At 40.2% G+C, this 118,996-nt stretch overlaps 1 protein-coding gene across 1 annotated transcript; it reads left to right on the top strand.

Annotated features, from left to right (window-relative positions):
• Positions 1 to 38,263: 38,263 nt before the first annotated feature.
• LOC137898071 (receptor-type tyrosine-protein phosphatase gamma-like) lies at positions 38,264 to 118,519 on the top strand. Its single transcript, XM_068742068.1, has 30 exons — positions 38,264 to 38,461; positions 56,529 to 56,633; positions 80,329 to 80,508; positions 87,159 to 87,307; positions 92,650 to 92,745; positions 95,067 to 95,133; positions 97,082 to 97,239; positions 97,953 to 98,145; positions 101,657 to 101,841; positions 104,112 to 104,220; positions 104,298 to 104,347; positions 104,424 to 105,168; positions 105,853 to 105,991; positions 107,403 to 107,441; positions 108,367 to 108,458; positions 110,903 to 110,994; positions 111,645 to 111,741; positions 111,847 to 111,929; positions 112,331 to 112,465; positions 112,553 to 112,687; positions 113,310 to 113,482; positions 113,589 to 113,724; positions 114,551 to 114,697; positions 115,116 to 115,209; positions 115,615 to 115,691; positions 115,845 to 115,973; positions 116,118 to 116,264; positions 116,454 to 116,596; positions 117,479 to 117,614; positions 118,373 to 118,519. Exons 1-30 carry the CDS (start codon positions 38,377 to 38,379, stop codon positions 118,517 to 118,519), a joined length of 4,263 nt encoding a protein of 1,420 aa, XP_068598169.1. The 5' UTR covers positions 38,264 to 38,376.
• The last annotated feature ends 477 nt before the right edge of the window (positions 118,520 to 118,996 follow it).

Genomic DNA, 118,996 nt, shown 5'->3' on the forward strand with positions numbered 1-118,996 from the left:
TGAGAAGGGAGAAAAATACATGACCGAAAATAAGAAGATAATATATGCCTGATTTACATATCATTGAAACGCTTTCCTCAGTGTCGAGTTAAACATTGGTACATAATCCCACAGTCTGCCTGCATGGAACCTTTGGCCACAGACAGTGGACCTCCATTCATCATTAACCTTTACCTCACTTTCAAATTACTGTATAATAGAGTAAGGTAATCTTTGCTCTGCTTAGAAGAGACCTTATGCACTGCATTTAGTTCATCGGCTTCGACACTCTACTTAAGATAAAAAAAAAGTAATTTCTAATACAGAGACCGATAAGGCCATATGGAAACTCTTCTTTTCTGCCATATAGCATTTTGGACTTAAGGCAGAATCTGTCCTTCATTATCTGTGAGACTAGAGACTATTATCCTTTGCGTATTGTCATTGTCCCTAATCTTCATACCTGAGAAACATACCTTTGTGTTTCCCATGAAAAATTATGACAATCTCTCGAAATGTTCCATCTCTGCACTGTGCAAGGTGCTAAACTCAAACTACATGAATTTAAAAATGTGTGTCCTGAATAAATATGAACTAAAATAAAAACGATTAATTCATTGCCATTTAATCTTATTGATGAATTGAGTGGGAGTCGCCTTCCAGTAGCTTTTCAGGTTTAAGAATGCATGGTTGACAATTCTCCAGCCCCTGCAGCCATAGCAGAATTCTCATGTCAGCCTCAAAGTGACTCATCAGCCCTTCGGCATTCTGATGCTCCTTTTCCCAAAGCAAGTCTTGCCTTTGCCAACATCTCTTCTGGGGCTGAGGATTTCTCCTAAACCCCAGACTATCATAGTTACTTTACTTCAAGGTTTTTTTTCTGTGTAGTGCGGAAAGGTCACTCCGTTGCCTGCTGAAGACATGCAACTCACTTACGCACGTACATGAATAAAACTGGGCCCAATTCTCAAAAACACATCTGAATGTTTAAGTACTACCCAAAATTCTGAAGTAAGACTAAGAATATCTGTGGCTCACTTTTGGAAATGATCAAATAAAGACACACCATCTACAGTTGTGTGCCGCAAGAGGTGAGTTCATGTTGACTCTTTTCTTGATGGTCCAACTCTGTTTTGAATTGGACAATTCATCAAATATTTGATAACAGTCAATTCCTATTTGTTCATATTCTCTTCAGATCAATCAACGTGGGTTCATCAAATAAATGAAATAATAAAAAAAAAAAAAAGAGTTCAGCTCTAGCAGGATGAGGTTAAGGACTGAAGGAAGGTTGGAGTCAATCAACATAAAGAAACGATGCTGTATAATTGTTGGCTGAAGAACCTTATCTATTCATTCATACACCTTCTTGAAGATGAGATGATCATAATCGTCTCTTTGCTCGCCGCCAGGTGGAGCCTATCCCGGCTTACTGCGGGTGAGAGGCGGAGAACACCCTGAATGTGTCGCCAGCACAGTGCAAGGACAGACAACAACTCACACTCTCTAAATTCCATGTTTTTGGAGATGGGAGGAAACACAAATGCTGCACATACAGGATTTGAACACGGTACCTTCTCATCACTACACACTCTTCCACCATGCAGCCCTGTAAGCAGCCACAGTTTTAAAAATTCTCATAGAGTTTTGACATTTTATTATGACAGGCTAGATCCTCACAGTCCACCAAAAAGAAAAAACTAAAACTAAAATAATAATAAAGTTTTGAATGTATTAAAAACTTCAGTATTCAGATGTCATTGAAATCTATTTCTGGCCTTTACTGGAAACAGATAAACAAATGAAACTGAAAACCCTTCTCTTCAACTGTGACTAGAATGAAAGGGGAATCATAAATCATACCTCTCTGTTGTTTCATTACTGCACAGTTGAAAGACAAGCAAAGAACAAAAGAACAAAAGAAAAGAAGAAATGTGGCAAACGCGAGTTATGCTTCATCAATTTAGTGTGATAATTCCTGCAACTGAACAACAATGCAAGGAGAAAGGGCTTTTAAATCTAAATTATCAGCTTCTCTGGTTGTAATTGGTATTATGCCCTTCAAATGTAAAGCACAAATATACAGAATAATTTACTACGAGGCCTGAAGTGATGTATCAGCATGCGTTGTTAGGAAAGGAGACAGATCCCCTTGGCTGTAACCTGTTCATCTGCTAATCTCATATGTGTTGAATTTGCTAATGAGCTGTGTCTCTGTTAAAAAGCACTCGAAAACACTTTCCATATGTTTGCATGTTAATGAGTTGAAACATTATGCAGTCACTTGAGCAATGGAGGACTCAATCACGGAATTCTGTCAGTGCTGTAGTACAACAGCTGCAGGCCGGGCTCTCAACATTGATAACGCAGCATTGAGTGCAAACATTCGCTTTGAAAAGTCGTGTCAATCACATTCATTGAATTCATCTCGTGTGCTAATATATTGTTAACTTGCTGAAGTTAGGAGATGACATCCCACACAGACGCACACACACACACACACAAAAGTAAAAATTGAAAATGAAGGCATATTAATAAATTTCATGGTTTGCATAAAGGTTGTCACCCACATGAAATTGGTTACCCGAGCAGGCTTTACTGTCTGCCCGCTGATTACTTTCATTATTAAAGCAGTATCTAGGTTTGATCGCTCCTTGAAATTGTGAGTCCTAAAGTGTTCAAAAAGGAAGGTGCTTCAAAGCTGGTCTATGGTTATATCTTCCCTTACTCTTGACAATAGAACAGTGAGAAAAGAAATAAATTGCTGTTCGATTTTCTGTGGAAAAAATTGATAACAAAATCAAATGGAAAATGGATAAAGAAACGTTGGACCGGTGCAGTTGTAAAGTCAAACTGTTGTGAGTCGCATATAGGCCGTGTGGCATGTTGTCATTTTTCTGCACTCAGCGTTGCGTGTTTATCTTTCATCTACGATGTGGGGTCTTCCAGAGAACACTTTAGCCGAACACTTTTAAAACGTGCAAAAACGAGAGCAGTGCTAAATGTGCCCCGACATGTGACAGCATCATCATATTCCATGTTCAGCAGTCAGTGTGCTTCAGGTTAACAATGCAAGCTGCATTGCTGTCCAGTAAATAACTGGAAAGGGCATCCGAGTAGCAGTACTCCATAGGACTGCATTTGATTTCAGCAGGAAAGTCGGTTGCTCTAATGGCAAAGCCGTGAGCAATACGGCTAATTTAAACCAGGTATATACCAGATTAATGGTTTTTACAGTCGACAAATGACAGATATCCAAACAAACGGACAGACTTGGTGTCATACCATGATTGGAAACAGCCAATACCAATCAGCTAAAAAAAAAAGAAGGAGGAGGCACACACTGCAGCCATGTTAGTCACATTAACTGATATATTATTGTCCAACTGGTGACTCTGCACTGTTGTTAGAACTAGATGAATCAATATCAGAGCCTATTTGCCATAGGTTAGCCTCTGGGGAAATATTCAGTTGTGTAGCGAGCAGACATTTGGATGAAGAATTCTTCCCCTGCGCTCTGTCCAATGAACAAATAGATAATAGATTATGGGTTCTGCTGTAACACGATCTAGTAGGCTGAGATGGTAGCAAACCTCTGGGGCTCCTCTCCTATCATCACCGACTTTCTGTCCCCAAGCTTGGGATTTTATCAATTGAAGCTGCAATGTAACTTTTGCATTGTCCAACAGAATGAAAGTTTTAATTAATTTCAAGTAGAGAAGAATTGCATTTTCAAGGAACGTAGCCAAAACCTGAATAATATATTTTATTCCACAGAATGCAGTGATGCAAGTCCTTGAAATGTGTAATTGGCAGTTCAGTGGTGCCCGACATGTAAAACAGCATTTATATTTAACGCCTTTATTTAAAAAAAATATTTTCTTTGCAGGAGTTTATGACGGGATAATGACATTGTTCAGAAACCCTTAAGTTCAGACAATTCGGCTGGCATGGCCATTGGCAAACCCTTACCCAACTATATACCGGTACTGTCTGAACAACAGGGTGTTTGAACAAAAGTGTCTGAACATAGAGGAGACCCCGTTTACGACTTGTCAACGGCATTCATTTTCACATGTTTAGTAAAAAAAAAGTTAGAAACCTGGATTTCAATCGGTAGATGTAACAGAGTTATAATAAACCATGTACTGCGATGTTCTGCTCTGCACCATACCTCAGTCTGAGCTGTCCCGGCTGCACGTAACGCCAGACATCCAGGAACCCATACGTTTGCATTCCCACTTTACTAAAGGATGACTTTTCTGGACAGGATGTACAATATTTCAGAGAAAGCACATTTCATATTCACATAGATAAAACTAATTATCATCATAGCTTAATTAAGAGGCACGAAAAGACAAAATAATCAAGTAGTCAGTCATCGTTCATTTAAAAAGTTATCTTCATTCCAGTCTCCAAATTACTGTCAAAATGACTTTCAAGACAGCCGTGGACAGACAATTACTTGTATATTTTAGGGTTACATTGGTTTGTTTGTACTCAAACTGAATGTGTTTGAGTACAAACCCCCCAATTCTCTTTCTTTAACTGTGAGGACCTTCCCTTTTACTGAGCACATTTCCCATAGACTGTGCCTGTCTAAATGTGGACCTTCTCACATGATTAAATGTGTCGGGTAGTAGCTGGCCTGTATATATCATTCCAGCGATGTCAGCCGCCTGGGGGCTGCTGGGGGGGGTGCAGTATCCTGACAGCTTCTGGACTTTATCTCTGATCCCTGTTTTTCACAGACATGAGCGCAGCATTAGCAGTTACATCAGCTACCTATCACTATTTTATTCAACAAGTACAATTGCATTATACAAGTTCTGAATGGGTGGCCCTGATAGCACTAGTGTCGAGTGGATTTTTAAAAGCTCTTACACTGAAAGCTGCCTTGAGCTGACATATGCAAAAACACTCCACAACTAAGACGAGAATTATCTGTGGGTTCCTGTACAAAAAAAGCTGTGGTTCATTATTTATGGAAAACACTGGTTATTTGTGCGTGTCACGTTGTATTCCTTACTTTTTTGGTATATATTTGTCTCATAATTTGTAATCAGAACTGTGTCAGTTTTGCATTCATGATGAAATACCCCCAGACAAATCTGTTTTGTCCTTTTAATGCGAGCGCAAAGATCCATTGGACAGAATGTTGCCAGAAATGTAACCGGAAATAAGGGACGTTTCACCTGCTTCCTGTTTGAATTTCCAAAAACTTTAAAAAATAAATACATTTTAAAAATGTACTGATTACTTTCAAAGCCCTTTATGGCCCCTCTCCCAGGTGTGACCTTTTAGCGCCATACACACCTACACACTTACCCGAAGGTCGGCGAGGGCCAGGTCTTTTATCTGTTCCAGGAGCCTAGCTGAAAACTAGACATGGAACATTCCTGAGACTCTGGAACGGCCAGCCAGAGCAAATCAAGTCATCTGAGTCAGTGACTCATCTCCTTGAAATACTTTCTTTAAACATGCTTAACAATGATAAAATTCCTTTAAGCAGCAGATGCAAAAAAAAAAAAAAGAAACCACATTTATTTTAAATGTGATTTCTGTCTGATGCTATGATCAAATGCTTCAGGGTCTAATGTGCCCTTTAACGATATTGATTGTAAAGGTGTGGGGGCTGAGGTTCTGAAAAGACGTATACTCAGTAGTTTCCCACAACACAAAGTTCATATCTTGTCCAATTAACATTTGCCATCACCTGCAACTGTGAACTTCACTGAACCTAAATGCCATAGTAATAGACACTGAGACATTTGATGAAGCTTGAGCAGCACATTAAAGTCATTGCTGCTGCATAAAGAACAGGGATCTGCAGGATCATGCTACGTTATGTTATTATAGTGTTATTATGTTATATCCATGTTTGTTACCTCCGCCAAGCAAGTTAAGTTTTCACTGGAGTTGGTTTGTTTGTCCATCTGTTAGCAAGATAACTCAAACAGTTCTGGACGGATCGTGATGACATTTTCAGGAAATGTTGGGAATGTTACCAGGAACAGTTGATTACATTTTGGTGATGATCCACAAGAGATCCTGGATTCTGAAATTATTTGTAACATTGCAGTCAATGGAGCTTCAAAATGTTTCCCTCAATATCTCGGTTTATTTTTAAACAATGTTTATGGAATTTGACAGTCATGTAGGGTGGGGACTTCTTTTCATTTTCAGAGGCTTTTCTGACAGAGCTGTTTGAGACAGAAAAGAGGGACACTGTCCTGCAGCAACTCTTTATTATTTTGACCAAAGAATGTCACAGATATTTCATATAAGTGTCTGTGAACTGCGTCCACTTGCATTATTTTTTTTTGTCTCATCAGCATTGCATGTCATGCTGCATGATGTTTACATTCCAGAATCTCAACAGGTTATACTGAAATAAACCAACCACAAATGATCAGAAGTATCAGTTGCTGGAATGATGATATAATATCTGTAATCATATCCATAACCCGAAGCAAGAGTCTTAACATGAACGTGCTTGAAAACTTTGATGCTGAATATGTTACAAATGTTTAATTGTCATTAAAGATGCAGCTCACATTTCCCATCACTTAAAACAGAAACATTGACACTCGTGTTAGGAAACGCTCCCAAGCCCTGGTTGTATTTCTATTGAACCACTTGAGGGTTGTTTGTGATTATGAAAAACATCCTTTTCTTCTGATAAAACAAAGGCTGATTAGTGTGCATTCATTTCTGTGGTCACCGTCTCCAGGTGGACTCAGTCGACGGGAGCTGTCACGGGCTGATTTAATTGCCATAGGCTCGTTCAAAGGGACTCAGGGAAAAGCCTGTGCGCTGTCCTCTCTCTCTCTCTCTTCATTACACCCCCCCAATGCAATTCGTTTCATTTCTACAGACAATCCATCTGTGGCTTTAAACCCTGTTTTGTCAAGAGTTGTTAGCGCCTCAGCCCCAGGGATGAGCACCGTCGGCTATTATTAATCTTGTTTGTTTCATGTTTTGTCTGCCCCTGTGCAATTGCAGGATTGAATCCCCTGTGGACTTCCTCTTCTACAGACATAATCAGTGATGTAAGTGTGTGCAGATTATTATTGGGACTTGAAAAGGAGGGCTGCCTCTGAGTTTTCCTGTCGCTCTGAGTGTCACCTTGTGATTAGATATTTGCATAGATAGCATGTTGTAGCGCTGAATTTGAACTTAATGAATAAACATCAAACGACGACATTCTGAAGATAAATTCTGCCAATAAGCCAATAGAGTTTAGAGCTGTAAATCATAAATAAGAATTCACTTCTTGTTGTCACGCAGTATAACACATGACCACAGCTATATCTTTATTTTATTTTCTAGGCTTATGCTTTGTGAATTTAAAGCCAGGGGAATAGTCCTGGAAAAGCAATTTATGGATTAATTAAACACCTCGAGGGAGGTGTGACTTCCAGTAAGTTATTCTTACCGGTTGTTGATGTTGTGAAGGCAACGGTGGGAAGAGCTGACAGAGTCAGATCCCTGGATAAGCTCGATCTCGTCAGAGAAGGCCAGGGCAGAGGAGAAGGACACTGCTGATTCTGACTCTGGCAGCTTTAATCTCGCCAGAGGCACTGAGGATTTCTGAGCGCTCATAATCAATAAGTTTACATTCATGTTTCTCATGTAGCTGAGATGCGATCTGGAATCAATCCCACTTTGTTGGCTCCAATACATTGCTGAGCTCATTTTCTTTCTATCACATTAGCATCGGACAAATGCTGTGCGTGTTTTTGTGCTGCTTTTTGATGACATCTGTGGAATTGAACTGCAAAGAAAAAGCACCGTGGATGTTTCTTTCACTGAGACTTCATTCGTCCTTGGACTCGGTGAAAATGATACACTGCAAAATAAAACAGATCTGGTTTAAAAGTTAAGGCTCAGTAAAAAAAAATACAGTTTTTTCTGAAGCCAGCTATATGAACAACATATCACATGTATTAACGTTGTACTAAATTCAGAGGCACTGCAGACTGAAATATCTTGTGAAAGCAATTGCAGTGATGTGGATGGAGTGACAGACTCCGCTGATACTGATAATTTTGACTTTTCTTTCACCTCTAGGTGCAATATAAGGATTTAACCCAATTGGATGTCCAAGTAAGGCGCACTGCATTCCATGTATAATTTAGTGAGATATGTTATTGCACATCACTTTTGCAAGCAGCACAAGGCTTGCATCTGTGTGTAGAAACATATAAGTAACAAGAAAAACAGGAGAGAATGTAAACCTCCTCCCATGTCATGTAAAGCACCTAAAACCAAATGACCCCTTAAAACTGACCCCTGGTTGGTCATGCGACATTCAGGATCACCGGATCCGTTATATTATGTGGATCCGGATCTGTCTCTGTCATCGTGTCATTTTGTGTGATGATGATCCAGATCACCATCAACATCTAAAGTGTCATTACCTAAGGTATCCATCCCCCCCCCCCCCCCCCCCATCATCATCAGAGTCAAAACTGAGGCTCATGAAGATAAATTCGGTAGATGTAATTGTCACATTAATCCCCCCAAACATCGACATTACATTATTCCCAAAGCACTGCTGTGTTGAAGTGCCAACACCAATGCATCAGATGTAAAACAATGAATTTGAAAACGATAGCAACAGCAAAATAAAATAATTGATCATCATTTGCTCATTGTCGTAGTCTAGCTGACAGCTCAGTCACATTTGTCCGCCCGGGAATAAAAGCAATATTTTTAGACTGAAATATGCCGTTCCGAACAATTTGTATCAGTGATTGTTTGTTCTGTGGTTCTTGTTTTTTCCACACGAGGCATCTGAATCGTAATCACACATAGAATTACTGGACATATTTCTCCCGTGGACGGAGGCGAGGCCATGTTCACTCTCCAGCTCTGCTGTGAAACTGGGTTAACTCCTTTCTGCTGCTACTGCTGCTTCCAACATAACACATTTGTAAATAGCATTTGATAAGGGGTTACTTCTGTCACCCAGCAAGCTGTGCTTTGTTGAGCCGGTTGCACGAGGGGGATGCATGAAGGCAGAGAGCAAATACCAAGTATGTACATAAACTGCACACGAGTCGGCAGATGGACCATGCAGGATAACTTGCCAATATTTTTTTGCCGTACCCTTGTAGCAGAATTTATCAGTAATTTTTAGTTCACAGCTTGCTGTAATTTAATTTTATTCACTTAACAACTCTCAGATTGGTGAGATCCTCTTCTGTTACAGCCACTTCAATTACGTGAAGACATATTTGCTGTGATACAAAGTCATTTTTGAACCCCAGCAGAGATTTTGAGTAGAATACTTCATTAAAGCAGGTTTTGTTCACGACCCCAGTCTGATCGCTCCTAGAACAATTTGCAGCCACATGCATGAAAAAGCCATTAAAGAGGTGGTTAGAACAAAGGACAGAAATCTCCCAGTGCACTAAATTATAATTGTGTCCTTCAGACGCAGAGAGCAGCAAGAGAGTAACTTTATGCCAGAATGGATTTGATTGAAATTTTCATTAGATTTTGATTTCTGTGGTGTCTACACTGACATGTAAAGGAATAGGAAGTCAATTGTATTTGCTCATTTAGAGGTTGCCATTAATTACTTCAAAGAAACTGCTTGCACCAGTGGCTGCCAGTAACCTTTAACCTCCATTTAATGCACCATTTTGAACGTCATGCAAGCAAACCATGCATCCTTTTCTTAGTCATTTCAAAGAATGGCACAAAAATCAAAAAAAGATGTTCTTCTGCAAATCAGTTTTAGACCTACACAAAAGTATAAAAAGATAGCAGAAATAAAGTGTGCTTTCTGTTTCATTTGCTGCACTTAACCCTTCCTAATTCAATTTATAGTTTTTTTCATTTCATTGTACATTTAAATCTACCGGGACTCTCTTGTAGATTCTTAATCAATTCTTAAATCAAAGATATTGTTTAGGCTTCAGTTAATGGAAATGTCTTTTGAATTTTGCCGAGCCGTCTTTGTCGAGTGTCTTGATGCATGCAGCATGCGATGGAATGATTCCGTTGAACATGTACCTGTGTTACATAACATGATGCAAGGTATTTATGAGCATATAACACGACAAAGAATCAACAAGGTGGATGAAGTCTCTCCAGAAGTGCATGAATTATTGAATAAAGTTGAAAATTATCAGTAAGGAAAAACATACTTGAAGACGATAAGATCATCATCTGTACAACAAGCACGCCATTGCATCTTTATAAGCTTGCATTTGGTTGATCTAATTTAATAAAGATACAATGGAGTGTTTATAAATTGATGTTCCATTAGAGCTCTTGCCATGCAGGTCGACACAAGAATGATTACAGCAGATCTATAGTGTATGGGGGGGGTGCATGTGGAGTGATGCATTTTACATCAACGAGCAAGTATTGAAAGATGAACACACAAGACAACGTGCTGCCGCGGTTCATTGCCACAGGGCTGGTTATCGCCATAGAAACATGTCCATGCCGTTACCAGTGACAGAATGGCCACGGCGTCGGCGCGCCGGATCACCTTGTGTTGCAGATTCCACACATCTCTAGCATCAATCTTGCCAGATGGGTTTTGAGACGCCAGTTTGACAATTTGTTGCCACCATGTGAGACTTTGGTCCTCCGCTCCTCACCTGAGACATATGAGCAAGCTAATCAGTGGAAACGCACCGAGTCTCCGGCTTCAGGGGAGATGAAATCAGTGACATTCAAAGCTGGGAATGAGAAGGTGGACTGGAAATGTGCCACACTTTAAAGGAGCTTTGTGATCTCCTCAAACAGCTGTGAGAGAAAATCAAGAAGATTCAGTGAGGAAAGCTGTAAAGGGGAGTTCCTCTAGAGTCTAGACAACCGAGTCCAGAAGTTCGGCTTCTATCCAGAAATACTGATGTAAAGTTGCTCAACATCCGTATTGCTCACTGACGGCTGTGGACCTGTGTGTGTGTGTGTGTAAGTGCGTGTGCACGTGTGTAAGTAAAGAGTGCACACAATTTTGCATAAGGTCTTTTCTATTTACATTTGTGAATGATGTTGACGACCACTAACAGTCTCATAATATGAATTTAAAAAAAACCTCACAATCTCCAGGGGCAGAAAACGAAACAGAGAAACGGATGGGTCAGAAACACAAAAGGACATCATGTTTATCTTTCAAGAGAAAGACGATGTTCACCGTGTGTCAACATTCTGTCCGTCCATTTAATGAGTTTATATGCGAGACGATGAGCAGCTGGAGCTGATTCAGGAAACGCTGTGGGCTAGTTTGGTGCTAAAGTTTGTGTAACGGTAACCCTTTGTACGGTATCTCATACGTAAAGCTTTATTCCTGTGTTGCTGAATTTGTTTGCCGACAGGAACCGCAGGGAAAATAGTGCTCAATTATCCATCGAGGTGTCAGCAGGGGTTTGTGAGGATTATTGCGGCTGTGCATTGTGAAGCTGCTACTTCTGTAGCTCAGGTAGGTTGTTGTGTCTGTCGCTCGCCCTACTGATGCACACAATCTAAGATTTTGTATTTCTCAGGTTGTCAGTCAGTCATAGTCACACAACATCCTATTTGTCCATCCATCTGTCTGTCCGCCCGTCCGTCTCCCTGCTGATGCCAATTATTTTTTCATGAACAGTAGGCCCAAGTATATATGAACAATCTTGAAACCAGTGATCATCCATTTTTCATTTAATTAAGCCGTTCACCCTTATAAAGTCACGTCAGAGAGATTCTCACGTTGTGGTTCTGTTTGCAGCACAATCAAGAACTCATTATAAGTTCCCAATAACACAGAAGCTTTTGATTATGAGACTCTGGCATTGACCTGACAAATTGCAGTTGTTTATTCTGGATCTGAGCCGGACTGCGTCTCGGCTCTGGTGGCAGCGGGTAGGTTAAGGTGACAAAACAGATGAAGGTGCGCAAAGAAATCGGCAGAACTGAATGGTGACATTGAATTTCAATGCCAGCACAATACAACTCGCTTTAGAAGATTATTTTCAGATAAAACGCCATGGTGGTTATACCGATAGTAGAAACCAAAAAGAAAGTGCGCAGTATCAACAAGGACCTGTCTTATGTCTTTACACCACTTTTGACTCCCTGCCCCTTGGAAGATCATTGGAAAAAACATTTTACAAAATGGTATTCATTCCCAATGGAACTGGTTATTTTTGTCATCACTGTACTAAGTATAGAAAATGGTTTAGTTCATTGTCTTGTATACAGCGAATGTAAAAGGATACATAAAGTAACCTTCTGGGGTCTGCTGGTGCTGAAATGATATTTTATTTGATTGTTCCTAGGATAAACACAATATTTTCCTGGTATGTCTTTTTGGTATATAAATATATTTTAGCAAACATCTGAGATTTTTCCTGAAATGTGAGTATTTATTGTTTTTCAATTTTAAAAATAACCCTATTTCGTAGTATCATATTTTGTCCTCTTATTAATCAGTTAAATTAACAATACATACATGCCTAAATGACGGCATAGACCAGTCAACAGTGACTCTCAAAATTGCAAATATGACTATATATATATATATAAACAAGAGCATTTGGAGAATTATAGGGCTCTTTTAAGAGGGAAGGTGCAGCTACTACTGCTGCTGCACCTTCCCTCGTATGTCTCCTGTTTCCTCCATCATGTATTATGCTTCTGTATATTCGGAAAAAAGAAAAAGGGTAAAAACATTAGCAAACTTGCTCATTGCATTACACATTCATTGCATTCTGTTTCATTCACTTTCTTCAGTGGGTGAATCAGCAGCGGAAACTTGCTTGTATTGATTGTTCCAGGACTAAGGTCATTCATGTATATGCACAGTGAACGTGAACGTCACAATGGATGATGACGTATTAGAAAGGGGCGCATTTAAACTGTAACAGTACAAATCTTGAATGGAAGTAAGTGAAGGATTTTGTGCTGCAGACCTTTTGACACTGACTGATTTCAGTTTCAGCAGAGTGATGGGGAGGAACCTGTTTTTGTACCTGCTTGTTTTGGTGTGCAGTACTCCGTACCGCCTACGAGGGTCAGACCAGGATGTGATAGATCATCAGCAACGTTTCCTGTCCTTTTCCTTACTCTGTTGGCCCCGATCATTATTTCATTTTTTTTTCTCCACTCCTGACAGTATGTTGTATTCTGTCCATGTCCGTTTTGGTGGTCGATACAAACCAGACAGTGATGGATGTACAGAGAACGGGCTGGATTACTGCATTGTAGAACTGGATCAGCAGTTCCTGAGGCTGGCTGAGCGTGGTGCAGAAAGGACATCCTCTGCTGCATCTGTGTAATGAAAACGCCAACAGGAAACTCAGCTGCTGTGTATGTGGGTTCTTCAGTGCACTGACGATTGGTTTTAGCAACAGTCTCAATTTTATCATAAATCAATAAATGTAAACTCCAGCTTTTCCGAGATATTAATCTCCGTCAGTTTATCCTCTGCAGATGGCAGACTCTCAGTCTCAGTGTAATCAATGCGACAGAAAACACCTGTCTCGCTCTGCTCCCTGAACAACCTCTCTGTCTGTCTGTCTGTCTGTCTGTCTCTCTCTCTCTCTCGCCCCTGTACCCTAGCCAGACACATAGCCAAAACAACAAGTAGGTTTAGGTAACATGAATGTTCGATGAGGTTTAGGCAAAAAGAAAAGGCCCGATGTGATTTAGTTTCAAAGATGTCTTTGTTCGTTATGTAACGCAGACACAAAGACCTCTGTTTGTGTCCCTTTGATCATATAAAATTGTTTGCACAGACAATCTGTTCAAGACCTTTGCTGGCACAAAATCTTAGTCTTAATCACCAGGCGTGTCTGTATATAATGTATGCACACATCACCTTGTGGTTGATGATTTGCAATGTTGAGATGCAAATCCCATTGAGTATATGCTGTATAAATTATTTCTTGCGTTCTGTGAGTCAGACGGGCTTCAGGTAAGGCCTCCCTCCTCAGATGGAGCAAAACAGCCACTGATGGCAAAGATACGGACAGAATATTATTACCGCCACCGAGGCGAGGTGGGGCTTATGTAATCACCGGCATTTGTCTGTCCGTCCGTCTGTCTGTTAGCAAGATAACTCAAAATGTTCTGGTCTGATCTGGATGAAATTGTCAGGAAATGTTGGGAATGTTACTTTGAAATTCTCGTTAACGTTGCAATCAATGGAGCTTCAAAATCTGTTCCTCGATATCTCGGTTGATTATTGACTGATATTTATGTAATAAATAAAGATACCAAGAACAATTTAGAACCTTTTGATGACAATTAGCAGGGGAATGAGCTGCTTGGCGGAGGTCTGCTCTCTCTGAGTGCTTTTCTAGGTCTAATAGTTTTTGAAACCCAGCCACACATAAAGTCAGTGGGCTTGTGTATTTGCATTTCATACAAAACTGGACCAGTGGCCTTGGCAGATGTTTGGATACTGAGTGCACTTCTAGTTATGCATGCAGTGAGATATGAGATTAGCATTTTGTGAATCAGCCCTCGATCAATCATCCACCAACAACAGCCCCCCCCTCGCCCCTAAACACACACACACACACACAGCCTACACTTGTATTTATTTTCATTATTTAATTTATTGTATTACAGTGGAGAGTAAAACCACACAGGATCTGCGGCTCTGATCATCTCTGTCCAAATTTCCTGGCACATGTTCTGGGTTACATGCCAAGTTGGCGTGCAACCAGTGCACATTTCCCTTTTGCCGCAGCTGAAAATAAAGGCTAATGGTTCCGCTCACAGTTATGGTGATAAAAAACAGTAGAATCTAATCGCTGACATGGTGTAGTGTCAGCGATTATTTATTTATTTTTCATGTTTACACTGAGCTCTGTGGAAAAGCCATCCGTCATTACCTGTCAGCATCTGTTACTGTGGGCAATGAGAAATATGTTAAAGAAGCAATTTTATGGCGCGATGTAACAGCGATGTAGAAGAGACAGAGGCCGGCTGTAATGTGCTATTCCATGCCTTTTTTTTTTTTTTTGTCCTGTCCCTTCTCTGGTTGTGTTCTTACATCAAAGGTAGTCCTGCATTTGCTTCGAGTGAAATGGACTCTGCAACCAGTTTCGCGCTCATGTTGTATTTGTGCAATATTTCCCAGAAAGCATTTGGAGCATTAGAAAGTACTCTTAGGAGCTACACTGTACTGCTCTATTTCCTGCTGCTCATTGCCTGTATGGCACCATCTTACTTATGTCTCTTGTTCACACCCACCCCATCGCATATTGCACTTCAACACTTTGAGTAGGAAAGAATAAAAGGACATGCCAGATGAATTGCTCATCACTCATCGCAGTCTGTTTGTGGCAGCAGAACACAGTGGGTGAATCAGCGGCAGAGACCAGCATACATCTAAGGGATAGATTGTGCCATAACTCTGGGAGTAATGGAAGGGGCATTTTGTGACGTTCTGGAACATGGACAGTTGTGCTGGTTTCGGCATCCTGTCAGATATTCTGCTTGCTTCCCTGCATGCCTGTTACCTCTGACCTGGACGGCATGGCTGGAATGCTAATGAGCGCTGTGCGTGAGGATTGTCACTGGAATATGTTCTGAAATGTCATTATCTAGGAAGCGTTCCTGTGCTAATCGTCTTGAGAAGACTTCTATTGGCATCGGTGCCTGAATGTGTTGCGATAGCTGATGTTTGCTATCTGCTCACAGTGGAGATGCACTGTGGCCATCATCATCATGCTGCTGCACATGCGTGAATACACCATGATAGAAAGCCCAATCTCACATCCTGCTAAGAAGATCGATAATGCAGTGGGGGAAAAAAAGGGGGGGGAACCAGTGATGGCAGTTTCCATTCTCTTACTGGACGGTCACACAGAATATCAGGCAAAACGATTCATGGGACAATTTGGTGATTTGGAATAGAAATTCCTGCTGATCCAGGTGGGCTTATTCACCAACAAGCTATGCAAGTTTGATAAACCCCATCCTGTATCTCACAACGAATTGCGATGCCAAATGTATACTTTATTCAAAACACACATCTGTGCAACAAACCTCCTGATGCTACTGATACGCTCCTCAGGTTTCTATGCACAGACATACACAATGCCTATCGATAAACATTTCACAGCAAAAGAGGATATGCAGCATGTAGCTTTCATAATGGTGTGGAATTTGGCTCATTATGTACCCAATAAACATGGAGTGTACACACAATGTAGGTGATATTAAATGTCCTGGTGAAGGAAACAATAGAGGAAAAAAATCACAAAAACCATCCAGCATCATCACTATTCGATGCTTGAGCAGCACGTAGCTCTTCAACTTCTCTCAAGGTTGAGAGGTGACTTTGTGGATTGAGCATTTACCTCCCCCCTGCGCCATCTGTTCCTTTTTTCTTTATTTTGTAACAATTCATAGTTATTTATAATTCCACATTAAGAAAAGGACAAACTGAGACCATAATGAAAAAGTGAGTATAACCTTGTAATTTATAAAAAGTACACTTTTATTTTGGTGTAATTTTAAATGAAGATTCAGATTTTAAAATAATTTGTCCCTTTAGTCAGACAGTGTATGTATACACTGCACACAGTTTATATACTGCAAGTGTGTGTGTACACACACGCAGTATATTCTGTATATAAAAAGTTTGCAAATAATAATAACTTCCTACTGCAGCCCAGATGCATGGCAAGTAGACATAATATATTTCAATATCTCACCAGTGAAGGTCAAAGTCATTAAAGTAACAATTAATGCTGAGGTGATGAAGAGGATGCTGGCAGGCCAATATCTTATTTTATGCATACTAATCAGATAGCAATGGGAGGCCTGCAGTGCCCTCTCATTCACGCAGAACATCATTTGCAGCATTAGATTATTTCTCATTTATTTCTCATATGGGTTGCGTTGTTGCTCATATACAGTAAATTGCCTATTTGGCTATTTAATTGAGACAAACAGTGGCCACTATTTTTCTTCTGATTAGACAAGGCTAATAGCGGACCTGTTTCACTGACTCCCAAACACACAGCCATACACTTTATCCTGAAATGCCTTTTGCCATGACTACCTGACCTTATTAAATTCATCTAACCTCAACGCTTTTGCTTGTTGGTGCAGCAGCAAGTGTTATAACTCAGAATAATTTATTGTAATTAAAACATGTATGGTTACAGGGTGTCAACTTGCGGAAACCAAAATAAATGTTTTTAAAGGCACCAACATAGTTATTAATAGTAATAGAAAAGTACTTACTTTATTCATGTGTGATTTCTGCCATGCAGCTACAATTACCAACGATCTCATTTGCATTCATGGCTCATTATACTGCAGTTACCACTACAGCATTATGCCATAACTTAAAGTAATGATCTAAATCTGTCCAGCTGCACTTGCTTGCTTCTTTTCTCACTGTAGTTGTGAGCAGATTTTGATGTTCAAACCAGCCGATAAATTGTGACATATTTATATAAAATGGGCTCAAGACAGGTGCCAGTGATTCTCCCCTTGACTGCTGTCTGCATAATCATGCTTGCACATGACCCGGCACACTCAGAGAAAACCACTCTCCATCTGCTGCTTTAGGAAAAGAACACAAGCTGTTTTCTCTCAACACATCAAACTCTCTCACACACGCACACACACCTGTTACTGTTAGACAGGCTTTCAGATCACAAACTATTATAGATTAACTTCCTTCTGCCTCCGTCAAATCCAATGACCTAAACATTTACCAAGGAAAATTGCTCTACTCCTTCATGCTGCTGTGATTTTAGATCATTGTGTCATTTGCAAAAAATAATACAAAATATAACTTATTTAAAAAAAACATTTTGAATTATTTTCAGCTCCTGGATTTCCCACATTTACCCTTGCATGTTCCCAAAAATGCACAACATAGAGCAGGCCTATGTTATTTTCACCTGATGAGCATGCCAGTAAGAAGTGATGAAACCACATGAGCACAACATGTGCAAAATCAATTTACACCGCATAATCATTTGACCTTCAAATGACACTAGCAGAGCATTATCTAATCCAAAAATGTTACCCATGTGTTTTTCATCTTTACCATTTTTATGAAAAACGGCCATTACAATCTTTACACTTGTATCAAGTCATTTAAAATAACATCGAGTGAAATCAACAAATGATTTATCGGCCTTGACTGGGCTTAAAATGATCTTATTTTTTTCTGTTCAGATGCTGTCTGGTGGAGTTACAGAAGTTTAGGAACACAATCAAGGCTCTGTCCATCAACACTGAACAAATGTGTGTAACTGTAGACAGGATGGCTTGAATGGCAAACAAAGAACACCTTTACTGTCTGTATGTTGTTCCTTCAACTCTAGAGGCGATATATTTGTGAATGCTGATCAAAACCTTTATTTAAACATTACAATTTAAAGCTAGAAAGATATTGATTGAGTGAAATTTACACCCAGTATTAATATAAAGTGGTATCTATCCTCTGTCACTGAAGAGAATAAGTCAAAAATACACACAGAAAACATTGTAGAAATGTGGCCGGCCCACATCTGGGGATCTAAATCATGAAGGCCCATGAAGGAGCCACATTTTGCACAGGGGGGGCAATTTCTCATTTATTGAATATTAAACAGGCAGCACTACGACACAGTGGGTACCGCTGTTGCCTCACAGCAAGGCAGTCCTGGGTTTGGATTGGGACCGTTCTGTGTGCGATTTGCACGTCCTCTCCATGTCTCTGTGGGTTCTCTCTGCATTCTCTGCATTGAACTGGGGAATTGCCCCGTGCATATCCCACGCCCCACCTGATGCGGGGACAGGCTTCATATATGCAAAATATATAATACATAAAATCCTTTAAAACAGGCATTGAATACTATTACAGCATATAGTTCCGAGCATAAAACCCTGGAGGTTGAGCACAAAAAAGAATGTCTATTTAGTGAAAATGCCTCATAGCATGCCTCAATCCATGGTTCCATTGTAAGTGGACAGTATAGTATAAATGTAAATTAATGAAGTTTGTGCAATTTTTATATAACCTTTTAAAGACAATGAGAACAATGTTTTGTGTAAGGTCTGTAAAGTCTCACTGACTATTCATATTTTAAATGTTCTGTTCTGGGAGGTTAATGATATATACATGGTTTTTATTGAATATATAATTTAGACATTTAGAACATTCATATTATCATGTTTAACTGCTTTTGGTGACCAAAAATATCAGATATGTTGACTTTTAAGTGATTTTCTTCATACATTTTGTAATCAATATCAGTGCTGTGGGATAATTATTCTCATACTAAATATTTATCTATCGGTAATGGTAATGGCAGCATGCCTAAAAGACATTTTCCAATTTCTAAATTCAAGAAAAAAGATTATTATTTTTCTATTCTAACAGCTGCTATGGTCAGCTGGATTGTCATCTTATTTTATTTATTTATTTTTTATAAATGAGCAATATAAAATATGGGGAAACTATTAGCTAGAGCAGCAAAGTGAAATGTCATAATAATGTGGAAGTGTTCTGAACCCGGCTGGAGCTTCCTGCTCTATGTAGCTCCTCCCTCCTGCTCAGGTCACTCAGCTCCGCCTGCCACACCTGTAATCAGCACATCCACGTCACCTGTGCTGCTCAGGTCACCTGCTGCTCGTCTCCTCATCAGCCTCACAGTACATCTACTCAGTCCTCAGTTCGCTGATGTTTCCTGTGCTGCAGCGTTCTGGATTGGTCACCCTGCCTGACTCTTGGATTCTGTCTCTTCGCCTGCCGTTTATTGCTTCTGTTGCCTGTTGGACTGATTATCTGGTTTCTGATCTATTGTACTAAATAAACTGCGGTTCTTGGACTTTCCCCTGCTGTCGTGCTCTTGGGTCGACACCATTACCGGGTTTGACAGGTCCACATTATCACATTTAAAATTAAAACTGCCTGCAGCGTTGTATGGGCCTTTGCACAAGGTGCCACTTGGGGATTTCCTCACTCGGGGGGGTTTCTGCTCGAGTCAGACTCAGCTGGATATAAGATGAATATTTAATTTAAATAGCCTGCTTGTTTGTTCTTTTGCAAGAAGGTGGCTTTATCATAATAATTGTTATAAGCTTGTGAATGTTCCTAAAGAGGGAGTCTTATTGAACAAATGAAGTTGGATTATTGATGGAGTTGGAACAACTTTCTGTTTCATGGTAAATGTAATGAGCATGCCAGTGATATTACTGATGAAATTTCAATTTGATTGAGAAACATCACTTAAAAGTCCTTAAAATATCTAAGCCTAACCCCCGACCCGAGCACCTGTAGAAAGTTGTTGGGAAAATTCCAAATAGCAAACTTCTCAACGCATTCAAATCATGGGTTCATTATATTATATGGCACCACCAGTTTGCCATAATTGATCCTGTATCTGTACGTGAGACTGTGAGTAGTACAGCCTTTAATGAGTATGTCAAGTTTGGAGAGCATCTATGTTTCGCTGGCCTGTCAACACCTACTTCCTGTTTGATGGGAAGCATCAGCCATTGCTAAGCTGCCATGGCACGGAAAATAAATGTATTTACAACAAAGCTTTGTTGAGGTCTTATTGCTTTTCTGAACACATTTGTGTTCATTGTGGTAAACATCTTGAAAATAGCAACTCAAATTCTGTTTATACCACTTGCTCTTTCCACTAGGTGGTCGGGGCAGATGGAACCTCGGACAGTGGAGTTATAACCAAGTTCACTGTGAAATATCAACATTTGTCACACAGTTCTGATTTTGGCTTCTACCTGCTTCTGGGGGAAACAGCTGCTAAGGCAGACAGAGTCTGTCTGCCACTTGATGCTGAACAGGTTGAATTCCTTGGATTTATTTCGTTTTCCCTGCTGTGACCAAAAACAGCTCAATAAGAGTGAACAAGAAAAAACAAGACATAAGCCTCTTCTGGCACACCGTCAGTGAACCTAAGAACAAAAAACAAAGTCTTACTCTTCATCATCAGTTTCTGTTTTTCATTATTCCCTATCAAAAGTCTACCTCTTGTTGTGCAGCTTGCATCTCATTGTTTGTAAAAGAAATACGCTGCTAACCCGAACCCTGATATCCTTTCTACCAAAGCAGAGGAAGTTGCATTGTCTTTAATGTTCTTTACTCTCGCTCTCTCTCTCGCGCGCGCTTTCTCGCTCTCTCTCTGTGTGTTTCACAACAAACTTCTGCCTGAGTCATTAAATTATGATGACTTTGTTCTAGTAATTACCCCCCCTGTGCAACTGAGTAGTGGACATCATGGATCTGTGGCAGTGACCAAGACAGTTTTGCAGACTGAGACGCAGACAGCAGAGCCCCTAGCCAGTCCTCCAGCTGTAGACATGTAATTAACTAAATTGCAGAGAAAGATGTGTCTTTTACTCAAGGCTGCAGCGATAAACGTGAACATTATGCTAACCGAACTGATGACGCTGTGGGTGCTGTTAGTTGCTAAATGAGGTGGTTAAGGAGTCTAAATATAAGGCTGTTGAGTTTTTTATTTTATTTTACCTTATATTGCACAGATGTGATCATATTTGAAACACATCCAGTAAACTCAACGTGTTTGTACTTGCCATTTAAGCCCTGGCACAGATATGAACTGCACATTGATGGCCACAGCAGTGTACCAAATAAAGCCATTTATGTTGTTTGTGTTTCAAATAGCACTGACTGATAGTTTAGAATCTATTAGAGATGGCTGAGATGTGACTTCTTCTTTTTTTTTTTTTTTTTGGTATAGTCACTGCCGAGGGCTACAATTAGTTCTTGTGAACCTGTCTTAATGAATCGATGAAAATGTAAGATGTACTCTCCACCATAAATAAATGTATTTTTGTATTTACGTAGCATATAGTTATCTTTTGGTTAATACAACAACTATGACTTGGCCACAAGGGTTTACACGGTGTATAAAATTTAAGGAATAATAATATAATATGATAAACCTCCATAGCCCACATGCATTTGGAAAAACCTGCCCCCATTTGCTGCTCCATAGAAACTCTGGTGTTGCCAATTTATTCCATCTCATTGGGTGTGGAATACCACAGAACAAGGTGGTCGACCTATCTTGGATTTTAGTTGCATAAAATTAAAATATCCTTGTTCACCGTTCCAGTGGAGCTCAGGTTACACTATTGCTGCTTTAGTACAGAATATTTACTGTATAATCCTGATATTTAGGCGTAACAACTGACCCATGAATTTGTTTTGTTTCATGTCACACTAATTACCATAAGATCCTGAACAAAGCTCATTCTGCTGTGCACCATTTATCAGTGTGCACATCAATCAGAATGCTTCAGCTTCAGATGCCAGCAACTCTGAGGGCGTATAAATCCACAAACAGCTGTAGCTGGCACTCACTGCTCAGCTCCTCACTGTCAGCGCAGGAGATGAGCTGAACTACAGTGGTACCTCAGCTTACGAATGTCCCTACATCCGAAATTTTCAGGTTACGAAGTTTCTGAATGGGAAAATATTGCCTCACGTTACGAAGGCGTTTCAGGCTACGAAGTCAAAAATAGCTGCTCGTAGCTGCTCTGCCATTGGCTATCGCCTAAAATCTGCCTGGCAACCCGTTGCGTATGCGTGTATCCCAGCACGCTATTCGTGTCCCCCTCGTGTCACCCGGAAAAAGTGTTGACAAGTCGGGCTATTGCTCATTATGATGACGTCTGCCTCGCACATTTCCGACGGATTGTCAAAAGCCGGCAAAAGCAGACGTCATTGGATCAGTTTTTCAAGAAACGCGAGGCAGAAAACACCGCAAAGGACCAGTAAACAAAGAGGACAAAAAGTAACAGCTAACAGGTAGATTAATATTTAAAAAAAATATCATAATGTAGCGTCCGTCGGACGCTGGAATAAGCACACGACGGGTAACTCTCTGTGTGTGTGGGTGCAGCGAGGAGGAGAACGGGAGAGCTACGCAGCTCTCCCGTTCTCCTCCTCCTCCTCGCGGCACCCACACACACACACCGCCCCTCCTCCCTGGATGCCTTTGCGGACTCTCTGCAGCGTAGGAATAATGAACACTCCTAAAACATGAACCGTTACAATACTTTTGCGGGGCTTGGAACGGATTAGTGCATTTACATTCAAAACGCGGCTCTACTTACGAAGTTTTCACGTTACGAAGCTAGTCCCGGAACGGATTAAATTCGTAAGCTGAGGTACCACTGTACGTTGTAACATAGACGGTATATCTGTTGCTACCATGCTATTGTTGCCTGCGCAGCGCTGCTCAATCCATTTATTAAATGTCATTCTAGATGCCAATGCTGCCGTGTTATAGATGTATGCCTCTTTTACTTGCAAAGCACCATAATGCTATCTAAAAAGAATACGCTGGGCTGGCATGGGGTCATTGGTTTATTCACAGAAAATAAACACAAGCCGTGTGGACAAGGGTCTTCATTGCAGTGCTGTTGCGTGAACTGTGGAAAAGTAGGAATGCAGCAATGCTTATATATAACAGTACCGGGAATCTGACCCAAAAATGGGTTTGTGTGTTTGTAGGTACAAGTACTCCAAAATGTTTTGAAAACACTTCAAGATGCCGTAACATTAACACCTGTTCATAACAGTAATATTAAAGGGGACTGACTTGATGAAATGGAACCAAAAAAGACTTCTGTGCTTTTATTCAATATAAAAGCAATATGTGTGACGAGAGAGAGAGAGAGAGAGAGCACTTGCATCAAGTAAATGCAGTTTTTTTCATTTGTCTAATTCTTACAAAAAGAGAAATGATATAAATAAATAGTAAATAGTAGAGTTTCTCCTTCTCGGAAGCTATAATATGTCAGACTATTTGGCCATGAGCAGGACCGGTAACTTCTTTGATGGCCACCAACCAAGAAATATTCCAGTGGTACCTTTGGGAAATCATTAACTGCACTGAACAGTTTGAGGTTGTCATGGTGCATATAATCTGACTAAAAAAGAATTTAGATTTCACATTAATCCGTATTCAGATAAGAGTATTAGTTCCTAGGTGCAGTTTTTTGTTAGCTTGAATGACAGACTCATTAATATGGAATAATCATGTTTCATTTTCCACAGAGACTATGCGTTTATTCCGAACCTCAATAGGATGAGTTTCTTCAAGGAGACGGTTTACCTTCAGGCCAATTCCTTAGCTTTGATCTGAGATAAAGCAATTGAAAATCACATTAATACCAAAACATGAATCTAGAATTATTTCAACCATCTAATGAGCCTGGGAAGGTTTCCAGTGTGCATAATCAAATGCAGAGGACTGTACAATACATTATAAGCATACAACAAATAAATGGTGAAATAAATTCACCGCTAAAAAAAGGAGCAGACAAAAAAAAGAGAACAAAAAGGAGCAGACGGACTCGATTTATCAGAGCAGGACAGATTATAGAGGATTTACCTGCATGCACACATAAACAAAACCAACACAAATATGTTACTCATTTATATTTATTATCATTCTCTAAACAAAACTAAATAGAAGGAACTTGTAGCATGCTTTACATTTACTTCAGTCAGTGTTTGTCTACCAGTGAAGCCCCTGTTTTTTGGATAGCCCACTAGCCAACTTTCATGTCAAATGAGAAAAGACACGGGCCATTATTTATATTGGCTATAATAATATTGGGCCCCAATTATTTGCTGCCACCTGGAATGCGGAACGCAGAATAATTTAATGTTTAATAGACGAATGAATAAATAGAAACGATGATGAATACAAGCTGACTGGGCAGAGAGCAGGACAGGAAGGTACCGGTAGATGTCTGACTGATAACCAACTCACGGAGCACAGACAGATTTCCAGGACAGGAGCAGAATGGAGATGAGCGGATCTGTGGGCGTCAGAAACAGAGGAGCAAACAGGCTTCAAAAAATCACAAAAGAGCAAGTCTGCAGTCTGGTGCTAATACACAGTATAGTCAGTGGATGAACCGACCAATGCTGGAATACAGCAGGAAAAAGGTGGATCTGGATCAGGACAGAAGCTGGTGGGAGTCAAACATGCCCTACAATATGCACTCATAGAGAGGAGACATTTATCAGGATGTGGGGAACAGATGAAAAGTGCAACTGCAAAGCTTATGTATCACAAAACAGGTTCCTGCTATGACTCACTCAGTCTAGCTGATATTGCAACACTGCTTTATCTTCCCTGATACCAATGCCATGAGCCAAAGTCAAGCCATCAGCCCACAATGAGTGCATCAGCTTTTGTTGAATCTTTTTAGATACAGCGTGTGTGCGTGTGCGTGTGCGTGTGCGTGTGCGTGTGCGTGTGCGTGTGCGTGTGCGTGTGTGTGTGTGTGCTCTAACATGAGGATGTAACCAGATCGCCTACATCCTTAACGAACATTGGAGACATTACAAGTTGAAATGCTTTTGAGCTCTGTGAAATTTTCATTGATGCTATTTAAAACATGAATCTAAAGGTGTCTGTACAGTTCAACACACTCATGACAAAGGCATCGTTATGTGCTTGCGTAATAAAGGTAGCACACAGTTCATCATGTCGTAAGTGGAACTTGGAGTCAGTAAACGCTAATATGATCAGACTGTACCCAGTCATCTAACATTGTGCGGGAAAACTGTGCACGGGTACAACTAGGGAAAGCATCTGAGAGCTGAGTCTGCGACAAGTGAATTTACAACGGGCAGTTTGGGTAAAGCATTTGTTTTCATTAGTTTCTCTTCCCAAAACTTTAAATGCTGCGTGATCATTTAAACATTGTTTTCTTGCAAAGTCACTCAGTTACCAGATTGCAGTTTTTAACTTGACAGCCTAAAATACAATTTATTAAATCCATCCATCCAGCCATTTGATTATCCACTTTGTAGGTCACAGGTCTGCTGGAGCCTATTTCAGCTGGCTACGGGCAAGAGGTGGGTTACACCCTGGATGAGACGCCAGCTCATCACATGGCCACACGAAAGACAAACATCCATGCACGCTCACATTCACACTTACAGGGCAATTTCCGTGTTACCAATTAACCTAGGCAGCATGTTTATGGGGGCGGGAAGAAGTCGGAGAACCGGGAGAGAACGCAGGCAGACACTGGGAGATCATGAACCCTGAACCTTCTTTGCTCTGAGGCAACAACGCTGCCCACTGCGCCGCTATCAAAATGAACCACACATATGCCACACAGCTCGTTCTATACAGTCACAGTATAGGCTTCAATTTAGGCTGTCAGCTCACAGCTAACTGCTCGCTAAACTGAGAAAACACTCCCAAGATATAGTAGAGATTGGCTGGGTAACCGACTAAATTACAGAGAAAATGTGTCCTTCAGTAAAGCATCAAAAAGATAAGTGCAAAAAACATTCAGAATTGCAGATGACACCAACAGAGCTAATTAAGCCGTGGATGTTGCGTGGCGCTAATTGGGCTAGCTGCAGGGTCTAAATGCAAGGCCACTGCTGTATTACTGTCGCCTTCACACAGTGTGATTATTGAAAACAGAGATTAGATAATCAAGTCTGTCATTTAAACTAACCTTCCAGAGTTCTCATTGCGTAACTTTGGGTTTGGGAACAAGGGAAGGATAAACACGTTGTTAATGTGTTTTTCTTGCTGATTTCGAAATGTGTGATTTACTGAAACGATTCTGTTATTTTTTTTGTTCTGGTTCTTCTTCCTCCATGTCACTGATGCACAATATGTGGCGTAAGAGCAAGACAAACAACTCGAGACAGCAAAATATTAAATGAGCCTGATGCAAAAACATTGTGTATCAGTGGCTTCTTTTGTAATCCAATTCAAGGACAGAAAAAAATTAGACTTGCAAAACTTCACATAGGCAGGGAAATTATGCCGAGATGGAGCATTGCTGTTACCATCAAACCACAGGGAAATGAATCGTGCACCAAAAAGAAGGGACCATCAATCGTGTGGGATTCTATTTAATAGTTCTCACTGTGGGAGAAATCAACAGTGGAACAGCTTTCAGACACTCAAGCACACACAGAGGGGAACTGCAGCACTCCAGAGAAAACGTAACAGGCATTATGGGCTCACAGGTATAGAATAACTGCTAGGAAAAAATGTATTGCAATGCCCTACATATATGTAGGACATTTCTATCGGCTGCTTTGTATAATCTGGACCTCATGTCATATTGTGACATTAATACAATTCTTAAATTAAAGAATCAGATAGTTTATATGAATGACTCTTACAAAGAACTCAAGCGGAGAAAAACAAAATGGTTAAACATACTGCCATGATGCCTCCCGTGGTCGAGTCTCTTGTCTCATTTGTTGTGTCTTATAGTCTGACTTCTTTTTTTTCTGTCCTTCCTGAAGGACAGATAGAAATGTGTGTTACTGTCCCTTCCATTGAGGTTGAAATCCTCATTATCAGAAAAAAAAAGCATGCATTGATGCAAACAGAAAAGAATCTACTTAAGTAGCAAGCCGGTTTGTAAACTGTACGCAATAGATACAGTATTTGTGTTCAAAGTCAAAAGTTGTCATGGCAATAATAAATACTCAAAGTGTAGATGCTCAAAATCTCTACTTATTTGGACGAAAGAACGAGTGATCCCAAAAGGAACAACGGTAAGTCAGGTAAATGGAAAATCAATGACAGGGCTGGCATTGTTAGTTATCAATGTGTCGTGTCTGAAAGTATGAATAAAAATACAAATGAACAAAAGGTCTTCTCAGAATATTCATCTTATATGGAAAATGGAAAAATAGACAAATCTATTAAAATGTTGACAATGTATTGTAGCATTGGGCCAGAAACTTCTTTACATGATTTGTCATTTTTAAAGCACCATTATAAACATTATTTCCATTCTCTGGGCAGTAAAGGCTCTTTCAGTATTGCTTCCATTACTGCATTTCTACACAGTACGTCTGCATCAGGCTCCAGCTTTGAATTCACTGCAAATTGTTGAAGTGAAGTCACCACCCATAGTCTTGCTAAATTAATTTCACAGTGCTGGATGACTTTAATAGAAGCTCACATTCAAATCTAATGAGAGGATGTTTGAAAATAGACCAGGACTTAGATGCCGTAATCTGTCACTATCAGGGTCATTGCTTTTCATTGCATATCTCTGCGCCACAGGGCTCCCAGTGATGTTTTTACCCTGTTGGCACTGGGTAATGTTTTAATGTTTATTAAAAGAAATGTATAATAAATATCTGATAAATGACCCGATAAATGAAAGCTGTCAGGCAGATCGGCTCAACCAATAAGCGGGAGCATGTCTGACAGATGTGATTGAGACGAGTTGAACCAAAGGTTGTACTGTTGCCAAATGGGATCTTCTCACGACTGTTTCAGCACGGCGTTGAATTTACGTGCACATTCAGTTCCGAGCAGATGATGAGTGACTTTCAGCTAATCATCCCTGCTGAACCTCGCTTCAATGTGACAGTGAAGCGCAGCACTTGGCTGACATCGCTAACCATCATATCTCACTCACATCTAGCAATGTGCCTGATGTTATCGTAATTATTATTAGACGCGCACAGCTGTCAAACTAGCATGATGGGAATTCTGGATAGAATTTGGCCGAGGCCATTGTCCTTAGCCGGAAAAGGGTGGAGAGCACCCTCCACGTCTGGGAGGGAGGAGATCCTACCCCAAGTGAGGGGGTGTTCAAGTAACTCGGGGTCTTGTTCACGAAGGGAGGGAAGGATGGAGCGGGAGATCGACAGGCACTTTCTGAAATAAGCAACATGAATTCCTGGGTCTGAATAACTTTACACTGTGAGGCAAGACTATTTGAACAAAGCATTTATCAGAAGTAGATCAGATTATATTTTTGTATCTTTCTTCAGTGTATCTTAATGGTTGTGTTGGTAACTATAATCCCTCCATTGAAATATCTACAACTGATTTATATTTATAATTTAGAGTGATTGATAGCATAACACATTCATGAATGCTGGTTATTTATTTAGTATTTAATTACTTTTAGCACTTCTTTTTTTTAATGTCATTCTTCACAACCAAATCATCTGTCAGTGTGGCGCATAAATTCTCACTGTCTCTTTAGAAGTGTTTGTTTTTTTGCATAAAAATATTTCAATCAGCAGAGATAGGTGGATGAAGTAAACATACATGTTTATGATGGCAGATAATATTGTTTAAGATTTGACACAAAGTACTTGATGCTCAGAATTTACAGGGAAAGAGTACCCTGACCAGCGGCAAGTTGAACCCCCCCCCCCCCATGGAGTTGGGGGGGGGCTGATCAGAACAATTAACAATCCCAGACAATGACATCAATGCCATTAGAAATAATTGCAATAAAATGACTTCTGAGAGCAGAAGTTTAATGAGCTACTTTACTTGGAAATTTGCGGTATTTGGTTTCCTTCCTAATTATGCCATAAGTTAACGAATTAAATTTGCAGTGCAGCTAAAACTAGCAAAAGAGGACTAATTGTTTTCCAGGGTCCAGAATATAAGCTTTGAGCAGAATTGAACCTGCATGATTGTTTGTACCTTTATCCTGAGTTAAGAATTTAACATATCTGTATCATACTTGAGGTATTTTCAGGTTTATTATTATTATTTGATTATTCTGAGATAACAATGCTTACTTTTTGTGATGACTGGTTAATTAATATTGTTGTCTCAGAGAACCTAAAGCCTTGGGATAATGAGAGAATGTATCATGAGATTAGAAGTTCATAGATTCAGCTGAGATATTGTAGTGCTCCGTGAAGACTGGGGAACAAACTTCATGAACTTTCTGTGCTGGAATATTTCCCGTAATGAGTTAGCGTGAGGCTATTTACACCATAGCTAATTATTGTAAAAGATGTATTGGACAACCTAAATAAGTTTTTTTTTTTACAGTCCAAAAAGGGGTACAACCAAAAGAATTCTTGTCACTATAGAATAACTATGCTGATGGTTGAGGGGCTTTAGGAGCTGTGGGTCATTGCCTCTCATAAAGGTCTACATGCCATCCTGAGCAATGTCCTGCAGCAAACAGGGAGATGCATCTGATGTGGTTTTTATTACCCTCCACAATGACTGTCGCGGGAGGCCGGTCGATAAAACAAAGGCTTAGGGAGTGTCAGGAGCATATTGTTTTTTCACCTGTCAGGTCTGCCATCACACATTCATATTGAATCTGTGCTCTGTATGCAGGCCTGCATCATATATCTGCAGATTATGCATCTGTTGTTGCAGCAGTGCGGCAAAGAGATCTAATGTATGATTTCTGATCAATTGTTTTTTATAAATATATGTAAACTTGATAAAATGCTCCACACAAAACTATTGCCTACTTCTGCTGATGATTTCTCCAGAGAGATAAGTTTACAAATGTGAGACGTCTGGGCAACATAATTAACAGAAACACACTTTAAGTAGTGGTTTTGAAAACTGCAGCACTTTATACGTGCTTTCATTTAAAATTCTTCTGCATGTTTTGTGCGGTCTGTTCTCCCACATGCATCACTCTCCTGCTCATGATAAAGCCTGGTTTATTTTCAGTCTACTCAATGCATTTGATAATGTTATTTCATCTGATTCAAGGGTGAATTCTGGCATCTGGGTAGGGAATGCTTCTGTTTGCCTACTCTTGGATTTAGATCCCTCTTTTTCTCTGGGACCTGAAACAAAGCATGTACTGGATGCGAGCCATTACACAGACAAGTGGCTCAGAAAATGATCCTTAGCGTGCATCGATCCAGCTATGATTCAGGCATGGAGACTGAATTTGAGGCAGTCTGCAAAGCTCTCATTGCAAAACAAACAAATTACCGTAAGGTGCCTGCATAGTTCATCCATACGCAGTATTGGTGAATGATTCCAGCTCATTCTAAAATGCTATTTAAAATTAAATGGGCACTCTACAGTAATAATAAATGCTGGGCACCATTTTTCCATAGAGGCATGTTACCATCATATAACACCTCAAAGATAAATTATGCATTATGTAAAGGTCACACATATGGATTTTAATTCGATTTCATTATCACAAGCAGAGCACTGCAGAAAAACAATAGTACATATTTAAAGGCATGAAATAGACTTGTGAGTGTGCAGAGACACTGACATCGATTTTGTTTTTCTCCATTTCCTACATGATATCTCCGATATACAGCAAAACCACAATATGTCACTAATCTCACAGTTGAGTGAATGGTTCTATCATTTTTTATCCTTCACCTCCATACAGTAAAACACCTGCAGGAGGCTTTGAATCCAGGTGGTATTTTACACTGAAATCACATAAAGATTGCTTTATAGGTAATCGTGTGTTTGGAGGAATAATAAAAGAAAAACAAGAATGATCCAGGTCCAGGCATAAATGTCACATCAAAATAAATAAATTCTTATTCAAAGACCAAACAGATAACATATATATCCAAGGGATTCAGCTGTCATCTGTTTCCATTATTTATTTATTTATGTTTCTTATTCATAGGATAGATAAGTCTGTATGCCGTGTATAGACCATTGCTATCAAAACATTCTTTGGCTGAAGACACAGAGCACTGAAATAAGGTAACTAAAAGCAATATTTATGCCACCAGGAAAGAATTTCACATTTTTACATTTCTTCTAAACAGTGTGTGGCTTGATCTCCTTTACAAACGTGTCACTATGCTCAGCAAGATTGATCTGGGTATAGAAGGTAATACAAATACGTGGACGGAAATAAGTAGACTGTACGATTTTTAATTTAACTTCAATGGATTTAAAAAATATATATATAACAAGACACTTTAAATATTCTCAGTATATTAACTTAAGGTTGATCCATATCAAATACAGAGTTGTGGTTTCATGCAAATGTGATTTGTTGTACTTAATTTTCTAACTGTGCATGACAAGAATAAAGTAGCACGACACATTTCCCAGTAGCAATCCTTTGTTCATCTGCATAACTCCACTTTTCATAATTACATTGTTGAAACTGAACTCCAGGCACCTGCCCAGCAGCACTATTTGGCACCCGCTCATATGCTGCATTCATAATCTGGCAAGCAATTTTTGTCACACTGGAGAGAAAAAAGACAGTCATGTAGCGTGTTTCCCCCCAGTCATTAATATGCATACACTGGCATAATGATAATAATTTACAGATAATAATGTTATTGTACATTCATCTGTGTAGCTGACTTCATATTCTGTACAGTGTTTGCATGCTTAGTTTTGCTTTTGGCTCCGGTACTTACCACATATGACATCTTTAGTTACTAGTTACCATACTTTGGATAGTTATACCAAAAGGTGACGTACTCATGAGGGCACTGTTGAGTGAATTTCAATACTGCATAGTCTATGTGTTTCTGAAATGGGCCATTCTGGCTAGCGAATACTTTCATTTCATGATACTTTACTTTTTCACCCTATTGTACTTTAACGGAATTTTTTGAATGCAGGGCTGTTAATATATAGTACATAATATATTATATAATCTTCTTCCACTAATGACATTTTAGCTTAGAATTTCATTTCATTTCATTTCATTTTCTAACCGCTTATTCCGTTATCGGGTCGCGGGCCAAGCTGGAGCCAATCCCAGCAGTCAATGGGCGAGAGGCAGGGGACACCCCGGACAAGCCGCCAGTTCATCGCAGGGCAACACAGAGACAGACAACCAGCCACACACACACTCACACTCACACCTACGGGCAATTCAGTGTCACCAATCAGCCTAGGCTGCATGTTTTTGGAGGTGGGAGGAGGCCGGAGAACCCGGTGAGAACCCACGCAGACACGGGGAGAACATGCAAACTCCTCACAGAATGGCTACAAGCCGGAGACGAACCTGCGACCATCTCGCTGTGAGGCAACAGTGCTTACCACTGCGCCACCGAGCCGCCCAGCTTAGAATTCTGTCCTATTATTCTACAAATTCTTCTTCCGTGTCAAAACCTGGCAGCAAACATCATCTCAAGCTGCTGGCCTCGAGCAGAGATCCAGAGCAGCTGCAAAGGTCTGAAAAGCTCACTTCTTTCTCTCTTCACATCCACAGGTTTTGTTTTTTCAACCCATCCTAAACCAGAGAATGATTCATGGAACTGTACATATGCATCAGCATGGCTATGTTTTAGTTTTAAAATCCATTAAGCAGACCTTGACACTTGTACAATCAACTTCCCCTTTCAATGTTCTGGCATACCATTATTTTGTCATCTGAATGAATAGAAATATTCAGAGTTATAGAAGGGAGATGTTCCAGAAATATAAAAAAATGTACATACACACCTGTTATTTTAGAGTAAGTCTCAACTATTTTCAATATTTACATGATTTTCTTTTAGTACTGTGCTCATTTAAAAAGGAGTTTGTGTCCAGGGGGACAAGAAAATGTCATTACTACTGTACTGGTGGTGGCCCATCAGTCATCAGCCACCACCACCAGCCAGTGTCTGGACTCCAAAGGAGGATACATGTCTTGCCACTGCTCAGCACAGATGACCTTTGATCTCCTTCTCCCTGAAGAGTCAAAGCAGCACCTTATCACAAATCACCATCATATCTCTCTGAATGGAACTGAGGTAAATTATTACAACTTTAAACGAAGATGATGATGTCCATTCTTAAAGTTGTTTCATTTGTCCATGAGGTGAAAACTAATGCGAGGCCTCATGTTCAGGATCATTCTGTGGCTGTGGTGTATGACATGGAGCATAAAAGCATAGAGTCCTTTGCTGTGAAGTTGACAAGGTGGCTTTCTTTTAATCAAGATGTATTACTTTGACAGATTATTTTGTAGAACACTGTGCGTGCTGCATCTGCCAGCTTTAGCATTCGCTCTGTGCCTAACATGATGCCAGAGACTGTCAGGAGGGAGATACATTAAGCAACATCTGAATTATTGATGAAAGGGAGCGGTATCTTAATTTTAATGACTTTGGACATGAGGGGAATTTGACGATTGTCATTTCTCTTTTCAAACGGTTCAAGGACAAAAAAAAAGTATCCTCAAAATTAGGACTAAAGCTACTTGTAATTTATTTTAGAGACAGTGAAGATCCCACAGCAGCTGCAAACCAGGCTTGATGATGACACAGAAAACTGAGTTGATAGTAGTAGATGAATGCATCAGTCTGCACAGATTCCTGTCACAGTCATTTAATAAATAAATAAATACATGTACGGTAATTGCATTAAAGTTTGTATTTTTATTTATGAACCTATGTATTCAGAGTGTATTGATCCTGCACCATTTAAACCCGTCTTGTCAAGAGTTTGGACTCAGTGTGATACACAGTGATAACTTTCAATAAACTTCTGTGGCTTTCAAATCAGAACAAATTGTTGGGTGTGAAAGGAAAATGGATCCAAAACCTTTGCTGGTAGCAAGATTTTTTTACTGGTACTTGTAGTAGAAAAACAAAATTACCTAATATTCTGGGGTGATTTTCCTTTCTTGTTGGAAAAAGGCAGCAGTTGCTGTGAGCAGAACAACAATGTTGAAAAAACAAAAAGAAATGGCAGATAGTGGCAGAATTGTCTCTATGCCTCTATGCACAAATATAAAGTGAATAAGGTGATTTAAGTACATTAAATCAATAAATTGCTATTAAATAGATCCTTTGCCAAAATTGTATTCCTTATTGCACCAAGTTCATCTATTATAGTTGTTGGTCCTACACTAGTTTTAACAACTGCATTGATCAAGGTAACATGGATTTTGCACACATCATCCACTAACTTCAAATTGTTCCTGCCACAGACTCAAATAATTCAGCTTCAACTTTTTTTATTTGCCTGTCTTTTTTTTTTCTTCTTCTTATGATCACATCTCCAGCACTGATCAGTGAAATTCAAACTTTTCATGTTTCTCATTATCTCTGAAATAGAGAAAATTGAACATCTTCCAAACTTTGGTGAAATGCAGCAACACATTACATCATGGCAAACACTTGAGATGAGAATTTAGTACAGTATTCACATTGGTGAATAAAGTCAATTACACATAAGAAACAACTGTTTGAAAAGAAATGGCAAAATGAATGTTTTATTCCATGCACAGAATATTATACTGTGTACTCTTACTGCCAATGGACGTGTTCAGGAGGCAACTTTATTTTGATGCACCATTGAAAAAGTTCATTTCAAACACTAAATCCTTGAGACGAGCCGTGACCACATTCAGTATCCAACTCTTTGCTAATTGCCCTAAAATTCATTTTTGAAATTACATTGCGTGTTTGCTTATTGATCATCTTCATACCCATCTATCACCACGATAACGGCGGTCTAGTTGACTTAACGACTCACTACAGAATAAAGAATGCTTGCCGCAGGCAGGCTTCTATCATCAATCCCTGCGCTACAATTCAACAATAACACATCTCTGACAAAAAATATCATGAGATACAATGCTCTTTGTAGTTTCTTAACTCATCTTCATCAACTCATCTTTCAACCCATAAAGACATTGAATAACAAGAGTGCAACAACGCTCAAATGGCAATTATTTCAGTAAATTGGTTAAAAGTTTGAAAACTCTGCAATAGTCCTTTAATATTTGCATCAGACCTCAATAATTGACACAGAACCTCTGTTAATGCAAACAAAAAAAACAGTTTATATTCTGCACTATTCTCTTCTAACACTGACTTCAAAAACAAATAAAAAGGTTCGTTTATTTTATATATTATCTTAATATAAATATAAGGTGATTGCTCTCCATGAATCAAGGTAGAAATTCACCAGAGGGGAAGACATGTAGCTCAAGCGCATCCCACTTTCCTGACATTTCCATTTTGAAGAATATTTTCTATGACAAAAGAGAAACAAAGACTAGTGTGTGTTTGCTGCCGGCTCAGTTTCTGAACATCTCTCCACAGTTTTTGGAGTATAACCTTCCTGCCCCGGCTGACACTTGTGACAGTGCAGGAACAAGTCCTCCTGTGGTAAAAAGGAGGACTGACCAACAAAAGATAAAAACTATTTGGGGCAAAGCAATAATGGTAAAAATAGCTTTTGATTAAATAATGTAAGAGATTGAGAATCAAATAAATTATATACGATCATAGCCTGAATTACATTACATAATTGATGCACACAAGTCGTACATTATGTACCAACTGTCAACATGCGAAATGTGTTTGGAAAAAAAGAGTACAAATGGGGTTCTATAGACCACTTAAGGCCAAAGAGGAAGGTGATGCCTGTGGGACAATGCTGGTGTCATGACTCAAATGAATCATGCATATCTCTGTATTTTAGTTCTATTCTTTCTTTTTTATTCTGAAGCACATTTGAAGTCACATGGAAGACTTTAAGAGTCTGAACTCCCGACGGGTGGAAAGACTAGGACGTTGGATGTGAAAGGACACATTACAAATATCGCATCAACGAAGTAGTGCAAGGAAGGACTGTCACGACTGTTGGATCTGGGTGGAGGTATGTGCTATGCCTCTTAAATTTCATATTAACAAAGCAAGTACTACACGCAGGTTGAGATTAAATCTACAACACTCATATCTATAACTCCTTATGTGCATTTTGCTTGGTTAATATGAAATTGTTGGTTAATGCTGCCCTCTGATTTGCTTCATTGCTATTTGAAAGTGAAAATAAACTAAAATATTGTGCAACAAAAATACATTATAGCATTCGATTTGAGGGGGATTTGTAGTGTTTTGATTAAATCAGGTGGATTCCTTTTTGTTCATTACTTCTCAGATTTTCTGTTAATCGACTCCTCAATTATTTGTGCGGCTGAGCCACCTTAAGTCATTCATGAGATGGAGTTGAAAACATACATTTAAAATTGAAATTTAAGCTAATGCTAAAATTTAAAGTTAAGATTTATCTATTAAAATGAAATAGTATTCTTGTATTATTTAATAGTAAGGATTTAATTTACAAATTCATATATTCATACAATACAATGGACATGAGTGGCTGTTCACTTGATTCGGTTCAGATATTTTATTTGTTTGCTACGCGTAAGGGTAAAGATGATGGGTCAAATTGCAGGCAGCATTTTTGGAGTCTGCATGACTAGTTTAAACGGCCGTACCCCCCACCTATTATAAGAATGCAAAACAACAAATCTGGAAGGCATTCATAAACTTCTGATCAGGTTAATTGTACTTGATCAATAAGGGTACAATTATGTCTGGAGTATTGTCAAGTACAGTAATATTTTTGCTGGGACTAGCGAGTAGTGCAGCCTGGAGGATCGTGCAAAGGATGCCCACGAGGCTGTGTGTGTGTGTGTGTGTGTGTGTGTGTGGGGGGGGGGGGGACTGAAAAGGTAGGCATTTTTGAGAGGTAGCAGATGGCCCACATTAAAGGCAGAGGGCCCTTGTGACTATCTCCAATGGCCCTGCAGAGAACTGGGTAATTAAATGAGAAATTTAATCAGATTTCCTCAAATTAAATGTCCAGCTGGATAGTTCTGCAAGAACACCACTGATACGCGCGCACCTGAGGGAGGGTGACCGGTGGAGGCATCATGCTCCTATCAGTACACACACTCATACATGATGATATTCCAGGTGATGATTGCTGCTAAACTATTCCATTCACAGTTCTGCCAGCAGGAGGCAAAGGGACATCACCGTGCGGCCACGGGGGGGTCATTTTAATAAAGAGGCTTGGGAGGAAGGCACGGAACACAGTGGGGTGGTGGGTGACTGGGTGGAGGTGACTGGCGGATTGTTTAATGGTTCTGAACAATGCTTCAAATCTCGGCGTGGCCGGCCGTGGAACAGCCTCGGATGGATAACGCCGTCATTTAAAACAAGCCGCCTGGCCCAGCTTCCAGGCTGACGAGCTAACATGCGCCACCCCCGAGTCATGACGACGCAGTACCGCTGAGAGACAGCAGCCTGTGTCTGGGTGCGCTCCATTCCCAAGCACCGCCCTCCCCTCCGCCCCCCCCCGCGCTGCCGTATCCCCGCTCACGAGCCCGCCTGTCCGGGTCGGATGGGACCAGCAGCCGGACCGCCCAGACTACTTCTACTTCCTGGATGGAAGAATGGGACATTTCCAGCGCTACTTTTTCCTGCCTCTTCGTATCGCTGACAACGCGGATCGTCACTTGACAATGTCCACGTGTTATCAATAATATCCGATTACTTTTTTTTATTTATTTTTTTATTGTAGTTAAAGGCAGAGATTGATCGCCGATTGATCCTTCCACACTTGTGGGGAGGGAGGGGGGGGGGATGTGGCTATCTGGAAGCCCGCTACAGGAACGGCGGAGTCCGGGAGATTTTCAGCTCAACGACGCCTCTGCTCGGACTGAAGCCAGTCGCCCGAACCGCTAACCGGGGGGGGGGGGGGCTCGGATGATCCTGCCTTTTCGTGGCTGCTTGTGCCAACTTCAATTTCAGCTGGGGTTGTGTGCGTGTGAGTGTGCGCGCGCGTGTGTGTGTGTGTGTGTGTTTTGGTGAATATTTTTTTTTTTAAAGAAGAGAAAAGACTAAAAAAAAAACTTTGTCAGTCGTTGCCTGCTTCTTGCTCTGGATGAAGGGCATACAACATGCGGAGGACACGGGAACCGAGTTACTGGTGGATTTTAGCCGTAATCTTTTTAACCTTGCCTGAACACAAAGAATGTCATCCCGGTAAGTACTTCAACGCGGGTTAGCGCGTTTATACAGCTCGTGTTTGCTCACGGAACATCCCCGTGTTCCGCAGCGAACCGTAAAAAAGAAAACACACGAGTTTTTTTTTTTTTTTTGGGGGGGGGTCGTCGAATTCCGACGTTCTTCAGAGGCTCAGCGTTCCGCTGACGGCTTCGGGGCCGAGGCCACTCCGCCGTCCAGCGGTGGCGTTAAAGTTGACTCGTTTATCCTCCGTGCTGAATTGTGTGCATGTTATTGATTAGAGACCCCCCCCCCCCAACTCTCTCCATCCCCAACCCGCTTCCTTAGTGTGAAGCCCGAGATTTTGTCCTGGTTATTGTCCTACAACTAATTAATGACCGTGACGTTTGACACATTAGCTGTAATAGATCGATACATTAAATGCACCTTTGCCTTTAAAGCATTAATGTCGGCACCGACATGTGTGGCGTTCAAGGACTCTGTTTCCTGTGGATTTACCGGGATAACGCCGGTTTTGTTGAGGTGGCGATGGTGATGATGGGGTCCCCAAACTGTGCATATTCGAGTTTTTGGTTTCGTTTCGATGAATTAACGTTGGAGGTGTCTGGAAATTGTAATTCGCGTGGATAGACACTGTGATAGAGGCTACAGGACGCGCTGTTGCTTTGTGGATGGTTGCCCCCCCCCCCCCCGCATGTATGATGGTCATTGTGGCTACAAATTCTGGAGTATTGGCTACTGGTGTTATCGGTGTTAAAATGGAATTTGTGACTCATAGATTTCATGTTCTGTACAATCCGGATTGTAACACTACTAGACACCAGTCAGTCACTGCCACCTTGTGACTATTTGCATATATAAATCTGCTTAACATACAATTACATGATACATCCTGTCAGTTATTATCGCCAGTTTTGATATCTTTTCCCACAGATGTATATTATAGTTAGAATAAAAAAAAAAAAAAAAGGCTTGAATTACTAGATTGAGGGTTAAGACTGGGTTGAGATTTAACGCTGGCACTATGAGCAGTAGATGTTAATTTGAGTTGAAGAGTTGTTGGTAAAAATGTCAGCGTGTACATTTATTGACCAGTATTTTTTTAAAGAGTAAAGGAATGACAGGTAAAAAATGTATGGTAGCCCAAAGCATGTCTGCAAGGATGATGTGTGGCCGGCACAGTTGATCTGGAACTCAGAATAATCCAGATACCTAAGGAAATGCTTTTTATTCCCACTTACAATAGAAGTAAAAGAAAACCTGGATAAATAAATATGACCATAAATGTTTATTTACAAACAACATTAATCCATAAAGCGATGCTGATGTCAAATTCTGTTTCTATTCTGAATTCATTTTTTTGTACATTTGTTTCCTTTCCTGAACGCTTTTGGACATTGAATGAAGTGGACAAAACAGAGCAGTATGGCAGGACATTGTGTAGCCACGATTCAAGCAAGACACGATGAAATTCTATGAACACACACACACACACACACACAAATAAAACGGAGAGAAAAAACATCCTACTCGATGACCTCGAAGACCACTGCCCAGTACAGCACTTGTCTGCACTCTGCTTCGCATTTATAAAATCAGAAACTTCTGTCTCTTGCCATCTTGTGGCTCTCTCAGTACCGTTTTGAACATGGACATGCATATTTAATTTCTGTACGTAGTTGATGTTTAAACGAGGCTAAATGTTTTCTCGTATATGTTCAAATTGTTTTAAAACCATCACTTTGGCTGTAAACACAAATCAACGTTCATTTTTTTCTGCGTCTTGCATCCATCTCCAGACATCCTTTTGACATTGACCAGATTGGTGGTATAATCAGGTTTTACAGTTTTGATGAAAAAAAATACATGATGACAAGTGTAGTGGTACTGTACTGTAGTATTTCAGCCTTAGATCCTTTACATTAAGTTCATACAGAATTGCGAAAAAGGTATGAACTGAGAAGGTGCTTTTATTCTGACAAAGTGGCTTCTGTTCTGTCGTGGGCGGAGCTTAGAAATGTGAGACTATAATAATTTTACGTCAACCAATAAACTATTCGTCTGTGATAAGCTTCAATTTCTTGATGATAACTGACCGCCAAATTACTCGTGCAGTTCTTTCATCGCACCATTAGAAGTAATGGCTGCGTGAGTTCTCCCTGGCGGCCTAAGAACCGGAAGCCCCACCCATGTCAGAACACAACTAATATGCGACCTGCAACCCTGAGACGTGCATGCCGCCGCTATTGGCTTTGGGCTAAACACTCACTGCCTAAAGGCCAGAGAAGCACCAAACGCAGCAGAGCAAGGCGATACAGGCGGGCAGATGTTCTTTCTCCGGATGAAATGTAGCCCAGTTCAGACAAATATTCCCTTTTCTATTTGAAAGTTGTGCGGGTTGAATAGCAGCTCTGTGGTGATTCCTTCAGTCATATCTTGTCATAAATAATAGAACTCCTCCAAAATTGCATTTCAGAAATAATGAGGAAGTTGCTGTACTTCTTTCCAAAGAAGGATAAAGGCGTAACGACTCGTTACGCAGCTGCGGAATTTGTGGTAGCAGTGAAAACGGGTCCTTGATGAGCAAGGATTTTAGGAATTTAAGGAAAACAATTAGTTGTCTTTTTGCATTTTTTGTGTGTGTTTTGATTGTCCGTTGCAAGTAGATAGTTGGTGAGCAAACCTGTTAATCATGTTATTAATGAGGTCCTGATTCACTGCTGTGCACAGAGGACGCCAGCTGTCCGGATGTCACTGATGTTTGCTACTGCATCATTATCATCAAAGCACCTCGTCTACCTTCGCACGATAATTGGTTCAGCTCGCGCAGTACTGCCGAAACATCTCAAAACTAACTTTCTCCTGCCTTTTAAAAATAGCAGCAGTACATATGCTCCGTCTCCGTTGTGGATGGGCTCTGAGCACAGACTTTCGTTGTCTCTACGGGTTTCCCGTGCCACCCATTAAATGGTCCGATGAGGAAACATTGCCGCTGTAATCACTTTTCAGTGGTGCAGATAATTTAATGTTTATACTTTTTGGTAGTTATGCTGATCCTCTGCAGATTGCTTCTGAATTTAATGACCATCTTGTCCTGTCTATTTATAGTAGATGATAAAAAATATTTTCTTAAATGCAGTTTTGTTTAACTTTGTTTTAGTTGGGATGGGGCTGGCTGTCGTTGGGTTTTGGACACAAGTTAATTAGTCGCTAAGGGGCGATGGTGGCGCAGTGGTTCAGAGAGTCGTCCTATGATCGAGAAAGTTGGTGGTTCGATCCCAGGCTCAGGCGCATGTTTACACTGTCGTTGTGTCCTTAGGCAAGACACTTAACCCACATAGCCCGGGCGCGTGCACACGCCGTGACCAGCGGCAGCTCAAACTGCTGTAAACCAAATTTCCCTCCAGGGGACAGATTAATAAAGTATTATTATTAAGCAATGGCGATGGGCATTTTCTGTTGTACTCTGTTATATTGATTATGCACATTACCATATATATATATATAGCACAATTATTGCACTGAAAATGGAGGATCATGTTACTATTCATTATTATTGTTAGTTTTGTTATGCTTGTACTTAAAAATTCCAATATTGCTCTAAAAAAGTTTCTTGTTTACTTAAATATGCTTAATTTTAAAATAAAATATTCTTGAATTGAACACAGAATCTTACAAGTAGTTGACTTCTAACCTTGTCAAGTGTGTTTTCAATACATCACAGTAGAAACAATATTTAGCGGTGCACATGGTATGCTGTGTTACTATTGTGCCTTGGAAAAAAGCATGCTGATATGTTTTCCTCTAATTGTGCGACCATCTTAAAAGTCTTTTGAAATGAGCTCCCTTTTCATTATTTCAACATGCATTTTATGTTTCTATAAAAAGGACAATTAATGAAATACACACATTTTTAAATAAATAAGGAAATGCATCCCTAAAGAAGCAAGGTCTGGAATCGTTTCTTGTAAATTACTATATTCATTAATATTTTGTTACCAAATGTCTTGACCAGTGGGTAACATAGTCTGAGAAATTGCTTGTACCGGTAATTATCCTGGTGTAGGCAAGGAGGGTGTAAGTAAATATTTTCAAACTTATGGAAAAAACCTTACTTGGGGATGCACTTTCTACCTCAAATTAAAGCAGAGGAAGTGAAGTGGCTCCTGCACTTCCCCTCATAAGTCAGGTGTGGGCCACTAGTGTGGGCGGCAGCAGCTCCGTCGGTACCACGGTATATGGCGTATTCACGTAAAGTCTATGTATTTTTATCCGTGTGAATTTGCATCTACCTCAGATCACTGTTGTTTACCAGAAGAGGCTGCGCTGCTCCTTTTCCAAGAACTCAAAATATATTTTTACATAAACTCTTGTATATCCTGGGGGGGGCGTTAATGGGATTTTCTTGTTCATATTATTCCTCGGATGCATCTGTATACTTGCTGGATACGGTTAGTGCTCTTCTTTTCTGCTATTGTCAGTGGAACTGGTGGCAGGATAATGCATCATGTTCTCCGTATGCTTGCACATGTGCCTCATCATGCAGGAACGCAATCTGAACAGAACGAGGACCTCCTTGTTAAAACACTGATTTATAGCGCTATTAGCACAGCCTTATATATTATTACAGCTGCTGTTGTGTACTGGAAGAGACTGACCCCAATCAGGAAGAGAAATGCATTCTAGAGGAGCTATAAATGTGATATTATCTGGCACCTATGCCACGCTTCTTCGTTCTCATCGGCTGTATCAAATTGGCCAGAAATATATAGCTATATTATTTTGTGTCTTTTAAAAAACATCAGCAGTCCTCGTCTGTAACCGGTAACAAGGTTGATCGTTCCTGCTCTCTGGATCGGCATCGGTTCCCAGCTGCCCCCCCCCCCCCCCCGCCCTTTTGTCATATTTTAAAATGCTCTTCAGCCACCATGTTTGCTGAAGTGCTTAGTTATTGTTAACAAGTATATCAAAAACATTTGCCACTTATTTATGGTAATTTATAATGTCAGGCTTCTCTATCCTGGCTTTTTGTTACTGAACTACATGTGTCATATTTATTTTGTCGGTATGGTATTGTGAACAATGTATATTGTTGTGTCAGCAACTGTAGTAGGTCTTGTCCTGCACATCATATTCAGAAGACGATAAAATACTATAAACTCACTAATTGGATTTACACCGTCCACATGGTGATCTGGATCATCACCAAAAGGTTCTAGATTGTTTTTGGTATCTTTATACACCAACCATGAAAAGTTAAAGTGAATCGAGTTGATGTGAGTTTTTAACTGAGTTTTGAAACCGTAAATGGGAGTTACGAGCCGAGCAAGGATTTGGACCCGAGAATATCAACATCCGTCAATAATCAACAGAGATATTGAGGGACACATTTTGATGCTCCCTGTCAAAGTGATCCATAATCAACGGTTCCTGGTAAGATTCCCAACACGTCCTGAAAATGACATCAAGATTCGTCCATGACTTTTCAAGTTATCTTGCCGACAGACAAACAAACCAACGGCGGCGAAAACGTAACCTCCACGGCGGAGGTAAAAAAAAAAAAACACGAAGCAATGATTTGCCAGATCCATGTTAAGACCCAGTCAATGAAGCATCATCAAAACATCTTTGGTCCTTCCACTCAGGAGGAGAGAATGAACTACCTGACATTACGAGTGAAGTCATCCTGAGCAGGATGAGCCGCCGTTAATGTTGAAATCTAACATCTAACACTTTAATTCACAAAATCATTCTCCTAATTTGACATTGATTGCGATTAAACTACTATTTGTTTAATTTATGATAATCTAGGCCATCAGTTCATTACTTGGTGTGTAGGTGTGTGTGTATGTGTGTGTGTGTACGCTCTTAACTGGTAGCAGCAGCATTAAATCACTTAGAATGACTCCAAAGCATTTCATCTGTCCCAGCAGCCCAAACACACACTGGCTGTTTAAAAAAAAAAAAAAAAAAAAAGAAAAGGGTGGAAAGTGCTGCTGGGGAAACTGCTGCACTTAATTTACTTTGCTTCATGACAATAGTGATTAATGTCCAGGCAATACGACCCTGTCAGTGAAGGACATATACTGCTGCACTCAAGGACTTGGCCATATCAATAAATGTCCTGTGTCCTTGAGTCGCCGCGTCCTCTTTCCCCTTAAACCATCTTGCAGGGACGTGATAGTGTGTCAGCTTTACTTACAGCTGAACTGACAGTCAACACTGCCCCGTGGAGACGGAGGACAATGGGGGCCTTCAGGCTCCTTTCTCCTGCATCGTGCTGTTGTGGGTCAACAGAGCATGCATTTGCTTTGTGCTCATTGTTTCTTGTGGTAGCTACAGTCAAGATTGTCTTTTTTTTCTTCCAGAGGCGAGGAGAGGCAAATGTAAGTGTAGGCTATCCACCAGGATGAATTATGGCAACAATTAGCGAAGATACAGCATTAGGCTGTGTGAGTGTGTGTGTGTGTTTGCATCAAGCACAAGGTGGTCTGCATATAGCAACTAATACGCTTGTTGAGTAAGATTTCTCTTGGATGTGATGAAACGATAAAAAAAAAAAATGTGCATATGTTCTTCTTTTTTAGCAGTCTGTAGAAAATGCTTACGCTGGCGTATATGCAAGTGATGCCATGCTACCGTTACTATGCATTTAGGTCACTTTGATTTTAAAACTCTTGTCACTCTAGTCTTTTTTATAAATGAACGTCTATGGCAGGCAGTCTCTGTATACACAGACGATGCATTTGTTTGAATGGAACAGCAAACGAACACGAGAAGAAGCAAGCTGAAAAAAATGATGTCATGCAATCCTGACAGTCCTCAGATCTTTGGCACTGGCTGTTTTTTCACAGACAAAAAAAAAAGCATCAAAATTCCCTGGGGGGTGTGTGTTATGTAACTTGAAGGTTGCGGGGTTCTTTTTTTAGTGGGCTCCTTTCAAACATGTTGATTTGAATTTCTGTAACGGATTAATTTTGACGTACTTTGTTACAAGTAAGATGTTTTTATTTCGTGTTGTCAGACCGATCTATTATTTCTAAGGAGGATTATGCATATTATCGTTGTAATCGCCGATGGTTGAAAGACGTGTACTGAGTCGGGGATTTTGCATCTCATGGAGACGAAATTGTCAAAGAACTCACGAGGATCTCATTTATTCTTCAATACAAATCATGTTGTATTAATTATAATATACATATGTAATGTTTAAAGTGTGCGCTATAGTGCTACTAGTAGCATTCAGTCACGTGACTGTCAAAAGTAATCAGTTGTGCAAAGTAAACGTTCAGCTATCATTTATAGCTGCACTTGATCTTCCTCAGCTTGGAGGACAATTTCACCTTAGCATTATGGTATGTTCATTTTCCCAAAGGGAAATATTTTGATTGCTAAATGAGCTGACAAGTTATGTGACGTACTCAGAGTTCTCTCTCTCTCTCTGTCACTTGCCCTTCTTCCTCCCCCATATTTGTCCCTTCTTCCTTCTTCCGCATCTGCACTTTGATTCCGCTCTGTGCTGAATTACGGCTTTTGGAGGCAGAAGGGTACTTTAGAGACTACCCTATCGATCCTGTTGTCATGTTCCCCTTTGGGGAAATGCAAATGTTTCTGTTATTCAACACAAACATTCAAACACTTGTGGAAGTGGAACCCTAACTATCAAGGAGTTTGAATACCACGGCCTTTTCCTTGTGACATTTTAGAAACGCAATGTTTCGCACTTAGTCAAAAAAAGAGAAATCTCTTTCTTTTAAGATGACAAAAACATTTTTTTTTTCGCTCTAGCGAGGTCATCGGTTGAATTTGTTGTGTTTGTAAAACTTAAACTTAAGTGTATGCCTCCGTATGTATTTTTTCCCCCGTTCATCCTAAGCTGTTTACATTCCTGTTTATCCGTCGTACTGAAGGGGCGGCACGCAGCATCCGTGTATTTTTGTCCAAGCAAATCTGAACCTCACAACAGAAGTGTTTACCCCAGATAACCAGTAACCACTCAGCGATTCCAAGTAGCATCCGTCCACTCATTTAGCCGCTGCGAGCTCGAAGCCACTCAGCAGCCTGGCTGTTCTCCCGACCGTTTGCCGTAATGTTCAGAATGAAATGCTGTGAAAAATGCTTAGTGGAGCATGCGACTAATGGAAGTCATTATTGAGTCACATCTTGAAGAAAAATGGTTTTGTGTGCATTTAAAGATCAGGTCGTTCTGTATTCAAGCTTGGGGATAATATAAATGTCCATCAATTGAGCGATAAAGGTTATTTTTGTATGGTTAAGTGGAGTAAGAAGGTCAGTAAATATAACATAAAAAAACATGTACAGCACCAGAGAATGAAAGGTTGTCTCACAGAAGCCAATTGATAATTGAGGGATTTAATTTTTTTTTTTTTTATAGCTGCTTTTTTGTGCTGTTGGTAGGCAATATATGTAAAGGCATCACCTTGAATCAGATATGGATGATTTGATCTACGGTAATCTTTTTCATCAGTACTCGACACTATATGCAATGTAAAGGAATATATTGCAAGAAAATAAGACATGTATTTATTGGGCACCGATCAGGCACTGAGGCCCATGGCGTTTTGGGAGGTTTAGCCTACCACATTATGTTAATTAATTAAAGTTATGTGAGTCATTTATAGTAAAAAAAAACTTGGCCTTCTCAACATGTATTAAAAAAACAAAATATAACATGATTACATATGTGCGCATAAAATCATAGTGGGGGCGGGGCTTTCAACTAAACAGCTAATCCGGTGTTACAGTTTGTTCCACAAGGAACAATGTGAAGAATATGTTCCCAGATCCAGTGTTCCACTCTGGCTATTGTCATTTCCCAAGAACAGTGAGCAGGACGCTCTAGGAAAGTCCGTCTGTCTGATTGTAGTCACATTTTCTGAGAAGATCTCAAATACTCTCTCAGCCCGTAAGCAATGCGTTTCAATTAAAATTTCAATTCACAAAACCAGATGCCACTAAAAAAAAGTGTGCCTTTTGTTGTTCCTGGTTGTTTTGTCAAATAGTGATTTTCTGTGTTCTTATGATAGCTTTTGTGTCATACTTCATGCTTCTTATTCTTAACATTGTGGAATGAAAGCATACAGTGTGACCGCACACACACACACACACACACACACACCAAGGTGATGTTGTGACGCCTGAGGCTGGTCCATTTTGAACACACTGAAGGAGTCACAGAGAGGGGAATTTGTTTTGGTGCTGTTGAAAGTGTCTGAAAGTGATGTACCGGGCCTGGCAGGCGGGGCCTTTTTCAGAACTCGCAGGAACTGAAATCTAGGGATCCAACATCATTCTTACCCCCCCCCCCCCCCCAAAAAAAAGGAGAGGACAGAATCTGCAGGCCACACAAACATTGATTCATGGCTAATGAAAAAGAGGCTTAGACCAGGGACAAGACGCAACTTAAGACCAGATTGCTTCAGGTAAGATATTCACCAAATTAAGTGAAAAAATTAATCAAGCTGCAATTTGAGTAAGGACTATTGTGATTATTGCTGTCAGTTGTCTTTGTTAAAAGCTGGGTTCCTACAAAAAGGTTTGGGTGCCACTTGTCTACATTCTATACAAACCAATATATTAAGTACTACATTAGATTAGGAGGGAGCTCAAGACATTGGCATTTATAATGGTTTTTTTTTTATATGTCTTTATAAAATGTTAGAATTCATTTTAGAGAAGTTAATGTGTTTCAATCATTTGGTTTCTTTGGAAACAATGTGGATGAGAGGAACTGCAGGAAAGGACGGTATCTTGCTGGGATTATTTCATTTTCTTCAACTCACAACTGCACTTAATTAGCATGTCACCTGCATGTGTAAAACCATTGAAGGTAGTGAATTTATCATGGCTACTAAGAAGGCTCACCATTATGCATGGTCTCCATGCATAATAAAATTAAGGTGAAATGTATATGTTATTTTTAAAGGTAAATAAAAGTCAGTAATTATAAATATTAACCCATGAGAAGCACCGAGCCAACATGCGGTAATACACTGTTAATATCCAACCCAACTGAAACGGTCACATGAAACAACTGATTTTCTTTTCTACTCAGAAATGTTCATGCATTAACTCGCTGATCAGTGATGGACTGTTTACAGGAAGGCTGGTAAAGATGCTGTTGGGAGAAGCATCAAGTGCATTTCTCCTCATGCTTTTAGTTCTCCTTTCTAAATTCAGCCCTCAAGTATTGATTACCGGTACAGTCCTACATCAGAAGCATTTACAGAGGATGAGAGGGGGGTCTGCCTGCATGTATGGCCCCAGGCAAGCATGTTTAGAAGTGATGCATGCTAAAGTCTAGTGCAGCATAATTTATAAATATCATAGTCATTTGGCCAGTAAACTGGAGGCTATGTATTTTTCATCACGGCTATGCAGATCTTTTTTTAATCACACAAAATATTCTCATTTTTTACATGCATTTCCTTGCTTTCTTAAAGTAGTAGTTTACTCCTGATATTTGCACAAATGCTTTCCTGAAGCCATTTTACTGTCGTTCATGCAATCTGTATTTGTAATCTGTAATCTGAAATTACTGGACCGGTGGTGTCAGTATCACTCTCTAACTGTTAAATTAGATTCCCCCCCCCCCACCACAGTAATGCCAATAATCTGCCATCACCATTCATGAGTTTATTTCACATTCATTTATGTGTGAGTAGGGTAATGGGCCCACCAGAGGCACAATAATTTATTTCAGAATCAATAACAAGACAATTCATGCGTGGCTGCACACTACGTCCTGAGGAATGCCCTCATAAGCTCTTGGCACTTAAGCGATCCAATTTCCACATATTGAAAATTGAGAAGTTCACTATACACAGTACATTTTCTTATCACTGTCGGGGCTGTTGTGTCCAGTCCTGCCACTGTGTGCTGAGACACATTGGTTGTGTGTTTATTGTAGTCTGTGGAGGCAAAAAACTATAGCTGCTCTAGTCAAGAGGTCACTCTCCCTGAATTTATTTAGTCATGTTAATGGTTTTCATCAGAGCTACCAATGCACTCGATCGGTTTCGACAGCGCTCACACTCATCTTCTGTTATTCTGCCAAGTTACACAGAACCTTCTCCACAGGATATCATTTTAATTCACAAAAGAGTCCAAGAGTCAGACAAAAGAACAGTGTCTCTTAAACACTCCTTTTAGTTTATATAGTTTTGTATTTGTATGATCAGAACTGAAGGGGGACATACCACCAAAGGTAGTTTGGTACAACAGGGCCAAGGTGCTGTGGGGCTTCCGTTTCCAGACTGACAGACAGCTCCTGGCTAACCAGCTGGACATAGTAATGGTGGACGGAGAGCAGAAGAAGGTAGTGGTGATACCAGCTGACGCCTACATCAGAAAGAAGGAACAAGAAAAGACTTGGAAGCAACACGAGTTGAAACAGCAGCTGGAGCAGGTGTGGAAGTTCAAAGCTGACTGGGCTCCTGCGTTGGTATTTACACTCAGGGTGGTGACCCTGAATCTAGGAAAGAGGCTCCAGCGGATTCTATAGAAACACCATTTCAAGTCTTGGACAAGAAGATGCAGCTAACAGCTAAGATACTGCACAGAACCCTCAAACTCCCAGGCCTCTGGTAAAGGACCTCAGCTTCAGGAAGCTGTACCACCCCATGAGGGGTGAGAGCGACATTTCTTTCCATAATTTGTTAGTTTTATTTTCTATTGCAGGAAGACTGAATACACTGGAGACTTTAATCTAGACCTTTTTGACCACATGCTCCGTCAAACCGATCATTTAATGGTCTGCGTTTCTCGCTTTTCCTTGTAGCTAAAGGTTTAAGAACAGCATGAGACTCAAAGCATTGCACTGCTCAGGCCAAATCAAGTCCCGAGTTCTGTAATAGCACAGATAATGTGAACCTTCTCAAAACCTTTTCAAAAGGAGAAAATCTGCAGGGAATATAGTTTGTCTGAACTGGGAGTGGGTTGAGAGCTTGACTTTGATTATAATGAGATGGCCATATCCGCTTTTCACCAGATAAGTTTTGAGGAAATGTTGAAGTTCCCCATGGCCATCTTTCACACAATGCCTACAAGTTTGTGTGTAAATTTGAATTTGAATTTTGAAATACTTTTTAACTTAATTGAATAGTTTAGTTTGAGTTTCTGTCACCCACATTTTTACTATTACTACTGCTCTGAAATATGATTTGAGGATTTAAGTACCACAGACAACATTGATGAAAATGTCTCGACTCTGTAGCGTTGAATGTTCAGTAACACTTCTGTTCAGTAAACCTAGTGGACAATCAAAACCCAGAACGTTCTTGACAAATGCAGACATGCTCATTGGACTTTTTATCCCTCCCTATTTATTTAGAACTCTAAAATGATGGTTTGGATTTTGTCATCCATCTGTCCATCTTTTCTGTTTGTAATCAAATGCAAACTATACATTCTGGCTTCAAGATTTTACATGCACTAACCATCTTTAGTGGATCCTTCTGTTAGATTTACTTTCTTACAAATCGTATGCCACCATCAGACGGGTCTCGTTTTTCATTTTCATTAAGACGGACAAGGAAAAATGTTATGTTTCACCAGTGGGCTTACTTTTACTTTAATATGGCTACATTTCTGTGGCCCTAAGGTGAAGCCTTGTTTGCTGAAACAGCTTGTTTGATTTTGGCTGTGTAGGCCTAAAAGCTGCATTGGGATTTGAGTTGTGTTATTATTTATTTATTAAGATGTTTTAGCCCCAGCTTCATCTGTGCTGCATCGTTTTCCTGAGGTGCTCTGTGTGACTTGAGGGGAAATCTAGCCCCATCGCCCACATCCCAAGGAATAAAAAAAAAAGAAAAACATGGGCACACTTCAACTCAAAGCTCAGCTTACCTCCTTTACTGCTGCTCTGCTTTACAAAGGAACCCCTGACCTAGTTTTACCATTGTGACTTGTAGTGATAACCATGTTGTTAGGACTCAGGAATGTATTGGAAAGAAACCCGCAGAAGAACAAAGCAGTGATGCACAGTTTATGAGGAAGACGGCAGGATTGCAGTTCGCTGAAATTGTTCTATTTAGGGTGTTAGAGAAATGTGTCTCTTTAAACAATATATCGTTTTATGGAATATTCACTGATTCATTTTTGTTCACTGCTTTCTTATTCTCTGGTGTGTATAAACTCTACAGGCTCGGAGGTACGGTTCTTTTTAAATGAAAAAAACCCCAAATACATTTATCTCGTTGACCCTGTGATGCATTGGCCATGCATTTGGGGTGTACCTCGCCCGTAGCCAGCTGAGAGGCTCCAGCAACACCCGTGTCCTGCGAAGTGGAAGAGCGGCTGTAGATGAGATGATGAGTCCCGCTGTGGACGAGTCGACAAGAAAATGGACGGATGGATGTATGTTATTTTATCAGTATTGACCATGAGAAGTACGTTTTTTTTTTTTTTTACATATCTGTGGTCTCGCTGTGCAGATGTCCACTCGTTGAAGGCTGAGTCAGGTATTTAGTTTGAAGACATAAATGGATAAATAAAGCATTTCCTCAAGTATCGCAGTTGAATTTATGCATTGCAGATGAGACTGTTCAGAGCACAGCTGCCTCCCTCAGTATGCTCGTTCCTTTGTATATAGACAGCGATATGCATGAAGAGGCTGCCCTTTCATACTGTGAAAAACACAGCTCGCTTCTGTTTAGTATGGTGTTTTAATCAATTTATTTGTTAGACTGTGGTCTGTCTAATTGCTGCGATGATGTGCATTCTCTGCGTCAAATTGAAAGACGGGCTGAGGAAATTGGGATGGGTCAAGTGAAATTAGCTTCTCGTTCAAGAAATGTTCACCTTAATCCTTAAAATGACAGACTGAGAGGGGGGGGGGGGGGGTTGGATGATTTTGTCAGTGCTTAATGAGAGAGTCTTACTGTGGCAGTTGATTGTGACATCTTAGCCTTTTAGGCTAACCTTAGCTGGGATACTACTGTTGACGGATGATTAAAATCCCACCTTGTGTCCTCAGTGATAAATGTCCAGCTGTGTTCTGTTTACCATGCATCCCCCAGCTTTTGTTTCATTCACAATTTGTTTTATTGTCACGCCGAAGTACATCCCATCCATTACAACAACTTCATCCCTCATTTTGTTTACTTGCACGGCTATTTCTCAGTGTCTCTTGAGGAGGTGCATCCATTGCTCCCTCGGGCAACAGAAACTTAATGAAACCCTGTGGTGTCCCATTATTCTTCAATCTTGTAGTGGCAGAATGTTTGACATTTAAGAGGAGATAATCTCGGGAGATGTTCCTTTGTGTGTGTGTGTGTGTGTGAGAGAGAGATGAAGCCTGATTTCATAATCGACTACGATTTGTAACAATCCTGCAGTGTGAGAATGGCTTTAAGTTACTGCCGTCATGGCGTCTATGGCGAGCCTGGAGTCGTAGGCGAGCTCTCCAGCAGAGGAACATCAATACTGCTTATCTGATTGTCCTCTAAATATGTAGCATTGTTGTATTTGGAATAACAAGCATACTATGAAAAGGACCTTTCGATCCATTTCAAGCCCAGTGTTTTTATTTCTACTTTTCCATTTCTGATGAAAGCCAATAGCTGCATATTTCAGTTTAGAGCAGTTTTCCTATGAGAGTTGTTATTTTTGATCAGGATCATGCCTGACTGTATATTTCCATACTAACACCGGGATAAGCATTTTGATGGTAGTCTGTGTTTGTTTTATTGCTAATGCATGCAATTAAAACAGCGACCTGAAAATCTTTTCTTTATTTTTATTATTATTATTCATTCATTTGATTTGTACTTTGGTCGCATGGCTTGCTTAGTTTATCTGGAATATAGCTTAAGTAGCAAAAAAATAAATAAAGCTGCCATCCCCAGATGATTGAAAATTGTACACAAAAACAGACCATCGGTAAATCAGATGTGTATTGCTTGCAGACTGTTGAATTACACCTCTTTCGTACACCATCACAGTGCCACTCTTTATTTACAGAGATTACATTCAAGACGTTTAAAAGCTTAATTCCCACCCAATAAATCCTCCTGTTGACGCAGATGAGCTGCGGTCCTTCTCATGCCTGATGCTCGCGACTGATGAGCTCGATATTTAACTCCAGTCCCCGGTGACCAATGCAAGTTAAACGCTTCTGTGGTTGTTGTTAGGCTGCTGTTTTTTTTTAACGGCTCTCAGGGGTTCCAGGCTTGTTGTTGAGTGTGATATTATGGAACATATAACAGGGCGTAATGGCAGTGCAGATGATTTAACTGCCCCCCAGGGCAATGAAAAAGAGGTGGAATGATTTTGAATGGGACAACTTTGTATAAGGTGTTTTTCCTCTAGGTGCTATTGAGGCCTTTCATTTTCTCCACATTCCCTAAAAAAAAAAAGAAAATTCTCTGATGTGAAGAAAAATTAGTCAAAATTCCACAAAGCTTTTAATATTATAATACGTTTGAGGTCAGAATCTCCATGTATAATCATCTCATCTTGTATCTCATTTGAATTTTTAAACTTCTGGTTAATTTAAAATGTATGAACGTTTGAGTGCAAGCCTCCCCCCCCCCCAGGCCCATCGCAGACTTGTGTTGTCTGCTCTGCTCTATTGGAGACGCTTTGGCTTTAATCCCGTGCCCACAGGGGACGGCTGACATGGATGAGTGTAAACTGTTGACATGGTGCTGTCTCCTATGTGCTCTGATGAAAAACAGTGAAGACCTCCTCTCACAACATGTCTCCAAATAGCCTGTCACAGAGACTCTCCCGCATCCGTCGTGATGCTCTGTGGTGATTGTGAATCCCCACGTTGTACCGATGCATGCAAAGCCAACCTAGTATTATCTAATAATGATTTTTTCATTTGCAGCCTTTGTGACTTTCAAGCAACCTATGAATGTAATTTTAAATACAGTACAAAGGGCTCATACAACAGCTCCTGTCTCAATGGGCACAAAGACTTGGCTCGATGTAATGCTCATTTTAATTAATCCCCCTGTAATGATGCAACTATTAGTAAGAGCTGAGCTCGCTTCTTAAGTGGCGGAAAATGTGTGTGTTCATGCATGTGTGTGTTTGGATTCCGTCTTTTCAGATGTTGATCAAGCCAATGCGAGTCTCTCTGAAACTGCAGTTTGGCTTCTTGCTAGCCCAGGGAGATGCGCTGGCGTTGCTTTAACCTCGGGGGACCATCAAATATGACACGTAGTCGTTGTCAAGTTATTATGGCGCAACATTAAACTTTTATACTGCAGAAGTCCATAAACCAAGTACTGGTATGATTAGTTGAATTAGTCTATCTTTCATTTTATTTTTAGCAACATTTGGTTAACCCTAGATTGTTGTGTCTTCAATGATTCAGTGGAATTATTGTTTTTGTAGTGGGTGGTGCCGTCGCCTCACAGTAAGAAGGTAACGGGTTCGAATCCCATCTCTATAGAGTTCGTATCCTCTTGCGTGGGTTTTCTCCAGTTTCCTCCCACCTCCAATTTTGATTCCTCCAAAATGCCCGTAGGTGTGAGTGTGTGCGTGAGTAGTGCTTGTCTTTCTCTGTGTGGCCCCGCTATGTGCTGGCGACACCTTCGGAGGTGTAACCTGCCCTCCTGCCCGTAAGCACGCTGGAATAGGCTCCAGCGACACCCGTAAAACCCGCAAGGCGACTGTAGACAAGACGACCGTCTCATCTACAAGAAAATGGATACAGACGGTTCTGGTAATTAAAGCGGATTTTTAGAAATGACATAATTTGTCCCCAAGATGCACGCAAGCTCGCACGCAAATTAACTGTGAACAGCTATAAAGCAGTGAACACAGCGTTGAGTACAATATGCAGCCGGTTGTACCAGAAAGTCCACCACATTGCAGACTGGACCAGTGATTTGTGTCTCCACTTCAATGTGTGGAACATTGTGCTCTTGTTGCACAGAACCAATCTGTGTAGCCAATTGTTTGAATCCCTCCAGCCATCAGGAAACAACTATTATCCAACCTACAATACTGGTTTTGAATGTGACAGTGTTGGCTTGACTGCTTCAAGCTACACAGCACTAACTTGTTTTTCCTCATGCATCTGATTGACAAGGCTTCGGTTCAACGTTTCCTCCGGTGCAGGCACACAGGCTGCATCTGTTATGAGACTTGATTTTCCCCACTGAGTTCGATTTCCGCACATCTTGGACTTGCGCCGTAGTGTATGTGCTTGGGGACAATTCTTGCCTCCAGCTTTCGGAGTAATTTTTTTGGGGGACAATATTTTGTTTCTTTCAGGCAATTTGCCCCAAGAAGTGTAAGTGAGAGATTTGTGCACTCATCTGGTTGTTTTTAGTCTTTAACGACAGATTGCATCATACTCAAAACAAGCCTTCAAATATGAACTTTGCAGGGAAGCTGGCATTTTTCCAAACATATTGACCATGCAGCCTATTTTTATTTTTGTTTTTGTTTCAAGGCAGCTGCCGCTGTGAGGATTTTTGATTGATTTTTAGCTGTAGGAGAGCAAGAAGCATCACCGTAGCTGGAGGAGAAAGGTGCTCTTGTGTCTGATGCAGATTTCTGGCTGTGATAATTGCCACCAATCAACGCACTGTGTAAAATGATTGCACCCAGGCTGGAAGCAAGGCATTTGTGGTGCAGATGGTCACCAGTGCCCATCCTGCTGTTGTTGTCATCGATTTATTGGTTTAGGATTACTGTTTAAATCTTGTCAACACATTAGCAAATCAGATGCTCCATGCTTTAAGCTTCTTCTTTCTTGTGTTTTTCCTCATTCCTATCTGCAGATTAGTACAGAAACCTCGGATTTCTGTCAACAGGGATCTGTAAAATAGGGCATTTTTGGTAAGGTGATGTCATCGCTTCACATTGGAAGTCTTCCATCAAACTTGGAACAAATCCAGTTGACTCTTCTTTTTTTGCTGTTCATAATTTACCGTGACCTGGATGACTGAGAACTTACACAGACATGTGTGTGGATGGTGTAAAGCCAATTGTGAGGGGAATGAGCTGCTTGGTGGAGGTTTGCGTCTTCCGAGTGCTTTTGTAGTATTTCAATAAAATCAACTCAGATTTCCTGACCTTTTTTTTCCCCCTGTGCTCCTAACAGTTTCATCGGGTGGCCACCCCCAGCACGCTGGAGACCAGCACCGTGGGAGCACAGGCGCGATGAGGGAGAGGAGGGCGGCTGCCGAGCCCTATTGGTCCTATTCAGGTGGGTTGTTCCCGAGCCAGAGGAGAGGAAATAGCAATCCTTTTTACACCAGAGATCACACAATATGGCCACAATGACTGTGCTTCTCTACTCCATACTCTTTTATATATATATTAATAAACCGATGATCGCATAATGCTATCTCAATTTGAAATTTTTAGATAGGCTGCTGATGTTCTGGCAGCAAAAGAGGCATGCAATGAGCTTCAGTGACACAACACTTTACATATGACCTCATCCTTTACTTTGACGGTAAAGAGATCAGACCTCAGGCTATCTCCTTAATTTGAAGCTCTGTTTGGTTGATTTTCTTCTCGCAGGGAGCTGCGAATGACTAAGCTGCTTTTCAAATCTCATGATTGTGGCAGATGTGTCGCGCACATCTTAGATTGTAAAAACATCACATCTTTGCCCTCCTCCACAGCATTTCTGCCTCATTGCTTTTTCACTGACATTGCTTTTTACTCTATTATCACTGAATTATTTGCACTATAATAGGTTTATTTTATGCTTGAATATAGTTTCAGGCCAGCCAGCAAAATATCTGGAAAAACTTGACATCCCTGTTTGTTTTTTCATGGCGTATATAATTTGTTTTGCTGGTATAAAGAGAGTTTGAAGCAGATTCTCTTTGTATAACTGAAATGGTCATTTTTTAAATGTATACAGTGGCATTTGATATGCATCCGACATGCAAGTATTGAGGCTGTATACTGGTTTTGTCTTCATCGACTTAGACAGAAAATTAAATATTGGTTCTCATAAAAAAGTCATTGCTTCATAAATTCCTTTGTAGATGATTTGATAGTTAAATATTTAGCCAGGTCTACGTGAGCAGGAGATGCTATTTGACTGATAGTATTTTCTATGAGCACACAATCTTGCAGAACTGCTTCACATTAAGCTATAGACAAAATGCAATCATTGGCTGGCCACTGAGCAGCTCTGTTTGGAAAAAAAAGTGGGGAGGTATGTGCTTTAATCAAGGGCATCTCATTCAAATATTTCAGTAATCAAATTCAAAAATGAATATTTTCCATTTTAGAGACTTCACCAGTCCAGTGTCTAACTTAGCTCCCCTGCTCTGGGTATGAATCACAGCTCTCGGTACGATTCTACTCCTTTTGCATTGCTACTTTTAGATTATTTTACTTTTGTGTGTGTGTGTGGAAAGACATGCTTCTTAAGAGACAGGGTGGTTATTGGGAGAAGACCATATCTCTTCATATAGATAATAGATATTTTAGTTTTATATAGGAAGAGTAGGCAAAGCAGGTCAGACAGCAGCTGATGGGTTGATTTTGGACATTCATTTTAGGCCTGTGAAGCCAACTATTCGTGCTGGCGAGGACAGCTGTGTGATTGCTTGGAGATAAAGGGAAGCATTGAGGGAACAGAGAAATGGCCATCGCATTGGAAAGGCAATTAGTGGCTAAGGCTTGTGAATGGGGACGGACAAGCGTGCCACAGCAGCTAAATGGTTGTTAAGGACATTTGCTCTGTGCAAGTGAGTGGAAAAAAAGTACACATAGTAGGTTTAGCCTGAAATTAAAAGGTAAAGTATAGTCTGCGCTAGAAAAGAGAGAGAGAAATAATATATTTTGGTGAGCTTATCCCTCATTTCTTTACACATGCTTCACTGTGTATCCTGCAGTTTTCTGAGCTGTTTAAGGGATGCAGAAACAAATATGAGACTCAAGAACTGGAGCAGTAATGACTTTGTTCAATTTTGGATAATGTCAAAAAAACAGTTTGGAATTGTCCCACATTCATGGCCGAGTTTATACAGGATGTCAAACATTACATTATGCAATATATTGGTTTGAGATTTTTCATTTCTGTCAACATCACAATATGTTTTCATGAAAATTAAAGAATGCTAATCCTCCCCTGGTTTTACGCAGCCGGTTAGTTTAGAGCTCCGTTCCAGAGCTGCCATTTGCTGACGCGTCAAGGCCCTGTGTGCTTCGGTTATGAACCTGGATGCAAGTCGCCTTGAAACCTATACCCTGAAATTTGATTAAAAGTTATTTAAGGCACGGGCTGTTTGCGTGTGTGTGTGTGTGTGTGTGTATGCGCGTGCGTGTGTGCATATATGTGTGTCTATGCACTTGTGTGGAGGCATTTTTCATAAGAAGGATGATATCACACTCCCTATAAAACTCCCACAGGAGCAGGGCTATGCATCATTTCACCCTTTTTATATCTCTGCAGGTTTTCACATCTTCTCTGTTTGTTCCTCCGCCTTTCCTGGTAATTTGTGTTTTTGGCCAAAATAGGTTTTAGTTAACTTTTGATTGGGCTCTCGTTGATTTATTGTTCTAGTTTAATTACCACACAGCAGTTGGAGCACCTTAAGTGGCTTTTGCAGAAGCATTATGCTGAATCCCTTTTAACAATGCGTTGAATATAAAACAACAGACAGAAACGAAGTGAAGAATAATGTCTTTAGATGTAGGGAAGACAGATTATTGTCCCAAAGATACTCATCGACCCTCAATGTAATGATCACACTGTTCTATTTTGTCAAGTCCCTGAATGAACTTTTATGACGCTTAATGCTGATCTGTGTAATTTCTAGGGATGGGAATTGAGAACCGGTTCCAGTGTTTCATTTCCTTGGAATCGTCTGCCTCCCCCCCCCCCCATATGATTCCCTTATCAATTCCAGTGGGCGCGAATGACATCACTACGCAACCTGCATAGCGACTGTACTCACCAGCCTGCCAGCAAGGCAAAAGCATTTGTTCACACAGCATGCGATGTCACATTCACGATCAGCTCTGGAGAGAATCTCAACCCAGCAGCAACTTTAGCCCAGCCTGTACTGCAGGTAACTAACTAGCACTGCCTAGCATGTTAGCGCTGTTCGCCTGATTGGGAAGACCTGCTGTTACTAACTGGTAACCTGACATGAATCCCTTCTCACTGCATTACATTTTTAGAGAGACAGAGCCAGACTGGCTCGGAACGCTGGCAGCGCTCACGCCAATCTTCCAATAGCCTCGCCGTTCACCGAGGGCAGGGAAGACTGCTGCAGTCATTCCAACAATGGCAGCCTCTTCTTTCATTGGCCCAGAGAGTGGATCAGGAGATCCAGCTGTACAGAAGCCTGCCCCCCATCCCCTGCAAAGATAATGCCACCCTATGGTGGTGGGGCAGGAGCGAGACTCGGCCTGTGATGTCAGGCCTGGCTGAAAGATTTCTGTGTGTGCAGGTGTCCTCCGCCCCGTCTGAGAGGGTGTTCTCCACAGCTGGAGACACTCCAAGTCCAGAAAGATCACGCCATCCGTCCTGAAAAAGCAGATATGCAAAAGAATTGTTCATTGTTCGTAGTTGATAGCTGCACATTGCACAGTTCCATTGGACCTGAGTTAATTGCATCAGTCACTTGCTGATGTCGTTTTATTTTTGAGTGCTCGGCTCAAATATTCTTCTTAAAAGGAGATCATTTTAATTTCTAGACTATGCTTCTGTAACTGCCACTAAGTAGTTGTGTTTTGTTTATTTCTACAGAATAATATTTATTTATTAAAGCAGCCTATGCCCCATTGCGGAGCCCTTACCTTGACCATGCCTCTGACTCTACTTCTGGGCACTCGAGCTAGATTGCAGTTCTGGAATATGACAGCAGTGGAAGTTAATGGGTTCCTGGTAGCTACTTGTTGATTCTTCTCCATTCTTTGGTTGTTAATTTGCATCTTTTTTTTCCCCCAACACGTTTCTTGCAACAAATGGTTCGTTGATGGTTTTGTGATCATGCCCCCAATACCATAGCAATTTCAAGAGTGTTGCATGATCCCTCTGAAAGACTTTTTAATCATGCCTATTAATCATGTGCACCTTTTTATAAGGTGCTGTTCACATACACGTCCCCCTGATATGTTTAAATCCCCTAAGCATTCAGATTTATACAGCTTGGAGTTGAATCCTAAAAAGGATTTGGTCAAAATATTCACTTGGCTAATAATTGTGCACACAGTGTATTTTGTTTTGCAGAGCAACATCACAGAGGTTGCCTGTCATCATTAGAAAACTTTCCACTCATGTCTCATATAATGAAGTGAATGAAGTGTCTTTTTCAATCAATTGCTATGTCGATCCAACTTAATTAGTACTTTAGAGGATACAAAACAAGATTAGGTTAGCTCACTGTTCTTGATTACTCAGGCTGTTATGTTATGTTTTGAATTAACTCTCGCTTGTTTTGCTGCACACATTTTCTGTCGACGCTTATTTTATGGTCTCTCTACTACAGATCTAAATGTATCGGTTAAAAAAAGTGTTTTCAAATTATTATGTTGCCTACTGTTAGTATAAAGGTGTCAATCATGCATTATTCTGCTGTTGTACACTTGGTGTACCCAATTAAATACAATACAAATGTATTTCGTACACAGTTGATCAAACAAATACCCAGGGATTCAGAGCAGAGTTGATGAGTTGAATTCAAATAGTAATTTACGGTAGTTGGTTTGAGTTGAACTGTGATTCATTCATACTCAAGTTGTCTGGGTGCTTGCGAGAGGGCACTGCTGTTTCTTTTGTTGCTTGACAGCTCATTCTGAAAGCTTGTGGGAAAAGAGCAATGTTGTCATGGTGCCCGGCAGGAGTAGCACTGACTCCAGGCGGTAATGAATCCAGAGGAGGATTTCTCCCAGTGCACTTGAATTCAGCACTCCCTGCCTGTACAGCACTGCAGCAGGTATGCATGAAAGTGTCCACGGATCCAGGGAAATTCTGCACAAAAACGAAGATACAAATACCTGTCCTAGCATACAGTACGTCTACCTATGTTTGTCTAGTCAGGACGGCAGTTTTTACAAAAGCACTAAGTATTTATCTGATTAATTATAAATAAATAAAGATTATTCTCCAGTGTCTCAACAGAGTCAAATTTGGAAATTAAAGTCAATGCGTGATGCATATTTAACACTGTAAAGCAAATATTAAAATCCGATTTTGATCACTCTCTCCAAAGCTCATGTTGCAAAAAGATTTTGTTGCATTGTGAATATTGCTAAATGCAAAGTTGACTGACAAAATTGCTTTCAGTGTCCTCTGAAAGACACTACGGCATCAGAGTGTCGACGGGTGTATGACATGCACATTGGATAAAAGCTCTACGTACAGGAAATTTTAAATCGATCAGGTAGAGCAACTCGAAGGGAAATACAAAACACAGAGGGTTTGACAATTCTTCTATGGAAACCTGCACCCTGACAAATACATGGGCTGTCCATAAAATGAGCAATTATATCACATTTAACCCTTAATAAGCACATTGCTACTGTTCCCCAGCTCCTACTCGCATCTGTCTCGGCCATTGGTGTTTGCCATGTGTCACCTGCCACATCATTGAAACTTTGCAGTACTCATTCTACAACATTCCTGTACCACCTCTTGATTAATTCCCCCCACCTCGGAGAAGGGAGGGCGATCCATCTGTCTTGCAACCCCCGACATTGGTAGTCAAAGCCGGTCTCCGTAATGATGGACGCTTAATACAACATCATCCATAATCCTCCAGTGTGGCTGATGATGTTGTATCACCCTGTGGTTATACCTGCACTCATCTTCTGGAGAAAGAGCACTAATTATTAAAAATTGCATTTTTCAGGGCCGAAGCAAAGCTCATTATTCATGTTGGTTATGACTCGCCGTTCGGATCAGCCTTCGTGTGTCAGGATTAGTCCATTTTTCTCTGTCGGTTTGGCCCTTGACGGACATGCCTTGGGGGAAGTATCTTACTTTTCCATGATGCATCGCATTGGCAGCAAACAATTTGGTAGACTTGAGCGCCAAATTAGTACACGGCTTCCTTTCTCCAGACGAGGTAAATATACTCAAGATGGAAATAAATGATCTATCCTCAAACCCTTCGCTAAATCATGTCGGGTTTTTTGCTCGAGTTGATTTGTTTGTCTTCTCGCATCGGCGTGCTCAGAGACCAGGATGATGGGGCCTGCGCCTACAGGATGCATGATACTATAAGGCCCTTTAATCAGCAGCTATGATAAATACTACCACACTGTTTTGTTTCCCTGTTTAGGGCAGACTGATGGATTGGACCAGCAGGTTTGTTGTGCAACCTAATTAATTTAATTCCAGGTGGCGCGTGGTGCTAGTTTGCCCTGTGGAAGCATATTAGGTGTAGTTTGTGGTCAGGGTTAACATAATGGATGTGGACATTCTCCCCTTGCATTGCCTCGGAAATGTGAGATTGTCAGCCCACCGGTTTCCTCTCTAATGTGGTTATGCTGATGAGCTGGCAGAGCAGCTCAGCAAAATTTTTACTTAATGAGAACATATGCCCCGAAGGTGAGGATTTAACTGTAGGGGGCAAAGGCAGTAATAGTACGGCAGTGTTTTTTTTGCGTGAATTATAAATCAGCGGTTGATTGACAATCGCACATGTTTAAACATTGCTTAAGGCATGAAAGTGTACTGCAGAGTTGTTTGGATGCAGTTGATGCCATTCAGTACTACATCACTTCCAAATGGCCGAAGTTGCCCTGCTCGTAATATCATTTATCCTGTGCTGCTATCTCCACTTTATTGAATTACACTGTTAACTATTGATTCCTGTCTGGATTCTAAATTACAAGAACACTTGCTGGGAAAATATGTAGCTATTGTTGTCCCTGCTTGGCTTGCAGAATAGCAGCAACATAGAAGAGTAATGGCTGCTGAGGGAGTGCACTCAGCGTAGAGATGGCAATAGCTCAGAGTGGTTTAAGCTTGGCGTTTTTTTTACTCATCTTTTTTTTAGCTAAAGGTGCCCGTGGGATGGCTAAAATGGGATCAGTAATGTTTTTTTTTTAAAGCAATAACAATCTATAAGTAAGAATATTTGCTCCATTATTTGGATTATCACTCGCACTTATCACCGGACAGTGTAAGTCTTGAGCTCTGCATGTAATGCATATAAGGCTTTTAAGTGAAGTTATTTAAACCCAGCTCCATATTTTTTTTCAGGTAGAAGGAAGATCACTCAGCCCCATCATTCTTTGTCTTGTGGGGCGTCATTACTCATTAACGCTGGAGCTCATACCTGCAAGGGGTGATGAATAATGTAGCTGCATCTTGAAATTATTGGGGTGGAAGCTGATCTCTGCCTTCTACCGTGAGACAGTCAAAACTTAAATGCATAATGCAAATGTGCTCATAGGTTTTCTTTTTATTTGTTTGCGTTCAATTTCTCGACCTCACGGAAGCAGAGTAGGTGAATCTTTCATCGCTGACCTTTGATTGATGTGAGGAGGGGGTCAATTATGTGAGTTGTTTTGCCAAATTCCATTAAATAATTTAGATTTTTCAATTGATTTCAGAATGTCAGTCACACAGTGCTTTTTTATACCTCGCCTATTCTATGGCTTGTCCATCCTCCCTTCAATCCCTTGGTTTCCCAGTTTGCAGTTTGCATGTGCAATGCTAATTGGGGATATCGAAGAAGTAGTGGAGATGCACACTTGATTACGGTTTGCATTTAGAATGGCTGCTGGCTGTTAGCTCAACACACGTCTGGGGATGTGGGCATGTGCTTCCCAGCGATTTGTGGCCTAATTTAGTGGTTTTTCGGTGCATGCAAAAGCTGAAGAAACTTTATCATTTACTCCTCCTCAACTTCAAATGTGTCCAAACTTCCCTGTCGGTGTCTACTGACTGGCGCACGTAGCCACATATGCACACAATCTCCCACTCTCAAGCTGTTAAAATACAAGCAGAGGATGACTGTGAAAACCGCATGAATAAGCCGCAGACAGAAATGTTTAGCTGTGCAGAGCGAGGCTTTCTCCAGACACCAGACATTTATCATCATCCTCCAGAGTAAATAAATGCATGTCTGTTCAGTACACGGCTGTTAAAGTTACATATGTGTGTTCGGCTGAAGGTGGTGCACACCTCCAATAAAGAAGGTTATTTCGAGATGACCTATTGCTGTCCGTTTTAATCAGACCAGCCACCATGTCTTTCCACTAATGGCTGGACTGACATGACTGCAGCGTGCACAGCTGTGATCTCTCCAGAGGGTTCAGGAACAAACAGGAAGGCACCTATTAAGCGTGGCCACTCCACGACCTTTCTCACACAGCCACCAGCATGTAACCACGAGCTGCATGCAGCCATTCGGCTCCGTCATTATTATCGCCATCAAGCTCCCAACTTATCCTTGAATATGAAAAGGTTACCTCGGGAGCTTATTAGAAGACGGTCATGGTTCTCACTCTGAGTTTGGTTCGGGTTTAACTTTTTTTTCTAATCATGTAATGTATGAATGCTTCTGATTATTGCTCTAAAACTAATCAAGAAATTCAGATATTACTTTGTTACCATTTCGTCTCACAAGTGGTCCTTTAAAAAAATAAATATTAGGATCGTTTTAACTTCGGCAAGTTTCTCGTCACTTTGCTTGTTTTTTCGTTTTTTTTATCCAGCAGGTCATCTGTTTACTTGAACACACAATTTCTTATCGCATACTTCCATAGATCCATACTCCATCCTGGCCAGTTTGAGGGCACAGTAGAAGTGTATTCACAGTAATAATACGTATGTCAAAATGTAGCACCTATATTCTAAGTACCTGGATGGCATAATTGAAATGAGCCATGAATGTGGTCTGAAATGCCAGAGACCTCTCCACCCAATGGCTGCCATCTTTGCTACGTAGTCGGGAAAGGAGGGGCTGATGAAGAAACAAGCCTGCATGTGAAGATCTCGGCCACATAAGTGAGTATTTCAGAGGAGAACTACATCAAAGTATAAGCCCACAGATATTTTTACATCTTATGGCTGTCATTTTCGCTTAGTGCGCTGTAGCAGTTTGGGACTTGAGACAACACTACACTGTTGAAAGTCATGTGTCGGCGTATACTCGTACACGGAATACTACGTTTGAGCATCCTAACCGAAGTGTGTGTATTAGGACACCATTGTATGTCAGAGTGTGAAATTTTGTTTTTGATTTAGTTTTGCAAATTTCTGTACGTGTGAGGACATTCAGATCAGCAACAGATATTCTGTATTCTTGATTATAATATAAAAGAAGACACTGAGTGTATTGAGCAGGCTATCTGTAATGGACTAGAAAGCAATATAAGCCCTTTAATGTCATTGCATAGTGGATATACAATGACATTTAACACACTCATGCTTTACACTTTTTGAGAGGAGTTAATATTTTCTATTATCGGCAATTTCAGGAGGATTATTGTGGCGTTCTGTGGCTTTCAGATTGTTGTTAAAAAATCTAGAAGCTATTTAAAGATAACAGTTACAATCTGGCATTTGATGTCTCCCTGTATGGGTGGAACACTCAAGCTCTACCTGCTTTGTGGTGACTCCGTGCTGGGCGATCGTTCTGACGCCGCCTCAATGTCTCTCACAAGGAAGTTAGCAGCCTGCTTCCTGCTTTATTCCTGTCCTGGGTTTTATTGCTCTACCCTGAAATCCCGGTCGAGTCTTCCTCCTGGTATTGTGTCCCTGCAATAAGTGGGTCAAGGGGTTAGAATTGCTTGGCCGGGCATTTCCAACTGCTCTTTGTCGCCTCCCTATGTAATCTGAACCCTTTGAAGAACTTCTTCCTTGATCTCAAAAGATCAGAGAATTGCTTTCTGCTTGCCATTACTTAGCGTATTGATCCGCTGCATCGAGACGATCGAGTCTGTGAAATGCCTGCCCATGAAAACGAGTCAGTGTCTTTGATTCTGAACCTTGCAAGTTTCACCAAGTTCCGTGCTTCTGGCGAGTCGGGTTTGTATTGGTACAAAACGTGGCCCTTCAGTCTAATCATGCTGTGCATCCAACCGTGCAGCACCCTTGATTTGTTCCTGTGCTTTTATTGCCACTTTAAAATGACTGACATACTTTGTATAAAAAAACAAACAAACTTTAAATGAAAAATAAATCGTATAAATTTTTTTTACCACCTCAGTTCAGACTGTATTCCAGGTATTGCCACGTGCATTGTTAAGCTTGCAGTTGTTTTGAAATACTCAAAAGATAATTGTCTTCTCAAAAGCTTGCTTCCAATTGGATTTTCAGCTTAGACGATTCACATATGTTGAAATTGCCTCCTTATAGAGGTACTTCGGTATGTGATTCGATGATGCACACACAGTGTTGCAAAGACGGAAAAATCAAAATGAAGATTGCCTTTTATTTAAAAAAATAAATAAATCCCGTTTTCATTTCAGTGCCAAGAGAAACTGGGAACTTGCTGTTTCGGTGTAATATATTGCTTTTTGTGTTGTGCTATATTACAGTGACATGCACGCATGGTGTCTCATCCACTTTAAGTAGCCTTGATTCAGTGTTCCATTAATCTTGACTATTAATTTCAAACGCAGTTCCTCACTCACCACTGCATTCTTTATGGTTTGTTGGGTTGCAGACGGCAACAAGGGTACATGTTTGTCTGTAAATCAATACAAAAGCATCTATTTTATCAATGTATCATTTTGTGTGTTGCTCTGCCAGTTACTAGCTACACTTTGTATCCCATTTTTATAATTAGTGAAAAACCGCATTCCCCTATTATACACCATGGCCTTGTAACTATTTAACTATTTCAAAAAAGTATATGAAATGAGATCTCAATTGGCATTGTGAAGAATGTTGTGATTGAGAAATGTGCATGTTTTTCTGGGGAGGCCACTAGGTATGAATGGCCTATTGTGTTATTCTGGATTTGTGTGTAGCCTGTTACATTTGTGGTATTTCTTGTGATTGGCAGCTTCCCTGGTTCTTGTTATTGTGGAAGAGTTTTATTTTTTCTTTATTCTCACAAGAGACATTCTATTTCTCTAAAGGTAAATTTAGAATAAAGAAATGCAATTACTTATTGTGATATATGGTGTTTTTGATGAAATGTTAATGTGTTAAAGTTGGTTAATTCTATTGCATTTAAGCCTAATAAAACTGTAACGTGAACTAACCATCTGTCTAAACTCATTTAGCAATCACGGTATTGATAGGCTGACTCGTGTTAGCTTAAGGTTACTTAAACAGCATTTTGGTAGGTTTACGGTTCAACCAATTATAATGCGACTCAACGTAAACACATTTGCAATGATGGGTTGGGGGGAACAAATTGACAGCGAAAGCAAGAGCTAAATCCAGCAAATTTGCAGTTCCACAAGAAAATATGAAATCTCATAAACTTGTATGTCCTTTGAGAATTCTGGGAAGAGAATCAGTGAGAATTTTTCCAGTCCAGTCTCCATCATTAAATTGTGCTGCAGCATTCAATCAAATAGTCCTGGGTTTATTAGTTAATGATGGAGGTAGCGAGAGAGACCTCTGAGCGGGGGGGGGGGGTGGACAACGATAGGAAGGTGGACTTGCTTTTCATTACAGCGCTGCAAAGTGGCTTCCAAGAACATATGGTTATTTTCAAGTCAGAGAATATATGACGGTATTTTGCATGTAAGAATACAATTTTTGACCTTTTGTGCCTGTACAATGGAAAAGCTGCCGCAATAAGTGTTTCTCTTGCTAGTATAACAAACGATGTAATTGCAATTAACGAGATGTGAGCAACATAATAGAGATACCCCGTTTCTACCTATTTCCTACTGGACTAAAATTAAAAATGAAAGTCAAAAGTTCTGTGTCCTCACTGCTGAGATCGGAGACTGTTTAAAAGAATGGCGCTCGGGGTGCCCAAGCTCTGTTCACATTCTGAGAGCCTGAGAAGGAGATGATTAAAACTAATGGAGGAATCTGCATGAGTGACGTTTGAAGATGTTGCACAAAGTTCACCAAGAGGTGAGGACTTGTGAGAGAGATGATGTGCTCATTGAAAATAAGTGTGGCAATTAGAATAAATAGAAATGATGGCAGGGCAAACAGGAGCTGGATTCCTGTTCCGCTGTTTGGCTCTTGCTGGTGTACATTTTGTTGATGCAGGGCCGTGATTGGTTCAATTTAGTTTTCATTACTAACACATAAACAGTCGTTGTCCATGTGCCCGTTTATACTTTTTTTTTTTTTTTACTTCAGTTGTTTTATTGTGATCCTCCTCTGATTGTTATATTCACTGTTGGAACCAGCACTAATTATTCTTTTCTATATTATATTGACTGTGATTTGAGAATAATGGCTAATCCTGATATTCAAATGCCCGTCGAAAGAGCAGCTGTAGGACATCTCTGAGAGCTGAGCTTAGCGTCTGCGCCCTGCAGCCAGACAAACAGAGTAATGTAGCATCACTAATCAGTGTTTCACTTCACTTGCATCTCTCTGTGCACACTCCACAGAGTGCTCACCTCTCGCTCCTGGTGACAAAAAAGGAGGTTTCCTTTCAGTGATGCGGTACTGGATTACTGTCAGTGTGTAATGATGCACAGGCAGGCCAACCTTTACTCCTGTTTATACTGTGTGGGAAAGCAACTTCAAAACGTGCGGAGAAGTCAACGTATACTCAACTGGAGTTTTGAGGAAAGGAAACAGATTGTATTTACTTGCTTTACTTTTAGGTATGCAAAACCTTCTCTCTTCAAACTTCATTATTCACACGAAAAAAATAATGCTTGCTGTTCCAGACGAAAACCGCTTTTACACCGACTACAGCACGTTCAGCTAGTTACAAGTAAATAAAGAGCTCTGTTGGAGAAACTATTTGTCTGTCCAGGTAAAGTTGTCCACACAAATTTAAAATAATTGAAAAGGTTCCAGAAAAGGTGCAAATCAGGGAATGGGCATGACTCACCTTTGCTGTCAACAAGGTTATTATATAATATAACTGTTATTGCTTGACTGAGATAAGTGATAATTAATTGATAATTGTTTGCATGAAAGGAGTAAATAAATGATAAATGTTGGGGAAAATATTGTGATTTTAAAAAAAAATTCTGACCTGAATTTAAACATTCTAATATTTACTTGTATTAGATTATTATAGTTTCCCTTCTTTATATATATATATATATATATCTACAGCTAAAGCATTGAGATGCTTTTGAGTTGCATTGCACACAACTAATGCATATTCGTGTTGTTTAATTGCTACCACTGCCTTACAGTGCAATCCCACTGTACAGAATTAAAACAAATTAATCAATGCAAATTTTACAGAAGTCATGCAATATTCATGTGTATCTTTGGCCCTAATCAATTACCGATCAGCTTTACACAACTCTCTTGAATGCACCATTATTTGAAGCTTTGTATATTGTTTTGGAGACCTATGTAGTCATTTCACATCGAAACTGCTGGAATTAAAGAGCAGGTTTGTCTACTTAAAACACTGCCGTTGCCTTAAGACACACTCAGACTGACCTACCATTCTCAAATCAACACCTTGCCCTGGTTCTCAAAGAACAATGCGAGGGCGAACCCGCGCCGCTCAAGTGTGTAGTTTAAAATAGCACACCGACATTCTGCGAGGAAAGGAAGTGATGCTCAGCGCAGCGGCAGCAAACTCCAGCGTGAGGTCTAACTGAAGCATCATGCAGTGCTTTGCTAACGTTCTTTGCAAAGCGAAGGAACTCTTCCTTTCCTTTTACATGGTGCTTGAGCTCGTTCTGTAATTGAGCGATAAGGAGCTCGCAAACACAGATTTGTTTTTGCAAGGTGGCCAGATGGGGGCACATCAAATCAAACGCAATAACTGATTTTTAGGAATTCTTTTTTTTTTTGTTTTCCTGGTGTGGAATACAACCTAGTATAGCATAGCTACGTCCATATTCAAGACAAGTACTAGTGGTATAATGTGGTGTCTCTTTTTTTGACATTTGTCTCTATGTGAACAGACGAAACGTGAAGAAATGCTCCAAGCAAAAACATAAAATAAAGTAAAATGGAATACTGACAAGCAACCTTTGACTTTAGTCAGTCAGACATTTTATGGCTGAAGGCGTAAATTCAAGTTAATCCAAGATGTCACAGTTATCATGTCAAGGGTTTATTTTACTTTTAGGAGGTGCAGACTCTAACGTTCACTCCCTTTAGTATATCCAGGTATTGCCTCTTCAACATTTAAAAATTACAAATCTTTTCTGAAATTTTGTTTCTGTGCTTGCTTTTTTTTTTTTTGATAGATATATTCCATAAAGCAGATATTTTTTTTACAAACATATAATTCAACAGTGGCACGAACAAAATGCTTTAACGGGACTGTGGACTGTCACACACCGATTGTTGAGACACGCGCGGTGGACTTGGATTCCACCTGTTTACCTTTGCTTTGTAAATTCTATCTGAAGTCTAACCAAATTATTTTGTGTGCCTAAGCATAGAAAGTTCCCACAGTCTCCAGCTGTTTGATCGGACATTGCTGGCCGTCCACCTGCTGCTGCTTCTACAATAACCTCGCTTGCCTGTGGCAGAACAGCAGCTGTGAAGCAGAACAAACGGGGGGGGGGGGGGGGGGGGCGGCGGGACGTCGAACGTAACGGCCCACAAGCTGCACCTTTCTTGAATGCTGCATAAATGAGTTTTGCAACAGCTGTTGTGTTGAAGAATAGAAGTGAAGAGCTCAAGACTAAATTTGACCAGCCCTGATTGACTTATTGTGGCCCATTATGGTGTGGACGTGTAAATTAAGTATATATTTGAGCTTTCAGTAGTTTAACAGAATAAATGTAACATTTCTACCAAACGCGTTCACTTCTGACCATCTAGAGTCGCCTTCCAGAAATGAAGCCTCTAGAATTTTTATACCGAAAAGGAAGCTATAGGGGGAAGCTCTTCCTCATCGGACAGAATGTATTTCTGTCTCTCTTTAACTTTACAAAACGTCTTGGAGACTATTCTTACAGACTAGCGGATGTTGTATTTCACCAACGGCCAACACCCAAGAACAGGAAACCAAAGTTTCTATGAAATTCCACGAGATGGAAGCAGATATCATTCGGGGGAAGCAATATTTTGGCTGGAGCTCATTCTGGTGGCCAATTAGACCCTGATGCTTTTATAAGTTACCACTTCCTCTACCTTCTTTTATGTGCCCGGTGCTGCTGTGTGGAACACAATGACCCCTGATTAAAGATTGCTCTCAGGCTCTTAGACAGCAATGGCGCCATTCTTATCAGATATCTATTTCTCAGAACTCAGCGAGACCACCAGAAATCAGTGGTTGCTATGCTGACAGAAACAGTGAGCATGATTTCACTTTTCAATGTGACACAGAAATGGTAAAAAAAAAGCGTAATCCTTCGTAAATGTTAAGTATAAAGCTACTACTTGTCAGAGCAATTTTAAAGGTGGTAGCTTGTTTTAAAGGTGCAAATTGTCAACTGGTAAAGACACAATATACTATGACATTTGAAGGAGCCCGATAATATTATAGGATGTTCAGTGTTTAAATCATCAAACGACATTGTACTTTTGAATGTTTGCTTTGTTCTGTAGACACGGGAGTGATCCCAGAGTTAGGGGCATGAAGTCATCCTGTTAATTGCCGAATGAAACCTCTCTGGGTAAAGATAATGCTGCAATGAAGCTTATGTAACTGGAAATCGGACGTGACATAAGTGTGTGCAGTTAACCGGCCAAGTCTTTTGACCTCTGTTCCCATGAGCGTGCACTTGCTGGTGGTATAAATCCATCAAAACAAGTCAAAAGGAAAGAAATGCCAGTCTTACACCTTCAGCGTTGCTATTTTTCTTGTAGAGTTCATATACAAAGACAAAGTACAGTAATCTTTCACGTGTGTTGCATAAAGACATTTTGAGCTTTCGGAACATAGGTCGGGGAAATGACCCACAGCGTCAACAAAAGGGAGTGCAGCTTTAATGCAGTTTCTGCAGAGTTTCAATGTGATAGTGGCGATAGCAAAGGCTTACTGATGACCCACTGGATGTGATAATTCATCGGATCTTGTCTGCTTCTTCTGTCACTTTGGCTTTGGCATTACACTTGGGGTGGAAGCAGTTATCTTATCTCAAACTCCTGCCAACCATCTCCTTAAAATGGCTCTACTTTTAATCACCTGCCACAGTCGGTATCTGCTGAAGCTGCAAGGACCTTATGCTCTAGTAACTGTATAGAATGATGGGAAGCTTAATTAAGGGGCTAGTTATTAAATGTTGTAAGATGAAAGGCTCTTTCTATGACGAGTTACTTTGAAGAAAATGAGTTATCAAACTTCTGTTCACCAAACATGTGGCATAACTCATTCTGATTTTCTTTGATTTGATTTCTCATACAATGTTGAGCCACTCGTCGATGTGCAGGCGGACTCTACTGCATCGACTGTAAAGCCTTGGCTTTATTGATTTTGTCCCAGCGCAGCTCAGCCCTGCTCATAATGCAGCTCTTCTTCATTGCACACATGATTTTGTTTTCCTTTAACTATGCAGTGATTTTATACATGTACATATACCGGTACAAATAAAGAAAATGGATGGATAGTATATACCGGTATATGCGGAAATAATGAAAATCTTACCATCAAAGTTTGGGATAACCAGTAATGTCTAACTACCGGTAAATACACTTTTTTGAAGGTTCTTCATTTGCACTAGAGTCCGTATTGTCTATAATATATCAAGACATATGGCTGTTCCTCTTGCTGAGGCTGAGTTTTCTGCCTCCATTCTAAGGACCAAATGCATCGTTGTTCTCTCATGATAAAATTCAATTTCATTTCTCTTTACAATCAGGTGAGGTGCAACCAAGGACATGCTCATGCATCCCTCTCTATGGCCACCACAATGACCCCCAGTGAAGAGTGGCAGTGAAGAGTCTTTCCACAGCTCCCCAACATTTGCTGAACAGAGATCAATGAGGGGGCATCTGTGCCATTAGATTAGTACATTTAGTACATTTTCTAGTTTTGGATCTGAACCTTGAGACCTCCTCTGAGAAGTGGAGGCTGGACAGTGTAAAAGAAAAAAAAAGAACTGAAGCAGGCTCTGTGATTACTTTCTCATTTCAAAAATGATTCAGTTCTTTTTTTTTTTTTTATAGATATTCCTTCATTTGTCTTTGAAGCCTCTCCCCACCCCACTGGAGCGCAATATGTTTCTTACTCTCATGGTTCACTGATGAATTCAATTAGTCTCAGGAAGATAGCCAGTCAACAAATATAGGAGCGGTCTTTGAATGTGCAATTCCCTTTTGACGGTCCAGTTCCGGATGAATACGAATCTCACACGTAGAGAGACAGAAGGCTAATTGTTGCATGTGACTAATTTTTATTGACATCATTATTTATGCCTGAAGAGCAGCAAGGCTAATGAGGATGTTGGAGCTTCTATGTAATAAAAAAATACACATTTTTGTGGTTGATCTGTAGAGTGATTACAGCAAGGCCCTGTTCTGTTCAAATGTGTGCTGTAGGTCACACATTTGACTTCCATATTGCATTTTGTAGTTGGGAAGGCTGACCTCATTCAGATTTGGGAAGTCAGTTACTAAAATGTTCTGTCCCAGTTTTGCCAGGATGATTTTCCATACTTTGATTGGAGTGACATGCAGCTAGACTACACCCTCAGCTCCACTTTATATAGCAGTCAACCCAGGATAATCCCAAAATGCATAGGGGCTGAATTTCTAAATCGCACCCATCGCTTGTTGCATTTTATACCAGCTTCAGCTGGGGAGGGTTTGATCTGTACGGTTTAACACTCCCAGTTGGCATTGATCATGGAGAATCTGCTCTTTTCTTCTTGCAAGTCGATTCAGCTGTGCGCTTGGTCCCGTCCCTTCAACACATCCCAATCATTAGGTCATGGCGCTGCCAGGAAGAGTGTAAATAGATCTGAAGGACACGCAGACAGTGGAACAAAGTGATGCAGGGGGAGGAGACTAAGTCTATTGGTTTGTGTAATAAGAATTGGAACTGGTTCACGGCAGATAGAGCTGCTGTGAACTGATGGTTTCTGTGTGTGCAGTAACTGCTTTATATAATGCAATTAGCTAAATCCGCATTAGACTAGTCTATGCTGTTGCAAGGTGTCATGTTTATTACCTAAGAACAAAGGAAAAACAAACTGAATTGCGATCCGAGAGCCTGTGATCATTCCATTTGCCCAATTTGCTTCAAGCTGAACTACTGCACTGTTTGCATAGGAACAACTATTGGAAGGAGTGTTGTGACCTTGAGCTCACTAAATTGGTGACGATGGTGAACCTAACCATTAGATTGCATACATTGCCATTGTGAGCATATTGGCTTGCTGAGGTTCACGTTAAACTCAAAGCAGTTGCGTACCCAAGTGCATAACTGTTTGGTTCCCAGCAGACATTTGGTCCCCCCCGGGTTTCCCCATTTGATGCTCATTCAATACATTGGTAAGCCAGTCAGCATGCTTCTACTGGCCACGGCTTTTCACTGTACCGCCTTCCGTATCTGTCAAACACGCAGTGAGTCAAGAGGCTTTCAATCTTCATGACAAATTCAAAGACTCCCTTCCTCCGTTTCTGGTTATTCATGTAAAGAGACAATCATAATTAACAAATGTGCAGCATGGACCTTCGATACTTGCCGGCCATGTTTTACACCATCTAGTGTTCTCAACATTGAAACTGATGCCAGGAGTGCTGCTTTAAATGTTTTCCGATGCGCCTGCATTCACCGACTGCTGCGACCCATCTCAGGGTTCCTGACGCTGAGCGTTATTTATCCCGGCCATGTTCTGTTGTCAGTGCCACTCACACATATGGACTGATCAGCACAGCTTTTTTTTTTTTTTGCTGCTAGTTTCCCATTTCTGGGAGGTCTGCCAGGCTGCATAACACTATGGATACTTTCCTCTCTAAGAGACAAAACGGAAATGACAAGGCAATTGCCATTCTGTCAGTATTGCCATGGTGACACGGCCATGACTGTTTATTCCAAGGTTAATGGGATGATGGCTGGAACTGAAAGTGCCAAACCGAGAGAAACATGTGTCTGTTTTACTTAAGACAAGTAGACAGCAAAGAGTTGAGTCATGCTGGAGCCACCATGGGTCAGAGTAAATGGGAATAACCATTCTAAAGATTGCTACTATTACATCCTGTATAAATAACAAAATAGAGACATTAGTGAATTTTTCAATATTCTGTTTTGTCATTAAATCTTTCCTGCCTTTTTTCCCCTTTTTTTTGAGTGAAACTGGTTAAATCACAATCTTTTAGTTTTACACTGATATGATTTAGGTTGGATGCGGTTTTTCTGCTGCCAGATGCATGATACATGTGAATCCTTCAAGGACACAGCAAAATAGAAATGAGCCACATTTAGTTAATCTCAGTCAGTAAATGACTTCCGACCGTGGGTATGCATCACCTTCAGATGGCTCTTGTTTTGTGTTTGCACACAGGAGAGACATGCAACTTTAGATGGCTGTAGTTTAAGTCCAATGAGGACTTAAGTGTTGGGTTTGGTTTGTCTCTCTTAGTAGAACAACACAAAAACTGCATGATGGATTTTGATGAAAATTGGAAGTTTGGGAACTGACAGGGAAGACTATTTAACTTTGCGAGACCCCTGAGCATCATGTTTTGACTCCAAAAAATTATAGACTGATTTTTACCAGAGACACACTTTAGGATTGAAAACAAGTAACAACATTTGTATTAAAAAATTAAAAATGGATCCAAAATACAGGACTCGAGAGAGAGAGTATGTCAGTATACTGATGAACCCTTTGGTGTCCTTTGCTGTTTGTGAATCGTTCTGTTTTTGAGTTTATTAATAACCTGCAGAACCAGAAAACATTAGGTCTGTAGCTTCGTCAACTAAAAGTATATTTTCATTTTTAATCAGCTGAAAGTAACAGGGACCTTCCACCTCATACCCCATGATTTCAAGATTTATCCCTTGGATATCTCCCAGTGGCACCTTTACTTTATTGAAGTCTTTTTCCAGGATTCATGTATATGCATTTATTGAATTATACTGTTCGTGATATTTTAGTAGGGGTAGCAGTCATGAACAAATATTCTGCAGAAGCGCTTGCACAGCTTATGAGGTGATGCGATTTGGAAGGATTTTGCCCAGGAAATGAGCTGTTTGCTTTGGTGATATGTCATCTCTCACACCGTCCCTGTTGTTTGCTCATTACTTCAGCTCCAATGTTACCTACATTTGGTTTAAATATATATTCCCCCTGTAAATCAGAGGCCCATGGGAAAACATTTTAGCTCTGTGAAGGTTCGGGAAAGACAATAATTCACACACCAGCCATCCCAACTAGTTCCTGAATGAATTATGTGTTGTCCGTATATACGAGTGTGTGCAGCCCTGCAATGAACTGGCGACTTGTCTGGGATGTACCTTCTTTCTCACCCACAGTCAGCTTGAATAGGCTCCAGTGTCTCATCTTATAGAAAATGTCCAGTTCTTGATGTCCAGGACCTGAGCCCCACACCTCAACAGTTGTAACACATAAACTCTGATAAATAATAATACTGTCCGGCAAAAATCAACATCAGCTAACTTTCCATCGTGAGTGTTTAAAGCACTACGATAAAAATCACTGAACTGGGGTTTGGTTTAATGATGACGTCGTTTAGCGACGGGGGTCTTCGGAACGTAACTCCGCCGTTAAGTGAAGATCAGCTGTAGTGTTTCAGATGAATCGATTAACATTGGAAAACCTTTACTGATAGGGGGGGCGTTGCTGCAGTGGGAAAGGCTCCACCACTAAGATCGCAGTTCATTCTGATGGATTAATCGACTGTTGTTCAACCCTCACTGATCTGATTTTAGTGCTGCTCCTCCCTTTTCCTTCTTGAAATGCCTGATTATCTCTAGCAATAAATTGGACGCGATGTCTGTTTCAATTTAACTCATTGAGTGCCAGCCATTTTCAGCTCAGCTATATGCTGAGTGGCGCAGTTTTCCCGATATTCCAAGCCTCACAGAATATTCTTTACTATGAATATGCACACACACAAAAAGATTAATGAAAGATTAAAGTCTCTTCTTTCATCAGAAAAAAAAGTGTGTTCCTACCATTTTTCATTCTGGAGTTATTTGGCCGTTGAAGAGAGGCAGATTTCAATATCAGAGTTGGCCGTGAATGCGTTTCAAAAAACATCTTTAGATGTGAATGGCACTCTAAAAGTTAAAAATGTTTTGTTTTTAACTTAAATGTTTTATTGTTAAGCTTGTTTGTTTTGTGCACCCATCATAACAATGGACTGTTGTATTTGTGAAGTGTGTCAGTCTTGTTTGAGATGTATCTCAATAACATCTGAGAAAGGTTTTTATTGTTTGCCTCAAATCACTCAAAGGGAAAAAGAAGAAACGAAAATGAGGAATGAAATTGACGACTGGAGGACCAGCATTAGTTGTCAGTGTTGTTTATCGGTTGGCCCACAAGGCAGACGTTGTTTTTTTTTTTGTTCAGAGGAGCAGTAACCGTTCAAAGCAACCAGGGGCAAATTATTTGAGACGGCTTTGCCGAAGAGAAAATATATTTTCTTTTAGCAGGAATGGAATGAAACTGAGTTGTAATCCATCGTTGCTGCTTTATCAGTGATTTCCTCATATTCTGTGTAAATATACAGCTAACCTCGCATAATAAAACAAAGCCTGCGCACCGGCGTTTGTTCTTGAAACATCCAGAGACACACTGAAAATGAATTCATCTGTATGGGGGTACAAGGAGACTGATGGAAGGCAGGCTCCCAAGCTTTCAGGTTTGTTAGTGCAGGCTACAGCTCAGTGCGGGCTATTCTGATTTAAAAAATCTTATTCCATGGTAACGTTTGTTGGATAGAAATAGAATAGAAAGCCTTTATTGTCATTGTGTAGTAAATACACAACCAGATTAGGAGCGCTGCTCCGTTTGGTGCTTGGATACAATATTAAATAGAAATGGTAGTAAAAAAAACAACAACAACAACACAAATTCTGAAAGTAATGAAGAGTATTTACAAATTGAATGTCCATTCATTTTGCAGTGAGTATGGCACATTTGGTTGGGGTGGCGGGGGAATTGCACTTAATTTATTGCACATGTCGACACATCACTTTTTAAATTGCACATTGTGATTATTGACCATGTTTAGAGCACATGGTGATTGTTGCGCTGATGGCTCTGGGGGAAAGAACTGCCCCTGAGTCTGTTTGTTCTTGCCCTGTGTGGCCTGTAGCGGCAGCCCGACGGCAACATGATGAATATATATTGTTACCCGGATGTGAAGAGTCTCTGACAATGAGACAGTATATATGTTTATGGATCACAAGGAGTATGAGTTGGTATCAAGTCGTTCCTTTTGAATCGGAATCAGAGCAAAGTGTGTATCCCGCAGACCTCCTTTAACTTTCACTATGAGTTAATGTCTCACTGTCGATGAAAGAAATGTTGCTTCACAGAGTTGAACGCTTTTAATCAAAGCCTTGATTCATGGAACTAATGAACTTTAATTGCGCCTCAGACAGTTCTCATGTTGTTGACAACAAATCAAATGGAATGGAAGATGACAGTTTGTCTACATTACAGATTTCCATTTGGATATAGCGGTATTCACTCCATTCACATAAACACCTATTATTGCACCTCATCGTAAAAGTACTCACAATTGACCCTATTGGAGTTTGGACATATATTTAAAAGTCTTAAAGACATGAATTAGAAAATTGAATCATGCTTTGTAATTAAGTCGGAAATTAACAATGCACCTAAACTCTGACAATTTATTTAGAATCCAGACCGCTGATCCATTTTGTTGCAAACATTTTCCAGGAAACGATAGATTTTGTTAAAGTCCCTTGACAAACGAGGCAAGACATTTCCAAGCATTTAACAGCGTGCAATGTCCGCTTCCTCCATTCGTTCTCATTGGAGACAAGCTGTGATCAGTGTTTGAGTCTATGTACCCCATGATGTTTGTTCATAGCTGTTCTATGATTCACATAGGACAACAGCAGATAGTTTAAATGTATCCTGCAAAACCATTTGAGGGACTGGAGCTCAATGTCTTTGGCTTCGAAGTGTTTATTCACGGCAACAACATAAAGCGAGCCTTGATCAAGGTGTTATAGTAAAGAGGAGTCTCATCCATTTTTCATGCGCTATAGTAGGAAAGTTTCCTGCGTCTATGGGGAGTGGAATCATAAATATTGCGGTAACCTAGAAAAGTTAAAAACCATGCATCTTTACTTGTTCCCATGATTCTTGAGCCTTTGTTGTTGCATTGGCCCATTGTACCGAGAAAGGATCAAGGAGACCCCTGTCGATGGCGGATTGTTCCTTTGTAGAAGCACCACTGTTGGGGATAGAGGATTCAAAAAGCAGATAGAGGATAGGTATTCTACAGGAAGTTTGCAAGTGGCACTGCATGAATTGTTAAAATTGAATATTTTATATTGAATTGCATGTTTTCAGTCTTTTTATATATAATATGCAGCATCAACACATTAACTCTGTACCATTTCCAGGTTCAGTTTTGATAAGTAGCTCGGTAGAAGTACTCCTCACTTGAATATTTTAATTGCATATGAAAAATTAACATTGTCTGTCGCGAAATTGCCATCATGTTGTCATATTTTGAAGGCATTTAAAGGGTGTCGCAGCAGCATGAGTATGAAAGAATAATTTTCCTCTTCTCGATTTTTATAGAACCCATTAAAAACCTGAATACTACTGTAGTATTGGTATTGTCACTGTATTTCTCATTGCCTGCATATTTTTGACAACTATTTCCAGCATCAAGCGAGACAATGTGTATCCTTTATGTAACCAATTGAAATCTGTTTTCCCAACACTGACCTGTGCATTTTTGTAAGCTCCTGTTTCTTCTGTTTCTGTAGGAAGCCACGGACCTCAGGGCTGGGCAGCCTCATACCCGGAATGTGCTACGAAGAACCAATCACCTGTGGACATTTCAGATGAGCAAGCTCTGGTTTCAGAGGAGTACCAGGAGCTGGTACTGGAGAGGTTCAGCGGCGTCTCCTCCAACCAGACTACCATGAAAAACACCGGAAAGACGGGTATTTATCACCAAATCGGATATATTTACCTATGTGGATGTGGGGTTGGTTAAATTATTAGACTAACTATTGCTTTTATTCATCTTCAAGAAATGGCATTTTAAATGTGAGTTAACTTTGTGGTCTCCGTGGCTGCACATTGGCATGACTCATAAACGCTGTTGTTAATATTATAATGTTATTACAATTTGTCGTCTATTATTTCACATGATCCTGAACCTTGACACACTTCTCTCGAGCATGCTGCAACTAGCACTCTGCAACCAGAGGTGGGCAAGCCACATTGCCCAGCTTCTGATGTGAAGGGAACATGTATCAAACTGATCATTTTCAAAAATATTGTGATTGATACACATTGATATATATTGTTCGCTTTTTAAATGATCTGGTAACAAACAGCAGGACACACACACACACACACACACACACACACACACACACACACCACCTCCGAGCCTCTCTGTGCTGCTTCCTTCCTAACAAAGGCACCACATTAAAACTTTCTGATAGGACTGGGAATGTGCTCTCTGAGCTCCCATTAAGTTTTTATTGAGGCAAATATGCATCAGCTCATCTGATTCTTGTTCGCCCAGCCTCTTGTTTTGAGTATTTTCCTTTCATTATTGCCTCCATTGTTTTGTCCCTTACCTCACACATCCTTTTTCTATCAGCCAGCTTGCCTTTTTTAGATGAACATTTTGATGATGAACAATTACATCAAACAAATGCCACTCCGCCCCCCCCCCCCCCCCCCAGCTGATCAGTAGACCATTGGAGTGAAATGCATGGCCTTAATTGATCTGCTCTTGGAAGCATTTCTGTTAATTGTTTCTAACAGAGAGATATTTTCATCTTTTACAATTTTATTGTTATTGAATTGTTATGCCAACCAAGGCCAGTGGTAGAACCACGCAATATTGCAAACACCTTATTTACAGTGATTGGCTGTAATTATGTGCACAAACAGCAGCACACAGGGAATTAATAAATTGCTACACACTGCGAAAATCAAGAAGATTGAAAGCAGCCATCCCAAATATAATTATGCATTATGCAAAATATTAAACTGACCTATTCTAAATACTTTTAGAATAGGTCAGTTTAATAACTTTGAAAGTCACCTTATAATATTGAAACATACATGACATACTTCAGAAGTGTTTACAACCCCCCCCCCCCCCCCCCCAAAATAAAACAATGGTTTGGAGGATATGGTTGCTGGTTTGTCTGCCTCTTCCTCTGCTTGTCTCTTATTTTCTCTGTCGTAAGTTTTTTTCTTTTAATTTGTGGAGCAAATTGCGGCAACTACTTTTTACCCTACTTTACACACATATTTGCATAACAAGTAGTTATGTCTGATACAAATAATTTTTTTAAAGAATTCTGAATGATACTTGTGTTTGTCTCAAGCTTATTTATTCTATCTTTACCAAAACATACACATATACAATGTGTTTGAGTTTTTACTGGAAGATGGTTTTAAGGTGACAGAAGGCTGGATATTCCAAACCAAAATTCACAACTCAAGGCTTACCAAAGGAAACACAGGTGTTTTCCAAACCTACATACGCAGGCATTAAATCCAACATTGTTGAAATGTTTCTGTAAGGAAATTATGTTTCAGTCCACAGTCATTTCTTGACTGATAATTGTGAACGCCTTCTCCATTGCTTACTGGACAGAAAGCAGAGCTCCTTCTCTTAAACACTGACCCACTGTGCTGCCACATTCACAGACACAGGAAACCTTTCCTGCCCAACTCTGCAGTTCTGCTCCTCTGTCTGACAGAACTCACAGCTGCATGTCACTTCAAAAATGCTCCCTACAATTTCAGAGTCTTAATGTAATTGCACATACTTGTGTGTGTGTGTGCATAAAGCTGTTCCATTTCATTAAGTTGTAGTTCATTTTGTTAAATATCTTCTCTGTTTTACAGGCAGTGTTTATTTTCTAGTGTATCTATATCAAGCTGGGAATACAGCTTTGTGATATTTAATCATTTACAAATGTATTTTACTGAGCCATTCATTTTATTTGATCCACTTGTTAGTCAACGTGGTATCTGTTCCTACTCGGCTGCTGGAACACCATCATTTCCGAATTTGGGATAGCTACTAATTAATAGCTGCCCGGCACTATCCGAGTGCCCCCCCCCCCCCGAGACACGCATACACACACAGACATACAGAGCGACATAGCTATAAAAAGAAAGCGATAAAAATAGCATACGGTTTTCTGTGTTTGCTTTTCAAGTCACTGTTTCGTTCTCCAAGGCGGGAAAACAATTCTCTGATTCGTTACGATCCAGATTTAGAAGACAATTCCACTAATTTCTATTTGTGTTCAGACTTATTTTCTGTTTAATTGTCTCTCATATTTGAAACTGCTTTTGACTCCATGTTCAATAGTAACTCAGATCCACCCTATGAAAACAAATTAATAAAATAACCTCTGGAGGGTGCTCCCAGAGTTCCAATGAGTTGCAATGGGGGGAATGGGAGGCGCCTGTCACAGTACGTCTAAAAAAGGAATTGCAAAGAGGCGACGACACAAGGGTATCTCAAAAAATTATTTTAATTTTAATGTTTAATGTTTAAAATAGATGCATGTTACTGCTAAAAACATTACATTACAGTGAGGTTACATTGAGGTTGCTATGACAAATCCCCATATCTTCATCACTGCACATTGTTTTATTTGAACCCAGTGAATGATTTTGTGTTGGTTTTTTTGCATTTTCTTTCACAATCGTTACTTCTGCTCGGGCTAGTTGCTGAAGTGGAACAGCTCAATGCTGTCTTCGATAATTTTAACGTCTTTCGTTCTGGTTATTTGTCAGTGTTTTAATTAAGTACCACATGAGCAGATCTTAAGAGGTCATTCAGATTGATTTCACAATGTTCCCATGAGCCTTGGTCCACTTTGAGATTGAGCCGATTGGCTACCGTTCAAACAGAGTTCTTCTACAAAACAATCTCTCAGTAAAAATTCAAACGGCTCTCAACCAAATTCGCGAGGAATCCAAAGGCTCTGGAGACATTTGCATTGATCAAGGATTTGCTTTCACACGGACTCCTCTTCTTCCACTGGCTGTGATTCAAGGTCTTTTTGGCTTAGATTCTAATTCCTGCTCCACTGTTGAAGGGTTCAAAAACATCCAGGGCCGCATTTCTAATGAAACTCCCAGGGTCGGCCTCTTTCCCTGGCTTTGCTTGTGTTTCAGACTAGATGGCTGTGTTCAAGTAGAAACCAACTTTATTGCCTTTACCATCCCTGTAAATATGAATGCGATTGCAAATTAGTTTCTCAAACATATCATGTAAGTGGGAGTATACTATCCAATGCAGGATCTTATGTTTTAAATCTTCAACATTTCCTTCATCTAAACCATTTTCCTGCAGATCTGTAGCCTAAAGCTTTAGTTGTAGCTACAGTTCATCTACTTGATATTCTATTGTATTTTATTTTGTATTTTTCCTTTACTATTATTTTTATCTATTACTGGCATTTCTCGTGGGCAGCAAAGTAAGAATTCCTTTGTACAATGACAATAAATCCTTAAAGAAACGGCTCGCCCCAGAAATGTTCCTTGTTTATCTTTGCTGCTTATTAAATTATTTTGATGTGACACTCTGAAGTTTTGAGATTATTTGCTGTGGGTTTTTTATTTTTTTCTCTGCTTTTCTTCAATAAAATGGAAGTGGAACGTCTTCAGCTGAAAGTGTAAAACCCACCAAAAAGTGAATTTTAAAAATGCAACTGCAGTGACACGCTTCACAAATTCTGAAGAAGCTTCTGAAAATATCTTCTATAGGCTGTGTTACAATAATATGGCTGTGGTGTCCACATAAGTGAACAATATGGTCGGTAAGGTACACTTACAGAATAAAGTACCGGCTACTTTTTGTTATAAATCAATCTTTAATCTGAATTATACTCGTATCTCTAGGCATTAGAAGGTAGCTTTCATTCACTCCTATGCATTTTAGTCTTTGAAATGTACTTCCATTATGGAGAAGAATAGAGAAAATGTTTCAAGAATGCAGATACCTGTGTTGTTACCGACAAGAGTTGTCAACATTTTAAGATGTTGATAGATTATTTTTTTCTGGCCTCATTGTAAATGAAAAAAAAAAAAAGATTTTGACATGAAGTTCACTTCTCTGTTCCGACACTTTATGTCTGATAATCATCACGATGTAATCATCACACTGCGATGTTTTGCTTACCGTGAGTTAATCTTTCTGCTCAGCTTGTTCAGCACGTCATACTTGCTAACTGGGAGTCTGTGTATTTCTTGACCACATGCTCATCCTCTTATTTTGGAGGTTAAAATGTTTGTTCCTAACCAGAGGCTGTCTAAATTTCCCTCTCAGAGGAGATTTCAACCCACACAGCTGGTTCCAAACTGACTCATGTGGATGTGGTAAAAAGGTTCTACATTAGCGTGAAGGAGGGCAGCCGGCCACTGCCAAGTACCTTTCCAAACAGGTGGAATGTTTGAGGCTAATCTTCAAAACCACCAATTGTTGTATTTTCAGTAGGAGTTTGTGACTGTTTCAGTGGTATGTGGGTATTATAAAGATGTAACACTTTAAGACCCTTAACTAACAGTCATCGGTGACTGGAGTAATATTTCTCACAATCTCAAATGTTTTTATGCTGCTGCTACATCTTTTTCTCTCAGAGAATATGTGATTAAAAAAAAACATATGGAACACATGCGGGAACCAGAATGAATCTTACTAGTAAACTAAACTCTTTAGCAATTGTTTATTAGAGATATATAGCAAAAGGAGGTACTAAATAATTAAAAAGGAGAAAATGATGCCACACCTTATTCCACAACTGTGAAATTCTACAACTAACAGTGAGAATGATGTGATTATTAGCTGCAAGTTTAAGTTAGTTAAAATAAGATTTCAGTTTCAAAATGATGCCACTTAATCTATGTCTCTATATTTAACTTCTTGCATGTCACAGATAGTTTAAATCCAAGAATCTGAACCTGTGGTGTGTTAATCACTTATTGGCAGCAGTGTAATACATATTGCTCACTTTGAGTGTACATATTTTAATGTCTCAAATTTGGATAATGACCCAGATCTGGATGGATGTGCATACTGTGGCGTTTACCATGGCTGGACACTTTTATTTTGATTGGTCTATTATTGCTGCTTTTAATGTATTTTGGCTCGATGAAGGGGCAGCTGGTGGTTGACGTTGTCACGGCACAGCAAGGCAATTCTGGGACGGAATATAGACCTGGGGCATTTCTGTGTGGACTTTGTGTCCTCTTGTTTGTGTTGGTTCTCTGTTATAGCACCAAAATTCATGGTTTAGATGAACTGATCAGTCTAAATTGTCCATCGGTTGGAATATGAGTATGAAGAGTTTGTTTTCTAAGTGTTCACCTCTCACCACGGACAGCTGGGATCTGACTTCAGTTAGTTCTACTGGATTGGTATATGGCTAGCCTTCCCTTATTTATTTTATTTGTTTTATTTTAAAATTCTAATTCCTAAAGCGAATGACATGTTACCATCGTTGTCTCCAGCAACTATATCCTATTGGTTTTCCATCATCAAGAAATACCGGTCGTCTAACAAGTCTGAAAAACACCCTTGCTTCACAGGCAAAGAGAGAGTAGACCTGCAAGCAGATCTGAATGTGAAAAAGAAGGAAACATCTATTTCTAATGTTACAATAAAACATCACAATCTCATGATGTATTTTTATGAAATAAAGCATGCCCAGTTTCCCAGGTACACTGCTGAAATTATTGGAAGGTATTGCAAGACAGAGATATCATTTTAGTTGATGATAGGGCTTGAGAGTAAAACACAATATGCATAATTTCACAGCTGCTGTGCACCAAACATTTTGGCAATTATTAATTTAGAAATTTAGATCTATGCTCCATTGCACCACTGGTTCCTCCTCATATCCCTGAGATGAACTTGTGAATAACTCTTAAGGAAATATTATACATGAATGTGCATTAGTCACAATAAAATCGACCATTTCTTGCCAAAGAAGTTCGTTTTCATTTATCTTCTTAAATAATCTTCATCTTCAGCCACTTATCTGAAGTTATGGGTCGCGGGTTATACTGGAGCCCATCCCAGTTGGCTATGGGTGAGAGGCTAGTTCATTTTATTTAATCAATTTCAAGTTAAAGGCACCTTATCCAACATCTATTTATATCAATAATTAAATATGTATGTTGTAGAAAGTTAAACAAATTGTTCAGGTTTGTATTGTCACAATGTTTTTTTTTATAGTCTTAATAATAACAATTTTATTTTAATAATAGTTTAATTCATGCTGATAATTTCACAGAAGATTTAATTGTTTTATTTCATAATAAAAGATCATTTTATACCTCCAATTAAAAGGTTTAGACTTAATTTATTGAATTAAATAAATGAGTTTTCATTACATAAATAAGATAAGAATTTATATGATGGGATTCAGTTATGACCTGATGAAAGATTTCAAATGGTAAAATGGGATCTTTTGCACCGTTTAACCTTTTGTAGAATAAATACTCGGACTAATCTCCTTTTTGCTATACCTTCATGCGTTATATTTCATTCTGCCTGTTTGATTGTGTGTGTTGTTGTTTTTCTGCCACTTTCTGTCTCCAGTTGCCGTTCTTCTGAAGGATGACTACTTTGTAAGCGGTGCTGGACTTCCAGGGCGTTTCAAGGCTGAGAAGTTGGAGTTTCACTGGGGCCAGAATAATGGATCAGCAGGCTCGGAGCACAGCATAGATGGCAGAAGGTTCCCTGTAGAGGTAAAGCATTCCATCGCTGCTATACACTCTGATAAATGTACAGTAAAAGGGGCCTTAAGGGTCAGTAATTGAATGAGCCTGAAAAAGTTATCTTGCTTTGAGAACAAAAACTCTTAACAGCGCAGTGCGGGGCGTGAAAGACACACGCTGACGTGCTCGTAACAGACGGTTAATTCTTTGTGGCATGGATTCAGTTATTGAAACATTCAACAGGGGCCTCAAGCTAAGAAAGTGCGCCGAGTTTGTTCAATATGGAGGCATCGCTATGTTTCTGAAGCCCAGTCTCAAAATGCATCACTGAAGGCTCAATATTTTCACTGTGGTCCAAAGCTGTTTTCAGTGATACTGAAATTGACCTGCTTAAATTCAGCCGAAAAAATAAGTGGCTTGAAGAAAAGCATCTGAAATAGAGCATTATCAACACACAACTCATCATTTCATTCTTCTACAATGCTTGATAGAGAAATAAAACGAGGACAAATGGAGAGTACATCTCCATCTGTTCTGACTTTTTAGAGAATTAAAATGCTTAAAATCACACACAGCATTATGAAGGAATTAGGAGTGAAAACATTATTTTTTGGTAGAGGTTCAATTAAAGTGAAGCAGATCTCCGTGCTTTCCATGCTCTCAAAATTATTTTTTGCACGCAGTTGTAACAAAATGTCTTAAAACCTTTAATGACCAAAGACAAAGAGCACACAAAAGAACCGGAGAAGACTAAAAGTATTAAAAGAAGCAAAAGCACAGCGCTGATATGAAGGGTATTAAGTCTAAAAGCTTTTTGTGTTATTTATTCTGGCTCCTGGATTAAAGCACAATTCCTAGTATTTTAATGCCACTGGCTTTGAAATGTGTAAGAGCTAAAATACCTAATACCATTCCTAGTCATTATCTAAAATGAATTTGCAAATATACCAAACCCTTAAATGTTGTTTTGTTTATTAAAATGTCACCCTTTCTATTGTCAAATGGTGAATAATTGGTCTAAATTGACTGAAACGCAGCCTGTGTTAGTGTTTTTGCTCTCTCTGCATGCTTGGCTTTTGATTCTGTGTGGCAGAATAATACGATTTATTACTGTCACATTTTCTCTTCAGCACCGTGTTAAAGGTTCATCAGATTATATGCAGCCATTAGAAAGCTGCTGTGCATGTGGAATTCACTTTTGTGACCAATTAGAGCAATAACAAGAAAATAACACCCTCCAGATACATTTATAAATGTGAAATCTGGATTTGTATTTGAATCCTTGTCTATAGACCAATTCCTTAATCCATTCTGTCGATGAACATGGATTCCAGAGATAATGTGCCTGAAATTTAAAAGGATAATTATCTTTCTAAAAACATAATTAGCATGTGTATCAGCGATAAATCAAATTATAAAATGGTTCAAAGCAGGGCTTCAGTATATTTATAATTATAAATAAACAAGTAAAACATTAAATCAACCAGGTAGCAGTACCAAATGCACGCTCTATTGAGAGTTCATAAAAAATCATTTACAAATTAGTAAAAAAAAGAACTCTAAAAGGAGAATCTGAAAGGAATGACTAAATCATGCCGTAGAACTCACATTTTGCTAGAACCCAAACATCATGTTCATGTTTTTGAATGAATGGCATTGGTTAGCATGCCATTTGAAGCTAATTTAGAAACTACCTAACTATTAAACCATTTCAAGTATATACTCTATGTGTGGTAAGAATGGTGCACCACAAAAAGGAATTGCAATGGGAGACGTCAGTTCCGATTATTTATTTGTTTTATTGGTCTCCTTAGCAGTAAGTCTGCCGCTTATTATCGCCATTATGTATTATTGAACATCCAGGAAGCATTAGGTAAAGAATGACATTGAATGATGAATAGTTGAAGGAAAATGCAGTGAAGCACAATCTACCCTTTGGCCATTTAACTGCTTTGCTCTATGGAATATGACATTTTCATTTTTCTGCCGCAACAGAATTTGATGCATCCGAGATTATAGCACATCTGACACCACGTGTGCAGCAGAACTCTACCTTTTTGAAATGCTTGCATTTCTTGAACTCACCGATCTTTCATTGCAAAGGTTGGTTTTTTTTGTTTGTAGGTGCATCCGTTTTGTTCTTTGAGCGTTGAAGCATCATGACCTTAGAGAATGAGCTCCAGGGTTTATTTGTTTCTGCTAAACAGAGACTGTTTTCCAATCTCCTGTCTAATTAGCTCTCCTCTCAAAATGAGTCACTTTCTGCCCCATGTCTCTGGAAACATACCGCAAAAACACATTCACTGTTCCAGTGGGGAGAAAGCCCCCAAGAGCCTTTGTTCTTCCTGGCCGGAAGCCTGAATCCATAAACAAATAAAGTTCACACACTTGGTACAAGGTGGAGAAAGACAAATTCAGTGGCTTGAGTTATGGAGCTACTCTGCCTTTGTAACACTGACCTTAAAAGAAGCAGCGATCAGCTGCTTGGCCTGTGGCGCTGGAGTTTGACAGTAATCTGACCATGGCCTTTTTCATGGAAGTGCGAAGTGGGAAAATCGATATATGGACCACCTGTTCACTCAAACAACACAATGAACAAAGAAACAGAGCATTTCTTGACTACCGTCGGGTACCATCGGGAGATCATTTCTAATAATATACCAGGGTGTCACCAAGCTTACATTAATTATACAGGGATTACAAATCACATCTTGTCGGGAGTTTTCGTGTTCACAGCAATTATTAGAGATAAATGTGTTAGGGTGGATGTACAGCACACTTCACTTCAGAGCAGGCGCTCGACAAATGCCTGAAGCATATCTGCAACAAAAAAAACATAAATGCACATTTATTCAATTTTATTATATTGGCTGTATTAAAAAGATATACAGTTTAATATAGTTATATACTATTTATACGAAGGAAATATAACGAGAAAATACATTGATGCTAATAAATTAATATTAGACCTAAAGCCATATGAATCTGCACAGAAACTAAAAGTACAAAAAACTAGAAACGCACTCAGAGAGCATAGACCTCCACCAAGCAGCTCATTCCCCTCACATTCATGTGATTGGAGAAAAAAGACACCTGCTTCTCATTGAGATTCAGTTGTGCCTGTGATTTTGGCAACTACATTGGGACCAGCAATAATGTTTGTTAACAGGCACTTGATTTATTCATCTATTAATATTAGCTCATGAAAATGGGCTGATTCCAACAAACATTCAGCTGTATTGCTGTACTTTAAATGGATATGATAGTAAATGCATCTGCTCACTGGTCTCATTTTCTTGTCTTGTCTTGTCTGTCCCTTCACATCGTATAGAATTATTTATTATTTTAGTAATCCGTTACAGGCAACCCCAAGTTTCATACATTTATTCAGCAACACTTTCGTACATTTTGCAACACGAGTCATCTTTGGAATGAGCGCTTTCTCGCTCGCAGGTGGCTAAATGAGTGGTTGGAAAGTGTGAGTGGAGTAAGAGGATCATACTGTTTTGAAAACAACACATTTACCTGATAGCAATAAAAAAAAAAAAAAGAATGCTCTAGCAGTGTTGTTGCAGCTTAATTACTGAAGTTTTTCTTCGTTCCTAAATCTCTTGCTGTCTCGGGAAATCATGTCAAACATGACTTTGTTTTTCACGTGTTTAGTGCATAATGGAACTTGCGAAAGCAAAGCAGCTTTTAACATTGTTTTTTACACTCTTGCCAGAAAAGGGCATCAAAACATTTAGGGATTTTGATTGAATGAATTTCAACTAAACAAGGGCTTGGGGAGATATGGACAGGACGGAGTGTTGGCTCTCCAGGGGAATGATAAAGTTGATGTAATGTTTTGCAGTCTTTCAATTCAAGCTGGTCATTGTTAGGTTGTTTTTGTCTCTCTCAGACAGTGTGGTAAATTGTGTACTGATAAAAAAACAAAAACAAATGTGTGTAAAAATCTGTATGTCCCAATGCAGATTATTTTTCCTAAAATCAGCATCTCATAATATCTGAGGAATAACATGTACTCTCAGGGTTTTTCTGTCACAGCTCACAAACAAAGAAATGAATCATCCAATCAAGTGATTCAAATTGCTTTTGGCAACAGTTGTTGTTATTGACTTCGATGGAAGTGTTTGATATTTGAATCACATTTTGCAGTGTGCCGTTAGCAATAGCAGGTCATTGGCTAATGCCAGTGAGTAAATGAAGCCTAGGAGGGGCAATCTAATTGGTTGAATTAGTTAATAACTATTGAAGTGTGATGAATGGTCAGCTATTCCTCTTTTAAGTTTCCAGACAGCAAAAATGTAATTAAAGGCTACAGTTAAAGATATTCTGAAGGAAACCGATCACTGAGATGTACTTTTTTTCTACCTGAATTAGACCTGAACGCCACAATAAAATAATACTACTACTGTACTCTTGGCTTGTCCCGTGAGGGGGCGCCACAGCAAATCAACGTTCTCCACTTCACCCTGTCCTTTGCACGTTCCTCCCCAACACCAGTCACTCTCATGTCCTCCCTCACTACGTCCATGTATCTTCTCCTGGGTCGACCTCTAGCCTTGTTCCCTGGCAGTTCCATCATCAGCATCCTTCTACCATAACAAAATGTTTCACCTTATTACCATTAGTATACTTATACTTTATTTAAACTGATAATCTTGTCAGCACAGCGAATCATAGCAGGTATGCTCTTTCAGAAAAAGTATAAAGGCAAGCATAGCCTTTTAATTAAATCAGCATCCAGGAACTTTTTTTTTAAACCTATTGCCAATTAACTTGGTTCAGTGACATGAATTAGTTTTGTTCATTTTAAACAGGCTTCAAACAGTGAGATGATGGACAGCTCCCATTTCTACTTTTAGAATCATTTGATGATTTTTATCAGTGCTGCCTTAATAGCCTTATAATGAAATGAATTAAAAAAAATATGGTAAACCAGAGCTATGACACGTATGTATTCTATAAATAATGGTTTTCATTATGTCACTCATCCTAAACTGTATTGTGGTATCAGAAGGAAAGATATGGGCGATTGAAGGTTATTGGAACAATGATTAAAAGCGTACTGTGATGTCAGATCTCACCACAACCAAAGGGCACAGTACTCCCTTTCTTTCTGTCTTTTTGAGGGCCATCGCCCTGAGGAATGGGACGTTGTATTTCTTTAGCATCCTCCAGGAATGGCAGAACACAAAAAAGAAATGACACAGATTATGGGAGATTTATGAGAGTGATACATTCATCCTTTTTTTATGCCCCTCAAAACAGCTTTTCATCAGCTTCCAGCAGCGTGTCCAAGTGATTGATGACAGAACTGTTCTCCTTGTCCACTCCTTAAGCGGTTTATGCTCTGTTTCCCATCCCAGATGCAGATCTACCTTTACAATTCAGATGACTTTGACAGCCTCAGCGCTGCCATCAAGGAGAGACGCATCATTTCTGCCGTGGCCGTCTTCTTTGAGGTAAATTATTAGCCTGACTTGAAGGTCAAGAAGAATGTAATCAAAAGTCACCCATGCTTTGTGTTGTTTGGACATTTCTAAAGTATTTTTTCATCTTAATAGCGATTAGATTGAATAAATGGAAGCAAAATTGGTTCAGACAGGCAGATCTCTGTCTGGATGAAATATAATGATTTTGATGGTCCCCTGACATTTCATGGAGGGCAAAACAGATTGAACAGTTCTATTTTTCCAATGTTTTAGTTTCTGACCAAATATAAGTCAATCTAATCACACTGACATCAACCTTGACTGCACTTTGTGTTGAGTGCTGATTCCCAAATGTTAGAATGAATACAGTTTTTTTTTTTCTTAGAATACAGACATACTTGCATTATAATATCTTGATGTGAGCATTGCCATTGTGATAATGTTGGCTTGCTAATATTAGGCTGTAGACGTTGCCATTGGTAGTAGGCTGTTTAATGGTTATTAATGGTCCTGTTAAATAATGCATTCTTCATGTCTAGTTTATTATGTTCAGCAGAGCTACACTTTTCTAGATCAAAAGCTCTTTGTCGTGCCTCTGTACTGGGTTGTTGGTGTTTTCTGGATGGAAAATAGCTTCTTTTTTTACAAGCTTGTAAAGTGACTGTAATATAGTGCATAGCACTTTCTTCCAGTATTTAGAGCTCGTCAAGGATATTGTGGAAATATAGCAAGAATGGATACAAATAAACTTAAAATGTAGAAAATATTGATTCATTTAAGAAAATTATGGGAATTAAAGAGTCGAGCTAAAAAAGAATAAAGAAATTGCAAAAAAGTCTGGCAATTATCACTTGAAGGAGAGAGTTGGAATTATTTTTGGTCCAATAATGACAAGAATGAAGATGTGAATGGCTGTTTTGAGGTCATTGAATTATAGATATGTATTATTTTAATGAGCATCTGTGTTGTGTTAGGGTTTCTCGTCACCTAGCCAGTGATTACTTTCCTGTTTGGTTGCACATTCCTTCCTGAAATGCTACAAATTGTTCCCTGAAGGTCTGCGTGCGTAAGTGCCTAATGGACACGAATGGTCCTGATTTTCCTCAGAGATTTATGAATTGCGAGAAAGTATACACCAGCAGCACTAGCATCTTTAGGGCCCCTCTGAATGTTACACACTTAATTTCTATTAGCGCAGTCTTGGCGATTAATGGTGGGTGATCAATACGGGCAAACACTCAGCTTAATAGGATGTAGGGAAGGGTCAGTTCTCAGGAAGAGGCCGACTGGAATGGGGACACAGGTGTTTGTTATGTAGGTTTGCTCTTAGACAATGATAAAAGCACGTTGGTACACGGACCTAAATGCCTCCGCTGGGTCCCGACAGCTCTATTGCTTACTGCAATTAGCACCACCAAACACACTCAACTGAATAGCAGTTTATTTCGAAATGGTATTTGAAGCAAACACACACACGTTGGCTTAGATTTACCATTTCTAATCAATGAGGAGAATTCTTTCTGTGCTCCCCAAAGACATATTAATGCCCTCTAAGGTGTGCATATTACCCACATTCAGCATTCAGTCCCACACAATTATTCTCCTCTGACTGACCTGAATTAATGTTGAGCAAGGGAAGTTGGGGCCCCGCATCCCTACACTGTTTTGTCCAGTCTTGTCTCTTAAGTAGGACATTGGCATTCTTGTAGAATGTTGGCTAAACAATGTTTCCCAGTCATTGCAACAGATTAACCGGAGGCCTAACAGGAAATATGGAAATTGCCACATAGAAAGGCTACAAGGTAAATGACCTTTCAAGGGAAGTGGAAAAACACACCAATTATATCAGGTTACAAAGCAAATACAAATATAACTTGTCTATTATGGTGTCACTTGGGTGATGAATCTATGACAAGTCAAAGCATTCCCAGTTGGTTTTGTGTAAAGTGTTATAAATAAATGTGGTACACATAAACTATGATTATGCTTATATAATTATATTTTTTCCCAAAGAAGTAGTCATTACTAATTAAGATATTTTGGATTAAATAGGTGTTTATTGTTGATAATCTTTTTGAGACAAAAACTAATTAGCCATTGTCATGCCACCAGAAATAACGGCTTCAAAAATAGAAGCGAGACCGTATCACCTCGACCTACAAAATCTAACTAATTCCCCAGTTATATCAGATGGAATAAAATGCTGCTAGAATCTATTGTGCTGAAGGCATGTGGCTCTTAGTCTACCCCCGCATTTGATTTATTGATTGCCTTTAATTTTTATTTTTTAGATTGTTATTCTAGTCTTGTAATCCTCTTTGTAATACTTTGTCTCTGGACATTTCCTGCAGCTGGGCCAAAAAAACAATCCTGCTGTAGATCCCATCATTCAAGGGTTGAAAGGAGTAGTGCATCATGGTAAGTAATTATTATATATATATATATATATATATATATATATATATAAAAGATATTCAAATATGTATTTTCACAAAATTACTCTAGCGTTGCTGCTTGTCATTTTTATTTGATTCTGGAGGTAAAATATTCACGACATTGCAATCAGTGGCTGCATAATCCAATAAAGCACTGGGTATTATATTTTCTTTGAAAACAAAAAACAAATTACAGTCTAAATACAAGATTTGAGCAGAGTTTAACCTCAAAAGGAAGATAAATTTGCCAGATTCCGCCTCTTCCTTGTTAGGATAGCTCCACAGACCTCCAAGGAGTTTCACTCACAGAGAAAGAACTATTAATTACATCTGCGCCTTTGGTCTTGTGCAGATTGTGGTCTGTGGCCCAGCCTCATATGTAGATGTGTATAATGAATTGGTAATGTCTTGTATATTATTCTAAAATGTTCTAAGCCAATAATAACGTGTTGGCCAGAAATATTCTGATTTGTCATTCTTAGAACTTTTGTGTATGTAGGGGCGCTTGTGATGTTGTCTATAATAAATTTAGCTTTATTGAGTAGAAGCCCCAAATTAAACTTCTGTAGGAAAAAAAGAAGATTCAGCCAGTTTTCTAAAAACCTTTGATATAATGGGTAGAATAAAAGGTGATTTGAGATATTTTTTTATTGCTTCAGTTGCTGTGAAATATGGTCATTTAAGACGTAGCAGCAAAAACCACTTTACTGTATTAGACTTTATGTCAGCAATAACTGTTGTAGGAATCTCTGCAATTAGCCAGAGCAACATTAGCCATGTGATGTTAGCCAGATCGATATTAGCCATGTGGTTCAGTGGGTTGGGCCTTGGGTTGGGAAGCAGAGAAGTCCACCGGTTCAAGACCCAGCCCAGATGAAATGAGGAATGTGTGCTGGTCGCTGCAGGGGGGCCAGTTTACCCTCAGACTGCTGAGATGCCCTTGAGCGAAGCGCCTTTATTTTCTCCATACTAGCTCAACTTTGCTCTGTGTACCACCACAGATGTTCATGCTAAGGTCACAATATCTTTCATCTTCAAGCTGAAAGGGAACTGTTCGTGGTTTTTTTGGACACTTCTTTTATTGGACATCCTGCTGGCCATTAACTGTTTCTCGCCTCCTTCCGCATTAGGGTGGTTGGTTTTCTGCAAGCCTGTTATCTCAATCATCCATCCAACAGCATCTCAGCAGCCCATGAGCGATAGGGCACGTACAGTGTCTGAAGACGGCGAGAAGAAAGGATGTGAATACTGACTTTGACTGCGTACAGAAGAGGCACAGAGGCCTCAGTAGTCTTCTCACTCGTATGATCCTGAACCGCTTTTTTTTTTTGTTTCTTTTTTTTACGCATACATAGAGGTCACGTGTTTTGAACAATTTCATTTGCTAGTTTTCACATCATGATGCGCTGAAAAATGTGGCTCACCTCTCTGTTATTACTGGAAGGAGAGGAAGTTACCACCAAGTCACAGATCAACTGTCAGAGGAGAATCAGAATCAGAAGGTTTTTATTGCCATTGTCAATGAGGGTTTACAGATCGGGAATGTTTTTCGGTGAAGTCGTGCTACATGTAACAGTAATGACTAGGATACAAAAAAACATGTAAGTACAGACACATCACAAAACAGCAGCATCAGGAGTGGATACACAGATGTATATTAGCAGCAGTAAACTAGCGTAATCACGCAGTGCAAAGAGAGCAGTGCAGGTTATCAGTTATGAAATGTTCAGGAGTCCGGGACAGAATTATTAAGTGTTCATGAGTCTTACAGCCGAGGGGAAGAAGCTGTTCTTATGGCAGGAGGTTCTGGTCCGGATGGACCGTAGCCTATTAGCAGAGCATTGAACCATGGAAAAAAAAAATAGAAAAGATAATGACAATGAGATAATGAGATAAGATAATGACAAGAATGAATTTCTTGCATCACCCAGACAAGGAGACCAACCTCAGGTCATTCATTCTGAGGGATCTGCTGCCATCATCAGTGAACGGTTACTACAGATACACCGGCTCTCTGACCACGCCGCCCTGCAGCAAGGTAGTGGAATGGATCGTCCTCTCCAGGCCTGTGTATCTGTCCCACGCACAGGTGTGTGAAGTCCACGCACATGCTCAGACATCTATATTCTGCACGCAGCCACATCCCATTTACACACATTCACTGGATGACTTGCTCACCCACAGCGCTGAGGTGCAAGCAATTTTCCCCCTCATCTTCCTCTCCATTTTGATGTCAGTCCTCCACAATTCTTCTGTATATGACAGCTTAACTCCCTATTGTGAATATAGTTTATGCATATCTATCTACTGTATCTCTAGCTCTCTCTATCTCTCTATTGATATACTGTATAACACATCTGTCCATCCATCCATGTATAACACCAAAGCGCACATATTAGAGTACAACTCTTTCATTGAAATATGTATTTAGAGAGTATTAAACATGGCTGCAATGTTTTTGATGCTCACCACTGGTCTTTTATGACTCTAATTCATTTCTCCAAACACATATAGGACACATTGATTCCACCATATCTATAATGTGTAGTCATTACAGCCCACGGCAGGAGATCATTCATGGCAATCAATGGCCACAAATGTGTCCCATTGAGAAGTTCCAGCCCGGTAGGTAGCCAGAATGTTTCTTACAAATGTTGCGCTCCATTTCAGAACAGTCAGCTGCTAGCAAGTGGTTACACTGCAGTCCAGCATGGCACGCACGCACACACACACATGCAAGCAAACACACACGCGAATGATGCAAAATATGCTTCAGTAGCGATTCTCTTTCTTTCGACGTAGCTGGAGGCCTTTTACTCCATCTTTACCACGGAGCAGCAGGATCACGTCAAGTCTGTTGAGTACCTAAGGAACAACTTCCGACCCCTGAGAGACCTGGACAACAGGAAGGTCTTTAAATCGGCTGTAAAAGAGGCATGGCAGAAAGATGTAAATGAGATTGTGGGAATCCCTCACAGCACAGATGCTTCAAGAGGTAGGGCCTCTTTCTTGCACTTTATCACATTCTCCTTTTATTTGTTTCTGTGTTTCTGTTAGCAGAAGTTAATTACATCTGGCAGATTTTAATGAAACTTGTCAAAATGTTGGATGTAGTGAAGAAAAGCCCATCATTTAATGGGGATTTGGATGAAAATGGGATGCGTCATTTTGTTTCCATTTAAAAAAATAAATACAAATATTTCAGGATTTATTGCTTATTTCTAGAAATTATGGCTGAACTTAATGGATTCCCTTAAAGTTTCAAAATTTGTGCACGTGCCAAGAATGAAGCGAGACAATTTCTGACTGGGTCTGGATAAAGAGTGTATCCATGATTTTATTTTCTCTTTATTATTATAAACCTAACTTTGTGGGATTAATTTAATGCATGGTGTGGATTCGTGTTTAATGTAATTGAAAGGAATATTGGTGCATGTACTATAATACTGTTAAACCCACGGGTTCATTACTCATTATTATTCCCTTCCAGAAATGAAATGTCAGAGGGAAATCGTTATGAATTTTCCATCCATACATTTCCTATCTGTCTGTTGTGTGTTTTTATATATATATTTGCATAATTCATACTACTTTAGGCTAGTTAAAACCAATATTACCGAGTTGGATTTCACGCTGGTTCCCATGCTGAGGTAACCAGCCTGCTAGTCCTGTATTGATTCCATACTCACATAGAATTTATGTCAAATATAACATGTTATTTAATCAGAATTTAGTTAGTAAATTCAAGACCCTCAGCAGTCCTGACTCACAACCTACATCTTAACTGTACAGAGTTTTTTCCTGTAATTATTAACACATCCTGTTTACCCGGTGAATCTGCAAATGTCATAGTATGTATATTAAACTACTATCAGCCGTGTCATTTCATATTTCACACAAAGCCTTTTCAGCTCTATGTTGTTCCTGGACAAACATTTGGAATGAAGTAAAATTATTGATGAGGTCTCTGTATCTGTATCTGTAAGCCAAATTCAGGAAATTTGCCTATTTCCATTCCTATATAAATCAGGGGAGTCGTAAATATTATTATTATTTTTTTCTGTTTGAGGAGGGTGTAAACCACAGATGGCAAAATTTGAATAGCTGGTCTTGAATTTAAGATTTTAGAAGATAATTTGCGTGTACATTTTTATCATTGTTGAAATTGATGCACTTGTCAAAGAACATATTAATACAAAGCCCAGGCTTCATGCAGGGTTTTCTTAGTCTACCATTATTATGAAGTTAGTTTTCTCCTTTATGGTGGTGCACCACTTGCTTTAACAGAACAGTAGAGGAACTGTGGAAACTAAAGGCTGCTGCATGTTAAAGTGGCTGGAAGAATTGATTGGGAATACTTGTGATGAAGTTGGAATACTCTGGCAAGGCCGATCAGAACTCATCATTACAATGTGGCACAGCTAAAATAAACCCATAGAAATTAAGTTGTGAAATTGCTTTTGTGGCATGGCAGTTGGCAGGATGATTGTGCACCAGCTTCCATTTATTTTCATTGCTCATTTTTTTTTCCTTTTGTCCTTCTCACATTTCTATTTTGCTGTGTTAAAAGGTAAGAATCCATATTTAATGGGAGTTACTGGGAGTGTCAGTCTTATTTTCAACAGTGACATCGGTCAAGGTTGGTGAGGGGGTAATTAGTTTTTTTTTATCTGTGCACATAAAACCGTGGCTTTGCTTGTAAGTGCTGTGGGAGCCATGCTGGGTCACACCCTGACTGAATATTCTGTCATATTTAATCCTGAATATCTGCATGTTGGCCTCCATCATGCATTGCATTTGATTAATGATGAATGGTGATATTGTCAGCTGGACAACTTATTGTTTTTTAATTACATTTTTAATTACACACTTTATTATTAATTTATTGGTTGATTGTTTTTTTTTTTATTCCAGCCGCCAGTATAACAATAAAATGTATAAGACAATTTACAACAAATAGAAATGAAGGAAGTCGGATAGTTTTCCTTGATATAACCATCCCCCCCCCCCCCCCCCCCCTTTCATCTGCAACATGTCTCTGAACTACAATCAATTACCTTCATTTTCTCTGGGCCAAATAATCAGAGCTAAGAACTAAGTGCTGTAGTTAGTGTGTTGGTCTTTAGACCTCAGATGAGACGACAACTTGACTTTACTACAAATAATTGATGTTAAAATTAGTCTTATTAGTGTTTTTATAGTCAATCAAATCGTTTATCCTCTCATTCGAGCATCACACAGCACCTTGAAAGCCTCTGTGTCGCCTTGAGGGGAGAGAAGAAATGGCACTGCCGTCTGGTGCCCGTCAGTCCATCATCCGGCTGCTTCTGGTACAGGTGTTCTGGAGAAACATTCATTCTCTGGGTTGCATTGAAGCTGCTCTGCATTGTATGTGTGAAGTTGTGTTTTCTAGACACTTTATTGGGATTTTTAAGCTAACAGGGATGAACCATTAAGTATTATCCACTAGTTGATTAATATTTAGACTCATTTAATATTTTTTGTTTTCTATTGAACCAGAAATGAAAAGGCAAATTCCACATTTGGAATGGACTTAAAAGGACACTAATGCATTGTGCTGCTTGTATGCCATCACGCCATGCAGATAAGTGACCAAGCAGAGCACAAGAATAAACCGAATGTGTGTCGAGATGTGTTTCTTGTTGAACTACATCTGTCATTGATTGTGGTAGAATCGGTGCACCGTAATTGGTGGTGGCATACATGTCAGTAATGATGCTGGCAGGAAAAACACAATTGTGTCTTCCGCTGTAGTTAAATGACTGTTGTTAAGAGAATGAGGTTGACAACGGATATCTGATGGATTATAATACATTTCACACCTCATCAACACCCCAGGATATTCCTGCCATTGTTCCCCCCGAGTCCGTCTGACTGATATCCTTCCACCCTGTCTCCCTTTCACAATCTCATCATGCTTAATTTGCACCACAGTATTCACGTGTAAATTGAGAATACTGTGGTGACAATTTCAATTTGTCTGAAAACCCCGTATGGAGCTAATCAGTTGGCAGCGGTTCCTGATTGTTACTACCCAAAAGGGTTGAACAGTATTTACCGATTGTCCTCTTGACGGCGCATCATGCAAACATCTATGATGCGGCCTACACTGCCACCCTGAGGCTGGCATGCAGGTTTTCTTTCATCCTCCTCATGGATCCTGATAAATGGCTCTCAGAAAGGAACGTGCTGAGTACAGTATGCATGGCCAAGAAGCTGTGGTATTATTTGCACTCGCATGACTAGCACTACATCCATCCGTACCTATCGTGTTGTGACATGGAAAAGACAAACACATTAGTTTGAGTCGGCCCACAGACGAGCAGGCTCTTTGAAACAAGCTACCTCCTTCACAGACATCGACACAAGTTCACAAAAATGCGATCATGCATTCTGCCCGAGCTCAGCCTTCTCAATAATCACTCAAAAGGCGCCTTTCGATAGTGATTTCTGTCTCCATTCCGTTCCTAAATCTGCTCTTTCAGCATGCAGTAGTGCCCCAGTGCGCATGAAGATCCAGCCACTGAACCAGACTGCTCTGATGGTGAGCTGGGAGCGTCCTCTGACTGTCTACCATCCACCCATCACCAGTTATATGGTCTCCTACAGCTGGGTGAAACGTGATGTTGCTGATGAAAAGACCTTCACCAAGACTGGGGACCAGAGTACGGTAAGCATCAGCATCAAATGCAGCTAAACTCTTCTTGTACCAGATTAAAGCTGTTTGCCACGTTCATCTTAATTTGTTTTTCGTCTTCATCATGGTTGTGACTCAAGCAGAGGAGACAGGTCGGCTGTTGGCTGATATGAGGGCTCAGCCACTCCCCTGCCAGTCACCTGTCTAATAGACCCAACGCACACTGACAAGTCAGCCGATACGTGTACACAATGTGGTGACGGATCCACCTGTGGCTTTTTTACATTTTCTTTTTTTTTTTTACTTGTATGTTATCTGTTGTCATTCAGAAATTGCGTTCTCGTGTAAAATGGTTCAACAGAAGCACGGGCCTTTATCTCCTCCAGCTCTGATCAGCTGTGATGGACAGTAAAACATCTTCTGAATGCCATCTAAAGAGAGAAATACTCTACTACAGTCTATTCTTCCTTGTCTTTTGAAGCATGACCCACAAAAAACAGTCATCTATTGGCATTTAGAAGAGGCATATCTTCAGCAGTTGTCTGCGTCGCTAAATGACCTGCATACACAAGCTGGGTATGAAAATGATATTTGGAAAGCCAGCCTGTCTTCAGGCAGCAGAGGCAACTCTTTGAAAACAAACTGTCTCTTTTTCTGTATCCAACACGGGCAACTGTGCAAGCCTATCCCCTCAGATCTCAGTGAAGTTTTTGACACTAGTGATCATACATTTCTGCTTGTGTGTGCCTTAAGCTTTCAGTTTTCACTGCCTCTGCAGAAATGTACCCCCCCCCCCCCCCACACACACACACGCACACCCCTGCAGGAGGCTACACCTCCAGGGCTGTTCTTTGTCACGCTATACATTCCCATTTGTTGTACTCCAACGCCCAGCTGTGCTTCTCTTTAAAGCCCGCTGACCGCCAATAGTCTTGACAGTCTGCATGACTGCTTCTAAATCCGTTCAGAGGAAAAGCATTCGCCAATCAGTTCAGAGAAGAGGGGTTAATAGTCATACAGGGGTAGCTGGTGGGGGCATAGTTGGTCTCTTACTGGTTCATTGAGCCATCTATATCTATGGGATTTAATTTAGTGATTTTTAACTTAGTCGCTAGTCACTAAAGGACGTGCAATCAGGCTTCTTACAGTTAAGAACTGTCTCACAATCGGAATCAGAAGGTTTTTATTGCCATTGTCAATGAGGGTTCACTGACTAGGAATGTTTCTCTGTGAAGTCGTGCTACATGTAACAGTAATGACAAAAAAAATGACCAAAATGGAATTACATATAAAAAACAATAAGAAATGAGTTCCCTTTTCCTCTCCCTTACTTTGTTGTTGCTCATTTAGCTTCAATTGTTCACCTCCAGCTCTTCCAGAAAGCAAACCCGTCCGTGTGATGTTGAACACAGAAACCGCCTCCCTAGGCTGACTACCTGCTGCCCCCCAGTACCCCCCCAGCTGCATTTACTGACATTTACCTCCCCCATCAGCCGTACTGCTCCCTGCAGCCCCCTGACAGAACTGTCATATCTCTACAGTCTAGTCTTCATCTGCTATTTTCTGTGGTCTTGACTTGAGACACAAGAAGAAGGTAGAGCACTCTGACGACCCTTCACAGATCTGTGAAGTGAAATAGTTTCTCTGAACGTGTTTCTGAACTCTGCACCATAGCAAGCAGGTGGATCCATCAAATTAACTGGTGAGACTCGTTTGTGAAGCTGTGTGAGGTCACCTGCCGTCTTAGATGGTTATTATATCTGCATACTAGATATGCGTGGTTTCTTATTTATTATTTCTTTACAGTTGTTGTACTATATTTTTATGTTCTTTTAAGGACATTGGAAATTGCAATCATAAATGGCTTCCAGAAAGTGAATGTGTCCGTGTCACTCTACGACGTAGTCTATTATCACGCCATCAGTCACTTTAGTATTCTCTCCACTACTCTCCCTGCAGCCAGTCGTGTTATTTTGCCCATTTCATTTCCTTTTCAATTTTCCTTTTCTGCCTCTGGACACTTTTTTTTTTTATCTGAATTAATGCTTGAGAATTACCAGCTCTCCAATACAAGAGGCCTCTCCTATCTATTCCAAGTGCCATTTGAATAGAAGTAAAGCCTTCTGCAAACTGCAAAAGAAAAAGACAAAAATTAACAGACAGAGCAAAGTGGCTTGAGCTTTTAAACTGGATTGAATTTGTAGGTCAAAAACCATTGAACTGCATCCTCCGTTTGAAAGTCTGTTCACCTTCACATATACCGTATGTTTGTACATACCGGTATGTGAATTTGTGTCTTGCAGAAAGCAGTCATCACTCATGTGTCCCCTGATGTCCTGTACCTGTTCCGAGTTCAGGCCATATGTCAGCGTGACCTACGAAGCGATTTCAGTCAGACGCTGCTGTTCAGAGGTACCCAGTTCAAGCGGGTTCACTGGCTGTCGAGATCAGATGGAAATGGAAATAAATTCTTGTTCATTCTTTTTCAGCAAATACTACAAGAATATTTGAAGGGTCTCGTATTGTCAAGACGGGGATGGTCAGTGAATGCTGTGCAGATTTCTGTTTCTACGTTACTGGGTCTGTTAGATAACCGCTTTCTCCTGTCCCCCCAGCCCACAATTTCTCCGGCGTCCTCGGCAGATATGGCTCCCATCAGCTCTGGCTCCTCTACATGGACGTCCTCTGGCATTCACTTCTCTATCGTCTCCATGACGACAGGGATGGGCCCCTCCTCGAGTGGCAGTGAGGCCACAGTGGCATCGGTGGTGACAAGTACCCTGCTGGCTGGCTTGGGCGTTGGTGGTGGGGTCATCTCATCATTGCCAATATCTGTTTGGCCTACACAGGCGCCCCAAACTTCGCAGAACCCCACTCGTGCATCAGTCCCCCCTCCAAAGGCCAGCACTGAGCAGACAGCACCCCAGGGCTCTGACACAGACACCCCATCAGAGAAAGAACAGGCTACACGTGAGGGTGAGGAGGAAGAATCGGAGGGGGAGAGAGAAGGAGAACAGGAAGAGGGCGAGGAGGAGAAGAAAGGAAAAAGCAAGGCGCCACCCGATAGCGAGGAAAGGCAAGCAAACGCCTCTGTGGCCGAAGAGCCTTTAACCCCGACTCCAGCACCCACAGCCAAGGAGAAAGGAGAAGGAAGGACGACAGCTGAAGGAACCACGGTGCCTGTGAACAGCGGTGATGAGCAGCTTGTTAATGTGAAGATGAATCTCTCGGACGTAAACCCAGCGTTCACTGCGGCGCCTCACAATGACAGCGTTGAGATGCAGATTCCCCAGAGCTCCACGGTGTCTCCAAAGATCAGCAGTGACGGTAGCCGTCTCTGGCCTTTTTCTGTCCACACCGGTGAGCAGATTCACCATTGATATCATGCTGCTTCTTCTTTATTTCATTTTTTTTATCTCCATTTAAACGTACTTCCCACATTAAAGCATCCTATTTGAATGCTGACAAAGGTTTTCTCTCGTTGTCAGCTCTTGTACAGGAATAAGCTTTTCTCCCAAGTGGAATTCTGTTGGTTATGGAGCTCAGTTTTGCATAACAAATAAGTTGATTTAAAATCGTATCTGCCCTGGTTGCCATCTCAGTCAAGATACTGCTCCGGGCTTTTTTGTCACTGCAGAGCAAAGGCCTGAGGGCAGAAGTGTGACTGGTTCCGCCTCGAGACATTCCTTAGCTATGCTTCAATAGAAAGCCTTCTGAAATATGTCAAATTTCCTGCATGATCCAGCTACATGTATATATGTATACATATATATATATATATTGTATTGTATTGTATTTAGCCCCTCCCGATGGTAACATCACAGAAACACAGACACTAAAAGTTAATTCACCCCTCCTCTCATTGTCCTTTCCCAGAGATGCGGACCCTAAAACATCACGTGTATTCCATCCATTCGAAACCAGATATCTGATGTCAGAGCATTTTAAAAGCACGTTATGATGTTCTAGGCATTCTAAGCATGGGCGTTAACGTTGGTGAAGTTATGTTTTTGCACGTGTACTAATATCCTCGTAACAATCCAGACAGAACAGTTTTGTCCAACGTGACCCGAACGCCTCAGCCGGGGATGGGGAAGATGTTGTGGATCGTCCCCTTGGCAGTGGTGTCCGCGCTCACTCTGCTCTGCCTCATCATGCTGCTGATTGTGATGGTCTACTGGAGGTGAGTTCAGCATACATGAAGGACATTCCATCGCTAATGCCTCATCTTCATACGGGTCCCACTGATGCCTATTTCAGGGGATTGAAAACGAGCCACCCCTCATTCTCCTTGACTCCATTTATGTATTTTTCTCGCTTTCCGTCTGCTCCACATTCAGACCGATCACCTTTGGATGAATCCATTGTATACACGTGTACTCGTGTGTTTGTATCACTCTCAAAAGCTTGTCAGTAACACTCACCTGGGTGCCATACATTAGGCCCTTCACCCTAGGAACGAGGGTCAGGGGAGATGAAAGCCCCGTGCGGCACCAGGAGGGTCCCAGCTGTGCCTTCGTCTGTTGTGTTTATTTCCATCCACGCTATTGGAGCCCGAGTAATTACACAGGCCAGGCCACTGACACGTGCAGGGTGGTTAATGACTTACAAATAGTACTGTGGAACATTTCCTCAGTGGGAGCCCTGGGTTTTTTTTTGCTTCCAATTGGACCTCATATTTCCTATTTGTAGATATTTTGTTTTACTTGAAAATATGTCAATTTTCTTTCTATTTGCCCGGTAACGGATAAAAGTGTATTAGAGGATGAATCAATTGATGAATATCACTTTAGCAAATGTTTATGGGGCAGTAATAACATGCACTTTATGTGACATTAGGTGATGTAAGGGCACAATATTATTAACTAGTGCAGGTAAGAATTTGATCTCATTTAGCATCGTTCATGTGACGACTGAGAGCAATCAGACAATGGCTGCTGGCCTTGGGGGGGGGCGGGGGGGGGGGGCTCTGTGATGAAAAACAAGCTCTTCCCACTCTCTTCATTCCTGCTCTATGTGTGTGGCAGTGCAGCTTTCTGCTCATATTCTTCATTATCATCTTAATTTCACAAGACATTTTAATTTAGAAGTCTTTATTTAAAAATGTGTGATTGATTTACCGTCTTTTGAAATTGAATCATCTTTCATGGTAGATTTTTCTGCTGTTTTGCTATGAGTCATTCTGCAGTGGAATTAATTACAGGCGATTCAGTAACATCTGGAAGCTCCTGATTCTGGCAGTGTTTGTTTAAAACTCCCCAAAAAAATGAAAACAAGATCTCAGCTTATTTTGTGACTCAGTACCTGCGATGCCAGTGTTAAATAGGAGGTCCATCCCAAAACAAATTATATAAACACATATAATGTATTTCAACCCATCTTCTATTCCCAAAAAGTAACCTACGCTAATGAGAGCATTGGAGAGAATCAGGGAGGAGGCGGCAAATATGCTGATGAGCACATCTGCACCCGCAGGGAACCATTAGATCAGAAAGACCTCTCTCTCTCTCTCTCTCTCGCTCTCTCTCTCTCTTTCTTTGTATGTATCTTTTAAATACGTGGAAGGCTTTTTGTTTGTATTCCATTTCTCTGAAAATGACGAGCATCTGTTCATTTTTCTGCATCAAGAACAGGTAGGATTAAACTTGGTAAATGCTGGGACTGGGGTGAAACTACTAATATCCATGTATTAGTATATTTAAGTATATGTTTTACAAAGAAAATGTACTGGGCTTGCAAATGTTTTCCTGTAAAAAGAGTCTGTGCTCATTTTAATTCTAGAACATATTATAAGAGAACCTTGAGTGTAGAATATTTTAGCAGAGGACAATTATACAAATCATCTTTTGCTGGAGTGGGAATGGTTTGCCAATAATAGTTTTGGGAGGATGTTTTATTACAATAGAGAGGGAATGACAGATAGAGCAGTCTAGTAGATGTTGGTTTTTAATCCAGATCATCATTTGGATCCAGAATTATTCCATAGTTTATTTCCATTCAGTATATTTAGATTTAGGGCTCACAAGAAATATGAAACCTTAAAAAATGATTAAAAAAATTAATTTAACTACATTTTTTTTGTCTGAGCAATACAGTTAATCCTGCAAACAGTTTGCATTCATTCGATAAGATTTTCAGCTTTTCAAACAGGGTACCATAAGTTTGGCTTTTTTACTCTGGAAATACCTTCAAGTTATTAAATGTCTGAGGTCAGCACATGTTTGCATATCAATGTCATTGAGCAAACGGTTCCATCAGACAAATGCATCAAGGGGAGCAGAGTGGGTTCTAATGAAAGTGGTTTGTGCTGGCTTGGACCGAAGTTCTGCGTTTGGATTAGTTTTAATTAGAATGCATGTGTTGAGACTCAGAAAGTGTCTCCAGTTGTCTCACTCCATGTAATGTCAGCTGTTTATCTGCTCTGGGGTTGTCATCAGCAGGTTCTTGGAAGCTTTAAGTTGCTCATATTGACTGAGCAGATCTAGGCACAATGGGATAACAACTACCCAGCAGCCTTTACTGCGGCATCTCAGCGCACTTTTCTCTGTGTCCTTGCAGGAGATTTTTCCAGACCGCTCACTTCTATGTGGAGGAGAGCAGCTCTCCACGGGTGGTGGCCAATGAGAGTATTCCAGTCATACCCATACCAGGTAATCTGAGTTCTCTTCTTCGCATTTAAATATTGTAATACTGGATGTACAACTGTACTTGTACTGTACCAGATTAAGAGTTAATAAGACATGATATTAACCTCCAGCCTGCTTAGATGTTGATCACCCAGGCCGTGATTGTTAGGCTAACTCCTGTTAGAACTCAGACATTATCTTACATTTATTAAACACAGAGGTCAACCATCGTTTAAAAAACAACAGCTTTGGATCCTACATCCAGGAAAATTATCTCAATGTCTAAATTACCATTTATCTCTTAGATTTCTTTTTTTTTTTTTTTTTTAAACAAAGCAGCTTCTAACAGAGATGGGAAACAACAACATCACAGTCACAGGTTCTGGTTTTGTCAGCATCGCAGCACAGAGACAGTCTCTCTTATGAATGCTGATGCTAGATGGATTAAGGCACTGGGTTGGCATGTCTGATGCATAAAGCTACCAGGTTCTCATCCTATTTGGGGATTGTTGTCTCCATTAATAATTATATGTCCCATTTTTCCCTTCTTTAAAGTAAGCCTGTTTTAAATTTTAGAGATGCAGAAAATGTTAATCATCCCTTTTTTTCATCTTCCCTCACTTTGATTATTGGAACACCTGATTTATCTTTTTTGGATTTTACGAATTTGCTTCTCATCTTCAAGGCTTGTCCTGACCTGACTCCTAATTAATCCATGCTGAACCTCAGTGTGGGTTTGAGATCCTCAGGCAGTTGTCTCCTGTCCGTTCTTCAGTCCAAGTTGAAGACTAAAGGGGGGCAGAGTGTTTCCTCTCAGGGTTTATAAGCTTTGGAATGACCTGCCGGAGGGGATGAAACTGTCTGACCCAGTCTTCTTGGAAATCTCATCTTAAGATATACTTTTATGAGGAAAATATCTCCTTATTTTCTGAGCTTCCTCTTTCTTATACTGCTTAGATTTTCTTTTATTAAGTCGTAGATACTCAATGTGATTTTTTGCCTCATTAGCATTATCAGTTTCCCTTTACTCGAGGTGTGAATGGCAGTTGAGGCTAGGACTGCATTGAATTCAAGATAGATGGCTTCTTTCACTCCCCTCTCAAACCATCAGTCTGCTCTGTTCATAATGTGGACGTGATGTCTTCGATCGAGTGTCCTTTACTCTTGCAGCTTCTGTTGACTTCCATGTGAAATGACTCCGGGAGACTCTGGAGTTGTGCGGCAGAATTTTTCTACCCTTTAATATCCGAGGCAGCAGACTAGTGGCAGCTGATCAATATTAAACTTAACTTTCTCTGCCTTTTAAAGCTCAAGGACATTTCAAGGCTGTGGTAGTATAATTAAAGCTGTAGCTGTTATTGACTCAAAGTATATCAAGTTCTACTACTTTTCTTTTTCTTTCTTGACTTACTGACTGAACATCTATTTGATTTAAGCTGGAAAAAATGGCAGAGAATTATATCATGGAAGAAAATGTATCATTTTAAAGTGCAAAAATAAATTAAGATTTAAATTATTGATATTGCTCCTAGTGCTGAGAGAAATGTGAAACATACCACTATTGCGCTTTATATTATGCCTAGAAGAATTGCTGCTTATTTTGAGGTGTCTAAAGCCAGACTTACTCCAGAAGCATTCTGATGAGCTGCTTTGACATGGAAGTCTCTCTCTTATACGGGCAGGGGAAACCTTTCATAAATGAATCCACTAACAGGCAAGAGGTCACTTTGGTAACCGCTGTGGCAAGTGAAAGCTTGACAGACCCCAGGTGCAATGGCTCATAAGTTAGGACATTGGCCCTTGTCTGCAGCAGTGACAGCTGGGGCCCCTGTGCTATAGTCCTGGTGTCATGGTGACCAGCCCCCATTCATGTTCCCCAGGGTGTCATTAGGAGCTGATGCTCTTTAATAGAAATCATAAAATCCCAAATCTTGACATCTATGATGGAGGGTTTTCTGTTAAAGTAGCATAAATAAGCCTTTTCTGGTATTTTATCTTTCCCCCTTTTATCCCCCAATAGAAAATATATAGTCATCAATATGTCATTCTTCTCTCTGTCCACAATAATCTTTATCTGCATCTTATTTTTCCTAATTAGCTATACAAATATATATATATTTTTTTTTATTTTAGGCCAATTGTAAATTATGTGGTTTCCATTAAAATATTGTTTGAAGAAAATTTGAAGGGAATTCATTCTTCTCTTCAAAAACTGGCAACAAAATCCAATGAGATTTTGCAGGGGGATTGTCGTGCCCTAAAAGAACATGTCTCATAATTACACATTTTAAATTAATGTGAAGAAATCGTTCTTTTTGTGTGAAAAAGACAACTTACAATTCCACTTATTTCCACATATATGCTTTCTATAGTCATACTTGAAAATAATTGTTGTCAAAACAAACTAATAATCCAGTACAGACCACACACACACTTGTGGACTAATGGCGGAATGTTCTCTCCTGCAGATGACATGGATGCTATCCCCGTGAAGCACTTTGTTAAACATGTCATGGAACTTTACAAGAGCAACCTGCAGGGTTTCTCTGAGGAGTTTGAGGTAACCTTTCAATGCCAAAAAGTATTATTTTTTTTACGTAGAATTTAGTTATTCTTCGAAAACAAAGTGGAATAAATATTTGTTTTTGAAGTTTGTGTGTACACTGTGGGGGGGAAAGCAGCATTTATCTGTGGTAAGGCAACTGTAGTAATATATACGTGCTGTCATACAATGTATTCTTTACCGTATGTGATTGCTACATTTAATACACTATTTAGAATTGCAATCATCTGAAGTAAAAAGTACGAGATGGCTTTATTTGACAATCAGCAAATGATGTAATTTTTTTTTTTCTTTATTTAACTAGAATAAAATACCGGTACATATTAATTTACTAACATAGCATTAAGTGGTTCTGCTCTGGTCAGCTTTCAATCCGCAAGTAACCCTCACCAAAGTCTTTTTGGACCTAGTTATTTGCATCGGCTCTGCAGAAATGTCCTTGACTGACAGACTGAATCCGTGACAGAGGATCTGGTTTGCTGTCCGTCCTAAGCTCTGAGCTCTTTGCTATTTATTCAGGAAGTTTGGAAAAAGGAAAATTTTATAAACGGTATCATAGAAAACTGTAATCTGTAAGAGATTTGAGACATGAATTTATCCTCACTCCCTGTTGAATAAAATCTACGCATTTCTGTTCCTCTTTGCAGGAGGTCCAACGCTGCACAGCAGACTTGAAAATCACAGCAGAACACTCCAATCACCCTGATAACAAGCACAAAAACAGATACATCAACATTGTAGCGTGTGAGTCCTCTGTGAAATCTGATTGTGGTGTCTGTGTCAGCGGAATCCAGTAACAAGTTTTCATCCTTTCAGTTTTTCATAAATATCTGTCACTGCTCTCCCTAGATGACCACAGCCGAGTGAAATTACGAGCTCTGGCAGGGAAAGATGCCAAACATTCGGATTACATCAATGCCAACTATGTGGATGTGAGTTACTCAAACCGCTTAATGTGTGTGTTCATTTGTTTATTCACTTTGTGCAGGTCCTGCTTTGGTTTTATGCTCTTGTACGGCATGGTCTTGAATAAAGCAACAAATATTCATTGGGCCAAATGTCTTGGTGATATTGCTGTTTAAAATATTTATTTAGGCAAAATTGTAACGTAAAAAAGACAGCAATTGAAAATTGTATAATTCTTAAAAAATATTTTTATCCAGGTATTAATATTTACAGTCTCATTCAGCTGACTTACTCCAGCTGTACTTCCTGACTTAGTATCTCTTATCAGTAAACTAGGCACATCCCCTGTAGTGGGGTTTGTGGGTAATTTATACTGTATTGATGGCAGCTTCCCAGTAACTACATTCAACCTATATTCCTGTTTCAGGGCTACAACCATCCCAGAGCTTATATAGCAGCTCAAGGTCCCCTCAAGTCAACATTCGAGGACTTTTGGAGGATGGTGTGGGAGCAGAACACAGGAATCATCATTATGATCACCAACCTGGTGGAAAAAGGCAGAGTAGGCTCTCTTCATTCCTTGGATCAACATAGAAAACGGCTGCATTTCACACGCTGCGCATTCATTGTGTCCGTTGTGTCTTTTCAGAGGAAATGCGACCAGTACTGGCCAACGGAGAACAGTGAGCAGTACGGAAACATAGTGGTGATGCTGAAAAGCACCAAAGTGCATGCATGCTACACACTGCGGCATTTCCTCATACGGAACACTAAAGTTAAGAAGGTAGCTGTGGATCAAAATTATGCTTTATGACTTTATAACTTTATTCTAAACAATGATTCTTGTTTGTGTTTGAATGAGGTTTGAACTTAACCAGCTGTGAACCAATCGGTTATGAGTTTTGGGTGGGGAAATAAATCTTCCTTTAATTCAAACTGCAACCGAGTTTAAAATTCCTGATGTACTGAATTTGCATAAAGTGCAAATGAAAGCAGCAAATGCTCACGTCGAAGCTGGCGCCATCATTTTGCTTGAACAGTGACTGAAGCCTATGATTTGGTTAGAGTGAAATGTTTGGTAATTAAATTTCTTTCCATCCCTAATCAATTATTCGACCAATTATTCTAATGTGCATGCATTGGATGATACTGTATGTGTGCTCAGAGTTCACGGTAAAACATATTTTAATTAGAGTACACTGTGTTATTTCTTCTTTTTTTTGGTATTCCATCAGTGTGAGTCTCTCAGATGTGAGGTAACATCTACCTTTGAATGGTTCAAGCCCTTTAATTAAGGCTTGCGTTACATCCTGCTTACAGCTCCTGGTTATGATCTCGCATCTACAATGAATGAAGTGTCTGTATTTCATTGTCGTCGGGGTCACGTGTCTGCTTTCATGTTCTAGGGTCAGAAGAGTAACCCCAAAGGGAAGCTCAATGAGCGCATTGTCATCCAGTATCACTACACAGAGTGGCCTGACATGGGAGTACCAGAATACACCCTCCCCGTCCTCACCTTCATCAACCGCTCCTCTGCAGCTCGTACTGCAGGCATGGGCCCCGTCCTGGTGCACTGCAGGTACGCTCCTTTCAAGCAGGCTCCTACATACAGGTGCTCGAGTATCATATTTGCTGATTTACAAAGCAGCAATTATACTCGTATTCCTTTGTGCTCTGTTCCTCAGTGCGGGGGTCGGGCGCACAGGAACGTACATCGTCATTGACAGCATGCTGCAGCAGATCAAGGACAAAAGCACAGTCAGCATCCTGGATTTTCTAAAACATATTCGCACACAACGGAACTACCTAGTTCAGACGGAGGTAAGAGGCCTTAATTCAACCCGTGTTAGGAAACTCGATTCCTTATCTTACATTAAAAGGTAACCTATGAATGGAGGGCTTATATCAATGACATCTTGTAAAAGTTTGTTCAGCGCGAAGCTCTGGTGTCTTTCCACAAATCTTTTTTGCCGTTTGTCTCGATTTCTTTCTCCCCTGCCGGCTCTCTGCTCTCTCACTTTCCGTTTCTTATGGAATTCCAGAGTGTTCAGAACGAAAGAAAAGAATAAAACGATGAATCATGTGATGCTTTCAGACAAAATATGACATAATAATGTGTAAATCTAGTTTTATGCAAATGTGTTCCAATAAAAACGCAATCTCACGATGAATTGTTTCATTTTGCTGCTACTCCTAATAGCAGTGCATCACGGTCAGTGCTTTAAAGTACCCAGATACAGTTACTTGACGCAGGGCAGATGCACTTAATTTAACTCCACAACATTTATTTGACAGATTTATTTTTGTTGTACCGGTATATTTCAAAAAACTTTTCAACTAACAAATTATGTGATATTATATATGAAGATCCTTTTTGTGTATATGTTAGCTCCAGCTTCAGCATATGTATCGTGTACTTGTTACTGCATGCATAGTTACAGTCTAGTACAAAGCATGACGAACTCTAACATAGTCTTCACCATGACTCGTTAACTTTGATGCTTTAGCTATATTTTCATGCACATAAAAGATAAATTAGTTTTAAGGTTCTTTTCTACATTGTGTTATGTCCTTATCCACAGGATGATGAATTACTTTATCCTAAACTTGTATATACTCTAACATGCTGAATAACCTCTGCCCTCAGGAGCAATATGTTTTCATACATGATGCCCTGATGGAGGACATCCTGAGTAGAGAGACAGAAGTCCCCGCCTGGAAGCTGCACAGCTACGTCAACAGCATCCTCACGCCCAACTCAGCAGGCCGCACACAGCTGGAGAAGCAGTTCAGGGTGAGTGAACACGCCTGGGGGCTGATCCGGTCCAGTTAGATGAGCTGTCAGCATCCGCTGGTTGTGCCTCTGGATGTCATTTAGACGGTCCTTGGATCAGAGGCTTGTTAGTAACTTTCCAGCTCCAGACAGGGATAGATCTCCCCCCCCCCACTCCCCCTAATGTTAGCGGCAATAAATGTGTGTCTCTCATCCCTACTGCCTCATACACAGCTAGAGGAGTGTTTCCTGGAGCTCTTGTTCCTTCAACTTTAAGACAAATTAATTAATTGCTTGCACATACTGCCACTTCTTCCTGAGTGTCACATGCTCGTTACAATATGAAAGAATTGGACATTAACATTTTATACTGTTATACTATTTGGGGGACCAAAATGTGGTTTTCTGATCTACTGATCTTTTCCTTTTCCCTCACCAGCTTCTCACTCAGTGCAACGCTCGCTTCATGGAGTGCTTCAGTGCCCACAAAGACAGCAACAAGGAGAAGAACCGCAATTCCTCAGTGGTTCCTTGTGAGCATCTTATCTGTTTTACCAAGAGACTTCTAGTAGAGCTGTGGTTTTGGAGAACAAAGGTCACGTTGAGCATGTGAAATAGTTGCATTCTGAATTCAGGGCTGTCAGGAGGGAGGGCCCCTTTTTTTAAACAGATTAAATTAATGTTTACAGTATTTGTGGAGTTTTACATTTTTCCAGATTTTTCTGCGAGTACATTTGAAAAAAAAAAAAAAAATTCATATTCAATTTAAAATTAGAATCGTTGTCTATAATCCTATAAATGGATCTTTCTGTGCATGTGCCGCACCATGGTCTGTGTTGCTATAGCAACAGCGGGGACTGGTAATGAATGTGTGCATTATCAGCCAGTGTGATACGACGGCCTGGGTTTGTGATTTAATGTGTTAAATCTCTTCACAGCGGAGCGAGCAAGGGTCGGACTTACCACTCTGCCTGGGATGAAAGGAACAGATTACATTAACGCTTCCTACATAATGGTACAGTCTGTAATTTAAAAAACTTAACTGACAGGTCTCTCAGTTCACGATGACAGTTTCATCGTGAACTGATAAGTGGTCTGTCAGCTTTCATAGAAATGCAGGGTCTGAGCTTAAGGGAGGCAAACCGCTCACCTTCTCACCTCCCCTCAGGGCTACTTCAGGAGTAATGAGTTCATCATTACCCAGCATCCTTTACCCCACACCACCACAGACTTCTGGAGAATGATCTGGGACCATAATGCGCAAATTATTGTCATGTTGCCTGACAACCAAGGCCTGGTAAGTGAAAATAAGTTTGTTTCTGTTTAGGGCAGATATTATTTCCATAAACCACAATGACAGACAAATAAATATATAGTGAGGCGGGACTAAACATACTGGCTCCATATATGTATTGTTTGACCTGCCGTTGTCGCCCTGCAGGCTGAGGATGAATTTGTTTACTGGCCAAGTCGGGAAGAGGCCATGAACTGCATCGCTTTCACTGTCACGCTCATCAGTAAGGACCGACTGTGCCTCTCCAACGAGGAGCAGATCATCATCCACGACTTCATCCTGGAGGCCACGCAGGTGCCCGCAGCCCTCCTTCATGGCTTCTAGCCATACTCGATGTGTCGTCATTGTCACATGAAGCATCGCTAGTCAGTGGTTCTTGGCCATTCTTGGTGTTGAATTGTTTTGATGTGGAGTATCCCGTAGAGGCGTTGTCTTGTGTGATTCTCGTTGCCTGGGGTGACCAACCTCTCCTGTGTGCGGCAGGACGACTACGTTTTGGAGGTGAGACATTTCCAGTGCCCTAAATGGCCCAACCCTGATGCTCCGCTCAGCAGCACCTTTGAGCTCATCAGTGTGATCAAGGAGGAGGCCATGACTCGAGATGGGCCCACCATTGTGCATGATGAGTATGTTTGTCTTACCCCCATGTTGCCCCCCATCAATTCCATAGACAGCGTAATGAGAGGCCAGAGCTTCCCAGCCTTAAAGGTGAAGCTGAAGTGTTCGAGCTGCATTCCAGCCAGCAAAGGGTGACGCTTCTGGTGTCGATACGCATTTATGCGTTCAAGCTTATGTGTTAATGAACTTAATTCTCACTATTTATTACCGCAGTAAACAGTTTTCAAATGAATTAATGGCCTCAATCACTCGTCTAAAATCTCCTTTATTACAGCATGATGTTCATTTTCTAAATTATGTTTCCCATTTACAATTAAATGGAAAATAAAGCAGGGCATGCTTTGGCATGTGCAAGCTTTGTGACTGACAAGTCCTTGGGTTCTTAGTCAGATCTGTGTTATAGTTTTTTGTCCATCCATCCATAGTTTTTTGTAAAATACGTAATCTTGGGTTATTTGATTACTTTTGATTTATTCCTGTTGAAATGAATATTTTACACTTAGATGGGAAAGGATCCCATCTTTCCATGGTTTGGAGATGGTTTGAATGCCCTTGGGGAATGGCAGCAGTAAAAATCTACAGACAGCTTTCATGATGAAATAAAGTCCCACTCCGAAGTCTCTTCACCCCAAGTGTTGTTGGGGTAGTATCCATGGAAACTGTACACCCGACGGTAACAAAATACTATGGTGGTGCCAGAGGAGCATTTATTCGGTCAAATGCACATATCAATAACTCCCCAATCAGCAACAAGCAAAAATGGTGATGTGAGCCAATCACTAAAGTAGAAATAGTCCTTGTCGGTGATGGAGATCATCCACTGAACATTTTAAGAACCCCTTAACATGTGGACCCTTCCTTCAGCACTGATATCCATCGTCTCCTCCCAGGTATGGTGCCGTGTCAGCGGGCATGCTCTGTGCCCTCACCACTGTGTCCCAGCAGCTGGAGAATGAGGGCGTGGTCGATATCTACCAGGTGGCTAAGATGATCAATCTAATGAGGCCGGGAGTCTTCACTGATATAGTAAGTCCACCTTTATGTCAAATCAACCAGTTCTCTCAGGCAGGGGGGGTCTGACAATGATGGCAAAACGATGTCCAGAAATCAAATAGTTTAAAAAAATGGTCATTATTTCATTGATCAAGGGGTAATGATCTTGTCCTGCTCATGGGTTCAGTTTGGTGTCTCTCAGCACATTTATGCTGTGCACCACGTACTGTGCAGCATTTAGCATCTGAACACTCAGCTCATTCCCTCAGTGGCCGGTGGAGACCAAAATGGAGCTAAAAGAATGTTTTGTATCTGCTGCATGGATAAATGTGAGTGTTTCCACCGCGTTCTGCTGCTCCTTAATGAACAGCGGGTTCAGTCATTAATCATCAGTCTGCATTGACTGAATAAATAAATAGGGTTCACGGGCTAAATGCTTCACTATATTCTGGTCACGCCGTTACTCTGTGTTGCTGCCATTAATTTCCAGGCTTCTTGGTGTAGAGGTTTAATGAGATTCGAATTGAAGATTTGTTTAGACTGGATTTCACACTTAACAGCGAAGCAAAAAAGCCACAGGGAGCTGCAGAGTTGGCTGTTAATTCTGTTCCTTCCTTTGGAATCGTCACAATGCGCCCCCCATTAAGATGGTCAACGGTTTTAATGTTTGTGTCTAAAATAATGGGCTTTTAAAGTAATACCATAACCTTTTACAGTTTAGCACATTAAAGGATGTGATCTGTAAAGTTACCCCCCCCCGTGTCCCTGTGTGTTTGTGTCCGTGTGCACAGGAGCAGTACCAGTACCTTTACAAAGCCGCACTCAGCCTGGTCGGTGACGGAGAGTGTGGATTGGGCCCCCTGCACATGGACACTAATGGGGTGGTGGTGATTGCAGATGAGTCGGACCCTGCAGAGAGCATGGAGTCACTCGTCTGAGGACATTCCGACAGGCACTTAATTTGTGAAAAAGTAAAAAAAGAAAAAAAACTTTTGAGGCCTTTTTTGCCAGACTATTGATTAAATGAATAACCTTAACTTTTTATACTGATGAAGTTTTTTGATATTTATGTTTTTGTTGTTGTTTTTCTGCCCCCCCCCCCCCCTGTCTTAAATGTTATCCTGCTGAGCGTTTGCACCTGTTTAAGTTAAAGTGAGGGAAAAGCAGCTCTTTCCAGTTTGCACTATACTATCAGTGTTACTGCCTAAATACAATGAGTGAAAACGTTCCTGGATGAGTTACACAGATCCACTTCTAATAAGGTCTGAAAATCAAACCGTGCATCACAGCATAGCCTAGAATGCATTCTTGTGCCATCTCATCAGACTAGGTGGCTCCACTTGACATGGAAAGCTGCTTTATCACCTCTTCAGAGACTATTACCTGCATAACTTTCATGAATTGTCCAAATATCT

The sequence above is a fragment of the Brachionichthys hirsutus genome, chromosome 8 (assembly GCF_040956055.1).
Source record: "Brachionichthys hirsutus isolate HB-005 chromosome 8, CSIRO-AGI_Bhir_v1, whole genome shotgun sequence".
In the NCBI taxonomy this organism is placed as follows: domain Eukaryota; kingdom Metazoa; phylum Chordata; class Actinopteri; order Lophiiformes; family Brachionichthyidae; genus Brachionichthys; species Brachionichthys hirsutus.

Coding starts and splice junctions, on each gene's coding strand:
- LOC137898071 (XM_068742068.1), top strand. CDS start 38,377: ATGCGGAGGACACGGGAACCGAGTTACTGGTGGATTTTAGCCGTAATC. Junction 95,134..97,081: donor GAAAGGAGTAGTGCATCATG/GTAAGTAATTAT, acceptor TGCATCACCCAG/ACAAGGAGACCAACCTCAGG. Junction 98,146..101,656: donor CAGCACAGATGCTTCAAGAG/GTAGGGCCTCTT, acceptor CTGCTCTTTCAG/CATGCAGTAGTGCCCCAGTG.